The following is a 144,179-nucleotide window of genomic DNA, read 5'->3' on the forward strand; positions in this document are numbered from 1 at the left end:
GTCTGATTGCCTAGGAATTCAGTTAGTGATACTTTCAAAGAGAAAGATTTTTAAATGCTTCCCGTTATGGGCACACCAAACCCTGCCGTTGATTTTTATCACCACTTGTTCTCTTCCTCAGTGCTTCATCATTCTCCCCCACATCCTCTTCACCGAGTGCTTCCCTTTTTTGGAATTACACCTATGCATTTTTTAACGTATGTTAAAATAAAGTTAAAATATATGATCACACAAATCATTGATTTATTTCATCCAGGTCACTGTTGACCCATTCCACACCAAACTCTTGGGTTATATCCTGAAAAGCGGCAGGTGACCTAGCTGGGGAGCGTCTGGATCAATTCAGGTGAGTCCACCCATGAATGTCAAGATATGATGCTATTCACCCCTCACTGACTCTACAACAAGACAGACTTAGAAATCAATTTTCCTTATAAAAAAATTTTTGGTGCTTCTAGAACAAATTCATCTTCAACAGGACTCAAGATTAATTAGACATTACATTTTTCTCTACAGCAAATACTATGAAATCAAAGAAATAATACTCAAATATATATGTTATAAATGTGAACTTTGCCAGCTGCAAAATCTCTCATAAAATAGCTACTTCACGGATTATATGAGGCAAATTTTAATCTCAAAGTGGTAACTTTTAATCACTCAGTTTGCTTCTGAGTCACCCACGTCCCTCCACTGTCAGAGACTCTACGTTGAGAGAAGGAAACTGATTTTTATACAACTATATAGAAAATATAAATAGTGAAGTACATCTAATAAGAAAACTCCAGTGGCATATTCTAAAACAAATATTACAAGTGATATTTTTCTTATCTAGTATTTTGAGCTCTCTGATTTACTAGCCTCCCATGTATTACCCTAAACTACCAAAAGATGAACATATGTATATTTAATGCGTCTGAGCTCCAAAAGGTAGCATGTTAAGTCAAATGTCCACTCACACAGGTACAAGTACATTCACCCTCACTTGTTTCACTGAAAAGTTTAACCTCCCAGTGAAGTGCAGTTTCTGAGAAACTCCTTGTTTAGTGTGATTCGAAACTACTCAAGCCTAGGTTCTCCTTGCTACAAAATCCTTGTGGAAAATTATTATAATAACGTGGAAAATTATTATAATAAAGTATACTTTTCTGAAGAATGGGATTTTAATGCTTTCATTTCTTTAATTCATAATTTGGTATTATTAAAGAATGTACTCTATGACAGTAGCTTTGAAACTTATTTTTCACTCTGACACACATTAAAAATACACAACTCAATGCCCACATACAGGAATGTGTGTGTGTGTAGAGAGAAAAATAGCAAGTTTTATGAAGCAATGCTTGCCCTTACTATATGAAATGCATTCTGATTTTTCTATTTTATTACTTTAATTTTGGAAAAATGCTGAGTAATCCACCCAACTGATTTCACAAGTCAGTAATGGTTTAATAAACACTACTCAGAGAAGGGCAGTCTTATCATATCAGAGTAATCCAAGAATCAGACCTCAGTTTGTCACCTGATAACCCCAGCTTTGACTCGACCGCCATCCCCCTTTGAGTGACCAAGAAGGCTTATGATTCTCTCATTTTCTTTCTTTTGTAATAGTCTGAGATGTACTGCAGTTAAATACAAACATGCAGAGATAAGACTTAGCAATCTCATAGCACCAATTGCAGGCTTTTTAAAAATCCTGTATCTTGCATATAGCAATGTATAAAATTGGTGATTATGTAATCAGCAATTAAGAGAGGAGAACATATTGAAGGAGAAATCGTCCACAAAAGCAACGCACACACAGTGTTCACATTCTACAATCTGCCTCTCTCAACTCACTTTTTATCCTGTCCTCCCTCATGTCAACTTTTTTGCTCAGTAAGTAAAATACAGTTGCCTTCTTTGCCCCAATGCCTGTTTTCTTTCCCAGAAAGTTGCTTTTCTCTTAGACTCATGGCAGCCTTCCACGCAGTCTCTCCCCATCCTTTTCTAGCACTCTCTGAATAATGGAAGCTCTTTTATTCCATCCAGGGCACTCACTCTCACTTGACTCCTCACACACTAATCAATCACTCATTGCCCAAGGATTCCCAGTAAACTCTGGCTCCCCTTCCTCTCCTGCCAGAACATCTTTTCAGCTTTCATCAAACAAAGCACATGATTACATAGGCAACCTAGATAGGAAAAACACAAAACAAAAGAGGGGTTTAAAAATTATTTCATTACAGACATCGTAGTCTATTGGGTAGATACTAGTCACTGTATCTATCCAGCATAAGATAAAGATTTTATTTGATTTACCGAGGATTAGGTGAAATTAATTGACCCCTACGGAATTCCTTACTCTTGGTCTGGCTAGAGAAAAATTCCCTTTAGTAGCCTCAGCCTCTCTGTTTCACTGCATATGTCACCTTGCTAGTGAGGTTGTGTCACTTTTCATCTTCCATCTCATCAGCTGTGGGTCTTGTTAATTATTTTTACTTTTCCTACAATGAATCTTTCTTTTCTTGTTACTTAGATAACCAAACTAAATATAAATTAAACTTGTAACCTAGAGTGGAGTATCTTTCTGTTCAAAATGTTTTTCTAGCATCTGCCATATCATCTTTTTAGAAGTCATATTTTATTACATCATTCCATCTGAAAAAAGATGGTCTAGGTAATATTTAATACCAGATGGAAACGTTCAATAAAAAATAACCTCCTTAGGGTGGGAGATGAGGGTAAGAGGGATCAAATATATGGTGATGGAAGGAGAACTGAGTCTGGGTGGTGAACACACAATGGGATTTATAGATGATGTAATACAGAATTGTACACCTGAAACCTATGTAATGTTACTAACAATTGTCACCCCAATAAATGTTTAAAAAATGAAAAATAAAAAATAAAACCTACTTGACTCTTTAAGCTGTATTGCTTTTTCCTGATTTTAACTAAAAGATACTTCTTATATAAAATGTTTTCCAAAATTATATAAAGGTATAAAGATAAAAGTGAAAATCAACCATCATTCCACCACTTAAGATTAATCACTAACCACTTTCGTACATATTGATGGAGACACTTTTCTCCTGTATTCATATGTCACACACAAGCACACACACAAATACAATATTTTTTAAAATCTCAAAGATAGTTAGTTGCCTTTAGGTGGTTGGAGTAGGGATAATTCTTTTTTCCTACTTCTTTACATCTTTCTCTGCTTTCCACAGTTTTTATAATGTCCATGCATTGATTGCAAGTCACAATTAAAGAAAATCAAAAACTAAAAAGACTAACAGAGAAACTATGGTGATGAGAGGTCACTTGGCAGGGCAGAGGGAGGGCGGGGATAGGTAGGGTGAGTGGGCCCGGAAAGGAGAGCAGGTGGGACTGGGGAAGGGTGTGCAGAGGAAGGAAGTTCCAACTAATCGCACCTAAGTCTCAGTTCCTGCTGCTGTTCTCTCAGAAGTGTCACACTTGGGCACCTTCACAGTCATTGTCACATGTTTATATTTTCCGGGACTTTGCTAAGAGCTGATAAAAAGAAAATTACCTAGATCTTTTGCCAGTGTCAAGAAATGAGGAATAATTTATAAGTATTTCCTTAACTTTTGCTGGTTAGATCATTATGAAAAATCCCACTCATAGATAGGATGGAGCTGGCAGGAAAGATGTGGTTATTATCTGTGTTCCTCCATCGTCAGGCTCGGAAGGAAAAAGTGCACATATCTCTGCAGGGCTAAAACTGAGTCTCCATAGGCCACTATTTCAATCCAACTCTGTTAAATTACACTCCCTCACCAATCCTAGGAAATTCCCCTTTCCCTAATGAAGCATTTATCACCTTCTCCACACTGAACCTACAGCCCGTTCCTCTCCTGCACCTTCATATCACAGCCCATCCATCTCTTCCCTTTGTTTTACTTGAGAGGGAGGCTTGTTATATATTGCTTGTATAATGCTTTAATCATGGATTATGGGTTGTTTTACAGCTCCCTGAATGCTTTGGCAAGGTCTCCATATAAATAAAATTATTATTATTAAAATCAATTAATCAGAGGCACAATTCACTTTTCAGTGTCTGACATCCTGAAAGCTAACTGATGTAGAAAAGTCTTTTTGTTCACATCCAGTGTAAAAACATTTTTTGGAATCAATAATATAGACCATGGTATTATAGAGGTCCTTCAATTGTAATTTGTATGTACATATGGATGCACTTCTTTTCGTTGACCCGTTAAGGATCAACGATTGATCAGCAGTGAAATAAGATACACTACTAAGTAATTGTATTTAGGAACTGCTGGTGAGACTTGTCCTATAATTTGCAAGCTGTTTTAGTTCATACTCAGCAGAAGAAAGAAGGGGAGAAGCAGCTCCTTGTATAATTAGAATCTCTAATCCACCTCAATCTCTATTTGATAGGTTCTCTGGAGTAATTAATTACTTGGTTTTTCTTTTTAGTATACTTTTTATTGAAACATACATAACATACATAGAGAAAAGTGTGCAAATCATAAGTGTGCAGCTCAGTAACTTTCACAAAGGAAACAGAAAGAAAAGCGCCAGTCAGATCAAGCAATAGAACAGCACCACTTTTCAGAGACCCCTCACGCTACCTTCTACGATTACCCTTCCTCAAATGTCATCCTCTCTCCTGTCCCCAGGTTAGTTCTGCCTGTTTTGTAACTTTCTATATATGCAGACTCACAGGCTAGATTCTTCTGTGTATGTCCAGTGATTTGGCTTTAATGGCACTTAAGTTTTTCATTTATTAATTAAGGACCTGCCATGAGGCAGGAATTATATGAACGCTGGGAACCATGAAGACCTATCAGAGACAGTATCTGCTCCTGACAGTCTTTCAGTTCAGGGGGGTGACAACATGTACACAGATGGGGGCAGGTACCTGTTGGTTCTGTGAAGGGAGACAGTGGAACTCCCAGCAGATGGGGCTCAGCCCCACCAGGGTTCCGTAGGTAGATTAAAAAGACTTCCAAGATGTCTACCTTGATAACTGCTATAAAATTCTAAGTTCTCTAAGGGCTTGAAGAAAGAGTAGGAAGGTATCATAGTGTTGTTTGGACAAACTACTGTGGAGGGTCTTCCTGGGGAGTTGCTGGGACCCTTCCCTTTCAGCTCATTCCACTCGCCTCCTTTTTCTAGCTCTTGCACCCCATCCTCCTCTACTTGCCTTACTCCTTGTCCCCTCTTCCTGGGTCTCCTTCTCCTCAGGACCTGCAGCTTCTGGCCCCACCCCAGCTCTGCACCTCCCTCTTCTGACTGACCCGGGCTTCCAGGGTGAGAGGAGACAGAGCTGGAAGACTCATGGCTCATGATGCCCACTCATCCTCTGGTGTGGGTTCCCTCAGCGTTAGGGGTTCACAGGGCTCCCGGTGCTGAGGACTGAGCAGGTGGGGAGCATCGAAAACGGGGAGGATAAATGTGGGCAGAGGATGAACACAAGACACAAGCAAAGCCATTCCAACCAATCCTGTTTGGTTTCCCACTTTGAGTCCTGCGGTCAGCTGAAATGGGTTTGGCTGATTTAATATTTATTGTGCTCCTTGTACCATCGCCAAGCACTGTTTAATTTTGGGTATTGAGGTGTTGTGGATAGAGTTTTATTTTGTTTTGGCTCATGTAAATCCATCCTTCTCTCTGAAAACCCAAAAGGTGGTTTGTGGTGATGGCTGATCCACTATGGGGAGGTTGCTCTGCTGTCTCCTGCCAGAGGGAAGCTCTATGTTCAGTGTCAACAGGAGACTATTTAAAACACCGGCAAGGGACCTGGACCTCCTGCTTCATCATTATGGCAAGAATCCCCAGCCGCTATTTCTTTTTCATCTGGTTCTGACAGGGTGGTTTTTGTATTTTACCCACTGGCTGCCTAAATTGGAGACTTGGCTAGAAATGAGCTGGCTGAAGTTCTGTCCAGACACGATGAATGCCCAAGGCTGGAAAACTATGGAAATTGGAAGAGATAGCTCGGGTCCCTCTTCACACAGGATTTGCCACCAGGGGATGTGAGAGTTTTAGAAGACAGACTGTGACTATCATTTGGCAAGTGTTAGGTTATGTTTAGAGGCAAAAGCTGCTCCCAGTCTTTCCCTTGTGATGGCAAAGCAGGCCTCACAGGCGCTGGGCTAGGAGAGTGAGATTAGGCGTGTGGATGTTGTGCAAGGCCTGGCACCGCAACTCCAGGGAGTGGTGTCTTCGTCTCTTCTGGATGGGATTCTGTTTTCCAACCAGAGAATGCTCTGGTGCTAAATGCAGAAGCTTGCTGATACGCAGGCCCTCAAGTCAAAAGTGGATTTTTAAAGGGGCCAAATTCCAGGTTTCCAGAAGGGGCATGGTTGGAACTCAAAAAATGTAGCTCTCTGATTTGCATGTCTGATGAACAGATATTACAGAAGTCCGGAGGTCCCATCACCTCCACAACAGAGAGTGTGTGAGGTTCTGGCCTCATTGAGTGGTCACCAGGTACCAGACCAGGAATGACAGAGGAGTTCTCCTAAAGAAGCATCTCCTTGTGCTTCTTGGAGCTGGGGATTTCAATAAAAATCAAAAATAATAACTAAGCAACATAGTAGCTTAAACTTCTTACATAAAACCCATTGAGTAAGAATCAATATCATTTGGATACCAATATAGCTATTAAATAGATAGTAAGTAATGAAAGAGTGCTGGGGTTATTTGCTAATTATTGTCTCAAAGGATATATGGGAGAATTACATAGATGCACCTTGTGTGTAAATGAAAGCATATATGTAATATCCTTTTCATGCCATGAAACATTTATTCAGAACCTGTATTGTACCTGAAATCATGTCTTATGTGAGAATTAGAGATGGGGAAAGACATAGCCCTGTCCCGAAGAAGGCCACAATCCAGTGCTTGAATTCATGAATGTTTCTCTGAGGAAGCACAGCTCTGAAGTTATAATGGTAGAAAAAAAGATTTGAGATGAAAACAATTGATGTCTCTTTTTCTCTTATACTCTACACCCCGCACGTAGGTCAGACAATCTTGTTAGCTCTAGCATAAAATAGATAAATAAAAATAGAACTAGAATCTACTACTTCTCACCACAGCTCCTCTACCGCCTTAGACCAAGCCATCTTCATCTTTCATTTGGAATAGCCTCCTAACTGGTCTCCCATCACACGATTCTAAACACAGTAGACCAAGTGGATTTTTGAAAGCATGCCACTCCTACGGTATACTCAAGGCCCCATGGTTTATGGTTTCTTATTTCAAAATAAAAGACAACGTCCTTACAGCGATCTTAATTGATCTGGGCTCCCATTCCCTCTCTGAACTCATATCTTATCACCTCCCCCAACCTGTCTGCCCTACTACACCCGTCTCCCTGCTGCTCCCTCACCCATCTTCCCAGTTACCCTTTCCCAGGGTCTTGGCACAAGCTCTTCCCTCAGCCTGGACCATTCTTCCCCATAAAGTCACATGACTAACCCCTCATGATCTTCAAACTTTTATTTAAATGTCACCATCTCAATGAGGCTTACTCTTACCACAGTATTTTAAATCCCCCCCACTCACACACGCACCAACTCTGGCATTCTGGTACACTTAACTTGCATTTCTATCCATGACTTACTGTTCTAAAATTTGTGTAATTTGCTCGCTTATTATGTTTATTGTTTATTCTTCATCTCCTTCCACTCGAATGTAAACTCCACTCCATTTTTGCTATTTTATTCATTAGTGTATTTTTTTAAGCCCTGGAACATTTAACAATCATATTTGTTAAGTGGGCAAATTCATCACATAATCAGGGTAGGGAAATTCCTTAGAAATAATCCAACTTCTCCCACCTGACATCTCAGACTTCTCAGGATGCATCTAATACAAAAACTGAGGACAGTCAGTACTTCTAGGCTCTAAACTCAGCTCTGCTAAGAGGGCACTCCTTGCAATGGATTTATTTACATAGTTCAACTTAATTTCAACAAGTGCTTCTAAATTATCTGCAATGAAAGACCTTTTTTAAAAAGAAAATTCCAATCTGCAATGGACCAATCCTTTTATACATTACCATAAAAATTAATTACTAGAAACATATTTTAAAATAGATAAATAGTAATAATAAATTCATAAAATATAATGCATTATTATAAGATTCAATGGAAATATAATTACTCTGTCAAATTGCTATACAAATTTTCAACACTTACTTCTAATCTCCTTCCTTACGTCATGGTGGGCGAGTAACAACTGCTGGAGAGACAGCAGTCTACTCTGCTTTCTTTCACTCTTCTCTCCTGCCCCTCCCAAGCTTTCAGCGTGTCCTGCCCCTCAGGCCCTCAGGTCAACGAGGTGGGCCTATGTGTTTTGCTAACTCTGCCCACAGTTTCTTCCTGGGGAAGGCCTCCAGAGGCCTGCTATGGGAGCCTTACAAATTTAGTTTAACAGAAGCCCAGTGAGTTGACCTTTGGAACGTGGGGTTAAAGCGTTATCTTTCTGAAGTCGTTTATCCTTCTGTTGGGGAACAGCAAGGCCACTTTATTTCATGTCTCATTACGTTCACTATTAATGAAAAATCATATTTCTTAAAATGCAACATGCTCAATAAACTTTGCATGTATGGTATTGGGACATCTAAAAATAAATCTAAACATTTATCCATATGTATAAATGTAGTGAACAACATATTTCTTATTTCACAGCAGCTAATAGCTTATTGTCTGAATACAGTAATAATAAGAATTGCACCCATAAAAATGACTGACCGTTTTAAAACTGCTGAAGGTGTTTTGGGGGAGGAAGTTGAAATATAATTTGGAAAACAAAAAAGGCAGTGAAATCATATTTCTCTAGACATTTAAAAAATATGATACATGCAACAGAGTTCACATTTCAGAATGCTGTAATTTCTCCTCTTACTAATGCCCTGACTGAGCTTTTGTAAAGTTACCAGGCATTTGTTTTCAGTTTATGTACGGGATTTCTCCATGGAGATATGTCCATAACATGAAGGCATCCAATATAGAAAATGACATGCAATGCCTTTATTCTTCCAGTTTAATTAATGCTGTGACAACCGCTTGGCAGAGACTGCAGTGGAGAGAGAGGCAGCCTCTGCAGGGAGCTGCAGGTTACAAGCAGTAAGGAAACTGTCAAACTATTCCTGGGATCCAACATATCAAAACCCGAAGCTAACCGTGCAGCATCACTGGAGATGAATTCCAAGGAGAACAAGCAACTTGAAAAATTGGGTTGTTTAGTCTAATAAAGAAGACAGTTGATAATGATAGAAGTAATTTTGGGTGCATTTCAAATTTCTAGAAAATGGATTCTCACCTTTTTAAAAAGTCCTAACACCTATTCAAATCTTTTTGATTCTGCTGAGCCACATTTGAAAAACTGACTCTTAGGAAACACTGGACTTGGAGCACTGCACCATCACTTACGTAAGGAGTAACTGTGCAACAAAGGATGGAGCCCGCCTGGAATTCCCCGTGTCTGGCTACAGCTGAGCGTGAGCCCTTCTCACCCTGATACCCAGCGTCTCTTACCAAATATGGACTAGTGGTGAGCTGGTCCCCAGTCTGTTCCCCAGAAGGCAGAATGGCTGAATGCAGAAGTGCATCTCACTATAAGCAGCATTACCTGAGGGACTAAAGTGTTCTAGGAACTTGAGGTTTAGAAGACAAAGTTGTAACACAGTGAAAACTGAGAATGGAAAAAGAATACATAATAGTGAAAATGAAGAGTTAAAAAAGCCAAAAGAGGAGGCAGCTTAACACAAGAGAACAGCTTCATTTGGACAGTGACAGAAGCTGTAAAGAAACAGTACAGCGTGGTCAGAGCCAGGGAACAAGGCTCTCTCACTACAGGAGCTGTGAATTGAGTGGTGCGATCCCAGTGGGTGAGGCTCCTCTGCCAACCGGACCCTCCCCTCACGCTTCCTGAAGATGAAAGCAGTCGTGGCCTCCAGGTTTTGCTCACCCGGTTCCACCACTTAACATCTTCCCAGTTCAGTGCCCAGGCCACATGCCCTCTCCTTCCCCGCATGCTGTCCCCACACAATGAACTGTCTCTATTTTGTCCAGCTGGATAATTGCCTTCCCATTCCTCCACCGTGTGTGCTTACCCCACCAGATGGCAGGAGGCCTCTCCTGACCCCCAGTGGACGTGACCTTTCCCACGCCTGAACCCCTCGGCACTCTCCTTGGTCATGACATAACGTGGCGTGGGCATCCTGGCCCCACCACCCTTGCTGGATGAGTCTCCATGCAGGCAAGGATGGGCTTCCACTCAGCGGCATATGCCCTGCACAGTGCCTGGCCGAAACTGGTGCTGGGTGAATACCTGTGTGTGGAAACATAGCTATTTTTTCTTCAACAAAGAAAAGTCCCCGTATGGGAGGCATCATTACGGCCCCCCAAAATATTGACTGGAACATGTTGCCTTACATGGCAAAAGGGACTTTGCAGATATGAAGGGTTTTGAGATGGGGAGATTATCCTGGTGGGCCCGAGGTGATGATCACAGGGGTTTTTATAGGGGGAAAGGAGAAGGAGATGTGATGACAGAGGAGGGAGTCAGAGTCAGTCAGACAGAGATCTGAAGATGCTCTGCCACTGGCTTTAAAGATGAAGAAAGGCACCAAAGCAAGCAATGCAGGAGGCTTCCAAGACGGGAAAAGGCAAAGGAACAGGTTTTCCCCCAGAGCCTCCAGAAGGAACTCAGGCATGCTGACAGGCGGATTTTAGCCCAGGGAAACCCATTTCAAACTTCCTACCTTCAGAACTGCCAGACAGTAGATTTGTGTTGTTTTGAGGCCTAAATTCATGGTTATTTGTTCTAGCAGCAATAAGAAACTAATATACTTCCAGCTAGTCAGCTGTCGGAGACCTCTTCCCCTTGGGCATGTGAGCCGCAGGGCAGTCTCAAAGAACACTACTTTGAACTCCTTCATGGCCCGTTCAGCAACAAGGCATGCCCACTGTCTGCACAACCTTCCAGGTCTTTTTAAATATCATCACAGGGGCAGACGCCGTGTCCCACCCTACCACCACCACCACCACCACCACCACCACCACCACCACCACCACTACCACCTCCACCGCCGCCACAGCCTTTGAGATCAGAGCTTTGCCCAAGGGAAGAAGGCACCATTTCAGGAAAGCCTCCACTTGAGAATGAACAGTTTTTACTTAACACATTTATAAACCCAGAAATATTTCCACACTGTGTGCTCTGCGTCTGAGTGGAGGTGGGACCTGCATGACACTGCCTGAGGGTCAAGGAGGGTCTCACAGACCTGATGTGTGCCCAGCAGTCCCTGGCCCGTCAAGTTTCCTGGGTTTGCCTGTTCCGTCACCCTCTTTCCTGCTGGAGTGGATGCCTGTGCAAGGTCTGAGTCTGCCTTATTGCTGCTGCATCTCCAGGGCGCACTGTACACCTGTGTGGAATGAATGACGCCACTGCCAGCTGTACTGGCAAAGGAAAGGGCTATCCAGAACCAGCACTGATGGGCAGCTCAGAAGGGTACTTTATATGGGATGCTTCCCGCAAGTCATTACAATTTGCCTTTTACCCCTTTTCAATCTTGTGATTTGACAGAGTTAATATCTCTCCAGTTGGCATTCTCTTCATTGGTGTTCATGACCCAAATTTCTCTGGTGTCTATCTTAGCCTTCCTCTCTTTTTACTACTCCACTGCAGGATTTCGTCCATGGTCAGGACTTCAGCTGACACCTATAAACCGATGACTCCCAAATCTACCTCTAGCTCAGGATTTCTCCAGAGATGTCCATCGCCTTAATGGTGCCTGACTGTTGCAGGAACAAGCCTAACACAGGTAGAAAAATCTTCAACAATTACAAAGTAATAGATAATGAGGCCCTAAATCATTTGATAAAGCTGAATGGTTTTCTGGCCTCATCGCTTAACAAGGAAGGACATATCACCCTGTTTTGCAAACTAGTCCTAATTTGAAATTGTTTGCTTTAATTCTATCTCATTTAGGCTTTTGTGGATATAAACAACTATAAGTAAGCACCCTCATTTCAAAATTCCTTCACAAACAATGAGACAGAAGTATAGTCCCCTCTTCACCTGATGTGAGAGCAGGTAGAGGACAATTCTGAGGGAATATAATCAACTGGAATACAGGAGTCCCCTTTTATCCACAGTTTCACTTTCTGTGGTTTCAATTACCCGTGTTCAACTGCAGTCTGCAAATATTAAATGGAAAATTCCAGAAATAAACAATTCATCAGTTACAAATTGCATGCCATTCTGAGTAGTGTGATGAAATCTCCTGCCTGCCTGCTTCGTCCCCCACTGGATGTGAATTATTCCTTTGTCCAGCATATCCACTCTGTAGAGGCTCCCCGCCCATTAGTCACTTAGCAGCCACCTCACTTGTCAGATTGACTGCGGCAGTATCACAGTACTTGTGTTCAAGTGACCTTATTTTATATAATAATGGCCCCAAAGCCATTCACAAAGCTCTGCAGATAAGGGGAGACTACTGTAATTATAGTCCGCCATACCAAGTCTCACGCCCCTCCCCCAAGCATATCCTTCATGGACAGCTCCTGTGCCACTGCATAATGGTGGTGAGGTGAATGACTTGTTCCCTACCACCCAGCTTGTATTCTGGTATTATGCTTTCCTGGGGCTCCTCACATCCAACTAATCAAATGTTCAGTAGAACTTGTTATAAAGATACTGTCTGTAAGTGACATCACTAAATTCATCAAGGACATGGCTGGATGATCCTTAAAGTAAGTGACTGTCAGTTGCAGAAATACTGTGATGGGTGCTTCTTTTTTTGTTGTTTTGTTTAAGTGCTCATGTTGGTTGTTATTTGTTTGTATTGCTTATTTTCCATATACAGATATATATACACACAAAAAATGTATACGCATTTTAAGACAGGAATAAACTGTATTAAAATTAACCACTTTGAGCACCTTTTGTAATTGCTGAAGTCAAATGTGACTTGTATTCATCTTTTGTTATCAGTATGTCTTGAGTGATGCAATTTTAATACCGTTTTTTCCTTTCTTAAAATGTGTATACATTTTTTTGGCACCCTCTGTAGAGAATATATATATGTATATATATATATATATATAAATACATATATATTCTTCTTTCCTGTCCATTCATAATTTAATTTTACTGCTGTTGACACTGATTGTAATCAGAATAACTATCACATGTCACTAATGCACCATGTATTCCATAGAGCACGTTTTCAAACCTAGTTCTCAGACAAGCCCTAACTAAGCACCCAGCCTCACTGGGCGCTCCTCACCCTTCCATATGCTGCTACTGAATTGACCTTTTATGGGCTTAGCATTTTAATCAGTACACTTTTAGATGTATTAATTTACAAGAACTAGTTTGGAAAAAGCTTTTTTTCAGATGACTCTATTTTAATACAGACATCTAACGATTCTTCTCATTCATTAAGTTTGTGAATCTACAAATACAAGGCTAGGATTTTCGGTAAATAATGTTCATACCCTTGCTGTGTTCTTAATAAGTCCGTTATATTGTCTCAGCATCACAAACCATAGATTTTCAAAGCAGCTTGTTAGATTCAATGCATTTTCTTCCTGTCACCGTCAGCATTTAAAACAGTCAGATTCCCACGACAACTGACCCCATAGGGTCCTGTCCCCACTGGCTGCTCATGACTGACTGGAAGACGGAAAGCCCAGCCGACACTGACTGTGGGGTCACAAGTTTCAGCAGCAGCCCCTCACCATGACCCAGGAGTATTTCCAGTGGGGAAGGAAACATGCCGGGGTTAAGGAGTCAACCACCCGCCCCTTCCCCACACACAAACTTGTTTGACCGCACTCCCTCTCTGAGTCAACGGCAAGGCTTCAGGTGAGAAACGGACCACTTCCCCACTACAAATATTTTGGGAGCCCTTGGAATACAATATAATGCAAATATGCTGACTCAGTATTTGGCAAAGGTAAGCTACGAGACATTAAAATTGATGCTTGTGTGTTTACATCCCCATTAACTAGAATTCCAAGGTTTGTCTCAAGGACTCAGCCTGTCTTATGCAGTTTCTAGAGAACAACAGTATTGAAAATACAGTGGTACCTCGGTTTTCGAACGTAAGCAGCTCCGGAAGACCGTTGGAGTTCTGAAACGTCTGAAAACAGCCGACAGCTAGGCCTCAGGATTTTGCACTCAGTGGAAGCCACGTGACATGTTCGACTTCCGAGGCGTGTTGAAAACTGAAGCATTTACTTCCGGGTTTATGGCATTCGTAAACCGAAATGTTCATCAACAGAGACGTTTGAAAACTGAGGTACTACTGTATACTGATCAAAACCTAGCATCACCAAAATGGTAGCCATGATAAAATGGGGTGTAGTATGGCTTGAGTTTGAAACCGATCTCTGCATCTCGCTTAGCTGTGCCTTGGAAATACCTCTTAACCCCTCTAAGCTTTGGCTTCTTCATCGATAAAAAAAAAGAATAGTATCTCCCCTGCTGGGTAGTTGAAAATATGGCAGAATTTGTAAAAATGGGAAATTTAAACCTAGGGTTTGCCTTTCCCTGCTTTTTGATTTTGGCCTTTTTTTTGTTTTACTATTATGATTAAAACCACTATAAACATTCAAGTACAGCTTGCTTTTTTGTTTGAGTTTGTTATTGTTTTTGTGAATAGTGGTTTTCATTTCTCTTGAATAAAACCTTCAGAGTAGAATTGCTGGGTTGTGAGTATAGTGTACGTTTAATTTTTTAAGAAACTGGCAATTGTTTTCCTAACTATCTGTACCACGTGGCATTCCCAGCATCATCAACATAAGGGGGTTCTGGTTGCTCTGCATCCTTGCCAGCACTTGAGAGTTTCAGTCTGCTATCGTTTGTTTGGTGTCTTTAGCTAAGCTATGTATTGGCTCACCGTGGTTTTAGCCTTTCATTTTCTTCTGATTAATGATGTTGAGTACTATTCATGTGTTTCCTACCATCTTTATATCTTTTTGATAGGGTGTCTATTGAAATCTTTTGTGAATTTTTTAATGGGTTGTTTGTTATTGAGTTGTTGACTTCTTTACATAGGGATACCAGCCCTATGTGTTTTGTCACTATGCTCTCCCAGTCTGTAGCTTTGCTTATTTTCTTTTTCTTTTTTTCTGTTAAATTTATTGGGGTGACATTAGTGACTAAAATGATAAAGGTTTCAAATGTACATTCTATAATACGTCATCTATGAGGTCTGACAGTTAAGTTTGCGAACTCATCCTAGAAAAAGTGCTACATAGCTCATTGCTTCACCTTCGAAGTCCTCCCCTTGGGAAGCTATGCACTGATGCCAGCGCCTAGTCCCCCCTTCAAAGCAATTTTGGAACTCTTTGTCTGGAATGGCCATTAGCACTGTCATTGTATTATCCTTGATGTCCTGAATGTCATCAAAATGTCTTCCTTTCAATATTTCCTTTATCTTTGGATAAAGAAAGAAGTCATTGAGGACCAGATCAGGTGAGTAGGATGGTGTTCTGATACAGTTATTTGTTTCCGGGCTAAAAACTCACAGACAGTGCTGTGTGAGCTGGTGCATTGTTGTGATGCAAAAGCCACGAATTGTTGAAGAAAAGTTCAGGTCGTCTAACTTTGTCATGCAGCATTTTTAGCACTTCCAAATATTAATAGCAAACTTGCTTAACTGTTTGTCCAGTTGGTACAAATTCATAATGAATATTCCCTCTGACATCAAAAATGGTCAGCAACATCATTGTGACAAGTTCTTGAACTTAATTGTCAGACCTATTTGCATTGTATGTTCACCACTGAGTCAGTTCTCCTGTCACCAAATATTTGACTTCCTTTATCCTCTTCTACTAGCCCCCCCTCCCCTTTCCCTCTTAAAAACGTCTTTTGAAAAAAATGTTTAATATTGATGAAAAATGACTTATCATTTTTCCTTATATTGCTTGCAATTTTTGTACCCTAATAAATCTTTGCCTAACCGAAGATCACGAAGACTTATTTTCATGTTTCCTTTGGGAGTTTTATAGTTTTAGGTTTGAAATTTAGATTTATAATACATTTTGAGTTATTTTTTATACATGATCCAAGTCATGTGTCATGATTCTTTTGTTTTGAATATGGATGTCAAATTTTTCCAGCATCATTAATTGAAAAGACTATCCTTTCTCTACTGAATTATTGTGACACCTCTATTGAACATCAATTGATCTATCTCTATCTATGATCAGCTGATGTTGGAAAAAGATGCTAAGATTATTTAGTGTATTTTATTATATTTTAGTCCTTTCAACCTCCCCTCCTTCCCTCTAACTAAAATGTTGTCTGTGTCTATAAGCTTTTGTTTGTTGGTCTTCTTCTGTTGCTTTCAGTTTTATATCTCTCATATGAGTGAAATCATATGGTTCTTAACTTTTTCTGTCTTACTTATTGCACTTAGCATGATAATCTCAAGATCCATCCTTGTCACAAATGGATGTAGTTCATCCTTTCTTGTGGCTCAGTAATATTCCACTGTATATATGTACCAAATCTTCTTTATCTAATCACCTATCAAGAAACACTTCAGTTGTTTCCATATCTTTGCCACCGTGAATAATACTGTAATGAACATAGGGGTACATGTATCTTTACAAACAAATATTTTCACGTTTTTTGGTAGGTACCCAGAAGAGGGATTGGTTGCTAGATAATATGGTAATTATATTCTTAATTTTTTGAGGAACCTCCATTTCCATAATGGCTATACCAATTTACGTTTCCACCAGCAGTGTATGAAAATACCTTTTCCCCCACAACATCTCCAACACTTGTTATTACTTGTCTTGTTGATGATAGCCATTCTAACAGGTGTCAGGTAGTATCTCATTGTGGTTTTGATTTGCATTTCCCTAATAGCTAGTGAAGTTGAGCATCTTTTCATATATCTATTGGCCATTTGTATGTCTTCTTGGGAGAAGTGTCTGTTCAGATCCTCTGCCCATTTTTTAATTGGAATATTTGTTTTTCTGTTGTTGAGTTGTATGCGTTCTTTATATATTTTGGATATTAGCCTCTTATCGAAAGTGTTGTTTGGAAATATCTTCTCCCATTCGGTTGGTTGACTCTTTGTTTTGTTGATGGTTTCTTTTGCTGTGCAGAAGCTTTTTAGTTTTACACAGTCCCATTCATTTACTCTTGACATTATGTCCCTTGTCTTGAGGTCAAATTCATAAAACCTTCTCTAAGATCAAGGTCCATTAGATTAGTACCTATGTTGTCTTCTATGCATTTTATTGTTTCAGGCCTTATGTTTAGGTCTTTGATCCATTTTGAGTTAATTTTTGTGCATGGTGACAAAGAGCAGTCTAGTTTCATTCTTTTGTGTGTGGCTTTCCAGTTTTCTCCAGTGTATGTTTTTGGCTCTTTTGTCGAAAATTATTTGCCCATATACATGTGGGTTTATTTCTGGCTTCTCAATTCTGTTCCACTGGTCTGTGTGTCTGTTTTTCTGCCAATGCCATACTGATTATTGTTGCTTTGTAGTATAATTTGAGTCAGGGAATGTGATACCTCCAGCCTTGTTCTTTTCTCTCAGGAATGCTTTGGCTATCTGGGGTCTTTTGTGATTCCATACAAATCTGATGATTTTTTGGTTCTAGTTCTTTTAAAAATGCCATTGGGATTTTGATGGGGATTGCAATAAATATGTATTGTTTGGGGTAATATGGCCATTTTTAACTATGTTGATTCTTCTAATCCATGAACAGAAAATAACTTTCCATTTATTTGTGTCTTTTTCAATTTCTTTTAATAATGTCTTATAGTTTCCAGTGTGTAGGTCCTTTATTTCCTTTGTTAGGTTTATTCCTAGGTATTTTATTCTTTTTGTTGCAATTGTAAAAGGAACTGTGTTTCTGAAATTTCATTGTTAGTATATAGGAATGCAATGGATATTTTTTGGGGGGTGGAGTATTTAGGATTTTCTACATAAAGAATCATGTAGTCTGCAAAAACAGATGACATTTTGACTTAATCATTCCGGATCTGAATGCCTTTTATTTCTTTCTCTTGCCTGATTGCTCTGGAGAGGACTCCAATACTGTGTTGAGTAACGATGGTAAAAAAGGGCATCCTTGTCTTCTTCCTGATTTGGAGGAAAAACTTTCAGTTTTTAACCATTAAGTATGATATTAGCTGAGAGTTTGTCATATATGGCCTTTATTATGTTGAGGTACTCTCCTTTTATACCCATTTTATTAAGTTATTTAATTGTAAATAGATGCTGTATCTTGTCAAATGCTTTTTCTGCATCTATTGATATGATCACGTGATTTTTATCCTTTCTTTATTCATCAGAGATGTTGGTCTGTAGTTTTCTTTTTTTGTGTTATCCTTTCCAGGTTTTGGTATCAGGGTAATGTTGGCCTCATAAAATGAGTTAAGCAGTCTTGCCTCTTTTTCAATCTTTTTGGAAATGTTTGAGAAGGACAGGTATTAAATTGTCTTTGAATGTTTGGTAGAATTCACTAGAGAAGCCATTTGGTCCTGGACTTTTACTTTTGGGGAGGTTTTTGATGATTGTTTCAATTTCCTTACTGTTGATCGGTCTATTTAGACTTTCCAGTTCTTCATGATTCATTCTAGGAAGACTACCTCACTGTCTCAATCACTGTAGCTTTATATTTATTCTTCAAATCTACTAGTGTAAATTCTCCAATTTTTTTTCTCCGTTTTGTAAAATTGTTTTGGCCATTCTGCTTCCTTTGCATTTCCATATAAATTTTACAATCAGCTTTGTCAAATTTTTTTCCCCAAAAAAAATCCTTCTGGGATTTTGAATGTTACTGCATTAAATTTATATACATTTGGAGAGAAGTGACATCTTAACAATGTTGTCTTGAAGACAAGGTATTTCTCCATTTACTTAGGTCCTCTGATTTCTCATCATTTTGTAGTTTTATACATAGAAACCTTGCACATTTTTTTATACCTCAGTATTTCATACTTTTTGGTATTACTGAATTTTTTAAATTTCACTAATTGTTCATTTCTAGTATAAAGAAATACAATTGATTTTTGTGCCCTATATTCTGCAGCCTTGCTAAATTCACTTATGACTTCTAGAAGCTCATATTATAGACACTTTGGAATTTCCTACATAGTAGATGAAGTATCTGCAGCTAGTGACAGTTTTAGTTCATCTATTCCAATCTGCATGGCTTTTATTTCCTTTTCTTCTGTTATTTCCTGGGCTAGAATCTCCAGTATACTTAATGTATTTATTGGAAGTATATTTAATTAGGAATAATGAGAGTATATTTTATATGAGTAGTGATAATGGACATCATTGCCTTTTTCCTGATTTAGGGGGAAAACAGATATTTCAACATTAATTGTGATGTTAGCTATAGGTTTTCCTCAGATGACCTGCATCAAATAGGGAGTGTTCTCTTTAATTTCTCATTTGCATGGAGTTCAGTTTTTATCTTTTGTTTTTAAATCATGAATGGATTATGGATTTTGTCAAATGATTTTCTTTATCTATTAAGGTAATCGTGTGGTTTTCTTTCTTTGTCTAATGACATGGTGAATTAGATTGATTAATTTTTGAGTATTAAATCAATCTTGTATTACTGCAAAAACTCCACTTTGTTATAATATATCATTATTTTTATATATTTGGTAGCTTTGATTCATTCATATTTTCCTGGGGATTTTTGTCTCTATCTTAATGAGGGATATTAGTCTTCAAGTTTTCTTGTTATATCTTTGGTTTTGGTATCAGGGTAATGCTGGCCTTGTAAAATGAGTTGAAAAGTGGTCCTATCTCTTTTATTTTCTGAGTTTGTGTAGAATAGGTATTATTTCTCCCTTAAATAAATGTTAGAATTCTCCAGTGAAGGATATGGCTCTTCAAGTTATCTATTTCTTCTTAAGTTTTGGTAATCTGTGTTTTACAAGGATTTGGTCCATTTCATTTAAATAATCAAATTGATGGGCACAGAACTGTTCATAATATTCTGTTTTTTCCTTTCAATGTCTCTGAGATCAGTGATTATATCTTTTCGCACAGTAACTTGTGTCTTCTTTTTTTCTTGGTTAATTTGACCACAGGTTTATCAATTTTGCTGATCTTCCCTAGTGGTAAATAGATTTTTTGTTCTGTAATGTGTCCCCAAACATTATTAGATTTGTTTCCTTCCCCTCCAGTGGTTTATGGCGTTTTTGCATAGGAAGGTAGGAGAGAGTTATATGAATGGGGCTTCATGCCTTTTCATAGCAGCTGTTTCTCCCCTCTCCCAGTTCTGCACAATGAAGAGGATTTCTTCAGTCTCTTGCCCTGCCCTCAGTCTTTCTTATGAACATCTGGACAAGAGCCTGTGAATGCATGCAAATTCATCTTGTGTCTGCATCTCCCAGGAATTCTCTATTTTCATAACAACCTACACACAGTCTTTACCAATTTGTTTAAAAATTTAGCTATATTCTTTTTGCCAACTTATATGACACCTAGCATCTGGCCCAGGTTAAGCAAATGCTCATGTCCTGCTTTTCTTTGATTTCAAGTCAGCTTTTGTTGGATCTCAGGCTAGTTGGTTGCTCTGCCACTGCAGCTTTCTGGTGGCCACAACAGGGGTCATGATTTTGTAGATTTATCTTTTTCTTCTTGTATGATTGGGGATACTCTTTCTGATTTTCTATGCACATAGCTTTTGATCCAACAAATGTATTTTTTCTATACCAATCAGGAAAGAGAATTACATGCATTTCTCATTCACATCTGATGGACAATTAATATATATTCATGATCTTATTCCAGAGTTATACTAATTCTCCTTCTCTCTGTTATAATATGCCCAAAGGGACCTGAACCATCTGGATATTACATGAAACATCATACTGGTTCACTGTGTTGATGACATGGTATTAATTGGGCCTATTAAGCAAGAACCTGCAAGGAATCTGGACGCCTTGGTATGACAACACATGTCCCAGGTGCTAGATGGGAAATAAGCCTCACGATGATTCAGAATCCTTCCACATCAGTGAAGTTTTAGGGGTCTGGTCTGAGATATGATGTGATATCCCTTCGAAAGTAAAGTTAAAGTTATTGCACATACACCTCCTATTGCTAAAAAAGAAATACAAGGTGTCTTCAGATTGTGGGGCAACATACACTATTCCTACCCATTTGTCAGTGATATAAAAGGTTGCTATTTCTGAGTAGGGAGCAGAGCAGGATAGAGGTCTGTAGGGAATCTAGGTTGTAGTACAAGCAACCCTGCCTCTTGGGCCGTACAACCCAGCAGTTCCCATGGTAATAGAGACCAGTGGGAGAGAAGGATGCTGTGTGGCCTCTGAGAAGTTCCAACAGCAGAGGTGTAGCACAGTCCCATTCAGGGCTGAAGCAAATAGCCCTTGGCAGGCTACAGCATCCTGGTAGAAGCTGAGCACCTAACCATGGGACATCATGTGTCACATGGCCAATTATCCTTTCTTTATGATGAACAGGATACTCTCAGACTCACCAATCCAGCAGCTATCCATTTTAAAACGAAAGTGATACATTGAGGATCAATCTCAAAGAGGTCCAGAATGCATAAGAAAGCACAGAAACAGGTTACCCACATCCCCTGTTGCACCAATGCCTCTCCCACAGCTCATATCTATGGCTTCATGGTGGGTTTCCCCAGGATCAACTGATGCAAGAGGGAAAAGGCTGGTTTTATTTCTTGGATGGGTAAGCTCTGTATGTTGGTACAAATTGAAAATGGACTGTTGTTGCATTAGAGCACTACTCAGTAGAGGTGACAGTGGTGAGTAGAAATCCTCCCAGTGGACACTTTTGGTGGTCATTACTTTATGTGAAGAGACAAGCAGTCCCAGGTAAGGCTACAGTCAGACTCAGGGCCAGGGGTGAATGGCTTGGCTGGTTGGTCAGAAGCCTATAAGGAACAAGACTGGAAAATCAAGGACAAGGAAACCTGCAGAAGAGGCATGTGGATGGACCTATGAGAAAGGCATAGACCAAGAGGCTCTTACGCATTCACTGCAGAGGATGCACTAAATCACCAAGTGAGAAGAAAGAGTGGGTCAGAAGACGTCAGCCGGTGTCTGTCCTCAGCTATCCCAGTGCTTGCACATGAATAGCAGAGGTTCCAGCTATGCGTGGGCCTCAAACTGTGGGTGGAGCGGGAGGAAAAGAATCCTGGAAGACAGTTCAAACTACAAAAGGCTGAGTTAATCTTGAATTGGCCAGTTAGTTTCTACCACCAACAGAAGCGGGGGCTCAAAAGCTGAGTGAATTTCAGTTTTTTGTTGTTGTTTTTTTTTTAAAGAGCATGTGAGGCTTTTTGCTTGAGTTTGTCACACTCAAGATGTCTCTGAATTCCTTGTTTGGTGGGAGGAGGCTTGAGGTTTACATTGTCATGGTCACTTCTAACCAATTCTTACTTCAGCTAACTGTGGTTTCTACTTGGTATTTTGTAGGCTTTAAAAGAAATTTATTTTATTGTCAACCCATTTATCGGAAACAGCCTTTTAAAACGATCTCCCCCAATGTATGGTTATTACAGAAAGTTTAAGAGTTCCAAAAAATGGTCACATCTGGAATTGTAAAGCAGTAACTTAAAATTTCTCCTTGGCTGTATCACCCATACGATAGCCCAGCTGACAGTCTCTCTGTCTCTGTCTCTCTTTCCTCCCCGTCCCCTCCCTTGCCTGTTCCTCAGAATCAAAAACAAATTCTTACTTCTTTATATAAAACCGTTTAGCCTTCCAAGGAACTCTTAGGGTTTTATTTTCTGCCCTTTCTGCAGCTTCTTTCTCAATGTCTGCTCCTAGCTACTCATTGAGGTATTTTCTTCCCTGAGAGGTATTCATTCCGCTGTCAGCTGTTGAGTGAATACATTTTTTTCATCCAAATTATATAAACATTAGAGATAATATCTGAGAACTGTCTATTACAGTGCCAGACATATAGATGCTCAAGTGGTAGTTAACATTATTACAATCACATAGTTTTAACAGTGAAAAGTGAGAGAAAAAGAAAAATCAATTTCCATTTCAAAGGACAATGTGTCCAGTAGTTTAACTTTTGTCCTCATCTTCCTTACTCAAGTAGCTCTTATTTATTGTACGATAATGATGGAACCATACTGACAGTTTTAATCATTAATGGACTTGTCTGCTTTCTACAACTAACTGTCTTGCTAATGACTGCCATTGTTCCCATGGAGATTAAGAGAAAATCCATGCAAACCAATCCAACACCTGGAGCCACACTCCAAGCATGTCCTCTACTGAGATTCAGTAGTGAATTCATCATAACTAGGATGAAAAACACAACGAAATTCTTCTTTCCCTTTTCTAAGGGAAAGAAGAGAGTTAGGTACAAATAACCAAATATTCCACACTTAGATCTGCTTAGAAGAAACTTTTATAGATATAGCATATAACTTTATTTATTGATGAAATGGAGAGAAAGTAAACATATTGTAATACGAATAGCTTTAAAACAATCAGCTTTTGAAATTTAATTAGCATATTTAATCTGTATACTCAGCATTTACAGGCCATTTTGTGTGGGCTGGGCATGGTGTACATTGTTATATCTAAATCTATGATTCATTCACTCCTTTCCTGTCGTTTCTTTTTTTTAATATTGCAAGGACCAGTTGAAATTTTCATATTAAAATTTAGTATTTAAATTTTAGTATTTAAATAAAAGAAGTTGCAATTGTATCATGAATCCCCTCTTCCCATAGAAGAGATTGAACTTCCCAAGGACAGGGGTCATGCTAGAAGGGTTCTGAATGTTTCTGGGCAGCTCGGCCAGCGAATAGGAAGAGATTTCTTACCATATTCCCTTTATAGACACAGTTCCCTTATATATTTCCATTGAGATGATGACAAACCTCATGTTCATATCTCCAGCCTGGGCTTCTACCCTAACTTGTCGATCTGCCTCCTTGACATCTCCACTGAGATACTTAGTAGAAATCTCCAATTTACCATGTCCACACCTGAACCCCTTATCTTTTCTCCTCTCCAGGCTTCCAGATGTTTAAGTAAAAAACTCTGGAGTCTACCTTGACTCTTTCTTTCACAGTCAATATCCAATTAATTAGCACATCCTGCAGACATTTCTTTCAAATTATATTCTGAATCTGACGACTTCTCATCACCTCCACTGTTAACACCCTTACCTGAGCCACCATTATGTCTCACTTGGATTATTTTAATAGCCTTCTACCTGCTCTTCCTGCTTCCATGCTCATCTCCCCGACAGCCTATCCTCAGTGTAGCATCTGGTGATCTAGGTCAAGGATCCAAATCAAAGCCAGATCACGTGATTCTTCGGCTCCAAACTCTCTCCATCTCACAAAGAATAAAAACCAAGGTCTTTCAAACACACACGACCTGGCCACCTCTCTGATCCCTCCTCCTACCACAGTTGCCCTTGCGTCCTGTACTCCAACCACATTGGCCTCCTTGCAGCCACAGTTCCTGAGCTTTAGAAGAACGAAGATACCTCGATGGCATGGAGGGATGACCGGTAGTCTCTGCTACACCAATTCCAATTTTGAAATGACATAAAATATACTCCATATGCATTTAATACTATTTTTCAGCCTATATGTCCTGTGTGGTGATTTAGAGCGTTTACAAATTCTTTGACATTCCTACTGTCAAGACGTGGGTCTAATTCCTTTCCCTTTAATATAAGGCCATAACCACTGCCTTAATCACAATGCTATAAAAGTGATGCTATGTTATCTTCTGAGGCTAGGTTAGAAAAGGTTATGCAGCACCTGCTGGTTTCCCTCGGGACGCTGACTTTCTGAACCTAGTCACCACACCAGGAAGAGGGGAGAGAGCACACGGAGAGACCATGAGTAGGTGTTCTTGGTGACAGCCACCAGCCAGAATTAGCCCCCAGACATGAGTGAGACAGACTGCATGCAACCTTCATGTGATTCCAACTTGAATCTCAAGCTGCCCCAAGGTTACCACTTGGAGCCAATCCTTGCCCGAATTGCAGATTCAGGATCAAAATAAATGACTGTTGCTTTTAGGCCATTAAGTTTGGGGTGGCTTGTTACCCAGCAGTAGATATCCTGTTTCTGCACCATTTTGGATTCCAATTTCTACCAGTTAGCATCTATTTCACTATCTTCCTCCTTTCATACTTCTTTTTTTTTTTAACTCTTTCCTCACTTTAGTTAGTGTTTCTTTTGTTCTTTCTCCCATTTCATCATTATGATAAGCATTTTAAATAAGCAATTCTATTAAAAGAGACATATTGGCCACATGTTTGAAAATTGGTTTTTGATGTCTTTGAGATATTGCTTTTCATTATATTGATGTAGTTTCACATTTCAACTACTTATATATAAATATCTGAGCCAGAGCAATGCCTCTATTACAGAGACCACGGAGGGGTTAGGGACTCTGACCCCTGTGCAGTCGAAAATCCACGTGTAACTTATGACTCCCAAAAAACTTTACTAACAGCTGTCTGTAGACCTGGAGCTTTACCAATAATATAAACAGTCGGTTAACGTATTTTGTACATTATATGTATTATATGCTGTATTCTTACAATAACGTAAGCTAGGGAAAATATTAAGAAAACCATAAGGAAAATATGTACATATATTATATGCATTCATAACATACCTAGCTTTTTCTTAATTTTTGATATTTCTAGGCTACACAGTTCATTTGCGAGTTTCTTCAAACTGTCGCAAATCTCCAAAAAATTTTCCAATATATTTATGGGATAAAATCTGCATATAAGTGGACCTGTACAATTCAAACCCGTGTTGTTCAGAGTCAACTGCACTATGAAAGTCAGCTAAACAAGATGAAATTGTCATTGGATCTAATATTCTTCACAGAACTAAAACTCTATGTGGGTTTGGTTTTTCCTTTTGGGATCACATAACAAATGGGACTTAGCCCAGGTCTCTTACTGTCACTTCACATAAGGAAGGGCATGAGGTTTACATGAATAGTGGAGAATAGTTACTTAAACAAATTAATTTGCAGTTGAAGAGCGATAGTTACAACCACATTTTATATATTTTCTTTAACTCATTTCAAGATGGTTTCTCCCTCACCATGTCAGGGACACTACGTTAAGAACTAAGACCTTTAACTCACTAAATAACCACCTCTATTCTGATGACTCACACATTTATACTCCGTAGTAACTCTGACCTCTGACCTAAATCTAATGACCTACTTTACATTACTACTTGGATTTCTTATAAGCAGTCAAGGCAACATGTCTAAAACCCATCACGCGATTTTCCTCACCCCACAGGCCAAAGTCCTCCCCCAGGCATCCTATCTCGAGGAATGGCTCCTACCAGTGCTGACAGCACCTGATGCCCAGGCCAGAACTCCGTCTCCTCTGTGTACAGCTCTATCTCCTTTCTCTGACACAACACCTGACACATAGCTGGTACTTAGTACTTGTTGAATAACAATTGAATACTTTTATGGCAACTGCCATTAAATCAGATTCTCAACTCCGTCATAGACCAAGGAAATGAATGATGGTTTATCGCAAACCCAAGCAGATTTTTACTGATGCTAAAACCCAGGCTCTTTCCATCATGCCAGAGCTACCACTATTTACTCAAACAGTTGAATGCCTTCTAAAATTCCCATCATTACTGTGCATCAACATGCAGTTAAATGAATGAATTGATTATAATTTTCTCTGCTCTACCAAATTTCTACTTCTCATACTGTGTCACTGCCGGAAAATGAACACTGTGTTATTCAGGGCATTTAACAGCAAATTTGAGTGAAATGTTGATATCTTGATAGGAAAGATTTCTTTGAGCTCTACTAAGCATTTTTGAAGGCAAATTGTGTCAGCAGGCTGAAATTACATGCAAAATTATCTAAACTATTCACATATGATAGGCAGTCACACTGTGTAGCAGATGAAGCTTTCGAAATGTAGGTGATGAAGCTGAATACTGTCAACCTCTCAGGCAGTTACCTCCAATCCAAGTCTCTGCTCATGGCTAAAGGCATAAAATACCAACAATTACGGCACACAGTCGTGTGAGGCATCAGGTAGCAAGGGAGGACACTTATAGTCCTGACTGCACGCTTGGGCTCCTTGCAGCCTTTCATCTACTAGGTTAGAGACTTACTGAGTGCTTGATGCGGTAAGAGCTGCATTATTCCTGGACGTGGTTCATTACTCTACTTTTCTTTGTATGGTACAAACAGAGTGGTACAGACTTTGGAGAGACTAAGGAGGCATCTTCTTACTGAGTTTTCATGCTCCAGACCACCTTAATTACATTAAACAGTTGTTGATTAACTAAATCCATTGGAGATACACCACTAATTGTCCAGCCACCATAGCTTGAGAGCAAACAATGTAATTCCTCAGTCACCTGCCCTCTGATTCCTTCTCAGATCATGCTTTTGACTATTCAACAAGAGCCTGAAAAATAAGTAATGAAATCTGCATGTGAATTAGAACCCAGTAGATAATACTTCCATTCTAAAGAAATCCAAGGTATTGTGTCCATTTGAGTAACTCCAAAATTTTAAACAAGAAATAATTTTCAAAGGTACAGTTAGGTAAGAGTCCCTCCTCTCTTTTTAGTTAAAATGTTACCACATTCTCTCACTTTCCTCCTTTCTAGGCCACAAATATTTCCTGATAGTATTAATAACGACCGCTAATATTTATTGAACACTTACTATGTGTCGGTACGTCATTGTTTTTCAACCTTGGCACTACTGACATTTTGGACCTAATGATTCTGTTGTGGAATATGCATTTAGGATGTTTAGCATTCCAGGCCTCCACCCTCCCCACTCACACCTAGTTGTGATAGACAAAAACTGTTGTTACCATTTGTCTAGAAATTGTAAATGTTCCATAATGGGCAAAACTGCCTTAGATATATAATTTATTGAGTCCTCTGAACAACTCCATGAGACAGTTCTAGTCTCCATAGCACACGTGAAAAAACAGAAGTACATAAAGAGTCAATAACTCGCCTATAGTCACACAGCCTGGAGAGATACAGCAGGTATTTGATCCAAGCGAGGCTGACTCGATAGCCCTCTTAACTGCTGCCCGGGGGACTTGACCCCTTTCTGACTTTAGGACTTAATGAAGAGGCTTGTTGTATCAGAATCCCTTCTAGAGTTATTGAAAAGGAATTGCTTCAGCAATGCATTCACGGACTGAAACTGACTTGAAAGAGGGAAGATGCAGAAAGGTCTTCACCTGACTAATGTATACTGGGTCACGGGAATTGAAAGAAGATATTTTTAAAATGGAGGATCAGACATATATGAAAAATCTGAAATCCAACAGCTTAGTCACTTCTTGTACTGCCTAAATCATTTTTAGCTAGGTAAAATTTAAGTACCTCTTCTGTTAATGAAAATATCTGGCTCACCAACCAGCATTATTGTCATCATTATATTCCCTCCTGTAATTAGAGATTTATACCTTTCAATTAGAGAATTCATTTGCAGATGACCCTTGTTAAAATGCTATTATCCACATTAAGCTCTGTTAATCTTCATTTAAATAAATTAATCAAATTGCTGAGTCATTTAGCGAGCCATTAGAAAGTAAATTACAAAACAGGAAAGTTCTGGTGGCCCTGTCAGGAGCAGAGAAAATCTGGTTACAAGGTATTTTGCAGAGAAGCCGCGTGTGGGGCTGGTAGCTCAGTATGGGGCATACAAGACGGGCAATGTGCTAGGCAGTGGACAGGTGGCCAACAGTGAGGAGAAACCATGGAGTCACTTACAGGAAACTGCCTCCTTTCTATCCTTCTCCCCAGTTCCGTTTGACAGTCTCCCAACCCTCCCATACTCTAGAGATATTCCTTTGACATGCTGGTTGGCCCCAGCCTATCCAGGAAGGCTGCATAGTAGACTTGCCACTTAATAGTAAACTCTGAGGGCTGAATATTTTCCCAAGTAGCATTGCCCTTCCTGGAATCAGCTACCCAAACTGTCAACCAAACGTAAATAACCTGGCTTTGCAAAAATTAAAAATGGCCAAGTTTTATCCAAGGGCCTATGGATTTGCAAATCACAAACACTACCAGGTTAGTACCCAGAGTATTCCAAAGGAAAGAGAAAAATTGAGAGTTCTTATAGTAAAAAGTGCATTCTTGAGGAAAAAAATCAATCTTTCATTCTTAGCTTCTGGATTGGTCCAAAATGGTAATCTTCTAGATGTCAGATGATCTGGATAACATATGTCAGGTGATCTGGACACGTGAACATCCTTTCCTACGTTCTTCAAAGGGTTATCTATAGGACATATATGTCTCCAAGAATTGACATGTAACAGAAATTTCAAAAGTTTAAGTTCCAAGGCTAGTTAAAGCAAGGGTACAATTGTTTCTTCATATCTCAGCCTACTTCATTTTAGTAATTTAACAGCTTGCCTATAGTAACTCCATTTTATTTCTTTACTCTTCATGAACTCACTACTTTAATGATACATGGATTTCTGTGTGTGGGAAACGTAAGCCTGCACTTGCAATGCACACGGCTTTTCCCTGGTCCTGGCTTCTCCAAACATCTTGTGGAACACAAATTTCATCATTTTTTGTGGGACCAAAGATAGGGTGAGGGTGCTCTATCACTCATTGTGGATGTCATCCTTTGGGCAAGAAAGTCTTCCCTTGCTGTCTTATGTAGGGGGACAAAAAAGAATTCATCTTGTCCTGCTACTCACTACCTGTAAATAAATGCAAGTAGACAACTACTTCTTTTCTTTGATCCAGAGTGTCAGATAATGACTACATTTTTGAAAGGCTTCCTATCTGGGAGTGCCTACTGTGAGAATTTTTCAAGAAAGGAATGAAAGCATAAAATGCCACTGAAATTTAAACTAGGCTCTGTAATTAAGCACTTTAAATATGCTCAAAACAATCTTCAAGCATTCAAATGCTAACAGAAAGCTTCTTCAAAAATATGGACAAGAAAATCAGACCCAAGGTTCATAACTGATATAACAGGAAAAAATTTTATTGTGGAACTTTAAAGGCCAATGATTCAAAACAGAAAAGAAAACTATCCTGCAGATTAAAAAGCTAGTTGGAGTGGTTAATTGCAAGAGTGGCCAGATAAACCTCACACAAGCACACTAGTTACCAAGCAGACTTGAGATGGAAGGAAGGTTGGCCTCTATTTGATCAAACTACTTGGCCTTTTTGAGAAACGCAGGGTTGAAAGATAGCATATACAAGCTTGGATTTTTAAAAAACCTTCTATTTATTATATTTTGCAACTATGATCTTTTAAAGCAGGGGCCTTAGGAAAATCTGCTTTGGCAAGCAACTGCAGAGGCTCCTGTGGAGAGGAAGTGGAAAGACTGGGCTTATATACAAGGGCTGCTGGCACCTTCAAAGCGCAGGGGATAGTTCACAGCAAAATGTAGTCCTAAGTAAATGGGTTTCAGGCAATTTCAGTGTTAAGATAACATCATTAAGAGTAGAACAGATTGTGCTCAAACCCTGCTGTTTATAATTAACACGTTGCTTCCAAATACTCCAGGGTCCCTGGTAAATAGTCTTCTGCTCACATCCACCCAGACCAATCAGAGTATTTTCATCAGATTCCATGCTGGGCTAGCACCTGTCTGGACAAATCCAATTGAGCCAAAGAACTCCTCTCCCTGGCCAGCGAAGGAGTTGGATGCACACAGCTTGGCTTAGTCATTGTCACAGTGTCCATATGGCTTTGAAGCTTGTTTTCACAAGAAATCATACAAGTATTTTATTATGTCAAAGTTCACCGTCCTATAAACAAAAACAGATAACATGTTAGCATCCTCACCCCTCAGACTGCTCAGCTTTGTACGTATGATGCTGGGAAGCACATGCAGAATAATTCACAGCTGATGCTAAATCACCCTCTTGTGCTATCAAAAAAAGCACCATGACAGGACCGAGAGTAATTTTTCAAAATGTCGCTAGGAAAAGAGTTTCTTTAAAAAGTTTTTTCCGCTCCATACATAAAGTTTGCTTTTCTAAAAAAAAAAAAAAAGGAAATGAAGTTAGAACTATTCAACATTCTGTATTTCGATTATATTACAGAAAGTTTCGATTTCATTTGAAAGCTATTTGCTTTTTGTCAAATAACCAGAATAAAGTAATTAGAGATACAAAAGTATTTAAAGCCTCTTTGCTTTTGAACATTGTTTATCTTCCAAAACACCTGTTTTATCATTACATAATACATAGCTCATCTGTCCTCATTTGTAGTTTTCATTCTTTTCAGTCTTAACACTGGCTGACCTGTGTGTGTATTGTAACTAAATCTGTATGATCCAAGAATACGATACAACAGGCGATGTGAATGTATATTTTTGTACTCTGATGGCAAGCAGAATAAAATAGAAGGGAAAGAGAGACATATAATTATTTTCCTTTCTCCAAACTCATTCTTCACTATAAATATTCAAACTTGGAGGTTTATTATGTGAATAAATGGTCAAAATAATTAGACATAATGATCTAGCAATAAGTATAAAATTAAAGCCTTAAAGTAGTCTATTCTGCAAAAGTAATCATCCATGTGAGAACAGCCTTTTAAAGATTCACTAATTGCATGCTCTTATTTATTAAACCATCATCAATTAATGTTTTTGTCTATCATTTTGTAATACACTTCCTAAAAACGTTTCTAAGCGAATGACTGACATATCAAATATACTTTTTTTAATTTGGAATGGGGAATTATAAATACTGCTTATGAAAACACATTTAAAAATAGCTCAAATGGGATGCGATGGCTATTATGGTACCTAATGGTGGACTGCAGAATACCTTAATTGTTTCATAGAACAGTGCCTGCCTGAAGAATATCTAAACTTTTTCAAATGCACAGCAGCATGGTCAAAATAATCCTGTTATCACTATTAGTAACACAACAACTAAAAACGGGTACTAACATTTTTTTAAACCTTATCTCAGACATAAAGACACAAAAGGTACAGTTATTATATCATAAAGCTGCATTATTTTATGTGTTTTTCCTTCATTCAACTCTAGAACCCCCCAAATTTACTGGCAACAAGGTAGTACTAACAGATAACTTTTTCTAAAAATTCATGATATTGGTGAAAAGATCTTTTGTAGAGGATCTTAGAAGAAAACACACATAGTAGGCTGTTTTTAACCACAGGCAAAAAGGGAAGTGGAATTTGTACATCCCTCCAGGGACATTCCCCACGACTTTGGGTCTTAACGTTATAAACCTGAAGTGGCAAGGTAAAGTGGGCTTAATGTCAAGTTTTACCTTTTCTTCTTTTTTTTTTTGCATTGAACGGAAAAAAAAGTTTAGAAGAAAGTTAAGATTAAAAAAATTTAAAATCTGACACTATGGGATTGATTAGAAGATATTATTTGACAGAATACTACTTAGCCATACAAAATGATCAATATGAAGAGATACCCACAGTATTAGGAGAGAAAAGGAGAGCAGAGAATTACGACTGTATTTTGACAGCCAAGGAGAAATGTTTGTACAATGGACTAAAAATAGACGAGAACATAAATAAATGAAAATACTATGACTTGTTAGTGGCAGCATTCTTACTCAGTAATCTATTTGTGTAACTGTAGCATAATTTGTGCAATAAAATTTCCTTTAATAAAATGAATGGACTGACTTAAAATCACTAAGCAATTTAAATGTATTAATTTATAAAAGTTTAACTATATTCCACTTCTCTGCTTTGGGACTGCGAAGTACTCTAGCAAATTGAATAATAGTTAACATTTCTGGAGTTTTTTTAAGAAACTAAATTAATCAGTTACTAAATATGTAAGGTCATTAAAAAACATTTATTGCATAAAATGCATGACTACCTTCCTCTATCATCACTCCATCCTCCACTACAAAGTGGTGACTTCCCCACTAATCCCCACGTAAATGATCCTAAGACGTGGCAGAATTTATAGCGTGACCACAAGGGCAAGATGCAACGCGTTCCAAATATAACTCTGTGCTTCCAGGACTTAGAGACAAGCAGCTCACTTTAAAGAAAGTTTTAACTTACAGAGGGAGTTATGTACTTCGCAAGTGCTTTCTCTGGTTTTTCATGGTTTCAGATGCCTATTGGATTCACATAAATACAATTTTAAGATTTTGGATAGTTTCTGTATACCACAGGAAATTCTTTCATAGAACGCAAATTAATTATTTTGTAAAGTAAGCATCTAAGAAAGAAATAGGATAAACAAAGACAGTGTTGGTGGCAACTTACCTAGGAGTAATTCTTAAATCAGAATTTAGAATATTTTAATACAAGCTAATTATATAGCCTATATCTAAGTATTTAATTTAGCCTTTCTCCTTTTGTGTCACTTTGTTGATTCTTTTACAACACTGAAATACTTCTTTCTCATGGGATACTATTTTATTTCATTTTACTTGGTGGGCAATTTGAGATTTTTTTTAGTTTAGTTTGGTTTTTCTGACAACATGCAACCGTACAACTTTAAGTTGCAATCTTAAGTTATCTCGTGATGTCTTCCCACGGACTGTAGAGGAAAAAAACACTGGAAACTTAGAACTACTATTCACATTAAGAACAGGTCAAGGGCAATATTTCATAAGTGTCTCAGTCGCCTGTCATCTGTATTCTCCCCTACTCTACCTCCGTATTCTATGCTCCCTTTCTGGAATCAGCCTCCTACTACTTCTGTGTCCAAACCTTTCACTGTTCCTTGGTCAATAAAGATCTCTATGATTTCTACCTCTTCCATGAATGGCTTTTTCTCTTCTGGGCTTAACTGAAAGTTGGCTTCCCTGAAAGACCAATCCTTCTCTTCAGCTCTTTTCTATGAGGTTAGACTCTCTCCCGTGCCCCAGGCAGTCCTGTTGGATGGGGTTGGTCCTTGCACAAAAAGCTCTGCTTCTGAGACACAAACCACTGCATTCACCACACTTTATTCCCCTTATCACCATATCTTAGTCACCAAATAACGTAGCGCCCAGCTTCGTCTTCCTTTCCATCCCCAGATCTACATGAGCCTTAGTGACTTCACTGCACACTTGTCGTTTTTATCTCCAATGGCCTTTTCTGCTCTCACGTGCCATGATCAGAAATGGACTACCTCTAAAAACATAAATGCAGACCTTCTACCCTCTGATCCCTTATCTCTTCCTTCAAGCTACCTGAGCACCTTGAGACAACCAGTTCACAAACTCCTCCACTTTGTCCTGATCTACAGATACTTACTGAGGACCCATGTGCCAGACAGTGAACTATTAGCCCTCCACCGGCTTCACCTTCCTTCCCAGCCTAGAACCACAGCTCATCACTTCAAGTGCTCATGCGCGGACATGTTCTCATTTCACCTGGCAAAATCCCAGTCGTCTGTGATTTCAATCACATCTTTCCGCTGTCCCAGTACCCAGCATGTGGAATGCTGCTGGAGAGGACCACCAGTTTCACAGATTGGTGCCACTGCAAATTCAAGGTCAGAAATCTCAACTGGGCCTTCACCACGCCCAGCAAGCTGCCTTTCTTGTCAGTACATTCTTCCATTCCCACAGCAGCTGCTGCAATGATCCATATTCCTCTCAAACTGCTACTACTTTAGTCCTTAGTCTTAGTCTCAATGTTGGCCCCTCCTTCTCAGGTAAAACAGAAGCCATCAGACCAGGACCCACTCAACTTCTGTTTTTTGCAAATATTTTGGTTTTTTGCTATTTTAAAGATTCTGGTTTTTGCAAAAAGATTGGTCACCTCTTTCTTTTTTTGATGATTTCTTTTGCTGTGCAGAAGCTTTTTAGTTTGATGTAGTCCCTTTCATTCATTTAATTTTTATTTTACTTCCCTTGTCTTTGAGGTCAAATTTATAAAATCCTTTTTCAACCCAAGGTCCAAAAGTTTAGTATCTATGTTTTTTTCTATGCATTTTATTGCTTTAGGTGTTATATTTAGATCTTTGATATATTTTGAGTTAATTTTGCTGTATGGTGACAGACAGCAGTCAAGTTTCATTCTTTTGCATGTGGCTTTCTAATTTTCCCAATACCATTTATTGAAGAGGCTTTCTTTGCTTTATTGTATGCTTTTGGTTCCTTTGTTGAAAATTATCTGCCCATATACACGTGGGTTTATTTCTGGGTCCTCAATTCTATTCCATTGGTCGGTGTGTCTCTTTTTCTGCCAGTACCATGCTGTTTCGATTATTGCAAATGCCTCAAATAAGAGGTTAAGGGGCTAATATCCAAAATATGTAAAGAACTCAACAACAAATAAATAAACAATCCAATTTAAAAATCGGCAGAAGACCTGAACAGACACTTCTCCCAAGAAGACATATAAACGGCCAACAGATATATAAAAAGACACTCAACTTCTCTAGCTATTAGGGAAATACAAATCAAGCCCACAATGAGATACCACCTCACACCTCTTAGAATGGCTATCATCAACGAGACAAATAACAACAAGTGTTGGAGAAGCTATGGAGAAAAAGGAACCCTCATACACTGTTGGTCGGAATGTGAATTGGTAAAGCCACTATGGAAAGCAGTATGGAGGTTCCTCAAAAAAATCAGAATTATCATATGACCCAGCAACCCCTTTCCTGGGTATCTACCCAAAAAAATCTGAAAACATTTCTCTGTAATGATATATGTACCCTGATGTTCACTGCAGCATTATTTACGGTGGCCAAGACATGGAAACAACCAAAGCGACCTTCGATAGATGACTGGATAAAGAAGTTATGGCATATATATACAATGGAATACTATTTGGGCATCAGAAAAGATGAAATATTGCCATTTGTGACAACATGGATGGATCTTGAGAGTATCATGAGAAGTGAAATAAGTCAGACAGAAAAGCAGAGAACCATATGACTTCACTCAGGTGGGATATTAAACTGAAAGGAGAGTGTCACTGAAAAAAATGGCGGCGTGAGGTGAGCCTCTGTAACGCTCCCCTGGAATTTACAACGAATCGGACAACAATAACTCCACAAAGGACTCCTTGCACAGCAGACAGGCAAGACGAAGAGGCCCACTACTGAATTCACCTCCAGGTGGGTGAATCGCGCGAGCGGGGGAGGAGGGAGAGGAGAAGTGCGGAGACGGAGCCGCGCGGGCGCAGGACACAGACCTAGCTCAGTGCTCGGAACCCGCTGCTCCCGGAACTACCGCCGCTGCGGGAGAGGGAAGGACTCGGACTGCTAGGGCTCCGCTCACGGCCCGCAGGGCTGAGGGGGCAGCATACAAAACCGCTGAACCCAACGCTCGCTCACGGCAGACCTCGGAGCAAAGACTGAGGGAAGAGGGCTGAAATCTGTGGTTTAAGCCCTCACTGCCGAGCGGAAAACGGAAGCCCTAGGCACTGAGACTAGCCGCCCCCTCCTTACCCTCCCAGAGCTCGCCCAGCCCCCACCTGCCCCATGCTAGAAGCGATAAAGTAGCAGTGTCGGATCAAAGGACAGAATATTTGCTGCTCTGAGAACTGTGGACCGCAGACACAGATTCGCAGCTCAACTAGTTCCGGCAAAGGGGAGGGAGCTGTGGAAGCAGGACTGGCTGTGGTGGTGGTCGCCGCCATTGCTCTGGGCCACCTCTCACAACTCACCCCGCCCCTGGCCCCACCTATCTGGGCAGATCCCTGCAGGAGTAAACAGAACTGCTGAAACAAACGGGCTCTGAATCTGGTGCAGAAAGAGCTTTGGAACTCCAAAAGCTCTTCGCAAACCTATCAACCTGTTGCAGAAGACACTCCTGTAGATGTCTAGGAAGAGAAATAGTAAATCAGTGATTGCCATGAATAACCAAGGCAACAAGATAGCTCAGAAAGAAAGTGAAAAGTCTCCAGAAAAGGAACTTAGAGATATGGACCTTTGTGATTTAAATGACAGAGAATTCAAGATCGCAATTCTGAAAAAACTGAACGAGATGCAAGAAAACACAGAAAGGCAGTTTAATGAACTCAGAAACACAATCAAAGAACACCATGAGCATTTTACAAAAGAGATTGAAATCTTGAAAAAGAACCAAATAGAATTTCTGGAGATTAAGAACTCAATAGAAGAAATTAACAATAAAATATCCAGCTTAGGTAGTAGAGTTGACCAGATGGAGGAAAGAATCAGTGACATCGAAGATAGGAACCTGGAATTTACACAGAGGGAAGAAGAAAGAGACTTGAGACTTAAAAGAAATGAAAGAACTCTACAAGAACTTTCTGACTCCATCAGAAAGAGCAATATAAGAATAATGGGCATACCAGAAGGAGAAGAAAGAGGGAAGGGAACAGAGAATATATTCAAACAAATCGTCGATGAGAACTTCCCAAACTTGTGGACAGAACTGGATCCTCGAATCCAAGAAGCAAATAGAACACCTAATTACCTCAATCCCAACAGGCCTTCACCAAGGCACATTGTATTGAAGCTGTCTAAAATCAATGATAAAGAAAGAATCCTCAAGGCAGCCAGGGAAAAGAAGACGGTAACTTACAAAGGAAAGCCCATTAGATTATCATCAGATTTTTCAGCAGAAACTCTACAAGCTAGGAGGGAATGGAACCAAATATTCAAACTATTGAAAGAGAGAAATCATGAGCCAAGAATAATATATCCAGCAAAGATCTCCTTTAGATATGAAGGAGGAATAAAGACCTTTCCAGACATCCAGAAGCTGAGGGAATTTTCTAATACACGACCTGCACTACAAGAAATACTAAAGGAGGCTATTAGACCACCATCAACAGGGACAACTTGTGGCAACCAAAACATAAAAAGGGGGAGCGTAAAGGCCTGAACTGGAATATGGGAATAGAGAAAGTAAGCGGACTGAAGAAACTGGAATACTCTAAATATCAAACTTTTTTTTACATAAACTCAAGGGTAACCACTCAAAAAACATCCAAATCTGAAATATATACTGTAATAAAAGAAGAAACAGAGGGAAACGTCATAGAATACTACCACACAGAAATAACAGACAACAACAAAAAGGCAAAGAAACAATGGAGACACAGCCTTACCAGAAAACTAAAGACAGAATGACAGGAAATCCTCACATATCAATAATCACCCTAAATGTAAATGGACTGAACTCACCAATAAAGAGACACAGAGTAGCAGATTGGATCAAAAAACTAAACCCAACCATATGCTGCCTACAAGAGACACATCTCAGCTACAAGGACAAGCATAGACTCAAAGTGAAAGGGTGGAAATTGACACTTCAAGCAAATGGTACCCAGAAAAAATCAGGTGTAGCCATAATGATTTCCGATGAAACAGACTTCAGGGTGAAAAAGATAACAAGAGACAAAGATGGACATTTCATAATGGTAAAGGGGACTATACAACAAGAAGACATAACAGTCATCAATATTTATGCCCCCAATCAGGGAGCACAGAAATATACCAAGCAACTACTAACAGAACTAAAGGGAGAAATTGACCAAAACACAATTATACTAGGGGACTTAAATACATCATTGACAACTATGGATAGATCATCCAAACAGAAGATAAATAACGAAATCGCAGCCCTAAATGACACATTAGATGAATTGGACATAATTGACATATATAGAGCACTTCATCCTAAAACATCAGACTATACATTCTTTTCTAGTGTACATGGAACATTCTCAAGGATAGACCATATATTGGGACACAAAATCAGCCTCAGCAAATTTAAGAAGATTGAAATCATACCAAGCATATTCTCTGATCACAAAGCTTTGAAATTGGATATCAACTGCAAAAAGAAAGCAGGAAAAAACACAAATACATGGAGATTAAACAACATACTTTTAAAGAACGACTGGGTCAAAGAAGAAATTAGAGGAGAGCTCAAAAGATACATAGAAACAAATGACAATGAAAATACATCCTACCAAAATTTTTGGGATGCCGCGAAAGCAGTTTTAAGAGGGAAATTTATATCATTACAGGCCTATCTCAAGAAACAAGAAAAATCCCAAATAAATAACCTCATGTTACACCTTAAAAAACTAGAAAAAGAAGAACAAGCGAAACCCAAGGTCAGCAGAAGAAAGGAAATAACAAAAATCAGAGCAGAACTAAATGAAATAGAGAACAAAAAGACAATAGAAAAAATTAATGTGACAAAAAGCTGGTTCTTTGAAAAGATTAACAAAATCGACAAACCCTTGGCTAGACTCACTAAGATAAAAAGAGAGAAGACACTAATTAACAAAATCAGAAATGAAAAAGGGGAAGTTATCACGGACACCACAGAAATACAAAGGATTATCCAAGAATACTATGAAGGACTATATGCCACCAAATTTAATAACTTAGAAGAAATGGACAAGTTCTTAGAAACATATAGCCTTCCAAGGCTGAACCAAGAAGAAGTGGAAAATCTAAACAGGCCGATCACCAGTAACGAAATTGAATCAGTCATCAAAAACCTTCCCAAAAGCAAAACTCCTGGACCAGATGGCTTCACCAGTGAATTCTACCAAACCTTCAAAGAGGATCTAATACCAATCCTGCTCAAACTCTTCCAAAAAATTGAAGAAGAGTCAGTACTCCCTAACTCATTTTATGAGGCCAACATTACCCTGATACCAAAACCTGGTAAGGACAACACAAAAAAAGAAAACTACAGACCTATATCTCTGATGAATACAGATGCTAAAATCCTAAACAAAATTCTAGCAAATCGAATACAACAATGCATTAAAAAGATTATTCATCACGACCAAGTGGGGTTCATCCCCGGGGCACAAGGATGGTTCAACATTCGCAAATCCATCAATGTGATACATCACATAAACAAAATAAAGGACAAAAACCATATGATTCTATCAATTGATGCAGAAAAAGCATTTGATAAGATACAACATCCATTTATGATTAAAACACTTACTAAAATTGGTATAGAAGGAAAATACCTCAACATAATAAAGGCCATATACGACAAGCCCTCAGCTAACCTCATAATTAATGGTGAAAAGCTGAAGCCCTTTGCTCTACGTTCAGGAACACGACAAGGTTGTCCCCTATCACCTCTGCTTTTCAACATAGTGTTGGAAGTCCTCGCCAGAGCTATCAGGCAAGAGAAAGAAATAAAAGGCATCCAAATTGGGAATGAAGAAGTTAAATTGTCACTTTTTGCAGATGACATGATGCTATACATAGAAAACCCTAAAGACTCCACCAAAAAGCTATTAGAAACAATCAATGAATATAGTAAAGTTGCTGGCTACAAAATCAACGTACAAAAGTCCATTGCTTTCCTATATACCAACAATGAAATCTCAGAAAAAGAGATAGAAAAAACAATTCCTTTTGCAATTGCAGCAAAAAGAATAAAATACCTAGGAATAAACTTAACCAAGGATGTGAAGGATTTATATGCTGAAAACTATAAGACATTTTTGAAAGAAATTGAAGAAGACACAAAGAAATGGAAAGACATTCCGTGCTCATGGATTGGAAGAATCAACATCGTTAAAATGGCCATATTACCCAAAGCCATATACAGATTTAATGCAATCCCCATTAAAATCCCAATGGCATTTTTTAAAGAAATAGAACAAAAAATCATCAGATTTGTTTGGAACCACAAAAGACCCCGAATAGCCAAAGCAATATTAAAAAAAAAGAACAATACTGGAGGTATCACACTCCCTGATTTTTCCTTGTACTACAGGGCTACAATAATCAAAACAGCTTGGTATTGGCGGAAAAACAGACTCATAGACCAATGGAATAGAATTGAGAACCCAGAAATAAAACCACATAAATATGGACAGATAATTTTTGACAAAGAAGCTAAAAACATACAATGGAGAAAAGACAGCCTCTTCAATAAATGGTGCTGGCAGAATTGGATAGCCACGTGCAAAAGAATGAAACTGGACTGCTATCTGTCACCATGTACCAAAATTAATTCAAAATGGATCAAAGACTTAAGCATAAGACCTGACACAATAAACTGCATTGAAGAAAACATAGGTACTAAACTTATGGACCTTGGGTTCAAAGAGCATTTTATGAATTTGACTCCAAAGGCAATGGAAGTAAAAACTAAAATAAACAAATGGGATTATATGAAACTGAAAAGCTTCTGCACAGCAAAAGAAACTATTGACAAAATAATGAGGCAACCAACTGAATGGGAGAAGATTTTCGCAAACAGTTCCTCTGATAAGGGGCTAATATCCAAAATATACAAGGAACTCATGAAACTCAACAACAAAAAAACAAACAACCCAATTGAAAAATGGACAGAGGACCTGAAGAGACATTTCTCCAAAGAGGATATACAAATGGCAAATAGACATATGAAAAAATGCTCAACATCGCTAATCATCAGAGAAATGCAAATGAAAACCACAATGAGATATCACCTCACCCCAGTCAGAATGGCTTTCATCAACAAAACAAATAGTAACAAGTGTTGGAGAGGCTGTGGAGAAAAAGGAACTCTCATACACTGTTGGTGGGAATGCAGACTGGTGCAGCCGCTATGGAAGGCAGTGTGGAGGTTCCTCAAGAAATTACGAATAGAATTACCATATGACCCAGCAATCGCTCTCCTGGGTATCTACCCCAAAAATATAAAAGCATTTCTCTACAGAGACACGTGTACTCCAATGTTCATTGCAGCTTTGTTTACGGTGGCCAAGACATGGAAACAACCAAAATGTCCTTCGATAGATGAATGGATAAAGAAGTTGTGGTACATATACACAATGGAATACTATTCGGCGTTAAGGAAAGATGATATAGGAGCATTTGTGACAACATGGATGGATCTCGAGAGAATAATGCTAAGTGAAATAAGTCAGACAGAAAAAGCAGAGAACCCTATGATTTCACTGATATGTGGTATATAAACCAAAAAGAACAAGACAAACAAATGAGAAACAAAAACTCATAGACACAGACCATAATTTAGTGGTTACCAGAGGGTAAGGGGGTGGGGGGTGGGTGATGAGGGTAAAGGGGATCAAATATATGGTGATGGAAGGAGAACTGACTCTGGGTGGTGAACACACAATGGGATTTATAGACGATGTAATACAGAATTGTACACCTGAAATCTATGTAAATTTACTAACAATTGTCACCCCAATAAAATTAATTAAAAAAAAAAAAACTGAAAGGAACAAGACAAACAAACAAAAATTAATAGACACAGACAACAGTTTAGTGGTTACCAGAGGGTAAGGGGGGAGTAGATGATGGAAGAGGGTAAAGGGGGTCAAATATATGGTGATGGAAGGAGAACTGACTCTGGGTGGTGAACACTCAATGCAATATACAGATGATATATTACAGAATTGTACACTTGAAAGCTGTATAATTTTACTAACCATTGTCACCCCAATAAACTTGAAAAAAAAGATTCTGTTTTTATCTCAAGAGTTATGGAAAACTACTGAATACTTTTATGTAGGAGGGTGACATTAAATTTTTACAAGATCACTTTGGCTATAGTATAGACAAAAAATTATAAGGGGATAAAAGTAGACAGAAGATCAATTAGGAGGCTACTAGAGAAGAGATGATTGTGGCTTAGTTTAGAGGAAGAACAGGACAAATGATAAAAGCAATTCTGAGATCCAGAGGAGGGGTGGTAGGCCCCAGGACTAATGCTTAGATACCGGGAGTGTTAGAACGCAGTGTCAAGAGCGACTCCCAGATTTTAGCCTGTGTAACATGGCAGACAGACTGCAGTGCCAGCTGCTGAAGTAGGGAGCTGGCGGGAAGCTGGATCATTCCTTTTTGTTGGCAGGTGGAGAGAGAGGTTAGAGTTCCTGAGTGCAGTTTTGGAAATGTCTTCATGTAGCTAAGAAACATCCAACAAAGGTCAGGAATATTAGAAGAAAGGTCTGGCCTTTACAGTTGGGGGAGTTATTGATACACGGGTGGTTGTTGAAGTCATGGGTATAGCTCAAACTGCCTAGAAAAAAAGTTTAATATCAAAAACTAGCCATGCCTCAGGGACCAGCTACACTTAAAGGTCAGGTGGAGAGGATAAGCTGGCAAATGAGCCTTAGAAAAAAAAAAAAAACAGCCAAAGAATAAAGAGAAAAACCAGAGACTAGAATAATGGGCTTTAAGAAAAGAGAGTTTAAGAAACAGACAGCGGCCAACAGTGTCAGGAGCCACAGAGCAGACAAATAGCCTGCAGACTAAAGATTGTTCTGAGGAAACGGAATTCGGAGCACAGGTGAAGAACCAGGAAAAGGACCCACCCTACTGAAGGAAAGAATGAGGTAGGCAGCTGAAGGAATTCTCAACAGACGGTTTCCATTTGTTCTGTGAAGCAGTGAATGCTGAGGAGTGACTACAGATGTTAGGATTTGTAGCTCCACTGAAAGAAGTCTAAACCACATGCTCTGTTCTTCAACACATGAGGTGGAATGGTTGGGAAGCTGGTAGAAGATAATCAATCATAGGCGAACAGGGAAATAGAGCCAGATTGTATGAGTCTCAAAGAAGCCCACATTTTTACAAGAATTTGGGGTTAGTAACAATCTGGAAGCGGCAACAAAAACAAAGGAGAGCAGTGAAAGTGCCTGCAACCCCAAGGGATTGGGGTTTGAGAAATAAGTAGCTACTACTAGAGATAACTCCAGGAAAAGTAGTATCCCCAGGTAAGAATCAAGTTTGCATTAAGGCAGAATGTTAGGAAAAGATAGAGGATATGGGATGGAGGGAAAGAACGGCAAATTAAATCATCAAAAAAGTATAAAACATCATGGGGATGAGAGTGGATGAGGGCAGATGTGGGAAGAAGGAGGTAGTTACTCTTTGGGTACTGCTCATGGAAAGTGAAGAAGCATAAAAAAGCAAAGGTAACAAAGCAAGTTATAGAGCTACTATAGAGCGACTAAGTCTACAATTCCTGCTCCCTTCTCAGGTGGTAAATAGAAGTCACTTCCCTGGATGTGTCTAATATCACTGATGCTATAGATTAAGTCCCACCCAGCTCAGTCTGGCTCATGGCAAGTTCCCCATATGGGACAGCCACAAGCCTCTGTCCTGTACATGACTGCTGGGGTGCGACCCAACACATTCAGAGCAATGACAAAATCCCTGAAATAAAGATGCTTCAATCAAAAGTTGTGTCTTTGATGGAGGCTCTTAGATATAAAATTTTTAATAACGTTTGGAAAAAGAAAGTCTGTGCCTTAGGGTCATATTGAATACATTAAAAAAAAAACTTTTTGCTCAATTTCTTCTGTGTAAACGGTTGCCCAGTTTTATCATAAACAACACACATTTCAAAACCCTTATTTTATGTTTTAGAGTCTACACACCATGAAAATGTTTCAAATACCTGCATCATATTATAATACAAGCTTTAATTCAGAAGAGACTTCAGGGTAGAGGCTGCCAAAGTGTACATTTCAGAACTTCAAGAAGCTGCACAATACATTAGAGGAGATCTACAAATCCATACCCATGTCAAGCAGTGTTTTTAGTCTGAATAAATACTGTTTCATGCCTATGTGTTATCAATTTGAAATAAGTTAATACTGTCATCATTAATTTTACAAGGACATTAAAATGAAATCTTCATACTCGAAAATGCTGGGAAAGCTCTATCTTATGGATTGTCTTGTACCACCTACCATTCTAAACGTACGTACTCTTCTACTACCAGTCTTGACAGATTGTTATCCAGCTGCAACCACGAGATGACATCAGTTATTCATGTAAATGGCTGGAACATTTTCCATAACAGTAAGTACACCTCTTTGTGAGGAAACTTCTTATGTTTTTTGATAGCTCTCAGTTTGACAGACATACTTTCTTTCCTAGGGCTTCTAACGCACTACAATTATTCAGAATTAGTTTCATCCATTTTACATATGACAACCTCTGAAAATATTTGAGACGGTTACCATATCCTTTCTAAGGCTTTTTTTCCCCCTCACACCCCGTCCTTCAGTCAGGGATGTGACATGCTTCCTCACTCTGCCACGCTCCTCCTACCCCCTCAGCATGTACCCATTTGTCAAAGCCCCCCTTAAAACTCCCAGCACAGCGCAGCACCTCAGACTTGATCTGCCTATGGAAACACACACTAGACCTATTACATCCCTTGAATGAGACACCAGGATTTTTAAAACCTTGTAGTCAGCTCAAACACTCAGGACTTAAGCCAGGTCTTTCCCACTTTGTTTCAGTACGTGTGAGTTTTTTGTAGTCAACTGTCTGTTATATCATACCTTGCTACTGTGGGGTCTGTTATTCGGGTCTGTTAAGGTCTTTCAGAATCTTGATTTTTGCCATCTAACATATTAGCTAATTTTCCCAATTTTATGTCATTTGTAAATTTGATGACACAGTTAATTCTACAGTGAAACGTATTCATTCTTGGCACTTAAATGATCTTTTCTTGCTTAAATGACCAATGACATTACATTAGGAAGAACATTAATTTTTATGCTTGGTAAATCATTTACATAATTCAAGACATTTTACGTTCACAATTATTCTATGCTTACCTAGCAACAGCTCTGATGAAGTCTAGAGATACTGTGCATTTGTATTTTGGTCCATCAAGCTGATCGTCATGGCCAACCAGGGTTAATAGCTGCAGGGTCACTAGAGAAGTAATCTAAAAAAAAGCATCTTTATGAGAAAATGTTGTCATGAGCTTACATGATACCCTTGTTTCTAAAACACTGTATAGTTTCCATTGATAAAGATATATAACTGAATTCACAGGAATATCTGCAAAGAATATGACTACTTTGAAATTTGCACACACAAATTTGTACATATGCTCGAAGTCCTAGTTAATCAAACTAAAGTCAGTCTTTAAGGATTCCACTAGAGAGAGCTTCGTTTCATTAATAACTCACGACACAACTGCGAACCTTTAAAACTACAAATAATGCCCATCCCTTCTCTATGTGTGCATTTTATGGAGTTTCTATCTAAATACCTCAGAATATCAAATACATACTCCCTTGAAATTCAAGCAGTTAAAATGTGGATGTGGGCCTTTCTCAGAATTGGGTCGCTGGTTGGAAGAGCAGTGAGAGATACATCCTTCAGACGTGGGCTTAGTCTTGCTTTAAGAATGACTGCCACGTCAAGAAAACACCAGAAGGATTAGTCCAAACTAAAAACCACCAAAGACCTGCTACCACAAGATCCCTACTCAGAGAAACTCCTTAACTGTACCTCCAGGTGAAAGTAAACTGATCCCAGTTAGAAAGTCTCAAGTGGAAGAAGGAAGGAAGAATGAAGGAAGTGACAACCAAGATGGTGCAGTAGGTGAACGCCATGTTTACCTTTTCTCACAACCACATCAAAATTACAACTAATTAATCTACAAACAACCATTATTGAGAATCGCCTAAAATCAAGCTGAACTGAAACCTTTCAACTAATGAAAGCCACTTCCAGACTGGCAGGAAGGTCAGAGAGGAGGAACAGGCTGGTCCCACACCCACAGGAGGGCTATTTCAGCTGTGGGGGTCCCTCCCCAACCCCTAGAAGGCAAGAGATTCCAGCCCCTCTCCAGTTCAGGATTCCAGTGCCGGGGAGAGAAGTCCCCATAATTTCTGGCTGTGACAAGCACTGGAGATTGTGACCGAGTCAGACTGAGTGCAGCTGCACTCACAGGCGCTCCTCTTAAAGGGACTGCACCACACAAGGACTTACCCACCAGTGGAATCACTCGCTTTGCGCTCCAGAGCTGGGGCAGCAGCTGGAAAGGCGGCAGGGCATACATGGGGAGAACTGAGTCGTCTGGCTTAGGACAGGGGCTGGAGAGGTGGCTTTCTCCTGGACGGGGGAGCTGACGGAGGCCATTGTTTCTTTGTTGTGCCCTCCCCTTTCCCACCGTGCAAACACAGGTGGCTGCCTTTTCTGAGTCTCTGCCGATCCGATTGGAGACCTGGTCCCACCCAACTTTTGGGCACACCCAGGCTGCTTTCAGTGGCTTTTTTGTGCAGACCGTCTGCCTTAGCTCAAGCTGCAGACTTTCCCAGACTCTCAACAGTTTGTGGAACGCAGACAAGCAGCGTCTAGCTTGAGCGTGTCCTGTACCTCTGTCTGACCAGCCCTAAGCCGGCACTAGTAGCAGCAGGCCTTGGTTCACAGCTTGGCTTCTCAAGGTGCTTCCAAGCACAGCACGGGTGGCAGCCATCTGCAGATTTCTTTCTGGCTCCTGCTGGGTGGCCCCAGGTAGGACACAGGCTGTGGCTGAACTTGACCAACAGCAGATCCCCTCCAAGGTGATCCTGGGGCTGGCGTCCCCAGTGACCAGCTTCAAAACAAACTGGAGCCATAGGGTCAGCCCCTGCACCACAACCCTTCCACTGTAGTCAAGGCCAGTCCTCACAACCAGTGAGCCCAAGGGTCAGTCCCTCACACTGATGTGCAGTTATCAACCAAGGCTCAACTATATGAGGCTTACGCACAACCCACACAAGGGACACACCTGGAGCACATGGCTTGGGTGACCAGAAAGACTGTGCCACTGGGCGCCACAGCCCATCTACTACATAAGGCCCATTCTAAGACTGGAAGACATAGCAGCTGTCACACAGGGAGGCAGCCAAAATGGGGAGACAAAGAAACGTGTTTCAAATGAAAAAAAACAGAACAAAGCTCTAGAAAAGGAACTAAGCAAAAGGGAGGTAAGCAATCTATCAGACGCAGAGTTCCAAACTCTGGTTATTAAGAATACTCAATGATCTCAAAGAGAACTTCAACAGAGAGACAAAAAGCATAAAAATGGAGATGAAAACCATAAAAAAGAACAAGTCAGAAATAAAGGATACAATAATGGAAATGAAGAATATATTAGAGAATCAACAGTAGACTAGATGAAGCAGAGGATCCAACCAGCGATGCAGAAGATACGGTAGTAGAAAACACCCAACCAGAACAGCAAAAAAAAAAAAAAAAAAAAAGATTCAAAAAAATTGAGGAGAGTTTAAGCAGCCTCCGGGACAATATCAAGCATACCAACATTTGCGTAATAGGGGCACCAGAAGGAGAAGAGAAAGAAGAGCAAGAAATTGAAAACCTATTTGAAGAAACAATGACAGAAAACTTCCCTAATCTGGTAAAGGAAATAGAAATTCAAGCCCAGGAAGCAGAGTCCCAAACAAGATGAACCCAAAGAGGCCCACACCAAGATACATCATAATTAAAATGCCAAAGGTTAAATAAAAAGAGAGAATCTTAAAAGCAGCAAGAAAAAAGCAGTTAGTTACCTACAAGAGTCAGCTGATTTCTCAACAGAAACATTGCAGGCAAGAAGGGATTAGCAAGTGATGAAAAGCAATGACGTACAACCAAGATTGCTCTACCCAGCAAGGCTGTCATTTAGAATTGAAGGACAGATAAGAAGCTTCTCAGACAAGAAAAAGCTGAAGGAGTTCATCACCACCAAACCAGTGTTACAAGGAATCTTAGAGGACTTCTTTAAGATGGGGGTGGGGGGTTAAAGATTGGTGAAAGCGGAAGGGATTAAGAAGTACACATTGGTGGTTATACAGCAGTCATGGCACGGGGATGTAGGTTATAGCATAAGGAATATACGCAATAATATTGTGATAACTAGGTATAGTGGCAGATAGGTACTAGATCTTTCAAGGTGATAGTTGGGAATGGGGTTGGGGGCAGGGTGAAAAAGATGAAGGAATTAAGAAATATAAATTGGTAGTTAATACAGTATAAAGTATATAACCAACAACGTTGTCAGGATCATGTAAGGTGCCAGCTGGGCACTGAACTTATCAGAGGGATCACGTCATAGGACTGTAGATGCCTGACCAATGCACTAAACACCTGAAGTAGAATAATACTGAATGTCAACTATAACTAAATATATAGGTATATATAGTCATGGGATGTGGAGTACAACATAGGGAAGATAGTCAATGGTATTGTAACAGCTATATAAGATGTCAGAGGAGTAGTAGCTTGGGGGGTGGGTTATCACTTTATGAGGGGTATAAATGTCTATCATGTTGTTTTGTACACCTGAAATAAAAAAATATATATATGATTGAAAAAAACTAAAGAAATAAAATGGTAAATATGATGGTAAATCTAAATGAATTTGCCTGTACAGATGATAACAAAAATATATTATAGGTTTAAAAATAGGATAAGTGCACAATACCAGTAATATATAAATTGGGAGTAGAGAAATTATGGTTAAAATGTCCTGAGGCCCTGTGGTGTCAGAGGAAAAAAATAAAATATTCATTAAATTTAAACTTTTAAATAAGAATTAAGAGGGCAGAAACAATTGTATACTTCTAAACTGGTAGAGAGGGAAAACTGAATTATAAAAATAATCAATCCAAAAGAAAATAAGAAACAAAAACATGTAGGTCAAATAAAAAGTATTAAACAAGGTAATAGATATAAACAAAAATATGATAGTAATTATGATAAAAGTAGACACACTAAATGCTGCAAATAAAAGACAAAGTTTGAGTGACTGAAAAAATCAATCCCACCGTATACTGTTTAGAAGAGATACATCTAAAAGAGAAGAATATGGAAAGGTTAAAAGTCAAAGGAGAGAATGAGATATATCAAATACTAAAAAAAAAAAAGGAAAAAAAAAAGGAAAAGGAAGGTATATTAACACAGACAAAACAGACTTAAGAGATTTTAAGAAAGGTTCACTTCATGACAAAATGCAGGCCCTGCACTCTTACAACAATATGACTTGCTTGAAATTTTACTATGAAGACCTGAGACACAGAACAGGATGGGCAGCAAGGAATAATGGGATCTTTGGGGGACAGTAAGTACTGCTGAAATCTGGATAGACTTGTATCCTTCTCAGTTTGGAAACAGGCACCAATCACAATGAAAGTAGGCCTGAAATTTTAACAAATGGGAGGATATATAGAAAAGAGTTAACAGTTTCCGATAGCGAAATACATTAACTTTCGTAGGTTACTAATAGTCGTATGAAACTCACACATTAATGTGCCTTTATTATTAAAGATAGGTTTCTTTCTTTTTAATATGGAGGAAAACATTAATTACCTTTTACGTAGCCGGCAGCATTTCCTTTCAATATTCTTATAATTCGACTTTCATGTCATTCGAATATTATCATATATTTAATTCAGTTCTTTAACTCAAATAATATTATTCTTCATAGAGAAACACAAAATTTGTCTTTAATAAAGTTAAAATTTCAAGAATATTTTTAGGTATTTTACAATTTTATTACTTTTACCCCATTTTTACAACAAATTTCCAAAGGCAGTTAAGTTGAACCAAACAGTCCTTTGAAGTCACTCAGTTCTACAAGGATTCCATGAATAAATTAATCATGTAAATTGTATAAAGGATACAGTAGAGGTAGCACTCAAAAGGCATTTCCAAAATATTAAGATGATAGCTCAATTTTGGGGGAAGGGGTCTGATTTAGGAAAAGCCAATACACAAAAAATCTAAACCAAAATGAAGCAATTCAATTAGGATGTGATCTTTTTATATTAAAAAATACTTATTTCAGAAAACTTTTATTCCCTGACCTTACAATATGAACAAAACATACAGAATTTAGGAGAACATCACATAAAGCACTGAACAACTGCACCAACAATTTATAAGTACTATGCCAGTTTATTAAAATATTGCTAGAGTAAAAGTGAAAAAGTCAAGTACAAAGATTAACTGATAGGGTCAACATTTTGAATCTGAAACATATTAATTTATACCTAAATAAAAAGTTCTGGGGAAAAACATAGGAAACTTTGGGGAAATTATTTCTATACATGCGTTAAGTAGAATATCCACCTTCCTCTTCATTATCCAATACTTAAAATTATCTTTCTTTTTTCTTTTTTTTTTTTTTTTGCAATCCATGAAGCTCTTGAGGATTTGCTCTAGGTACTGTGTATTCAAAGATTAACAGGATCACAGAAAATATTAATTTACTTCCTTGCAGAACTTTAAATGTTCATGACAGTACTATGAAGTCCTATCTTCATGCTGGCAGGAATACCTAAATAGCTTGATGTGGTCAGTGGGAATATGGCAGCGTGTCTAGTCAGGTAAGGTACTCAGGACCAGATTCCGAGCAGTCTCGGTTTTGTACGTGTGCATGTGCTGCCCCATGTATAGGTCTGACCAGAGTCTTTCCCATCTGCAGCAGCAGCCTTTCCTGTTGTGACAATCATACCTGTTGTTAAGGTCCCAAGTGCAGAAAATGTTAGAATAAGGCTCTAGTTCCAGCAAGAAAGAATAAATTGGAATATTTCACAGCCAGTAAAATTAATGTCTTAAAATGATTTAATCTTTGTTGGGAGAAAGCTCTCCAAACAATGGTAAAATGCACTTGAATATGCTGGAATCTTTTTTAGCACTAATTTACAGAAGGCTTCTCATGCAATTAAGCTTTGAATTACCTTGGAACACATTTCATAAACATACTAACAAAGAACCTAGACAGAAGAGTTAGAACAAAGAAAGAAAATACATAGGAGGACTTATTGTCCAGACAAGAGGCTTATTGTCTGGACTTATGTCCAGACTTATTGTCCATTCATATTTACTGTTCTTCCCTGCTAGGTTCAACTATAAACCCTGGAAATAACGTAAGAGGCAACCACGGAGGACTCTGCAAGGTAGAAAAAGGAAGGTAGACTGCATAGGGACCCAGGGCTGGAGGAGCAGGTAGAGGCAGGGAACTTGTGACTCCCCACCCAACAGCACAAGATGACCCAGACCCAGCATCCTCCAACCCCCAACCCAGAACAGAAAGCTACTCAGATAGATTTATTCCCCCCTGGACTGAACAGGAATCCTGCCAAAAAGAAATGGCAATTGTAAATTCTGTATCTCAAAAAAACTATCCTTCATGAATGAAATAGAAATAAAAACATTCTCAAATGAGAAAAAACTAAAGAATCTGTCAGACCTATCATATCTTTAAAGCACAACTAAAGTGCTTCAAACAAAAAGGAAATGATAAAAGGAAACTTAAGCATCAAAGAAGACAATGGAAAGAATATGTGGATAAATCTGACTATATTGTCGTGAGTTTTCTAAATCATATTAGATTAAAAATTATACCACCACCTGATACTCAAAGACAACATTTCAAAAGTGGGAAAGTAAAGAGACCTAAATGGAAGTAAGGTTGCCATACTTCCCTGGAAGTGGTAAAACCTGGATACCACTTATAAAACTAAATATGCAATAACTGTATTACCCATCAAATGCACCCTTGGGCATTTATCCCAGAGAAGTGCCGTCCACACCAAACCTGTACATGAATGTTCATAGCAGCTTTATTTATAATAGCCAAAAACCTGGTAAGAACCCAGATGTCCTTTAATGGGTGAATAATTAAACAAACTGTAGCACATTTATATCATGGAATACTTACTCGGCAATAAAAAAGAATGAACTATCTACATACACAACAATTTGGATGAATCTCAAAGGAATTAATTACACTGAGTGAAAAAACCAAGCTCAAAATGTCACTTACTAGATGATTCTGTTTATACAAATTCTTGAAATGACAAAATCTTAGAGGTGGCAATTAGTGGTTACCAGGGATTGAGGGGAGGGGGCAAGAAGGAGGTAGGTGTGCTTAGAAAACATTTTAGAGTTACAACAAGTTTTAAATTAAGCACTTAATCTCAGAAATGTTTAACATATTAAAAATGTTTAGTCAAAATAATGCCTCATTTTGGGTGTTGATGAGTACTAAAGGTTTTGCCAAGACTATTAACTATTGGAATAAAGATCCCAGTCAGCTCTTTTATCTTTTCTTCCACTGCCCTTCAAAATTCCTAAGAATGACACAGGTAATCTGGCATTTACTCCTTCCCTCAGGATCTAGCAGAGGACATGGACAAAATTTAAGAGAGGAAGGAAAAGAAGAGCTATGGGAACAAACTATTATCGGTGACCACGGGTGATTAGTGGTACAGGGGCTGAAACTTACTGAGTCCATGCTCTAGAGCAGATATAGACATTGACAAATCTCTATCTATAGATTAGCGATGTAGACATTGTGCTAAATACTTTATAGTTGATCCCAGAACATTGGTTTGAACTGCACGGGTCCAATTATACATGAATTTTTTCATTAAATACATATAGTGCTGTAAATGTATTTTCTCCTCCTTACCATTTTAACATTTTCTTTTCTCTAGATTACTTTAAGAATACAGTATATTATAATACATATAACGTACAAAATATGTTTTGACTGCTTATGATATCAGTAAGGCTTCCAGTAACAGTAGACTATTAGCTAAATTTTGGGGAGTCGTTACACTTAGATTTTAGACTCTTAGGGGGAGGCGTCCATGCCCCTAAGCCCCTGTATTGTTCAAGCATCAACTGTAATTTCTTCAATCCTCATAACAACCCCACCATGAGTTAGATACTATAAATAAACTTTTTCTAGACAAGGAAACAACTTCAGAGAGGTTAGTAAATGTTCAGTCACTGAGCTAGTAACAGGAAAAGTAGCACTGGATTTGAATACCATCTGAATCTCCAGCCCATGACTCCCACTACCCCAAAGAGGGAGCTGCAAACACAGAGAAGAGGTAACTGAACAGATTAAGGAAAGCTTTACGGATGAAGTGAGTAAAATAACAACTCTGGAAGCATTTCACATTGAGAGGGGTACTATGAATGACAGAGGTTAGAGATGCAGCAGCAAACACACTGAAGATAAAACAGAGAAAAATCCTTAAAGGGAACTATAGCAAAAAGGATAAAGTATCTCAACATAGGCAAATGTCCTGCCCAGGGACAGACGCGTGAACAAAATTATATGATGTGAGGGGTTTGATGTCACCAAAGTAAATGTGGAATTTATTAACCTAATGACATATTAATACTTCATAAATCAGACTGCATATTATATTACACATAAATTACTAGTTTAAGGTTTAATTTTTAAAAGATGAATAATTCAAGGGAGGGGGGAAAGCATGATTTCTTAAAATCTGAGATTATTAAACATGAAAATGGTATCCCAATGCAAAATTTCTTATACATTTTTGAATTAAAAAATTCATAACTATAAATCATATAAAATATAATCATTGAATGAATTAAGATAAACATTAACAATTTAAAAGGCAAAGGTAATGAAAAGGTCTTTCCTGAAACACTGGAATAATCTTAATAATTTAAATAAATTTAAAATTTTGTGGGAAAATTATTACCCCCCTTTGTGGTTTCTGTTACCTACAAAGACATATTCTCTTGCCAATAATTTTCAGATTTTATGAGAGTATACACTGCTTTCTTGCTTTCTTGTCTATGTGTCAAGTTCATACTCAAATTCAAACAAATAAAATTAAAACGAGTGAAAAAGCAGCCAGGTAGTGGATTTTATTTTTCACAGTCAAGATTTAGACTTTGTGCGAAAAAATACCGAATAAAGTTAAAAAAAATCTGTAGTAAGTCAGTGACTTTACCTCTAAGTTTTAGTCATGATCCCATTAACATTTTTCCTCAAAATAAAATTTCTGCTTTTCAGTCCTTGGTTTAAAAATAAACAAAACTTCTTAAAATCTGAAGCATCTTGCCATCAAAGAGAATGGTATACCCTAGCTTTCATATGTTAGCAGCATATTGATACAAATTAAAGGGTTTTACTTTATTTTTGCTTAATCAATCTACCTAAGAAGCCAAAGTATATATTATTTCCCTCTAACTAGCTCTTGTCACGACTGAGCTATTCACAAAGAAAAAATGAGAACCTCCTTCTACAAAGAATATTTTTTAATTTACATCTTAAATGGGGTTGTGCAATATTTGCTTAGTTAATCTTTGCTCTGTGTACTATCATGTTCTTTGTTCTCATCCATGTAGGGGATGAGCTGATTATTTATGTCTTAACAATAGGAGTTCGTGTACCACAGTGTGGATTTTTTTTTTTTCCTTAATCTGAGAGGCAGTCACTAACAAGCTTCAGCTGGAAGTGAAGTGCTTGATGTCAAAACAGTGTGAACCTGTTCCCGGGCTAATAAACTATGTTCTTTTTGCCAACAAAAAGAAAATCAATTTACAACTGTAATTAATTTTTAACACGCTCATTACTTTTATACTGTCGTAGGTTGGTACATATGTCAATTGATTTGTGAAATAGCCTATCTTGCTTGCCCTGGAGGAGCTTTACAATCTGAAACATATTAAATTATTTAAACAAAAGAACTTAATATGTGGTATGTCAGTGTATAAGGTTTACACAATCCAATAGGCACTACACTTGATCTGATTTTGGGCCATGTGATAGTCCATGAGCATATGCCAAGAGAGTTCAAATGACGTTTTTACACACACAAAGTAGAGGTGATGAGTGCAGCAATGGAAGAGATAGGCAAATACTGCCAAAGCTGTTCAACTTAAAATCATCACCTCTGGAGATTCACCTTTGGAATTTTTATTTCCAAAAAAAGGGCAGGGAGTGGATTGTTATTCTTCAAATATGCTCAGGTAAGCAAAAAGTGGCATGTGTGTTTACACTAAAGAGAGTGCCTCTCACCTCTGGAACTTATCAGCACACAAATGCCTGTAAACTGCTAGTATCTAGAAAGACCACTTGCATGCTTAGGCAAAAGGGAAGTTATTCACTGAGTGAATCCCACGTTCAGGACCCTGTGCCAGTGACACCAAAATGAAAAGACAAGGTCTTTGACCTCAAAGAGTTCAAGGTATTGGGGAGACAAGCATAATAAAATGGTAATGACACAATATGAAAGCTATGCTAGTGATATGTACAGAGGGTGCCAAAAAAACACATACACGTTTTAAGAAAGACAAAAATACTATTAAAATTGTAATACTCAATGTATATGGATAACAAAAGATGAATACAAGTCATGTTTGACTTCTGTAATTACAAGAGGTGCTCAAAGTGGTTACCATCAGTGTCCAGACACTTCTGATTATGGTGGGACTACTGCTTGAGCAACGTTGACCAAAGTGTCCAATGTATACATTTTTTGGCGGCCCCGGTATAAATGCAATTATCTGATTATAGAGAAGAGAATGACTAAGATGGAGGGAGACAAAAATGCGGATTCATTTTGAGAAATGGCACTTGGGGTGTGGACCACGAAGCACGAGAGAGCGTTCAGCAGTGGTAGGGTCAGCACGTGTAACAATACAAAAGAAAAAACAGCTTACTATGTGTGCTTTCAGAGAAAAAACAGCTTACTATGAATGGCATATCGCATGAATGAAGGAAGTAGCAGGAAATGGGGCCAGTCTGTAAAGGGCCTTATAAGAAATGCTACAGAACATAGACTTTGTTTTGTGGACAATGTAATTCATTTAAAAAGTATAAGCAGAAAACAATTTTAATTTTTTTTTAATATTTATACTGATGAGTATGGAAAATGAATTCAAAAATGTCTGGTGACAGGGAGAGCAGTTAGGATGCTTGTGCAATAGTCTAAGAAATAATGAAGCTACAGATTTAAGGCAATGGCATTCGGGGGTGAGAGGCAAGGAATTAAGTTCAAGACACATCTGTATTTAGGAGGAAAAATAGATTGGACTTATTGAATAAATGGAGTGAAAACAAAAGGAAGGGTTCAGAAATAATTTCTCCATTTAAACTAAAATCTAGAAACCATGTGTTATCCTTATTTTTCTAGCACCTAACATTGTGCATGTCACAGAGTAGTATATGCTTGGTAAAGAATGAATGAATAAACGACTAGTTTTGAAATGTAGATAGCGCTGAGAAAAACACAGAAGACTTTAATGAGGGAGCAATTCGGTTCGAGATATGTCATATCCTAAATAAACTTAGCACGCTCAGGTATTATTGTTAGGTTGGCAGTGTGGATCCAGAGCTAGAGGATAATGGTGAGAAATACGGGATTCAGAAGATCTCAGCGATCTCAGCTTACACATCGCACTGGAAGCCAGAGAAGTAGATAAGGCAGTTCCAGGTAAACCTACTTCCCTTTCATATTCCTAACTATGTGGGCATGATTACTTTCTATTCTAAGAATTCAACTCTTTGGCACCATTCAGAGTGCCCCAGATGAGGGAGCAATTAGGTTCCATACGGACTTGGGACTGACGACCCTAATTTCTCATCTAGGGGAAAGCACAAGGACTTTCCTACAGCATCAGCTACTGAAATATGTACAGGCAGGTGAGGCCAGTCTCCACCGAAGGACTCCAATTAGTTGTGAGCTGACAAGGAATCAAGACAACTCCTCACTGGAAACAGTTCCCTTAAGCAGCAACATTTCTTTTAATTATCTTTTTATAAAAATATTTTAAAATGTAACAAGTTCTGTAAGGTAGATTTTTCCAAATCACATTTCTCCTAACCTGTTCTTATTAAAACCCCTTTTCTCAATAAACCAGTCTAGTCATAAAGCTCTATGTGAGGTGTGCATTTGCCTATGTAATCACTGTATTAACGGCACAGATTCTTAAATTGCTATGTGCAAGCACATATCCACACAAACTTTGTTTCTGTTTTTAGCAAAATATCTGTCAAATCAAATAAAATTTATTGGTGTTGAATACATTTCCTCAAAACAAAGTGAGTAAAAGGTATACATTTGGTATATTTATTAGAAGCAATACTAGGCTTTGAAAAAGGTAGTTATGAAATACTGCCTACAAAATAAGGTATCAAAGTACTAGTTATTAAAAAGTTGGAGGCCTAATTTATGCACTTTCTAATCCCTTAGGCTGTATTTTCCATGTCACCCTTCAGTAATGGTTCAATTTTTCTAGAATTCAGTAAAAATGCCTGTTGCCAGGCTGGTAAGATCCACAACGACAAAGTGGTCACATTGTAGAAATTTAACACCAGGTTTAGGGAAGACAAGAGAAGACTGGGAGTAAACATTGTTCTTTCACAAATGAAAACAAGAAAGACACCTTTTTAACCCCTGGGCAAGATAGTAAAATATCCTGTGCTTTTTATTCTTTGGTAATAATTAGCATTAGTATCCCTTACAACAAAAGTGCCGCTAAGGAAAACCATAGGGCAACTTACCTCTTTTCAAATATGACGCATCCCAAGACAGTTTTTTTACAATCTCCTGAAACAGGCACCTACCGCATAGCGGTTTGAGGGCAGGACAACTACACCAAATATAAGCAAAGGGCAGAGAATCTGACAACTAGAATCTGACAACTACACCAAGTATAAGCAAAGGTCAGTGGAAGCCACAGGCTGACTCCAGTCCTTCAGGCAGGAACTGCATTTTCCTCACTTTGTATTCTATTTACCCAGCACAGTGCCTGGGACATAGTAGGCCCTTATTAAGTGTCTCTTAGATGAAATTTTAAGCAGAGAAAGAAAAACTTAATTCCAACTGGAAAAAAAAGTAAATACTGACTTTGAATTTGAAGCTTGAATTAGATAAAAAATATTTTTCTTGTTAAACATTTCTGAATTAAATAATATTCTCCAAATCCCTTCTTTACTTTAAAAGATGAAAAATTATATAAATTTACCTATATTTGAAGAAAAATGCCAAAAATCTGTTTTGGGTTGAATAAAATGGTAGCTGCCCTCACAAGTATAGCAAAACATCTTCCTACAGCTATGGTAAATTAAAAGTTGAAGCATCTGCTTCAAAACACTCTCCTAGATAAAATAAATAAATTATCATTCTTCTTTCTGATTGATGATAAATTCATTTGGAAAATATCAAAATAATTATATATATTCTGTGTGGCTCACAAAACCAACACCTAAATGAGTAGAAAGCATAGGATTATCTAAATGCTATAATTAATGCAACCTTTATAAGAAAAGATCAAGTTCATTCATGACTAAGAAATAAAAATGATGTAACAAAAATAGTCCAAATATAGTCCAACATATAGCATCACAATGAAAGTTCAACAGCACAGAAATTACAAATGGAAATGTATATTTTTGGAAAAAATATATTTGTACATTATACTTTGCTCCAAAATGCTTTTTATACTGTTTTGAAATGAAAATAAATTTATGAGGACATTTAAATTTAATTTTTCCTTATTAAATTATGTACAACTAAATATGAAGCCATTCAGAAACTAGAAATTAATTACTAAAAAATGCAACCTGTCGTGCTCGCTTCGGCAGCACATATACTAAAAATGCAACCTTTCAATAGGATAAAGAACTATTTTCTAATGTTCCTTTTATTATCTTTCAGCTAATTTTAAATATTAATTCAGAGTGCACTTTCTTATAATATAGTTATATAACTATATTAAACCTTTTAAAATGTAGACTTACAGTGAATTACCTTCAAAGCTAATTTTTCAAAATGCTAACTGATCAAATAAGATCAATGGTAATATGTGATATAAATACGTAAGTAATTACATGTCCCTAATTTTTTAAAGATAATTCTCCTTTTAAAAGTCACTTTAGAAACCTATAGCAATAATTGTAGAAATAAACCATTCACTGATTTTATCATCTGTGAAAAGATAAAGCATTATGATTTAATATTTTAAACTAAGTGATACACCTGATGACAGTCTTGAAGAACTGTACTTCTACTACCTTCATCTACTAACTAAAGACTACAGAGGGGTGGGCAAGGATAAGTAAAGAGAAGATACAGAAATATCAAAAGATGAAATAGAGCATTCAAAGATTTCCAAATTAATCATTTTTCTTCAAGGAAAAAAAGCAAAAACGTTTAACCTGCTTTTAATATATCGTATTTTGCCGTGTATAATGTGCATTTTGCACAAATTTGTGAGGGAAAAATAAGGATGCACATTATACATGGGTAGTACTCATTCCATATCTATATAAATGTTTTTAATTTTGTTATTTATGCTTATAGTTAAAAGTGTAACTCTAGAAATCAATAACCATATCTGTATACAAAATAATACCCAGGAATACGAGAATCAGTTTGGTTGAACTTGCGACGATGAAGAGTTCTTGGCTTTCTATGATGTATAAATATGGTAAATTTGTTATTGGTATATAAAATTTCTTGTACCTTGTAGCTGTTCTTGTGTTTTGTAATTATTTGCTACCTAAAATTTCTTGTACTATAATATGTTAAAAAATAAATGCTAAAATTCCTTTATAATACAAACAACAAGTACCCAAATGTTAACAAATAAAAATTTGAATTAAAAAATTCAAATGAAAGATTTTTTTTCCCCTGAAAGTTTAGGCCAAAAACATGGGTGCACATTATACATGGGAGCGCATTACACCTGGCAGCGCATTAATACACGGCAAAATTCAGTAATTCCGGGGGGGGAAAAAAACTACAATTCAATACTAGTATTTCTTTTAAAGATGATAAATGGTCTTTAATAACATATCTGATAAAACTGTTTTGAAAATAGTAAATTTTATCATTTCCTGCATGTAAATGGTATAGTTTATCTATTCTATCTATGCTGAGAGGGGAGGAAAAAATGAAAAGACCAGGATCAATGCTTTGTCATTCACAAAGTTCAGATATACATTGGACTACATTTACTTTATTTGAAAAGTTTTAAAATGACCTATAATCATGACTGTAACATTGTAGTAAATTGGATAAGGCTAAAATTATCTTACCAGTCTAAGAAAAATTTAAAAATCACATGTCAATTCAATGAATGTGCATTAATCTAATATAAAATAGCAAATATACTAATATTCTTTTATTTATGAGACTAAAAGTTTAATGAGTAGAATTTCATCTAAAATTTAATAAAGAATACAGAAATTCAGAATACCAACTACAATATAATACTATTACTAATACTATTATGAATTTATTATTCTCAATTGGAATTTTATTAACTTTAAAGATTCCTTAAACTACTGTTTTTATAACTTTATTACATAATAGATTTAGTGAAATGCAATGGAAATAAACTTTTGGTTCAAGAGAATTTTGAACATATATATGCCACATTTGATCAATTTATTATATGTGAAAAATTATATATTATGTATCTGGTAAATCAAGCTGTAAAGTAGTACATTACTAAACTCTTAAAATAATTGCATATAAAAAATACAAAAAATAATTATCGCATGCAGACACATTACAGCCAATAAAAAGAAATTTACTTCCAGATGGAAAATTTTATGTGACACAATTCCTAATCAATTTTATTTACATTTTCATGAAAGTGTGTACAGTGTACAAATGTACATCATTAAACATCTTCAGGTAATTGTTTTTGAATGAACCAATGTATTAAATTAACAAACAACTTTCTCTAAATATCAAAGACAATATTAACAAGTAAAAGGTGTTTCCTAGTTCATCTTAAAACTAGATGCAACAATATCGCCATCTAGTGCTCATATCAAATAAGCACTTCCAATACAAATGTCATACTTTTGTTTTTCACTTAAGAAATTAAGTATGCACAGGTTAAATACAAATTGTCATTCCTATGAGCAAGAAGATAGTTTTGATGGATGAATAAAAGAGGAAAAACAGAAAAGGTCACTGGGAGTCAATGGGAAGAAAAAGAAAATAAGGCGTGTGGGAGAAATACCCTTCCTTTGGATGTGATTTCTGCCACATTTTGTTCTTAAATACAGTAAATATGTTCTTGTTTGTTATGAATATTTCCCTGACCAATCAAAAGTAATGGTCAGCTCCTTAGGGTTGGTTGCATCACTCCTTTGTAGTGCGCCACCCTTAATATCCCAAATGGGAATCGACTGAGATCAAGTCCTAAGTGATGTGTCATCAAGTGAATACAAACTCAGTAGAGCCATGTGTTAAATATACAAACTGATTCTGATACTGCTAATGAGAAGAGAAAGAATAAAACGTTGTTTTAAGTTGTTAAGGTTGAAAAGAATTTAACTTTCACAAAAAATAAAGACACATCTTGGGCCGAATTGTTTCTTAATTACAACATTACAAACATTGTTGAATACAAAGACAGGTGACATTATTCATCTATAATCAAAGCCTGCTGCTCGGAAAGTCTTCTTCAAGTCTGGAAGCTACCAGTGATTTGCTATGTGGCCTTGCACAGATCTCTTAGGCATTCTGACCTCAGTTCCTTCTCTTTAAAGATTAACTTAGTATGTGGCAAGACTTTATAAAATGCAAAATGTTCCGCCGATGTTAGGTACGACATGTAAGGTACCAACAAGCAAGGTGCAGTGGGTGGTGGCAGCAGTATTACTACTATAGATGACACTGCAGTGACTGCTACCACTACCACAATACAATCCCATCCTCTACAACTAAAGCAGTGTGACAGTTCCCAAATGTGCCTTGCATTTTCCTAGTCCTATCCTTTTGGTCAGATTATCCTCCCCACATAAATCTCTTGTCTGATTAAACCCCATCCATTGGAAATAAGATGTCAGCTAATTTTATCTATTATTTTTCCTTTCATTTACCCATTTTCTCATTTCTCTACAATAAAAATGAATCACTTATTTAATTAGAAATATTTAAAGAAAAATAAAATCCTACTTATTCACCACAGGCCAGCTCCATTTTTCACCTGTCTGTGAAGTCATCTCTCTCTCTCTCATCCTGTCCAATCCAGAAGTGATCTCTCTCTGCCCGAAACTTCTCAGCAGCACTAACTAGCATGCATTTCCAGCCTTACGATGTAATTTTTATGTACATGTTTTATCCCCCCAGAATAAATTATAAGATCTCTGAAAGGAAAAAACATTTATTATCCTTCTTTGTGTCCCCCAGGAAGGTAATTTTCAGGTAACTGGGAAGTATAATTACATGTGATACAAATATTAGGTGGGTGCAAAAGTAACTGCGGTTTAAAAGGTTAAAAATAATTGCAAAAAACACAATTACTTTTGCACCAACCTAATACCTTCCTCCTCTGTTTAGAAGTACCTCACTTCCCTAGGCTTTAGTTCTCAGAGATTTACATGCTGTGTCATATGGGCAATGTCATTTATCCTCTCTGAGGCTCAATTCCTTATAATAAAGATCGCAATACCTATTTCATAGTTATTGCAACAGCTAAAATCGAACAAAAAACTCATGTATTATATGTAGAAAGCTGTTAATACAATGTAAAGTTTGATTAAAAATTACTTTCAGACAAAGCATTTTTAAAACATATATAGGGAAAAAATCCCCATAATACAGATTAACTCTGAATTATGTAGATTTTTAATATTGGCATTAGGGCTACCAATCTACCTACCTATTTAGTTAGTTATATGCATAGTCTAATACCCGACTAGATTAAAATGCAGAAAGGCAGACAAAATTTTCTATAAATACTGACATAAAAATTATCTAAATTCAATTTAAACAGAGAACATGTATTTTTGGTTCTCAAGGACTTCTTTAAATGAAGAATTAGAAGTTACCACCAACACACATTAGATTACAAAGTCTAACATCCACTCGGACCAAATTTATTTTCAGTCGATTAAAATTTAAATGTCATTATTTACATATTTCTCAATCTAAAAACTTATACATAAAATACTGCAACATCTCAGGTGACTTTCCTTTTCAATAAATAATAGTCGTTATCATTTGCTTTTTCTTCTATCCATTCATACCACGTGCTAAGTATTGTTTTTCTGGACCATTTAAGAAATCGACTATATTTTTAATAAATAGGTTTTTCTTAAAATGGCAACTAAAAAAGAAACCTTAACTTTATTAAATACGTCCTAGTTCCTATTTTTATGCTACTGCTGCCATCTAGTGAAAATTTTGAGAACTCACTCATTCTGGAAAATAGATTACTTTTTTAAAAAATGCATACTGCCAACCGGCAAGGTATACACTCATATATATATGAGGAATAAGGATAATAAGATTACTTCTTTGTAAATAATTTTTAAAATTTTGTTTTCATTAAATTATATTTCTATATTACAATTCATCAATTTAATCATGAAGCCTGTTTATTCAACAATTATAATCATTTAATTTTAAAATTCTTGTTAAAAAAAGAAAAAAAGAACATCAAGCTATTTTTATCAAGTTATACCTGTAAATATATGTAAATTCAGTGATACCCTCAAAGACTCTATACTTGGAATTTTCAATTACTTACCAAGGGACACTGTTCATTATATAGCTAAAACACTAACATGCTGACCAAAACTCTAAATGCCTGGAACTCTACCAGCTATACTACCTGAAAAATTTCATGAAGATAAAGATGATAGATAATAACCTATCATTAAGCTTACCTGGGAAAATATATTTGCTGTTGGAGCAACTCTGCTGTCCACAATACTATATAATATTGCTAATAATCTATCCAGTGGAAACAGTTTTGGTCCAAGGAGATGATTGCTTGTCTGTAAGAAAAAAGAACATGGATTTTCTTCTTACAGCAGAGAACTCACTTTCTGCGCTATAAATTCCCAGTAACAATATACTTACACTCTACTGTTCCCCAAAGATGCTAACAAACCCAACTTGCAGTACCTGATGTAATCACGATTTATCACGTAACATTTTCTTCAAGATTTTATGATTTATCAACAAATATTAATTAAAGAATTCACAAGTCACTCAGCCTAGTCCTAAACATCACCCCTATTTTGCTATTGTAAACAGACGGTAAGTGTCTTAGCTAAGTCATTTGTCAAGATAGTACATAACCAAGACCAGGGTCTAGGTCCTAACTCCTAGCCTAGAACTTACTACTTCTCACCATTCCTCTTTGTGCCACAGGCTGGAAAATGTGTTTATTCATCATTAACAGTTCAAGAAAGATCAATTGTAGTGAATACTAGCTTAGAAAACTAATAAAATGTTTTATAATTTGTGACTAAGCTGTTGGCCCAAATCAATGTAAAATTCATAAAAAGTTTAGACTGTAAAATATTCATAGTGATATACAAAGTCATACAGTACAATTACTTGTCACTAGAAAACTGCAGTGCTCAAGGTCTACTCTGTTAGATGATTTTACAGCAATGTAAGAATTTAAGTACTCGATACTAGCAAACAGCAAATAAAATGGGAAGGTATATTTACGTGCATGGGAATAACTATTTCTTTAAAGAAGAATGACTAAAGAAAAATACCTGCTCAGAATTATAAAAGTATTTACCTCAGCTATTTATATCTAAAAGATAGTTTAGAAATCATGTTTCCAAGTCTTAAATTTTATATGCTTTTCTGATTAAATAGTTCAAACATTTACAGAAGTTAACATAATAAATATCAATGACCCCACCAACAAATTTTATCAAACCCTAACATTACGCAATATGTCCAAAGAAATAAAACATTAAATCACGTTACAGATAAGCTGAAGCTCCCTTGCACTCCTCTCACTTCCCACGCTCCCCATCCCTCCCTAGAAGAAACCACTATCCAGAATTTGGTGTTTTTACTACTTTCATGAGGTTTTTATACTATATACGTATCCATAAACAATATACAGCATTGTTTGATCTAAAATTTTACATAAATAATATCACTTTTGGACATAGCACTCTACCGAATGGTTTTCCTTCGACGTTTTTGAGATTTATCATATTGACACATATAGGTCTAGTCCATCTTTAAACTATACCAAAGAATTCCATTTTATGACAAATCACTATCTACTTTTAAAAATTCATCACTATCACAAATAATATTGTGATGGACAATCCAGTTACATTTTTCCATGTGCACATGTGTGAGTTTCTCTCAGTGGGGTTGCTAAATTAAAATATAGGGCACAGACAATGCTATGTGTTTACCAACACTGTCTCTTCTTGGGACACAGGGGGACTACATTTCTCAGTCTCTCCTGCAGTTAAACGGAGGTCATACAATTGTGTTCTGGCCAATGGGATATGGGTGAAAGTGATGTAAGCTACTTCTAAGTCTGGCCTGCAAACCACTGGATCATTTAGTTTTCTTTCTCTTTGGTGGTAACTTTGGAGGCCACCATGTTTTTCACTTGACACAAGATGAAAGAATGCCACCCAACTCATATTCAATTGTGTCACGGGCAATATATAAACCTTTGATATGTTAAGCTACTGAGGGTTAGAGGGTTTATTTTTTTTACTGCAGCACACCTCAGCCTACCTTGACCAATACAAAGTATATTCACATATTAACTTTATTAGCTATTGCCAACCTGCAGAATATTCAGGCTCTCATTCTTCCACATTATCACCAACACTTGGAATCATCAGACATTTTTTTCAGTTTTGCCAATCTGAGAGTGTGAAATACCTCACTGCTGTTTAAAGCTGCATTTCTCTCATTAGTGAACGCAGCTGATAATCATGTCATGTTTGTTAGACACTCAAGTTCCTTTTTGTATCGTTTACCCATTTATTGATTGGATTTTGGCTGTTTTCTTGTTGGTTTGTATGAGTCTTTAAAAACTAGATACTAATCATTTGTCGGTGGCATGAGTTCAAGAACAGTGGTTAACATCATGGGGGGATTTGCAGTCAGACGATCCTGGAATGGGATGCTAGTTCTACCGCACTATGTAATCTTGGGCAAGTTATAAAATTTCTCTTTAATACTCCAGTATATCCTCATCTAGAAATGAGGACAAGATTAACCACATTCATTAGATCACTGTGAGAATTAAATGAGATCATGTGCAGAGCTTAACAGTGTTTGGCTCATAGGTGCTCACAGCTTTCAGTATTATCATCATGATACCGTGTTTCCCCGAAAATAAGACCAGGTCTTATATTAAGTTTTGCTCCAAAAGACGCATTAGGGCTTATGTTCAGGGGATGTCATCCTGAAAACTCATTCTGGGGCTTATTTTCCGTTAGGTCTTCTTTTTTTTTCGGGGAAACAGGGTACAATTTATTTATGTGTTTTTTTCTTTTCTAGACAAATGCCTTGAAAACAATATTTTACTCATCTTTTTATCCTTAGCACTTGGGATTGTTAGTTAAATAAGTGGACAAATCGATAATGAATGAATGAATACAATAGTGTTAGAGAAAAGAAAAAAAATAAGTCAAATGTTGAGATAGCTAAATGCTTTTGGTGTCCCTGCCCTCATTATCACTTAGAAGTAACTTGAGGTTAGTAAAAATCAGCTAAATTTCTGAAGTGCTGGGAATAATGTGGGAGGCAATTCAGGTTGAGAATTACACTGTGAAAGCTGCTGATGCTTTTTTAATTTTCACTTTTGTTTTTATTTTGTGATTAAAAAACACGTTTCCAATTTAAAATTAAAGTGTCCTAGTGGCATGCAGGGCATATGGCATTTATTTTCTTCACTGAACTGTGTGTGTTATAAATGAAAAATGGCTTCCTACCTAGAGAGGAAGGCAAAGTCTGAGAAATACCTCACTAGATTCACTACAGGTCATTAGAAAGAATGAAGAAGGCCTATAAGAATGGAAGAGAGAATCAAAAACGGAAACCAAGTGAAATAATTTTTGAGGGGGTGGAACGGAATCAAAATTGGTGTGGTCAAGAAAATTAGAGACACGAACATAAACTTAAGAGTTATGAATATTTACATCAGCAAAACAAGTTAAAAGTTGCCTTTGGGGAATGAGGCTAAGGGTGAGGAGAGGAAAAGGACATGCTTTTCCACATAAAATAATTGGCAAGTAATCTGGTACCATACACATGCATTAATTGAACTAAAAAGGAAAATCTTAAAAAAAAAAATCAGTGTCAGCTGAGGACACACAGAGAAAAAGAATCGTACAACTGAAGATATATTAATAGATTTAAGACAACTGTTGCGATAATTATTTATGTGGTTTGCTTTTTAATGTTTGATGCCTGATTAACTGAGAGCTTTGTGAGGGCGAAGACAATGACCATTTTGTTCTCCACTCTATCTGTAGCATCTAGCACAGTGTTTGGCACAAAGCAAGCATTCAATCAAGATTTTAGGAAGAGAGGGGGAAAAATATATAAAAACTGGTAAGTGTACACAGGGAGCTTTCAGTTAAGCTCAGATTTTAGAACATGAACCAAAGACAAAAGAGACTACTATAAAAGTCTAATCTGTAAGAATAACATCAGAAGAACTAGAATTCATCTAGAACTAGAGACAGCTTCCTGATGTCTTTGCTCAGACAGTTTCCTGTCAACACAGTCCTTTTCCTAGACTTGTACAACGCCACCCATTCCACAAGGACGGTCTACAGTGCCAGTCCTTTCCCAGTCCTCACTCATCTTCGTCACTCAGATTATCTCCCTCCTCAAATTTCTTAAATGCTTTCCCGTCTAAAGGATAAAATTCTTAGCTTTATGTTCATACCTTAATTTTCTTCATTCATTCATTCATTCCATTTATTTATTTGTTCAATCAATACCCATCAAACATGGCCAAGTGCTGAGATACGGAGCTGAACAGATGGGCCTCCTTTCCTTCGGAACTGGTGAGTGAGGCAATTCCTCCACAATTTGGCCTCAAGGGACTTTTCTCTGAAACTCACCACACACTCCAGCCAACTATATTTCATTATTTCTTTTATATGCCCTACATTTTCTCACGTCTGCTTCTTGGCTTAAATCATTTCAACTGAAATGTCTTCCTCTCCCAACTTTGCATGTCTAATCCTCACCAATCTTGAGAGCCCACTCAAATGCAAGCCCTACCACAAATTCTTACCTGACCAATCCAGGTATAAGTACTCTCTCCTACCAATCCTTTATGACCCAAAGCACCCACACTTGAAAGAAAGAGGGTACAAAGTCAACAATCTGGCTATGGTGGAAGGCCTAATCAGACATGTCTCAGTGAAAGGGCATACCAGAAAGATCTTTTCAACCCAAGCAAATGGTTTTGTTAAGGGATTTCCCCTTCCAAACTCGGACATTGTGTGAAGAGAGGAAAAAAGTCTTCCCTGAGAATTTTAACTAAAGCTAGGGCTAACAATGATGTGGGGGCAGAATTCAATCTTTGTGATCTGAAAATCCACATAAGAGAATTGAACTTCAAATGATCCCAGGTTACTAGTGTTCTAGTGCCTGCACAGAAGTCAACGGAAGACCTTTCTAAAGGAACACACCTCAGGCCTCAAAATTCCATAGATTAAGTTGAGCAAACAACTAAAAATAATAAAATGTTCAGGAAACAAGGCATCTGTGCACAATACAGTAAAAACAGAAAATGTGGAATTAGACCAACAAGGACTTCTAATATCGGAATATAAGATAAAGCATATAAAATAGGTACTTTTATATTAAAGAAAAATATGACTAGAAAAAGTACAAAAGTGAACAGATAAACTTGAAACAAAGTGATAAAATTTCTAAAAATTATAAATAAGATTACTGAAATTACAAAGCTTATGTAAACAGGAGAACAGACAAAGCTGAAGAGAAAAATCTCATCATAGAACTGAAGAAATTACCCAAAATATAGCACACAGAAACCAAAGGGAATGAAGAATGAGAGCGCGTTAAGAGACAAAGAGGGCAGAGTGAGAAGACGTATCGTGTCTCATCAGTATCTCAGGAAGACATGGTAGAGAGAATGGAGGAGAGGCAATATTTGAAAATATTCTCATTTCTGAGAATTTATCAGAAATGAATAAAGACATCATTATTCAAACTCAGGAAGCAAAATTAATTCCACGTAAAAAGAAATCCAATCTCACACACACCACACCACACGAAAGGAAAAGGAGAAAACTTAAAAGCAGCTTCTTCTTTTTCAGTAGAAACAATAAAGCTAGGAGACAGTAAGACAATGTCTTCAAAGTCCTAAAACACTTAATTTAGAAGTGTGCAATGAGCAAAACCACTTTTAAGAATGAGAGCGAGAAACAAATCACAGCTTCTGTAATGCAAAGTTTATAGTTCAAACTTCTCCATCTTCTGCCAAAAAAAGCAGCAGTGGCTTAGATATACGAAATGGAACAAAGGCTCCTTTCAACTTCCCGCCCCAAACCCCCATGTTCAAAGGTACTCAGTTTCTCCAATTCCTGAGCTTCTGCAGATTTCTCAGGTCAAATCAGCTTGCTGGAGAGGTTGCAGCCTCTGGTCTGCTGAGTGACCTGTCCATAGTAGCTGCATATCCAGCTACTATGCAAGTCCAAATTTTCTGGGTCCCGCATCTGCTTAATCCTTTATATGTTTACCTCTTTTATTTCTTCAACATCATTTTTGTGGGTGTTTCCAAGGGGGAAAAAAGGAAAATTAGCTGTGCTTAATTACAATTCCAGGGTGAACTTTTTCACCTGTACTAAAAAGACTTGTCAGCTTCCTTTTACCTCTAGTACCAGCTCACCTAAATATGCCTTCAATCACTGTATACAACATAACGAAATACTAGTACAGTATTATAATGGTACCACAGCAACATAAGTAGCTTCTTATATCCAAATGACTAATAAAAGCATGCATTGATCCACTTCCTACAGAATCCTAAATTCATGAGTTTTTCCCATTAGAGAAATTAAAATGTAAATACCTTTTCATGTTTCTTTAGAAAGTTGGTTTTCTTGATTTTCCCATGATGCTGCAATTAAGGAAAATAATTTTTAAGATGAAAATAAGACAGCATTCCACAAAAACAGAAAACATAATTTGTTTAAAACATGGCATACCTAATACTAATGTATCTTACGTCTTTTATTTTATTCTACTTATCATTTAAAATACCACCTTAAAATGTCAACACATTTTAGGCTGATTTGACTTAGATTTCAATTATATACAGATTACTTTTAAATGTAAAGAAAAAGTTTTTTTAAATAAAAGTGGTATTTCCTAAAAGAACTTATTATACTGATAAATTACAGCATATTTACTTCTATAAAAACAAAAGTTCTAAAGATAAATGGGTTTTTATTCATCCCTTAAGGCAGATTGTCAATTCACATGAAAACACTGATTGAGAGCATTTAATTAAGTACTTGGGATTCAATAAAAGAAAACAAAAATAGATATGGTTCTTGCCCTCATTAAACTAAAGATTAGTGGGAGAGATAGGCAAAAAATAAAAATTCATTATAAATACATTTCATGATAAATAAAATTGCATACTTTTTTAAAAAAAGAAAACAATTCTAAAATGAGATTTCTTCAGTTAATATATACGCAGAAGAGGCTCCTGAAGGTTCTAAATAATGTATGGAGTACATGACACTACAGCAGGAGCTTTAGAACAATAAAAGTTACCACACTTAAAATTATTCCCATCTCTCGTATTTCAAACAAAACCTTATTTATGTATTTTTCAAATCTAGAATTATTACCTAAGGTATACCTGAACTCTTCTATGAAACTATTTTTCCCATTCAGATTGTGATCTTAAAGTCTTTAGAGGATGAGTCCTAAATACATATTTAGCAATCTCTTATTCTAATCTCTGCCCCTTAGAAATTTAGTTATTGAAAAATTTCAAAATATTCCTGGGATCTTCAAAAATAAAGTGAAAAGAAGTAATTATCACCTTAAGGAAGAACCTCTTGTCAGTTCTTGCTGGATTATATGAAGCGAGGTACGCAGCAATTAGAATAAACTTAGAGTAATATGGAAGTTCCACATGAGTATACGCTGAGAGACCTATACAACAAAAAACTTTTATGAAGGTGTTTCCTAGGCAACCATTGGATTTCAAGCATCTCATCTTTTCTCATTTACCTTTTGACTTCCATACAGTATTCTCTAGTCAAAATGACCTACTCCTTGAGCTTCAAGTGCCATGATAACGACGGTGGTGGCAGTGAACATTATTACTGATATGCTTTGCTCATTCCACCACGTGTTTGGCTCCTATTCTTAAGTCTACACCCTATGGTTCCTGCTCTTCAAAGCCACACTCTCCATTAAACCTTCCACGACACTTCCCTACCACACCAAAACATAAAAACCTGTCCTCTACTATGAATTCCTACATTGTATATTTCACTTACGGCCCATGTAACTGTATACCTTGTATTAACAGTTAATTATACTGAAATTATATTTCTTTCCAAGCTACACTGTTCACTAAGGAGCCACACTTTTTTTTTTGTATCCAGTACCTTTCACAAAGAAACTAATTGAATGAATGGATAAATACAACAGTTGGGTCGATCAAGCAGCAGTGATCTTTACGAGGGAAAAAGGAATCTGATATTGACTGCAAACACAGTATATGTCAGTCTCTGTGCCAGGTACTTTATTTAAGCATCTCTGAATCTTTGCAGTAACTTAAAGCTAGATATTCTTCCCATTTTACATGAAGACACTGAGCTGTGCTCAAGGTCACATAGTTAGAGAGTAGTGCAGACCAGTCACTGCAGATTTCCTATCTCCAGACCTATTTCTTTCCATTAAAACACACTGAAAATCACTCGTGTAGCATCTCGAACACTGAGAAACCAAAAGAGACAAAACAGAATCTCAATACCACTTCATTTCATACCACTTCTCTCAACCACTAACCACTGAGCTATTTTTTAAATAAGAATATTTTAATCACTTATTTTTTTAAAAAAGTAAAAGTTGTTATATTGGTATAAATCCAAAGTAAGTTTCTTTAAAGAAAACAAAAGCACAACGTTTTTAAAACATAATCTACTGAAATGCATCCCCCAAACAAGATTAACATAAAATTGGGTTTATTTCATAAAACTCATGAAATACTTACTCGTACACGCTGAGGTAAAATTGCATCATATAATTGTTTTAACAAAAGCATTTAACAAAATACAAACTGCTTGATTTTCAGCTGATAATAATCTAACATTTAGAAAACAGAAAACTGGTATTCATACTTTACTTTCTTCCATTAAATTGAAGGTTCACTTAAAAGGAAATCATAAATTAAAAAATCATTATAGGTTATAAAGTAAATTTGCTTTTATAACACTACTGACTGTTACTGAAGTATTAACTTTAGTGTCTTGATTATTACTAATCAAATAAAGAAGTGTCTCTGGTAATTGTCTCAATACTTCCTTTGATACCTTTCAGTTGTCCTGGGTCTGTGTCATCTTTCTGTAGCTTTTCCCACTGTGAACTGAAATAAAATAGAAAAACAATAATGGGTTGAAAATATACTAAATCAATATACTGTACTTGAAACAGAGCCCTACAAAAAGTAAATTTTTAAATTTATTTACAAAGATTCCATTTCCCTATAAACAAGTAATGTACCAGGGGTGCCAAAAAAATGTATACACATGACTTGTATTCATTTTTTGTTATCGGTATAGACTGACTATTACAATTATAATAGTTTTTTCCTTTCTTAAAATGTGTGTACATTTTTTTGGCACCCTCTATACACACAAGGTCGGACAATTAAGTTTTCAAACTCATCCTAGGAAAAGTGCTACACACCTCATTATGATCACCTTCGAAATACTCTCATTGGGAAGCCATATAGGACCAGCACCTAGTCCACCCTTCAAAGAAATTTTGGAACTTTTTCTGGAATGGCTATCAGAGCTGTTGTCGTATTACCTTGATGTCCTGGATGTGATCAAAATGTCTTCCTTTCAATATTTCCTTTATCTTTGGGTAAAGAAAAGTCACTGGGAGCCAGATCAGGTGAGTAGGGAGCGTGTTCCAATACAGTTATTTGTTTACTGGCTAAAAACTCCCTCACAGACAGTGCCGTGTGAGCTGGTACACTGTTGTGATGCAAGAGCCATGAATTGTTGGTGAAAAGTTCAGGTCTTTTTCACGTAGCCTTTTCAGCACTTTCAAATAGTATACTTGGTTAACTTTTTGTGCAGTTAGTACAAATTCATAATGAATAATCCCTCTGATATCAAAAAAGGTAGCAACATCGTTGCAACAAGTTCGCAAACTTAATTGTCACACCTCGTATACGTTTGTACCTCTATAAAATCATTTCGTGTATATCAGAATAACATGAACTCATATACCAACAATCAGATATTAATTTTTTGAAATCTCTTTTCCTCTGATCATAATTGTAAAGCTATCAAAAAGTACCAACAAATAAATAGTATCACCTATCATTCAGTAAAACTCCCAATGTTCCAGTTACCATATTAGATACAATTGTTTTATGCTATTTCCAATCTCAGTAACAATCTCTTAGAATAAGTATCATTATATCAGAAAACTGAGGCCCACAGGTTAAGCTGCCCAGGACACCAGCCAGTCAATAGCTGAGCTAAGAACTAAATCCTTATAGAATGCCTGCAGACTGCATGCTATTTCCACTGTCCCACTCTCTTACTTGCAATTAAAACTGCTAAACAGCCCTAAATATTATTAAGACTATTAAGTGATTATAATATGTCAACTCAAAATCACAAGGAAACACACCATAGTGTAGTGAAAAGACTGCCCTGGGAGACAGAAGTTTTAGTTGTACGAGACCCAAAATAAATCACTAACCTCATCGAAAAGGCAGTTAGATGCAATGATCCGGAAGGACCCCCTCCAACTCGAAAACTCTCTTACATGGCTCTTAATATGCTAATTTAAAAGTAAATGCCATATCAAAACAATTAAATACCCTAAATCAAACTGTATATATTTTTTCAAGTCTGCAAGCACAGTTGTGGAAAGGAAACCTAGTATAACAAACTGAATTTCAAAGTAGATCATTTTCTCCACCTTATGGCTGAACAGTGCTTCAAAGATTAGAAAGTATTTTCACATTCATTACTTCTTATAAGTGCCAACAAAAATAAATTTTTATCCGTTACAATCTTATAACTCAAGACTTAGCAATTTTAAATTGGTTAAGATTTTCTTATAGAGCAATTACCCATTTAATGTTGTTATTTAAGCTCTCAAAGGACGACCAGGGAAAAACTGACCATGTTTAATCATAAGAGAGGAGACTAACATTTACTAAATGTCTATTATGAATCCAGCTCTTAACATATCCCACTTAACCCACATAAACTTTTGAAAGACTACCATTTTTCTTTTTTTACAAATGACAAAACTGAGAGTCAGAGAGGTTCACTAATTTGACTAAGGTTGACTAAAGAAGATGCCTTTGCATATATAAAGATACATATGTTTGCCTATTTTTGAAAAAAGATAGAGAATAGACCAGAAATGCTATATGTGGTTATAAAGAGTGAAAGGGATAGGATGGATGTGAAACTTTTTTGAGTACACTTCTCTTAAAATATAGTTTTAACTTCTGAATTGTTCTTTGATATTCATCTCTTCTTCAACAATGAGTTTGTTCTACTTTGTCCTATCTCTCCCTTCTCTTCATATTTTTTTAACTTTGTAACTGTATTATTTTTACCATAGAACACATAAAAATATATATACACACACACATACCGTGTACATATGTAATGTCATATATATGGTATATGTATTATATAACACCATATACACGCATATATATACACACACACACACATATATACATGGTATTCTTCTACCTTTGTTTCCACCTTGTAGTTTTGAGCTAAAATTAGCTTTAGTGCTCATCATAAGTCCTTTTGCCAGTTTCTGCAGTCATCTCTGTTGCACCAACACTGTCATGCGTAGACTATTCAGAAGGAGTTTACTGAGTATAGAGTTCCGAGTTCTTACATGTTTAAAACTGTTCTTCTATAGCCCTGATAGCTTAATGACAGATTGGCTGGATATAAAATTCCTTGCCTCACACTTCCTTTCTCCCTGAGTTTCTTGAAAATGTTGTTATACTTCTTGTCTTCACTAGATTTACTTGCCTTGGTAAGTGATCAATCTTTTTGCCTAGGTCAGAGATGCATTTTTCTTTAATGTTTACTTTTAAAGCTGGAAGTACAAGAAAGTCTCTGCCGTAGGCTGAATAACAGTCCCGGAAGATGTCCATGGGATATCCCTGGAACCTGTGAACATTACCTTACACGGTAAAAGGGACTTGACAGATGTGACCGAGTTAAGGATCTTGAGATGGGGATATTATTCTGGATTACCCAGGTAGGCCCAATGTAATCAGGATTCTTCTAAGAGAAAGATAGGAGGTCAGGGAGAAGATAAAAATGATACATTACTGGCTTTAAAAACAGAGGAAGGAACACAAGCCAAGGAATGCAGGGAGCCTCTAGGTGCTGGAAAAAGCAAAGAAACAGATTCTCCCCAAAAGCCTCCAGAAGGAATGCAGCCCTATGCACCCATTTTAGACTTCTGAATCCAGAAATGTAAGCAAATAAATGTGTCTTGTTTTAAGCTGCTGATTTGTGATCATTCGTTACAGAGTAATAGACTAGGGCAGTCTCTCCAAATTGACTATTCTAGGTCAAATGGAAAGATGAATCTTTTATTATTATGTAGAGCCAGGTCTTCTTTTACTTCTGGAAAGTTTTCTTAGATTCTAGTTTTAATTCATATCCATCGTTTTCTTTCTTCAAGAACTCCAATTATACATACATTGACTCTTTTTTGCCTAACACAATTATTACATTCTACTTTATTATTTGTCTCTATTTAGTTTTGTCCTCTTGGTTGTTTTCATCCCTCTCCTCATTATCCTTTGTTATATTCTCAATTGAATGCATTCTCCCTTGGAAATCTTAAAATTTCATTTTCATTTCTGAGACGATTACTTTTGCTTGGATTTCATTCCTGAGATTGGTTAATTTTTGTTTCCCATCCTCCTCTTCTTTGGCTATTTGTTCTGAGGTGTTGAATTTCTAATTTAAGGTATTTTTTCATATCTGAAAATGCTGTTTAAAAATTTTAAAGCAAGTTGGAATATTGTGTTACATGTAGCTCTGCTTTATTTAGGGTGGGAAGGGGCAATTTTCTCAGTTGAAATTAAAGCAGGGCCGGTTAGGACCCCCATAGTGGAGGCCTCCCTGTGACTCCGGCCTCACCTTTCCTTGCCCTATAGCTGAGTAATAGACTGTCCCCCTGCGGCTTGAGCGCTGAATGTCCCACCCAGCTCCCTGCTTTAGAAAATTACCCTGAAACTTGATTAATACCTTTATACTTATTGATCACCATCTCTGTGGTCTAGCACTGATTCCCGGCTACTCCCATCACAGCTCCTGGGTTGCTGATGCCACTGGAGAACCACATTACCAAAGGGCAGACCCCAGGAACCGGCACACAGCCTTGTCACATGGCCTCTGGAGGAATGCCCAGATTTTCCCTTAAACACCCGAAGCCCGTCTCAGAATGTTAAGGCAATTTTTGGAGGTCTTAACCCCCTGTCTTCTCAGACCACCAGTGCTCTGGTAACAAACTCTTATCCTATAGCCCAACTCCTGTGTTGGTGTATTGGCTGAGCAGCGCAGGCAGCATGAGCCCCGGACTTGCTGCCTCCGGTTTCAAAATGTTTTTCTTCACATATTCTGTTTCTCTTATAATACCTTTTCATGGCTTTTCCATTTTGTTTTCTGTTCATTTTGAAATGCCCAAGGTTTGCATAAATCAGCAAATAGATGATTCTATGAATGCAGCAGTGAGGGTTGTGAATGACTTAGATTTCTTAATTTTGAAGTACTGTTTTCTTTAAGAATAATGAAGTACAGTTTCTTTAATACATAGTGCCATTTGAATGGGGAAAGATTGGCTTATCTTCTGATTTTGTCATTATCTTTTTGTTTGACAGACAGAGGTGGGGGTAGGCGGGAAGGGTGTTATCCCTATTTCTATCCTTTGCTTCTGTCTTCACTACCACACCTCCAGGAGATGCCATGTCCTCCCAATTCACTTCCCTGTCTCCTGTCAGAAATAGTACTTTCCCAGGACTGCCACGCTAATTCTTGTCCTACATACTCTTAAAACACTTCATCTTTATTCTCCAGTAGCCAGTACTCTAATCCTTCAGGTCTCAGACCTGTTCTCAGTATTTTCTCATTCAGGTTAGACTTTCTTTCTGGAGATTTCCTCTGTATTTCACCACTACTAGGCAACCCCATCCCCTGCCCCCACTGTCCTCTCCTCTTTTCCTTGCAGTCTTTGCTTAATTGCACTTCAACAAGAGCTCCAGAGCTGGCTCTGCAGACTTGTTATTTCACCATTTACAAATAAACTGAATTTGTAGTCAACTCTATAGACTCCTAGTTGTGCTGTAGGAAGGGGTTATAAGTGGTTTTATTTGCTTTTGTTATTGATCTTATAAAGAGAACAGGTGTAGGTGGTCATCATTATCCTATGGAAAACTGTGTTTTCATTGTTATGGAAGAATTGTTTTAACAAACATCACATTTTTCTACCTTTAAAAGAGTAGATCACAAGCTTTTCTATTCTGTGACTTCCAAAACCTCTCATCAATGACTTTATTATTGAAAAGAAGAATACTAGTATCTTTGCAATGTTTCTACTGTTTCAGAAACTATTAAATTTTAACCTCAATTATAGTTTAATCACTGAATTAAATTGAAAGCAAAGTTAGTAAAGTAGCTTAGAGAATAAGGGATTTATGAGAGAAAAATTATAATAAAATTGACTAGAAAGTAAGAAAAGTAGATACTGTTGATGTTTTTAAATTTCTTATGTTGCTTTGTAACCTAGACTTAATCAAACTCCTATAAGGCACTTTATTATTCACAAATCACTTTCATATATATTATTTAAACCTTCTAAGGACTGTTAGAGGAAGAAGCTAAGGACTGGAGTTTCTAGGTGACTTGCTAAGACCACATAAGGCAGAAATGGCTGAGCTGGAAATTAAAACTATGTTCTTCCCACTACATTATGTGCCACCATGTCTCCTGAGCAGTTTCATTACTGGGAAATTCTAGTAAAAGACAAATGTAGATTTACGATTTGATTTATATATTTCTTCAATAATCAAATTTTCATACCATTCAAATATCTAACAAATACAAAAAACAAACCTAAAACTGATTTTCCTGTAGCTATCCAGATTTTTAAACTTTTCAATTGTTTCAAATTGTGTAACATACAGGTTAAAAATTCTCCTTCCCAAAACAATAAGAAATAATACAAACCTCCAGAGGTTTTTCCAAATGTGAAGAAGGTAAAGGAAAACATGTATATTTTAGTAAATATCCCAAATAAAGATACAGAATATTACCTTGATATTTCCCTGAGATAAACAGTCTGCATGGCTTTCTTCAAATGAGGTTCAATATTTCTCCAGAGTTTGCGAGTATCACGGTCATTTGCTATCCCAAAGGGGAGAAAATTTCAATAATTTAGAGCTTATAAAATTTTTTTAAAAGGAAATATTAATAAATAAAATTACATAGTTACCTTCTCCTTTAACTACAGGTTCACAATATTTCGGAAAATTAAGTACTGCCTGTAAACAAAGAAAAAAAGTAGTTATCTACCACAATTAGGAATTATTTTTCAAGTAAAATTTTTATTACAATTCAGGCAATTTTATTTCAATACAATTGCTCAAGTAAAATGTTGTTATAGCTTATTACTACAATAATAAAACAGCAAATATCAAAAATGGTTGCAAAACAATATGCAAAATATTCCTTAGTTGACTAAATCCTGCCGTAATGTATTAGCCCTGAGATATAAAGTAATATAACAAAGCATAATTTATAATTTTAGGTCATAATTATGTCACAAAGGACCATAAAACATACAACAAAATATACCTGTAGCCCAAAAAATTAACCCATTATTTTCAAGGTCTGATCATTCTCACAAATTAAACATCATCTAATTCAGTACAACTCAAATTATTTCAACTGGTAGCACTGCCAGAGACTGTTACAAATTCAAGTTCTTGGCACCATCCCAGCCAGGTATACTAGGTCAGGGTCTCTGAGGATGAGTTTCAGGAATCTATGTTCTAACAAGGAGTTCTATGTATTCTGAAGTCTGAAAAGCACTAACTAATCATATCACATAGTTTTTCATGAGTCAGCACTGCATTCTACTAAAAGGCTGTTTAAACAAGTTGAGAACAGATAATTGTCCAGTCTGCATATTTAAGTAAACCTATAAAACCTACCCTTTACCAACAAGTGGAAATTTACAAACAAAATATCTGTTCAAATACAAAATACTTTTCACAACTTTGGCTATTAACATTCAAAGATGCTCTCCAACATTATGCCCATTTCTCCTACATTAATCCTCAAATATAGGCAAATTCTCACTTCCCTGAATTAGGATTATTTACAACAAAATCTATATTCAAGCCCACTAGTATTTTAAACTGTCCTTCTAATTACCCAGAGAATGAAAATAAAAAGGCTATTAACAAAATCACAAAAATAATTCCAAAGTCCAAGCAGACGACTTTTTGATATTGATTTTTTTACTACCACTATAAATTTTTCCACATAACTCCTCGTTATTCCTTAACTTTTAAGTATATAGTTTACTCTTAACTAGTTGCATTAATGAAAAGGTGGCGGAGGAGAGGCGTAACTTTATTAAGAAATAACCAAGTGCTCAGGGAATACTAGTACTCATAAGAGTAACAGAAGCATAATTATCAAGAACTAATTATGGCCATCTGTTACCCCATTTATTACTGACAAGTACACTTTTATTATACCCATTTGTCAGCTGAGGGAACAGAGCAAAATATAATTTGCCTACAGACACACAGAGATTACAATGCCTGAATTTATGCTCGTGGATCTGTGTGATGTTCTGGGAATTTACTTCAAAACAAATTAAGGATGCCATGTTATCAAAGTCTCATTCAGGTGAAACAGAGAATACAGACATACTGTATTTTGCAATGTATAATGTGCACGCATGTTTTGGGCCCAAGCTTTCAGGGGGAAAAAATCCTACGTTTTAATTTTTTAATTCAAATTTCATTTGTTTACATTTAGGTACTTGTTTTTTCCTATTATGAAGGAATTTAAGCATTTATTTTTTAACATATTATGGTACAAGAAATTTTATGTAACAAATAATTACAAAACACGAGAACAGATACAAGGTACAAGAAATTTTTTGTACCGGTAACAAATTTACGATATTTACATTCATAAAAGGCCAAGAACTCTTCATCTTCAGAAGGCCAGGAACCAGTTCATCATAAATTCAAGAAAATCAATTATCGTATTCCAGGGTATTATTTTGCATACGAATATAATAGAATTAAAAACATTTATATAGATACAGAATTACTACTATCCATGTATAATGCTCATCCTTATTTTTCCCTCACAAATTTGGGCAATAAAGTGCACATTATACAAGGCAAAATATAGTATTTGTTTTATTGCACTTCACAGATATTGTGTTTTTCACAAACTGAAGGCAAGACCTTCTACCAGGAAAAATGCTACGACTCGCTTTATTGCGATACTCGCTTTACTGACTGTGGTCTGGAACCCAACCTGCAATATGCCTTACAATGCAAAGAAATATGCCTTAAGTACTCACCTTACAATGCAAAGAAAAATTTGCATTGCTTTAAGATGCAAAACAACATATGAAGAATACTGAGTAGGTTGCCACAAGATAGGACAGGCAATTTGGGAAGCTCTTCCAACTCTTCCTCAGTGAGATTTTCAAAGAACCTTCATCATTGTATTTGAAATTATTTATTAGAAAATAATCTGATACATATACACTGTAATAAGCAGAATTCTATGATAGACCCTAAGACTCCCGGCCCCTAGTATACACCCACTTTCTCTCAGTTATTCAATCAAACACTAATTATGCACTTCTGTGAAGGAATTTTGTAGATGCAAAGATTACACTATTAAAGGAGAGTTAAAATAAGGAGATGACCAGATAAGTCTGACCTAATTACATGAGCCCTATAAAAGCGAAGTTTCCCCCTGGATTGTCAGAGATGACTGGGTGTATAAGAAGGATTCAACATGCCCTTACTGGCTTGTAAATGAGGGCCATGTGGAAAAGAATGTGGGTGATCTAGGAGGCCAGAGAAAGACAGCCAGCAAGGGAACTTTGGACCTCATTCTTACAACCAAGAGGCACTGGATTCTGTCAGCAATCTGAATGAACTTGGAAACGGTTTCCCCCCAGAGTCTCAAGATGAGAATTCAGTTCAGCGAAAACTTTAACTTTAGCCGTGTGATATCCTGAGCAGAGAAGCCAACAGCACAGAGCCTGCATTTCTGACCTACAGAACTGTGACCTAATAAATGTGCATAGTTTTAAGCCACTAAATTTGTGGTAATTTGTTATGCAGCAATGACGCTATGACGTAGACATTATTATTATCCCCATTTTACAGAGAAGTTAAATTATGCTTCAAATCTCTGACTTCCACTTCTTTAATCAGCTAGAGAAAAACTCACCCCTTTTAAAAGACTCATGGGATTAGGTCAGAACCACCGATAATCACGCTGTCTTAAAATAGGATATGTGGAAGCCAGACTGATATGAAAAAATAAACAAGTTAAAATTCAGATGAGGAGCAAGATATTTACATGGTTTTCAAAGTACCTCCCCACAAAATACATATTAATTACAAAGGGAAAAAAACATCTTAATCAAATGATCAAAGTGAACATTACCAGTAATGAGATACAATCCAATCTTGTAACACCTGACAGGCAAGATGCAATGAGCACACAGCATCATTTCTGTGATATTCCTGTTAGATACATAATCTGATCTAACCATGAAGAAACATTAGACAAATCGAACTTGAGGGAGATTCTATAAAACAACTAGCCTATAACCTTCAAAAGTCTCAAGCTCATGAAAGTCAAAGACTAAGAATGTTCCAGATGAAAGTTCAAGAGACATAACAACTAATTTGTAATATGTGGTGATTCTGAACTGAATTGTTTTGCTGTTAAGCACATTATTGGAACAACTGGCAAATCTTGAATAGGGTCTGAGCATCAGATTGTAGGAATAAATCATTTTCTGATTTTTGATGACTGTGCTGTGGTTATGTAGGAGAATGTCTTTGTAGGAAATGCACAGTAAACATTCAGCGGTGACAGGAGGGACATCAAAACTTACTCTCAAATGTTCTGGGGTAAAAAGAGGAAAAGTTATTTTTACTGTATTTGCAATTTTTCTATAAATTAAAATTGCTTCCAAATTTTTTAAATAAAATTTAAAAACAGCCAATACTCTTATTATCTTGTAAAGACTATATCTAATAAAATAATTAGAGCAAACTAATAACATGTCAATATAACTGAATGTGGTCGTGATACAAAAAGGATTCTTAATTATCCAAAGCCATAAGTGAAGGCACCCTGTAAAGGCCTAACTAGGAAAGCTGACTTAAATACCACTTCCTGCTCACTCCAAGTCTAAAGAAGACTTGTCAGAATATGCCCTAGCTCCATTTAACATGGATGAATATCTCAAAATGTTGAGCAAAAGTAGATAGATTTTAAAAAGAACACATGCTTATGTTTCCATTTATAAAAAGTTCAAAAACAAGCAAAACTAATCTTTGATATTAGAAGTAAGGACAGTGATTTACCTTTGGGGAGGAAAGAAGAGGCAGAAATTGGGAAGAAACATGAAATGGGCTCCTGAGATGCTGGTAATTTTCTGTTTAACCTGGATTTATTTACACACGTGTTTTCGTTTTGTGATAAATCAATGAGATACATATTTATTATTTCTGTGCTTTTCTATATGTAATGGTATATTTTAATCAAAAAGGTAAAAAAATGAAAACAAACCTAACTAGATCATGTCTCCTAATTAAAGATTCTACCTCTCCCTTAAGTACCCTTAACCAAAGAATAGCTCTTCTCTATTAAAAAACCACCTCATCCATAAGGCAATCAGTACAGGGAAATAAAGTGGTAAAGGACACCCACTCACCAAGCCACCTCTCAAATCAACTTTGGCAATCAATGGGATGATAGCTGTTCTGCCAGATTACCCCTCAAACTTTAATATATGACTTTAATATACGATATAAACCTATAGCAGGTACTAGCAGTCTCCATACTTGGGCTCCGGTTCATGTTCTTGCAGATAGTAAGATCTCAATCTATTTTTAAGCCCATGAAATTTTGTTCAGCAGAAGAAGGAAGCAAACTAAAATTAACTGATCTCCAACAGGTTATCAGGCATTTTACATGCATTCCCTTCTTGTTATTTCACAAAATTCCTTTGAGGTAGGTATTATATCTACTTAACAGAAGAGACAACTCACGTTCAAAAAGGTTAAGTAATTTGGCCAAAATCACAGATGTGGTAAAGGAAGACAAAAAATGAGGATTCATGATAGTACCTTCCTTTGCAGGACTTGTAAGGATTAATTGAATTAATAATAGTATAATACTTATGAGCTTATGCTGTGGAGCCAGACACCATGATTCTTGATTCACAAAATTTTATAATCTTTTTCATTTTAGTTCACAGAGACCATTTTTTCCTATCATACAATCATATGGAAAATAAGCAAAAATCTAGTATGTACAAAAACACATTAGTATACACTGTCTTTAAGAATCCACTGATAGCTGGAGGAGAGGTTTGCAGCCATTTCAGAACAATTGCTTCCTCATCAAAAATATTGTTTAAAAAATATGTAAAAGGGTGGCAGTTAGCTCAGTTGGTTAGGACGCTGCTGATAACACCAAGGTTGCCGGTTCGAACCCTGCATGGGCCACTGTGACCTGTGCCCTCCTTAAAAAAAATAAATAAATAAAAAAATACGTAAAGGAATTTGAGATTACCATTTGAAGTAGTCAGAGATTAGCTTGGTCAGCTGCACGTGAGATGGCTAAGCTATGTGTGAGGCAGCAGCTTTCTATCTGAACTTTATGCAGCTTCTCTGTACCAGCTCCTTCACTATCCTGCTCCCAGTACCCACTCTCCTACTCTTCAAACATCCAGGGCGCCATCTACTCCACGCTCACGAGTGAAATCAAAACTCCTATTCCATAGGAATTGCTGGGTCCTGACTAAGAAAAGCAGCTATATTGATCAATTAATTCACAAAATATAAATGACCCTCTCAGAAATGATATTTTAGAAGGAAAATATCTATTCAAATGACTTAGTGGTATCAGTAATATCACCTAACATTTATACAGGGATTGTTTATAAGCACTTTAATACAGAGTATTTCATTTTATACCCATAAAAATCATCTGAGGTAGGTATTCTTAGTCGCACTTCAGAAATGAGGAAACTGAAGTACAGAAAATGAAGTATCATACCCAACATGACACAGCTGGTAAGCAGCTAAGGTATTTAATGTTAAAGCTAAGGTATTTTAACATTAAGTGCTCTGCTCATTCCACCACATATACTTCAATTATTTGGCAGCTTCTGCTTAGTCACTATGTCACCAGTCACCACCACTAGCCACAGGCCCACACAAAAACCACCACCACCAGGCAGCAGAAACTCGGAATTGCACTCTAAAGGACTGCTAAGCTCTGGCTAAGCAATCATTTTTCTGAGTAATTTCTGATACATGTTAACAAAAAAATCATGCAAAAGTAAAACTTATTTAGAAAATGAATTATTCTGTGCTTGGCATTTATATGAGTAAAAAATTAACTTCTTCAATTGACCTTTTTAAAAATTATAATTACTACTTTTTAGGACTATCGTACGGATTGTCAGAGAAGACAAACCTAAATGAATAATCAAAATAGTACTTTAATTTCTCCTATCTTGTGCTGGCCTCCAAAGTAATACTACTTAAAGAAACAACAACTCCTAAAGCAGATTGAATTGACTGAAAAGAATCTTTTGCATATAATTTATTAAACTTTGAAGAAATATGCCACTTACAAACTTTGAAACAACACTATCCATTTGATGGAAAAAAGGAAATTTTTTTCTCCTAAACATATGGAGAAAATAACAACACTGTTATTTTTTTCTCCAATGCTTAAAGATCATTTTTTGTAAGTATTACTAATAGTCCATTAAGTTTAGACCACACTTCAAGCATCAAGTTTATGAATACAAGTTGTGACAATTAAGTTCACGAACTTGTTGCAATGCCATTGCTAGCAGTTTTTGGTACCAGAGGGATTATTCATTATGAATTTGTACTAACTGCACAAACAGTTAACCAAGTGTACTATTTGAAAGTGCTGAAAAGGCTACGTGAAAAAGTTAGACAACCTGAACTTTTCGCCAACAATTCATGGCTCTTGCATCACGACAATGTCCCAGCTCACACAGCACTGTCCGTGAGTGAGTTTTTAGCCAGTAAACAAATAACTGTATTGGAACACTCTCCCTATTCATCTGATCTGGCCCCCAATGACTTCTTTCTTTACCTGAAGATAAAGGTAATATTGAAAGGAAGACATTTTGATGACATTCAGGACATCGAGTGTAATACGACGACAGCTCTGATGGCCATTCCAGAAAAAGAGTTCCAAAACTGCTTTGAAGGGTGGACTAGACACTGGCGTCAATGCATAGCTTCCCAGGGGGAGTCCTTTGAAGATGACCATAGTGATATTCAGCAATTAGGCATGTAGCACTTTTCCTAGGATGAGTTCGCGACCCTAACTGTGTGAGCTCGTATGATGTAACAGTAACAAAAAAAGCTATAACCTCATCCCTAAATAAAATCATTCCTCAGTGAAACCCAAAGGACTTAAATACCATATCTAAATATATATATTTTCTTCATTTACATTTTCTTTTTTTAGAAATGGTTTCCCTAAATAATTCTTCCTTCTTCTATAATCTATGTGAAATGGCTGCCAACACAAATTCCCACTGGATTCACGGACATCAGTGCTGAGGAGCAGGAACTGCAGGTTATTTCCCAGGAAAGACAGAGGAATATTTGCTCACATCTCAGTCTCACCCAGGAATCAGTCACTGATCCTCTCTCCTCTCTGAAAAAACCTCTGCTGTCATTTCCCCTGGGCACCAGCGATCCAAGATATTGAACTCCTGGAGAGATTTTAGTGATGAATTTAAATTAGAATAGCTTGTCTTTTGTTTTTTTCTTAATTCAGAAAATGATTCAATCTACAGCTAAATCAGAAGAGGCCTGGAATCTAAAACTTCTGAAAGGAACAACAGGTGAACAAAAGTTTAGATGGTCATCTCCTAATGACGTCTTAAACACACATTCAAACACACATAGGGACTCCCTCTGTGTAATACTTTTCAGAGGGGAAAAAAAAGCAAAGCAAAGAAAATGTGCTAAGAGATATAGAAAGTTACTTTGAAAGTCACTGTTTCCCAGCCTTAGGTATATTACTATTTTCTGTTACATAGGGAGAGCCTAAGTATTATTAATTGAAGGTTTCTAAAAGGGAAACCAGACATTCTTGCCTCCTTTCTTTCATTCACATTCCCACAATTAAAGTGGAAAGGTCAAAGAAAAGAATTACAGTAAACAATCATTTTCCCAACTGTCTGTGAAATATAAACAGTTATTCTAATGTTTAAAAAAAATTGAGGTAATTTTTTGTACAAATTATAAAAGTAATTTTTATATAAAGATTACTAACAAAAAGTCAATGGCTAATGAAAGACCTGTAATTAAAGCTTCTGATCATACTCATGTTCATCTAGATTCCAGACCACTTTCACTACATATATAAAAAATGAAAGATACTTCTCAGAAATATTAACAAAGAGATGTAAAATTGCTTATTAAGTTTTTACACCTTTCTTTATTCTTCATTTGATTTTAATGGAACTCTAGATTTTCTGCAATTAGAAAGGAAAGAAAGAAGAGGAAAACACTCCTAAGGAATTGTGAAAAGACATAACTAAAGATAAATGAAAATTTTCTAATCAGGTCAAAATTTGTACTAACCCACAGATTTCTACCTTCTTAGGGTGTATTAGTTTCAAAAACCCAACTCAAATTTTCCAGAATAAATTTTCACTTCCAATCTGTCACACACCATTTGTACATGGAAGAATATTAAGACATAAATTTTTTTTTAAAGCAAATTGCTCACTTACCAAATGTCTGAGCTCATTCAAATCCCGGCAGACGGTGTAGAAAACTCCAAGAAGAATATTAATGTAAGCAGCATAGAAATCAGCCGAATACTCTGGAGGATGATCGTGGGACAGGATCTTTTGAAGGTTCCCTATTCACAGGACACAAATGAACTCAGAATGATTAGTACAGCACCCTAGTTAAATCTTCTAGCATTTTATAACAAAGGTTTAAAACAATAAATACATATACCTAGCAATAATTAAGGGATAAAAATATTACAAGATTAGAAAAGTAATACAAATTTTGAACCCGAGGCAAATCAATTATAAATCTAATGTTCTAAAAAAAAAATAGTAAATGTTGCTTAAGACAAATATTAAACAAACAATGGCATCTGAAGATAATCTCAAGAACCTTATTACTAGTAAAATCAGTATCAAGAACAAAAAAAACAATCCATTCTATTTTTCTGCCTATTAAGTAAATCAACTTGTAAAAACAAGGAGTACTACATAAACTAGGGGTCCTGCCACCAAAGTGGAAAATGCTCTTCAGTTTTTGTAAAATGAATTCATAAATATTTTAATGAAATCATCATATTTTGTCATTCCCCTTTTTATAAAACATTTTCTCCCTACAATTTTGGTATCTTTATTTCTTTTCTGTCTTAAACTCTTTATACAATATCACATGTTCAGATTCTTAAACTTGTATTTAATTCTGTTGGAAATATCATATTGTAGAAGCACAGTTAAAATTAAAGAGAAACAAGCATCTATTATTCAAAATTTTCCAGTTACAGTACATGAATCAAATAGTCACTCACTCCTTACTGCAATTCCCTCTGACTTCTTGGTGCAGTGGTCTCTTTACACTTCTCAATTTAGAATTCTTTGAAAATGACTGGTACTGTAAACCTAGTTCCACAGGGTTCAAGACTTATGTAATACTTACAAGTAAAAACTCTTACAGAATGTTCTGATCATGTAATTTTCCTTTTGTTTAAGGGTTACGATTAAGAGCATTTTTAACATGGATACCACGCTATTTACCAACAGCTCTTGACTTGAACCATTCTCCTGTTCTCTTGTTCCTCACAGTATGTTAGATACAGGTACACGCTCAAACAATACATGTGGACTATCAATAAATATTCATCAACAGAAATTTAGAAACAGCTATATTATGGGGATCTTTTAAACAGGGCAGTTGACTCCCCCCCCAAAAAAAGTTTTCTTTCAAAGCTTAGTTTCATGCTTAAAATATTATCCTGAACAGATTCCAGATGGAAGACTGTTACTTGATCTGCATTTTTATATCACAGCTACTGAAAAAATACACAAAGGCTAAAACTTGACTTTAGAGTCTATGTATTTTTATATTCTAATAGCAAAACTTAAATCTAATGTCACTAAGCTTTTTAAAATTATGCATGGGAAAATATTTGATACACTGAAAATTTCCAAAGGTGTCTTAAAACTTGGAGATAAAGATGTTTTTATATAAAAGTCATCAAATAACTGGATAGAAAGAAGGAAGGAAGGAAGGAAGGAAGGAAGGAAGGAAGGAAGAAAGGAAGGAAGGAAGGAAGGAAGGAAGGAAGGAGGAAAGAAATACACAGGCAAAAAAGATGGATGAGGAAATTTAGAAAACAGCTAAGTCTCCAGCTCAGAATGCACTCCTGAGGTCCGCCCGAACATCTCTATGTAGATGTCCCTTATTAGTGCCTCGTGTGAAAGTTGATTAAATGTTACCACTGGCCCATTTCAGTCCTGATGAAAGTCTTATAAGAATTAGAAATCTTCAATGTGTTACTGTAAAAGTAACCCAACTTATAGACCACAGACAAACTCTCAGAGTACAACTCCACATTAAAGTAAGTCATGCCAGCTTTGATAGTCTAGGACTATTCAAACTTATTAAGAATCCCAAGTTAAAAACAGTGCACTAACAAGTAGTAAAAAATGGGAAGGAGAAACCATTTGACTGCTTTCCTGGTATCTTAAAACTTCACTACCAAAGTATAGTCTAACATATTAGAACAACCATTTCTAACTTGGAGAGGGACTTCTGCTTCCAGTTGTGAGGGAGTAAGAGGATCCAGAAATACCCTCCTGTAATAAATGACGAAAAACTAGACTAAATACAGAACACAAGTATTTTCAGACATCAAACAACAGGCAGTAAAGGACTGTGGCACCTGAGAAAAGGGAAATAAATGAGATCTCACCATCAGCCACGCTTTCTAACTAGAGGTAATTTTAGAACTGTGGTATAAGGAGAGTTCCAAAAGGAGTCCATTAGTCTCACTGAGTGAGAGAGACAGAGATGAGAGCAGAGGGAGCTAAAGCAGGTAGAATTTGAGAGGCAGAGTACATATGAAAAGGGACCTATGCAAGGAAGAGCTCCAGAAATCTGCACAAGCGTTCCCCTTGAGTCTTGACTTAATATCAGTCTCTACATGCACAGAGCAAAACCCCATGAGGACAAGCAAGAACCTCTGGGAAAAAACAATTTTGGAAAGCTGTAAGTCAAACAATTTACAGAGTTCACACGGGGCTGTGAATCATTCATGTTCCCACCAGTCAGAATAGAGAACCTCTACAGAATGCATGGGGCATTCAGCACAGATCCCAGAAGAGCTATGTCTTATAAGTGGAGCTAAAATTAGCCGTAGAATAAAGACTTATCTACAGTCTAGCTCCAAAAAAAGCTTAAAAGCAGCCTTAAAAAGGTCTAAAAGTAGCCTTAAAAGGGTCTAATATAGCTTCAAGTAATTTAAATGCTTACCAGAAAAGAGTCCAACATGCAATTAACAAAAGAACACAATATCATTCAATCAAAAATTACTAAACAAACTAAGCATAATGAATAGCCAGAATAGAGAAAAATTAGTCAACAGAAATAAATCCAAATTGAAAGAGGTAATGGAATTAATAGACAAGGGCATTAAAACAACTGTTATAAATATGTTCATATGCTCAAGGACATAAAGGAAAACAAAACCATAAAGAGATGTATAACAAAAAATTCCACTGGATGGGATTAACTGTAGATTAGACCTACAGGAAAAAAAAGTCAGTAAACTTTTAAAAACAAAGAAACAAAAACTACCCCAAATCAAACAGAAAAAGATTCAAAAATTTAAATAAAGAGATTCAGTGGGACAATATCAAGTAGTCTAACATACCTGTAATGCAGTCCCAGAAAAGGTGAAGGACGTGGTTACATTTTTAAAAAAATAATGGCTAAAATTTTGGAAAGTTAATGAAACTATATCCAAGAAGCTCAACAAATCTCAAGTAGGATAAACAATAAACCATATTTTCTTTTTTGATTTTATGTATTATGGGGTTTATAACAAATGTAGAAGTAAAAATGTAGGACACAATAGCAAAAAGGTTGTGAGGTAGAAAATTATAAGTCACTGAGATTTTCAAATGGTTTATTATCGGAGCATAGCTTATCCTGATCCAAAAACCAAAAACTGATCAACTGTACTATAAACCACCCGAAGAAGGGGGGGGGGGGGGAGCATTACCAAAAGATGAGTAGTCTGCATGTGGCAGAGACCAGAAAACAAAAATTCCAAATTGGGCCCCTAGTATTCATGGAGAGGAGAGGGTGTCCTCAATATTAGACACCATATTCCTAAAGATGATATATGTATCAGTGTGATTGGATTACTTACCCGCTAAGATTATCCCTTTGCCCTGTTTTCATGCTTACTCTGACTATAATTTGGTTTATCAATTAATGCTTCCTTTCTGAATGCCTTTTTGTATGACTATGGTATTTTTGCTTAAAAAAATCTTGAAATGTAAAAGGCACTAGAATTTAATAATCAGATTAAATTTAGCTCATTACGTATATACTCTTCAAAAATCTAGTAGCCTACACTCTCTAAAATTGGCAAGATCACTTTAGTTATTTAATTATATCCTCAAATCCTCTTGATCTATTCTGCTTTGTATCTTTTTTCACCTTTTAAAATTTTTAATCAAATTCTATAATTCATTATAGCATACTTTAATCCAACTTTACTAAGATGTAGACCCCCAGCATTTTTTATAATTTTCTTAAATTCTGAATAATTTTTCAATACTGAAGTCTACAACGGGTCATGAAAAAATTTATCTTCAGTGATAACATAGGTACAAAGGAATTTTTTTAATGAAATCCTTTGATTTATTCTTTTCTTCTTACCCTTTTCTTCCTACCCTTTTTTCTCCTCCTTATTTTGTGATTTTCATGGAAGAGAAACTATTGAAAATAAGGGCTCCCTTCATCTATCTTTTTGGTTCTTTTTTTAAATCTCAGTTAATTAGTTAAGGCAGGAGGTGTTTTTTGATTGCTGTTCTTGTGAAAACAGGCAAGAATGTGCTGTTGATCTTAATGAATGTTTACAGCTGATTAGTTCAGAAGTCTAGTGTTAATGAGGCCAAGGTCAAGGAATGCTATTTTTTCAGAGCTTGCTAACCGCCTTATGCGTCCTAGTTACAATCTTTGAATCAGAAGTATCATATTTGTATAGTGACATAACAGTATTAATCTACAAAGCTATTCAGGAACACAAAAAGCTATTGTGTTCTTCCAAAGATAAAAATCATTACAATCTATGAAATTTAAAATTAAAGACAAACCAAAAAGAAATAAGAAACACAAGGGTTAACAGTTACTCTAAGAGTTACAGTAATGAAAAATGAGATTTACAAAATCAAAAATGCATGTCAGATAGTACTTAGGTCAAGTACATGATAAAGACACCAATACAATTTTAATGTGCTTTGCCAAGCTAGTCTGTTTCTTATTTGCATGGATGTTACAATTGCAGTATATACATCTTAATGTCTAGCTTAAAAATGTAAAAACACACCATAAGAACAAATATGTGAGAACTGCTTATTCAAAAAACTGTAGTGATTATACAATAACCCCTCAGAGTTCCAAAATAAAACGTCTGTAAGTATAGAAACATGAGGTATGCTAAAATACAGTAAATGTTTAAATTAAAAAAAATTATTACAGTAAAAGACACATCCATTAATCCCCCTCAAAATACTCTCCTTCACTTCGAACACACTTATCCCATTGTTCCTGACACTTCCTGAAGCAGTTCTGGAAGTTGTCTTTGGTGAATGTCTTTATTTCATCCTCCATTATGACAATGCTCTGTGTCATCGCTACTGGTGCGGCAATTTCTGTCAAATAAAAACATTACATTGTCTCCTCATCCAACTTATTCACCAATTCTGGTACCATGCGACTTTTGGCTCTTACCCAAATTCAAAATGACCATGAAAGGTAAACGCTTTCAATAGATTCAAGACATCGAGGCAGCCACGACAGCACAACTAAAGACACTCACGAAAGAGGACTCCAGAACTCCTTCAGAAAGTGGCAAGAACAATGGGTAAGTGTTAGAAACGAGGGGGGATATTTTGAAGGGGATTAATGGCAACGTGTCTTTTGTAATAATTTTCTTTACATTTAAATATTCACCAATTGTTTGATCATACCGCGTAAGCAACATTTTGAGATAGGCAGCAAAATTTAACAGATTAAGAGATCAAAGTATTCCCATTTGAACATGCTAGCTTCATCTTCCAAAGACTACTTTACTGAATATCACTTGTAAAAATAGTGTTTTAACATTTACCTATGCTATAATCAGGGAAATACAAGACAAATGGCTCAAAGCATCCAGTATTTGGACGAAACTTTTCCCAAACAATTTCACTGAGTAAGATAACCGTCACATTTCTGTCGGTCTGTAAAAGAAAAAGAAATAAAAGTAACTTTGCATTTAAAAATCTTTACCAGAGCAATAATTCCATTTGAATTTTTCTTTCAAATAAATCCAGCAAAGTTCCAATATATAACAAACTATTTGCATATTAATAAGCCATATTTAGAAAACCTAATCAAGGAGTTACTCCACTAGCAAATTTTCATACATAATTACTTGGAATTTCCATAAAACTTTTAGGTTAATCAACATTTCAGTTACCCATGAAGGCTAGGACAGTAACACAAGGACTTATTTTATAGAAACACATTTGCTTAAATAATTAAAACCTTTTAATGGAAATTTTCAAAAAAATCATTAGCTTTCAATCAAACAAAAAAGGCAAAACTTAACATCTGTCACCATTACAATGGCTACTGCAACCCAGAACAAAGAAATACAAAATGAAGAAAAACAGGTAAGCTATACTATACAACCACATATTATTTAAAAATTTTTAAGTTTTTAAAAGGTTATTTTCACACAAATTATCACATAAAATTGATGCTGAATACACATTAAAAACACAACCAAGTATGACTGTTAGTATCTAAAACACCAGTGTTAAGTAAACAGACATCTTTTGAAATATATTTAGAAATTATAATTAGTATACCAAAAAAGAACATTGCAAGAACAAACTTACTGTGTACTTACTGTGTATTGTGTACGTTATCTTTCCACAGAGTGACCGCAAATGCCCTATGTGTGCTAGTGAAGAATTTATCTGTAGCTACCTCTGCATTCTCAACACAAATTTTAATTTTTTCCATATTCTTTTGACATCTCCCAAGTTGACAATGCAGGCATAGCTGTTTTGTTCTATAACTATTCTTAGGACCCTAGCTCATAAATAAATTATAGTCATACTTTGATGATAATTTACTATTTATTGATTCCTAACTTATGTCTAATCTTATATTCCAATATTCATTATTTAGAAAAAACTCTTTTGACTAACAAAGGCAGCTGAGTTCAATAAATTAATAATTCCAGAAAAATCTAGCATCTTTACGAAATTAAGGACAAGATGTTTACTTTCAAATGCTCTTTTTGTCTTACAAACTTATTAACTTTTAAGAATCCTTGAATTTATTTCTATAGGGATAAAAAAGTATGCTCTAAACACAATGTTGATTCAAAACATTGAGCTGCCTTTGCTTTGAAATATGATTATCCAAAAGAATTTTATAAAGTCAGTTAAAAAATACTGAGAGGCTTAAAAAATGTATCAGTCTGAAAGGATTTTAAGTTGGTAATGTTCTCATCTGTTCATCTGAAACTACTTTCAATACGTAATATCTATCATAATTTCAACTTCATTTTACTCGGATAAATATTTATTATTAAAAAAATATTTACTATATAAAAACAGGAAATGTTTTTACTCTATTTCTCTTAAATGAAATACATTTTTTAAAATCAAGCATGTTTTCAGAAACATTAAAACAACAATTCTCTTTTCTGTTAGAGTGGAAATTACTGAGGATTTTGAAATTTTGTTCAGTTTCCGTAATTAAAACTTAAAAAAAATTATGAAAAGCCTGACTACTATGAAGGGACGCATAACCATCATCACTGGGCATGAAGGGGGAAAAATGCAGTAAGCTATACTGGCAGGGCAAGACGATAGCAAGAATGCACTCTGGATACTAGACAGGGAGTTCTAGACCAAAGCAATGGGAAATAGTGGGTGTAAATGCCAAAAAACAAACACAACAGAATAATAAAAGACAAGAGACGTCATCTGCTCAAACGAGATGGGTCCCTGATCTTGGTAGTAAGATGCCAAGAGTTAATCAAACTGGGAAAGGCTAGGCTGTGTGAGGAAATTTCTACGACAGGCCACCAAGAGCTACACTTAATCTTCTGTCCTCTCCATATCAGAAAACTATTACTAAAATTGAAGTTTAGGAGTCAGCTTTAGGAGCACAATGAATTCAGGGCACTAGGAAAGCCTCTCTGAACTTCTAACAGTTTCTCAAACCTGAGTAAGCGTTTCAATTTTCAAAGGTAGGAATGCTCTAAACACTACCCCCCACAAATACTGAATTAATTTGTACTATATGTAATGTTACTTATTACTTAAATAATACAGACAAAAAACTAGGTAGATATAAACTATTTATCCTCAAAGTGCTCACAAAATTATAAAACCCAAAATAAATCTATAAGTTAAATACAAAACTAGAAAGTCAAAATTTAAATTAACATTAACTGAATATGATGAACAGTACTGTTTGCTCAAACTAACCCATGTTCACAAAGTGGAACAGTCACAGTTCTTTTGAGTTCAGTATTCCTATACCAACTGGTATTGGTGAACACGGAATTCTCTCACCAATTTTCTTTATTTAAACAACTGTAAAATCCTGTTTTTGCCATAATATCATTTGGCTTTCACGTGACACATATGCATATTAAAAAATATGCCTGCTCTCTTCCCAGACCATGACAATTAGAGCAATATTAATACTATTCAGTGCCAACACAATTGTAAATTGAAATACAAAGCTGGTTCTGACACCAGTGTCCATGACAAAGAACTCAAGATGATACAGAATAGACACTTTTTTTAGATTATTAAAATGAAAAAAATATTTAAAATTCTTGCAGAAAGCTCAGTATAGCCCACTGCCATTTACTCAAGCAAGCACCTAAAATCTTTTAATAGAAAGCAGTCACTTATAATTAGAAATAAAAAGCTAAAATTGAAAAATAAATGTTATCAAGTCACAAATCGCTTTAATTTTGAAAAATGCTGATTTCACTCATAATAGAGAAATGCAAATTAATACTATATTAAGATACCATTTCTCCCTATCAGACTGGCAAAAGTAAAAAGCTGACAACACAGTCTATTGATTAGGCCACAGGGGAAAAAGATTCTCATACATTACTTACCAATTCTTGTAACCTAAGAAACCCAGGCAAAATATTCGCTTCCAAATCTCTTAGATACTCCGCTTTATCTAGAACCTTATTTAAAAAAAAAAAGTAGCATCAAAATCAATTTGCAATGCCCTTTTACACATTTACAAATAAGTTACAAAATTACAAAAATTAATAATGCACAATTCAAGAAGTGAACTTTCTATGTTAAAAAGAAAAAGTGTAACATGAATTTTTAAATGCTATTTAGATTTGTGGAAGATATTTCAAATAGGTCAAGTAAGTTAAAAAACGGACTATTTATGACATGTTTTAATTCAAATTTGTAAATGGAAAATGAGTCACATCTACATTAAAAAGGTTAATTTTTCAGGTATTCTACAAAAAGATAATGATATAAGATGCTCTAAGGACATTTTCTTAGGTTTAAGAAAAACACAGGCCGGCCTGGTGGCTCAGGTGGTTGGAGCTCCGTGCTCCTAACTCGGAAGGCTGCCAGTTCGATTCCCACATGGGCCAGTGGGCTCTTAACCACAAGGTTGCCGGTTCGACTCCCAAAACGGATGGTGGGCTGCGCTCCCTGCAACTAACAAGGGCAACTGGACCTGGAACTCCACAACTAAGATTGAAAGCACAACAACTTGACTTGGCAAAAGCCCTGGAAGTACACACTGACCAAACAAAGTCCTGTTCCCCTTCCCCAATAAAATCTTTAAAAAAAAAGAGGAAAGAAATACAACCATGTGCATTATTTATTCCATTTGATAAAAGACAAATGTTCACCATGAAGCAAAACATTACAGCTCTTTCTGACCCAAAAGTAAGACACACAAGAAAACTCTGAATTTCATCACATAAAACTTTTCTTGCTTGAACTTTAGCTGCATGCTAAAACCCTGTTTAACTGGAGAACAGATCATGTTAAGATAAAAATTTCTGTTCAGTGTTATGACAATGCTATTGGAATTATGTTTGTTTAAAAGGTACTTATCTTTTAGAGATATACAATATATATACTATATACAGAAAGATACAGTATACATATATAGATTTATGAGTGACATACATATATATGAAATACATATATGGTAGATATACAGAATACATAGAATACATTCTATATTTTTTTGGATGACATGATGTGATTCAGGAACAATGAATGGGGTACAGATGACACAAAAGTCTGGCTACATGTTAATGATTGAGGTTGGGTGATGGGTTCATTTGGGTACACTACACTATTCTGTTTATGTATTTGAAATTTCCATTTTAAAAAACCATTAAATTTTTTTAAAAAACCTTTCTGAAGAGGTCATCCATCTGTCCATTAAAAAAAATCACAGTCTTAAAAGCACTATTTAAAATATTTACCCTAACATTTTTTTACTTTTTATTATGGAAATTTTAAAATATACGCAACACTAGGGAGATGAGTACCATGAATTCCCATATATATTTCACCCAATTCAAACAATATCAACATATGGTCAATCTTGTTTCTTCTATGCACCCTCCACTTTTCCCTCCACTATCTTGCTGGATAATTTAAAACAAACCCCAGGGACACCATTCTCTGTAAATATGTCAGTAAGCAGCTATGAAAAATGAGCACTTTTTAAAAACATAACTACAGTATCATCATGCCTAGAAAAATTAAACAATATTCCTTAGTACCATCTAATAACCAGGATTCAAATTTCCCCATTTGTACCATAAATGTCTTCTCAGAGTTAGATTATTTGATTCAGGATCCAAAAATGTCCATACATTACATTTGGTTTGTTTCTTGTTTGTTTCTAATAGCACTTCTACTGAACCATCTTTTTTTCTTTTCAGTTAGGTCATCTGTCATGCAGAATTTTCCAAATTCTGGATCGGCTGATTGCATTTCTGTTGCGTCATTTAATATGTTCCTATGTCCTCTGTATTTACTATAAAATAATCAGTAGATCCAGACTTTTGATCTGACTCAGGTTCGAATTTTGGGCAAGAATACTTCACAAATAGTGCTGTGTATGTCTTACTGAATGACATCAGCAAGCACACAAGACCTGGTTATCTTTTTTATGATGTTAAGATTGACTGACAGATTCAGGTGTTGTCAGCCTGATCCATCCATTCATTATCAAGTTTCCCAGAAGCTTTTCTCCTAATGATTTAAGCATCAATTGATGTTCACTACCTGTATACATTATTAATTAGGGACTGCAATTATTAATTAGGGATTACAACACTATAATCTCCTATGATTCTTTCTGCATTTATTAGAGGAGATTTTTCTGGAAAGAGTTCTCCCTCATCCCCTATTTAGCTACCCAGAAATAAAGTTCACACAGGACAAAAGCAATAAATAAATGCTTGATTCTTCCTTTGCGTGCCTATTTTCAGAATAATGAGTGTATGCCTGTATTAGCTTTCTGTGGTTGCTATAACACATTACTACAAATTTGGTGGCTTAAAACCGACTAAAAATTTATTCTTTCACAGTCCAAATCTGAAATCAGTTTCACTGGGCCAAAATCAAGGTGTTGGCACAGCCATACTCCCTCCACAACTCCATCCCTCGTCTCTCCCAGCTTCTGATGGCTGCCAGCACTCTCTGACTTGTGACTGCATCACTTTAATTTTCCAGGCCAGCATCTTCCAAGTTTCTCACTCTTGCTTGTTTCTGCTTCCGTATCTGGCTGTATCTTCTGTTTATGTGGTGTAGTCAAATCTCCCTCCGTCTGCCTCTCTCCTATGTGGACATTTGTGATTGCATTTAGGGCCTACACAGATAATCCAGGTAAATCTGCCCATCCCAAGATCTTTAACTGAATTACATCTGCAAAAACCTTTTTGCCAAATGAGGTAACATGTACAAATTCCAGGGATTAGGACCTGATATTTTCAGGGGCCATTATTCAGCCTACAGCAGTACGCTAGTAAATTAAACTCCCATAGTAACCAACGAGCTGAGGTTTTGTTTTTTATATATTTATTTAATATCATTATGAATTCCTGAATTTGAACATGTCTACTGTGCTTGCATCCACTTTTTGATGGTCAAATTGTCTCATCTTCTGCCAGTTGAAGCCCCTTCAAAATGGCTTCTTTGTCTTTTTCCCTCAGCTTTATTAAGATATAACTGACACATAATAGTGTATAAGTTTAAGGTATATGAGTTGATCTGATACACTTACATATTGCAAAATGATTACCACCATGACGTTAGCTAACACCTCTATCACCTCACGAAATTCCCCTTTTCTGTTGTGAGAACATTTAAGCTGTACTCTACTCTTTTAGCAACTTCCAAGTATATAATACAGTATTATTAACTATAATCACTATGTTCTACGTTAGAATCCCCAGAACGTATGCATCTTCTAACTGGAAGTTTGTACCCTTTGTCCAACATCTCTCCAGTTCCCTTACCTCCTAGCCCCTGGGTAACCACCATTCTACTCAGTTTCTATATGTTTACCTTTTCTAGATTCCACATATAAATGAGATCATACAGTATTTATCTTTGTATGATTTACTTCACTTAGGATAATGCCCTCAGGATCCATCCATATTGTTGCAAATGACAGGATTTCCTCCTTTCTTATGGCTGAATAATACTCCATTGTTAAAAATACTATAAACTGAGGCTATTCAAAATGGAGCCACCATTCTAGCAGAACTGCCTAGCCTCTTTTTGTTCCTTGAACCTTTGTACTTGGCCAGACCTTTACACTGGGCTAAAATCAACATTGTTTTACAAACAATTGTTTGTAAAGCCAGCAGGAAAGCAGACATCCTGACCACAAGGATTGATGATTATGGACTCTATCTGAAGACAAAATCAGTAACCAATCATGTATAACTGAGTAGCTCAGCCTGTTAGCACCAACAGGAATTCTTTTTCTTTTCATGTAAGTATTTCTTTGCTTTTCTCATAAAAGCCTTTTGCTTTCACCCTTTATTTTATTTTATTTTTCTATTATTATTACTTTTAATTTATTGGGGTGACATGCTTTCACCCTTTAATAGAGACACTATTTGGGTTTCTGCCTAAATCTGTACTACCCAAATTGCAATTCTTTAACCCCAAATAAATACTCCTTGCTTCTCATTTCAGCTTTTTAATTTTAGGTTAACAATGTATACTACATCTTCATCCACTGATGGACATTTAGGTTGTTTCCTTTACCTTGCTATTGTAGTAAATAACGCTGTAATAAACATGGGTGTGCAGGTATCTCTTTGAGAACCTGAATTCATTTCCTTAGACTATATACCTATAAATAAGATTGCCAGAATTTAATTTTAATTTTTGAGAAACCTCCATCCTGTTTGACATTCCTACCAACACTGCACAAGGGTATCCTTTTCCCCACATCCTTGCCAACACTTGTTATCTCTTATCTTTTTGATAGACATTCTGACAGGTGTGAGGTGGTATCTCATTGTGGTTTTGATTTGCATTTCCCTGATGATTAGGGATGAGGAGAACCTCTTCATGGACCTGTTGGCCATCTTTAGAAAAAATGTCTACTAAGTTCCTCTGCCCATTTTTTAATCAGATTATTTTTTTTCCTACTGAGTTGTACGAGATCCTTAAATATTTTGGATATTAACCCCTTATCAGATATATGACTTGTAAATATTTTCTCCCATTCCACAGACTGCCTTTTCATTTTGTTGATGGTTTCCTTTGTTGGGCAGAAGCTGTTTAGTTTCATGTCGTCCTACCTGTTTAGTTTTGCTTTTGTTGCCTTTGCTTTTGGTGTCAAATAAAAAAAAAAATCACTGTGAACACTGATGTAAAGGAGATATTCTCCTATGTTTTCTTCAAGGAATTTTAGTTTCAGGCTTTATGTTCAAGTGTTTAATTTATTTTGAGTTGATGCTGTGCATGGTGTAAGATACTAGTCCAGTTTCATTTTTTTGCATGTGGCTGTCCAGTTTGTCCAACACTATTTATTGAAGAGACTGTCCTTTCCCCAGTGTATATTCTTGGCTCCTTCGTCATAAATTAATTGATCATGTATATATGGGTTTATTTCTTAGCTCTTTATTCTGTCCTATTGTTCTATGTGTCTATTTTTATTCCAGTACCATACTGTTTTGATAACTACAGCTTTATACAATAGTTTAAAATCAGGAAGTGTGATGCTTCCCACTTTCTCAGGATTTGTTCTTCTTTCTCAGGGATGCTTTCACTATTCAGGGTCTTTTGTGGTTCCAAAAAAATTTTAGAATTGTTTTTTCTATTTCTGTGAAAACTGCCATTGGAATTTTGATAGGGATTAAACTGAATCTATAGATCACTTTAGATAGTAAGAACATTTTAACAATATTAATTCTTTTGATCATGAGATCCTCCGTCTTTTTTAAATAACCCTAGTAGTTGATAAGTCTCCTAGTTTTCTAATATGGCAAGATGTTCTAAGTTCCTCTTGTACATTTTCTACCAAGAACTGAAATCACCCTTTCTCCAACGAAAGGGTGTTTTTTTAATAATTTACACTTTATTAATAGATTACTGCAAATTATAATTATTTAAATTAGGCATAAAATTAAAATGTAAGTAATATAAAATTGTTTTCCTGAGTAGTACAAATTGTTTTCTATCTGTTTTATTAAATAGACAGCTTGAAACAAGATGAGCAATCAACTTCAGATATTTCACTCCTAAATAGTTTAGACAAAATAAAGCTAAAATTATTTACTGCTAAAAGGTATAAATTAGTCTTTCCACTATGCATTCACATTATGCAATTTTCCCATCAATCTCCATTTAAATAACTCTTTGATTCAGGACACAAATTCAAATAATTGGTCAATTTTTATGTCCATTTTAATATAGAACACAAAGCTGGAGCATTAATACTTCATTCTGATTTAATATAGTTAACCCACTGTAATTAATGATTTTATGGTATTCTAGTAAATTATCTTCTTCAAAAGCAATTATCAGATAACTAATTCAGGGAAGTAAAAATTTTAATTCAGATGCAGGCATTTTTTCTTAATAATTTACACAAACAGACTCTTGATTTGTAAATTAGTTTACTGACTAGAAAACATTCTCAGCCACCTTTTTGTATTACTTCCTAAGTACTGAAGCTTGCCAGTTCATATATTAGATAGCTGAACAGTCTATAGATTTACTCTAAAAAATGTTCTAAACTAAATATCTGCAAACTTATCCACTCTTAACCTTTAGTCAACTAATAAATACTTCCTGAATGCCTACTTTACTCCATTGGGCTTGACAAATGAGGAGGGCCCTAATTACTCCTCATGGCTGTTTCTAGAATATTGATTCTCTCTCCTCCCTAAAGACACACAGCTTTACAATTCTACTTGTTGAAGCCATCCACGTATTCTTGTGTCATTCCTCTTCATTCTATAAATGTTAGTTTCTGACTATCACTTCTCTAATACAACTCTTACATTTTTTGGATATTTCAAACTGACATAAATGGCCCTTTCTGATATGGTAGACTCTTAGTTCCTTATATTCCTCTCCACCAGTGATCTTGTCTCCTACCCTACCTCAGTGAAAAATCAACTTATTTCCTAGATCACTGGTTTTTGAAATGTGATCTGTAGCCCCTTGCGGGAGATGGGGAGAATCCCTGATATCTTTTCAGGAGGCTGAAAAGGTCAAAATTATTTTCCTAATAATACTAAAATATGATTTGCCTTTTTCACCATGTTGACATTTGCACTGATGGTGCAAAAGCAACGGTGGGGGGCAGGCCCGGTGGCTCAGGCAGTTGGAGCTCCATGCTCCTAACTCCGAAGGCTCGATTCCCACATGGGCCAGTGGGCTCTCAACCACAAGGTTGCCAGTTCAATTCCTCCAGTCCCACAAGGGATGGTGGGCAGCGACCCCTGCAACTAAGATTGAACCCGGCACCTTGAGCTGAGCTGCCGCTGAGCTCCCAAATGGCTCAGTTGGTTGGAGCGCGTCCTCTCAAACACAAGGTTGCCGGTTCGACTCCTGCAAGGGATGGTGGGCTGCATCCCCTGCAACTAGACACGGCAACTGGACCTGGAGCTGAGCTGCGCCCTCTACAACTAAGACTGAAAGGACAATAACTTGAAGCTGAACAGCACCCTCCACAACTAAGATTGAAAGGACAACTTGACTTGGAAAAAAGGCCTGGAAGTACACACTGCTCCCCAATAAAGTCCTGTTCCCCTTCCCCAATAAAATCTTTAAAAAAAAAAGCAATGGTGGGTTAAACTAGAGCCTCCTTAGCATAAATCAAAGTGGTGCCAAACTATATCAGTCACTATATTCTTCACTATGCACTTACATTAAAAAAAAGACTTCCTGCTTCTAAGAAGATGGAGTAGATGTACTTTTTCCTATTCTTCCTCCTAAGTATTACTAAGAATCTTGAATATTATATATATAAAACAAACAGGGCTCTGAAAGGTGAGAGAAGGCAAACTAGCTAGAGACCTCAGAAATGGAAGAATGGCAACTCACCTCAGAGAGAGTAAACTGCCTGAGTTGTCTTCTGCCTCTCATATCCCTGATGTGGAGCTGAAGAAGCCAGCTGAAGAAAGGCCAACTAGCATAGACCAAAAAGCCCCAACAAAAGCCTGCTTTCTCTTCCAAAGGATGAGGAGAGGGCAGCTTAGCAAGATTTCCAGGACACTGCACTCTGCAAGTTTTCCTTGTACATCACTGATTTCTTTTATTATTATTATTATTATTATTATTATTATTTATGTATTCATTTATTTATTTATTGGGGAATATTGGAGGAACAGTGTGTTTTTCCAGGACCCATCAGCTCCAAGTCAAGTCGTTATCTTCAGTTTAGTTGTGGAGGGTGTAGCTCACTGGCCCATGTGGGACTCGAACCAGCAACCCTGGTGCCATAAGCACTGCGCTCTAACCTCTGAACCAACCGGCCGCCCCATCACTGACTTCTTGTCTCCTTGTTTGTTCTCCCTCATCTCCTGAACACTGAAGGGCCACAGGACTCAGTCACTGGACTTACCTCTCTCTTGGTGACCTAATCCAGTTTCACAGCTCACAACTCCAAAAAGCACCATCACATTTGACAACAAACTCAGTGTCCAAGTTCCAAATCAACATCTCTACTTGGACTTAACATGCCCAAAACCAAACTCCTGATCATTCCTCCCCCACAGGAAAACTCCACCTGCTATAGTTTTCTCCACTCAGATAACTGACAACTCCGTCCTTCGAGGTGCACACACACTTCTGAGTTATTCTGATTTCTTTCTTTCTCTCCTCCTCCAGACTCAACTGATCAGAAAATTCTGTCAACCCTATCCACTTCTTACCACCTCCATTGCTAATACCCTGGTCTAAGCCAACATGTTTTGCCTAGATTATTACAAATGCCTCATAACTAATTGTATTAGTTATCTAGGGCTGCCATGACAAAGCACCACAAACAAGGTGGCTTAAACAACAGAAACGTATTGTTCTGGAGAAGTCCACAATCTAGGTGTTGACAGGCCCACGCTTCCTCTGAAGGTGCTAGCCAAGAATCGGTTTCACGACGTCTCCTAGCTTCTGCAAGTCCCTTGCCTTGTGGCAGCATAACTCTAACCTTTACATAGCATTCTCCCATATGCATGTCTGTCTCCAAATTTCCTTTTTATAAGGACACCACTCATACTGGGTTAGGTGCTCAACCTAGTCTGGTATGACTTCATCTTAATTAGAACTGCAATGACCCTATTTCCAAATAAGGTCATATTCTGAAATACTAGCGGTTAGAACTTCCACATATGAATTTCTGGAGTAAACAAGTCAATCCATAACACTAGTCTTCATGTTCTATCCTTGCACCCTTCCATTGATTCTCAACATTACGACTCTCCCCATTAAACTAGTCCAGCCACAATAACTTCCCTGATATCCTTTGAATACACAAGGCATGCTCTAATCTTCTCTGTACTCTTGTGTAAATCTTTTTGCTTGGAATACTCTTTTTTTTTCAGAAGTTTTCATGGCTTGTCCCTCACTTCCTTCAAGTTTCAATTCAGTTATCATCATCTCAGTGAGATCTTCCCTGTCTTCCCTATTTAGGAAAATGACTATTCTCCCTCACCCACCGGAATCTCCCTTACTCTATTAATGTATCACATCTGACATACCACATATTAACTTGCTTCTTATCTATCTTCCTCAACTAAAGTATAAGCTGCAAGTGGGCAGAGATTATTTTTCCCCTGTTCTATGGCCAGTATCTAGAATAGTACCTGACATACAGGAAGCGCTTAATAAATATTTGTTGAATAAATGAATGAAATTAAAAAGTGGAAGGAACTGTTTTATACACTTAAGGAGATGCAAGGATAAATAAGATTTGGTCCCTTCAGTGAGTTTATAACTTACTGTTTTAATAAAGCTTTATGTTAAAATTCAATTCCAGTTCCCAAGATAATCATTTTTTAAAAGGTTAAAATATTATTTAAAAATTCACGACTGTAAAACACATTACACATTTTCAATTAACTGCTAGTCATTTTCACATTGATGTTACTACAATTCAAAACTTAGCCAACATAAAATCAGTGATTCATCTTTCCCCACAAACCTACCCCATACACAATCAACAGGTTTGACCTTTGTTGTCTCTTGCATTTTTTCTTTTCTGCATCTCCTGCCTCAACTCTAGTCCAGGCCCAAATTTCCTCTAAAGTATACAGCTACCAAAACCTCAAAACCATTCGTCCAGCCTTCAGTCTTTCACCGCCTCCAAACCATCTAATCAACATGCCTTCAGAGTAATCTTCCTAAAGCATGTTTGTTGCTCTAAAATTTTCACTATCTCTTCTTACTACCTCGAAAATGAAATAAAGTGTTTTAATATAGTTTTCAAGATACTCCATGATCTGCCACCACCTACATTTCTAGACTTTTTCTCCCTTCATATTTACAACCCACTCAAATTAGACTATTTGACAATCCCGGGCCTCCTTTCCTATCTGCATGCCTTTGCTTACATGATTCCTCCATCTGAAATTCCTATTCTTCAGTTTCTTCCTACAACAGCCTAATCACTCCTTTAGGTCTATCTCAAGTGCTATCACCTCTGGAAGCTGTATCGGATGTACCTAAGTCAGTACTTTACATCTCATGGCTATCACTTACCACATTCTGTATGCAGTCATATGTCAGTGTATGCGCCATAACTGTTCTATTAAACTGAAGCTCCCTCTGGGTAAGAAATACATCTAAAACATTTTGTATTCCAAGAGCACCTTGCATAGTGCATTGTACATAATGAGACTCAAAACAAGTATAAGAAAATTGAGCTAATAAACCAGTTTTCAAATAAGAGATGATTATAATTAAATTACTTACAATATATACAGTCTGATCCTTGAGACTTTTAGCTTTGGTTACTTGTTTAAATAAGTGAACAAAGTCATTAAATGTGTCACAGGTTATTTGAGTAGAACATCCATCCTCTGAAGAACTGAACTGATTCAACTTGTTTAAAATTTGTTCCAAAAGCAGCCTCAAGGTAAAGCATTCAACACAATTCACAAAGACATGTGGGAGCTGAAAACAAAGCACAAAAAAGTATAAATAGTAAACACATATATACAATAATAGTTCTGCTGGATATTCCCTATTTGCCCTTCTAAACCTATACCCCCCCATTGTCCAACATGCTCTGAGTCCGAGCAGTCTGAACGCTACACATGGTATCGCTCAGACTCTTATTTTCTAGCAATGGTTGGATTCAGCCAATGGGAAGAACCAGCGGAAAACTGAAGAGTGATAACAAAGAGAAGCTGAATATTTATTCCCTTGATTCCCACCTCTACCCCTCAGTGGTCCAGTTTGACAGCAGCTACGACCTTCTACCAAAGGCCACATGTCCAGCGGGGCAGCCCTTGGTGGAAGGCTACAGCTCTTGCTGGGGTCTGGTAATTGCTCCTTCCTGTGGCCAGTTCAGATCTGGGAGAGGTAAAGGCCCTCAGTCCTTCACCATCCCTTACTGGTTCCCTTACCGTTTCTTCAACCTTTGTAAAATACAGTTCCTTCGTTAAACTCACTTCAGTTATTTGAGTTTGCCATTTCATGCCTATAGGTATTCAAAGCAAACTTGTATTTTCCTCTAAAGAATTCTTATAAGAAAACCCAAGTACATTGGAATGTTAAAATTCTTAGAGGAAATTCTATAGTTATAATTTTTAGATGAATGAACCTAGATCAAAAAAGAATTTTAAGAGTTAGAAACCATAATAATCCTATGAGGATTGAGACTTAGCTCTTCATTTAGGGAACTATTAAAATGGAGGTAATTCCTGAAGTAACCAGGAAACAAAAGACTTGCTCACAAATACAGTCTCTTTTCAAGGTGAAATCACAAAGGCAGTACTGATCATTCAGAGGAAGATAACTTATAGCATCTGGGACAAATAATGGAACCTGTAACTACTTTTAGAGATATTCTAAAAACCTCACCCAATAAGGAGGCGTTTCTTTCTCTGAGTAATGGTGTAACTAAGGCTATATTACATCTACTTTGGCACAGTTTCACCGGCATTTGCTGACCTCCTTTACCTCCATTCCTTTATGAACCAGAGTCCACAAGATCTCTATTATGAATAAGTGCCTGGCTTACTACTATCTGTGTACTACACGTGACCTTTAATGGCAGCATATTCTAAGCGTCTCTTCGTGTACCTGTACCAGAAGTAGGAATAATCATCATTTATTATAAAGATTAAAGAGCAGCAAAAATTATGTGTTAAAAAATGAAATATACCCCTTAAATATGTGATTTCCTGAGTCCGTTTTCATGCTTTTACTCCACATACATACATTTGGACACTTCATACACAGGGTTCTCAAATGCAAATGCCTGATCCAGACCTTGTACACTCAGATTCTGGAATCTGGTATGAAGCCCAGGCATCTGTATTTATAAAATGCACAGGTGATCTTAGGGATCAAAGGCTAAAATTCACAAGTTGTATGTGCCAAGCATATGCTTGGTGCTGAGGAAAAGCTCAAGAAACTCAGTCTTGAGCCACAAATACAGTATCACAGCTGAAAGGGCTCTGAATATTATGCCAGAATTATGCACAGAGTACTGAAGTTGCACAACAGAGGAGAATCTAAAACACCCTAGGAAGTCAACAGTGACTTCCCAAAATATAAGAACACCTAGCAAAATACATAAGCATTTGCCAAGCAATACGGTAGTAGAGGCCGAGTGAGCGAGGACAGGAAAACCATTCCAAGTGGAAGGAGCAGTATGTGCCCAGGCTTGAAAGTAAGAGAGCAGGAACTGTTACTCGTTCAGTATACCATACAAAACATGCACCTCCAGAGCTAGAGCTTGGGACTGGGGTTAGCAAACTGCAGCCTGTGGGTCATGTTTTGGTCACGTTGTATTAGAATACAGCCATTACCCATTCGTACATGGGTACGGAATGGGTACATCCATATCCACTCAGATTGACTCTATCCAAAACTGCTTTCACATTAAGGCAGAGTTCAGTAGTTGTGGTAGAAACTATACGGCCTACAAGCTTACAATATTTGTTTCCTGACCCTTAAGAAAGTCTGCCCATCCTGGCTTAGAACATGAAAAGACAGTACGGCAATAATCGATAATAGCAGCTACCCTTATTGAGTGCTTACTATATATTAAGTACCGTACTAAGCACTTCTCGTGTATCAAATGGTTTACGTCTCGCAACAATTCCAAATGTTGTCACTTTTAGAGCTACTTTTCAAATGGGGAAAGAACTAAGTGGTAATTCCAGAAGCAGAACATGAGTCTGCCAGACTCTACAGCCCAAATTCTTAACTATTATATTATGAAAGTTAAACTGAATTCAGCTCATGAAAGGTCTTATGTATCAGACAAAGCACTTGAATATCTTCCTAATGATCTTAAGTGAGATTTTCATAAACTAGTGACAGGGTGAAGAGTGAATTACACTGAGGAGACTGTTGCAGAAACACAGGGAAGAAACAATGGTAAGTGAAACGGAGATAGTTATGGCTGTGATTAAAGGTACATGGCGTCGAGACATTAATAATGTACAAGGAGTAAAACATGTTTACTGGTTCGATTTACCATGAGAGTGAGGATGAGGAAAGAGAAAGTTTAACAGCTATGTGAATATCAATACCCTTCACTGTGATAGGCATTATGGGAAGAAAGGTAGGGTAAAGGTGATATATTCAGTTTTGTATTTGTGGACATTCAGATTTACCAGTATCAATATTATAAATACAACAATGGAAAATAAACAGATTTTAATAGTTATTTAAGAATTTATCATCATGTGTGTTTTACCCAAACATTATCAGCTAATGAAAGTTAGAAATAAAAAAATCACTTTCTAACATCAAGGCTCAAGCTATCTAATAATCTTTTCTGAAGCTTACAGTCTTTGAAGGTATTTAAACAAAAGTTGGTCAGAAATGTTTTATGTAGATGATATTCCTTCAGAGAAAGGTAAACTGGACTAAATAAGCTCCCTTCCATTTCTAGGACTCAGTAAAAATCAATTAACATTGAGTTTATTTAGGGTAATTCTTACCTCTAAAGTTTTCAACAATGTTTGTGTTACATAGGTCTTTCCACTGGCAGTGTGTCCATAAATAAAAATAGATGGGAAGCTGAAATGATGTCTCTAGAACAGAAAAGAAAAATTTCAATCTGCACATGCAAAACAGAAAATAAGCATTTATCAACTTGTGAGAAAGTTTCATGTTGTAAAGTAAAATATTGAATACAAATTATTTCAAAAGTGAGCATTCAGTGGAGTCTTCACCATACTTTGTACCTAAATTCAACTCTAAGCAGTTCCTCTGTTAAGAAATGAAAATTTCTAAAAAATTATATTTGGCATATATATTATATACTACATTATTATATATAGTTAAAATTTTTTATCATTGTACAGATTTATATATACAAACACTTGTATTTTCAAATTTATAGATTTAAGAGGTTTTTCAAGGATAATTCTGACCACACTTCATTTTTATTTTAACCCTTTTGTAAAGAATCTAATCCCCACACAGGCTGCAACTGCATTATACATTTTAAAGCTCTGAAACTAAACAAATGTAATCACAGGTTTAGAAGGATTTCAGGAGTCCTCTGTTCTTAGCAAAACTTACAGGACACTTTTGAGTTATGCATACTAAATTACCCTGGCCTAAATGTATACATTTCATCAAATAAAACAACTATAAAATCTACATAGCACATATTTCAAAGTACATATTCATAAGATCCTCCAGTAATGTATTAAGAGTAAGCTGCCTAGTGAAATGTAACACTACAAATATGCTTCAGTCATTCAACGCACATTTAAATGCTGAAAACCATGATACACTGAAGAGTATAAATATCAGTTAAAGACAAAATCTGCTTTGAAGGAGCTCGTAGTCTAGTCGGAAGACATACATTTTAAAAATAATTACAAGAAAATTGGATGATGCAACTTCCATGAGAAAGTGTCTCTATGAGCATCACCTACCTCTACAATAGTCACAAACATTTATCACCTTCTAGCCACTAACTTATACATTTCCTCTTGCAAGACAAATTGGAAATCAGATTTATACAGGAAAAAACTTTCTAAATGCCACATGCCTAATGCAAAAGCAGCCCAAACCATAAAAATAAACTAACAATGGGTGTTTTAATATGATAATCCTTTTTGGAAAATGTATGTAAAAATCCTGTAAATTACCTAGCTCAAAAATTCTGTCCCAAAAATTAAATGCACGCTTGCTGAACATCTCTGTTACACAAATACTATAGTCCACCTCTAAAGAAAAGTTCAAAACATCCTCCAGAAAATTTTTTCAAGCTCCCCTAGCACTCTTCCTTTATGGAATCCTGCCACACTCGTCCGCGTCCATTATTTGGGGCTTAATAATATCCCTCCTTATAACATCTTTCTTATTGTTCCCTAGAACTAAATTGAACTCTTGCATTGTTATTTAACCTTTCACCTTCATAAACTCCCCAATATAAACGTTAAAAGCCAGGATCTGGCACAGTGCCTGACACAGAGAAGGTGCTCAGTATTTACTTGTTGAATAAATACATCTGCTTAAAAATATTAACTAGTTTTTTGCATCTCCCACGTACACAGCACCTTGCAAAAAACTGATGTTACACACGATCTGCAGTCCGAGTCGAGGTCAAAACCCTTTCTGAGACCCATACCGCGTGGACACCGCGCGTCTCTATTTGCCAAAATTCTCGCTCAGAAGGACCGCTCCTGCTTGGAGTGACCTGGGAAACGCCGCCGAATTTTTAAACCTGAAGCACGGCTTTGGCCCTCACTGATCTTGAACACCACCACCATATATACACACACTTGACTCACAGCAACGACCTCGCTGAAATGTGCGAACTTACATTTGCATAAATGACACACACCTGTTGTTTCAAGTCCCGTTCAGCCGGGTGAAAACCACAAGCGACCGCTAGAGGTGACTCCTTTGGGCCAAGACCACCTCCGAGGCGCGGCGTGTCTGTAAGAGCGCACGTCGTGGGCTACAGCCCGCAGGGAGGCCCGTGCTCCCGGGCAGTTTCCTCCTACAGGGGCTAACACGAGTTATTTGGGGAGAAGGAGCGGGTGGACCTACCACACCCGCTATCTCAACGCAAACGATGTTACTGCCCCTCAATCCACACACACACACACACACAAGAGGAACACGTCGCAAGACCTCGAAAACGTTTGTCTCCGGGATCGGGAAAAGATCACCTGACCACAATACCTCTCCAAATAGAGACTGCAAGGTGGACACTTGGGACTCGCGACAAAGCACCATGTTTTCCAAGTGAGGCATTCTGGCGGCTACCAGGGGACAGGGCACCCGACACAAGCCGAGCTTCACCTCCGCACCGGGAGCCCGTCTCCCGCCGGAAACCCGACCCGCGGGCTTGTGGGCGGGGCCGGCGTGCTCGCGCGCCGTGTGACGTCAACTCGCACGCGTAGTTTCGCCCCGCCTCAGTCTCCAAGGATCCGAGGGACCAGGCCTTGGGTACTTGTCTGCGGGAGAGTTTTGCGGTGCCTGCTGCCTGGGGGGTGGGCATCTCCAGCTGCGTCCTTTGCCACCCAGAGGCCGAGAGGACGCGGGCATGCGCAGAGATGCAGCTGGAAAGAGCTAATTGGGCTCAGTGGCCCGCGAACCCGTGGCTTCTGTTTTCCCTCCTTGAGGCCCCAAATTTAGAAACTTTTGAGAATGCAGGAGCTTTCGCCCTGGAGCCCCACGCAGGAAGGGAAGGCAGGCGTGGAGCCGAGGCCCGTCTCTTTACAGGAATGTGGGGAAAGCGGGTTCAGATGACCAGTATATTCAGAAGATGGGGGTTTTTTCCCTCTGACGAAGGTGTAGGAAATTAGTGGCATCCGGGACAGAAAAAGAATGTAATGGGTTGAATAAATAACTTGAAATTGCTAGTCTTCCTGCAAGCCTGAAACCAGTTCTACAAGTACCTCCCTAAGAGGAGGAAGTTCTAGTGTATGTTGGTGAGGGTAACGAGTAAAAATAATACTACCTTTAGCATGAGGCTTTCTCGTGTGTGTATTTATTCATGGAACACCTGCCAGAAACCAGACACTAGAAGATTCTGCAAATGAAAAGATGCAGAAATGCATGGTGAAAAAACGCGCTGGGGTCCTGAAACAACTGGGTTGGAACCACTGACTCAACGACTTCCAGAACAGAGACCTTGGAAGAATCCTCGAACCATTCATTTTGAATCTCAACTTTCTTATCTATAAAATAGGAATAATAACAGTAATAACTAGGATATTGCTAGGAGTAAAAGATGATATACTTAGTGTATGCTACACATAGATTTAAGTTGTGGACATCATGATCAGATTCTTGTGATGGCCCAAAGAATCTTGTGATAATCATTGTCTAAAACTTAGCTACTCAAAATCATATTTTTAAAGCAACACTTCAAATACAATTGCCTAAGCAAGAGAGAATTATAAAAAGTACAATGGGACCGTCCATCAAATCTTTCAATATCTCTTCCTAAGGGAAGTTAGCCCCTACCACCGTCCTAAGACTGGGTTATACAGTCTTATAATAACTACATCTTTATACAACATTCAACAGAAGTATAAATAATTATCTAAATGTTAGTTTCGCTTGCCAGGTGCTTTATGAGGGCAGGAAACCCTGTCTTCTTCATAGTTCCATCTTCAGCATTTACCGTAGTGCCTGGTATGATAAGCAGTCATTGTTGACCTGAGAGGAAGTGCCTTACTGCCTGGAGAGATTAAGGAAAGTTTCCCAGAAAGAGGAACCAGGCAACTGAGTCTAAAGAAGAAGGTTCACCTGTGAGACCGACAAATTCTAAGCAAAACAAACCAAAAAAAAGGACAAGATAAAGACAAAAAGGGGCAAACAGCCAATCCCATACCAGGAACTAGACAATAATTTTAAGAGTAAACCTAGTGAGTGGCAAGAGATCAATCAGGGACAATTTATGTTATGCTAAGAGAATTGTATCTTATGAGGCCACAGAGAGTTTACTCTGAAACAAAGTTACCTTTGGTCCTTTGGTCATCTACTGATAAGGAAATTTAAATGTGAAGGACCAGCACGACCTTTAGAAATTGGGTAATGTATCCTTAGTACCATGTTAGACATTGTGAAAGTCCTCCTAGATAGATGAGGACACTATTTAGGGTATTATCTGAGAATAAACCAAATTTTTTTTCCAAAATAAATATATTTAATAACATAAATAGTGATCAAATAATAATTATATTCATATATTTATATTAGGAGAAAACATGAAGTAGATTTGAAAGCAATGTCATACTTAGACAGGTTGCTGTATTATTTTATGTACCTTCTCTAACCTTATTATAAATCTTTAATTCAATCTAAGCATGATGTCCAACTTTTCCTCTCCTTCTATTTACCACCTGTGAGAGGCAAAATATGAGCCTCCCAAAAATAACCATGACCCAATTTCAGTACCTGTGAATATGTTAGATTACATGGAAAGGGGGAATTCAGGTTGCAGATGGAATGAAGATTATCAGCTGATCTTGAGATGGGGAGAGGAGACCGTATTATCCCCGTGGGCCCAGTGTAATCATATGGGTCATTCTTTGTGAGGCAGAAGGAGAACCAGTGAGTGACCATGTGAGAATGGTTTGGACTGACATTGTTGGCTTGGAAGTGGGAAGAAGGGGGACATGAGCCAAGAAATGCAGGCAGCCTCTAAAAGTTGAAAAAGGAAAGAAAATACGTTGTCCTTTAGAGCCTCCAGAAAAGAACGCAGCCCTGGTGAAACCTTGATTTTAGCCCATTGAGACTTATTTCAGACTCTGACCTCTAGAAGTATAAGAAAGAAAAAAAATTGTGTTGTTTTAAGCAATTAAGTGTGGTGATTTGTAACAGCAGGAATAGAAAACTAATACACCACCTATTATATTAGAGTTCATTCTGATCTTTCTGCTATGACAAAAATTTGTATACACTCTACTGATTAGTACTCATGTTGACTAGTTTTCATAGTAATTATGTCTGGAAACAATTCAGGGATATTGAAGTGACTAAAAAGGATATTTGTCTCACACATTTTAAGAGTGAGGGTCATACAGTATACCCTGAAGTATAACTTTTTTATTGCATCAGCATATGGAACAACTCTATTGAAATTACATCAAAATATAAAATACAAAAAATGGTGGAAATTCAAAGTTGTTGAGCAGGAAAGCTTAACAGAATATCTCTAAATTACTGTTAGGTTAAGCAGACAACAATAGTAAGGATATAGGAGATTTTGAAGACATAATTAACAAGCCATGCAACCAGATAAAGCCATGCAATAAATAATAAAAAAAAATCACCTTTCTAAGCATATGCAGCACATTTACTTAAGTTGACCACCATGTACCAGGGCATAAAGCAGATCTAAACAAATTTTAAAGGATTGGTTATCATAAAGATCATAATCTCATTGCAATGCAATCAAAACAGATGTCAATAATTAAAAGTTTAAAAATATTCATAAGTTTGAGAATTTAAAAACATGCTTCTAAATAAGTTAAGAAATATCCCATTTTTAATTATATTTAATACTGAGTTATTTCATAACAAAAATAGTAAATATCAAAACCTGTAGAATGCAGTGAAAGCAGTACTAAAATGGAAACAGAGCCTTAAAAACTGGAAGTTAATGCTAAGAGTCCAACTGAAGTAATAAGACTTAAGTCATTAGAATGAACCCAAAAGTACAGGAGGAAGGAGAAAGAAAGAAAAAACAAAAATTTATAAAATAGACAACAAATGTCAAGTAGGCGAATCAATAAAACTAAAAGTTTGGTTTTGAAAAAAATAACAAAGTAGACCAGAAAGGTACAGAATAATAATGACTGGGAGAGTTTACACCAATAAATATAAAGCCCAAATTATAAAGAAAATAATACTGAAAAGCTTTGTGTTAATAAATTTGAAAACTTAGTCCTACGGTCTGAATGTCTGTGTTCTCCCAAACACAAACATTAGGATTTCATATGTTGAAAGTCTAATGTCCAACGCGATTGTCCGAGGAGAGTGGAGCCTTTGGGAAGTGATTAGGTCATGAGGGTGGAGCCCTCTGGATAGGATTAGTGCCCTTATAAAAGATCCCAAACCCCTTCCATCACAGGAGGCTACCATAAAAAAGTGCCAGCTATGAGCCAGGAAGAAAGTTCACACTAGAACTTGACTATGCTGGAGCCTTGATCTTGAACTTTCCACCTTTCAGAATTGTGAGAAATAAGTGTTGTTCATAAGCTACCCAATCAGTGTATTTCATTGTAGCAGTCTGAATAGGCAAAGACGTTGTTTGGGGTTTGATTTGGTTTGGTTTTTTTCAATATTCTTGCTCTACCCTCAACTTTTGGCCTTTCCTGTACGTGTGCACCTGAAATTCAGAGGTGGTCTCCCTCTACTTGCTTGCCTCTCCCCCAGAGAAAAAATGCTGCTTTTGTTACTTGGCACTAGCTTATTTGGAGAATGGGAAGTATTCTCTGCTGTCCTGTTCTACTTCTGTCTTAGGTAAACATTGGGCCTCTGGAATGGTTTTTTTTCTCAGTGAACTTGTTCTCCTCTCCAACACAGCTAAACTCAGCAATGTGTCTTTGGGGGATCTTGTGTGGAAGAGTATTTTCTGCTTCACTCCATAGGTAGATGGTTTTTATCCTTTTACCCTTCTCCCAGTTCTACAAATTTTCATATGTACCCTGAAGGTGACAATAATTGCTGCCTTTCTTCCAATAGCTTAAGACTTTGGGTTGCCAAGCAAAGACTCACTGCCAAGTATGAATGGATGCCAATACTATGGCACCAGCTTTTGAGAAAAGAAAAAGGTTTTATTGCAAAGTCAACCAGCAAGGAGACAGGAGGCTAAGCTCAAATCTGTCTTCCCAATCCAGAGTTCAGGGTGAGTGTTAAGGAGTTAGAGGGAACAGGCTGGTATGCAGAAGTGCTGGCAGGGCAGGTTTTGATTGGAAAACTTTGGAACTTGGCCATTTATGGTAAGGGGCTTCCGCACCCCATCTTCCTAGGCAACAGACCCTTTGCTTTAGAAAGGGTTCATGTTCTAGTCATGTCCCAGTCCTTTGGTTCAGTGCGAATGTGTGGGGGGCGAGACTTTGGTTCCAGGTGTAATCGGAGGTCAAAGTTCTCTCCTCTATGCATGCTTTGGCTTGGAGCTGCCTTGGGAAGCCAAGCCCCGAACCGAAGCTAGATCCCACTGGTGTCAGACTTGGGGCTGCTCAGTCAGAGGAATGGGGCACACTGATGCTAGATGCTGCTTGCTTGGGTTTTGTGACTCTTTGAGAGATTTTTAGGAAAGTCCACAGCATGAGTCAAGAGAGCCTGTTTGCATGGAAAAGCCACTGACAGCAGCTTGGGTATGCCTGAAAGTTGGATGGGGTGGGGTCTCAGAGAATCACCAGGGAAGGATGGACAAATGATGTTAGGTAGGTTGATGGAGACTCAGATATTGGGGACATCTGGGTCTGTATGCCAGGAGGAGGGAAGGCTCAAAAAAGATACAATGGATTCTGCCAGCACTTCTGTATGGAAGAAAGCTTCTTCTCCAGTCCTCACTCTGAAATTCAACAACTCATTCCTCCCCCATATGTCTCTGATGCCTTTCAAGCTGCTGCCCCAGTGCAGGAGCTCAGAATGTGTGAGCCCATCAGTGAGTAAGTCTGTTCATGGGACCTTTAAGAGGAACACCTGGGACTCTAGCTGACTTCTGTCTCATCCAGCCACAATTGCTGCTGGTTTTCACAGCCAGAAGTTATGGAGACTTCTCTCCCCCGTGCTAGAACTCTGGGCATTGAGCCTGGTGTGGAGTTAGGACCCTTCACTCCTCCAGGGGAACCTCCATAGCCGAGATATCCCTCCTGATTTTTAATAGACATATGCAGTTGTGGAACCAACCTGTTCCACATCTCTGCCCCACCTACCAGTCTTGAGGTGGCTTGTTCTATATGTGCTTAATTGTAGGACTTCTGTTCAGCTAGACTTCAGGGGATTCTCAGTGGTGGTTTTTCTGTGGTTTAGGTGTAATTTTGATGTGGTCCTGAAAGGAGATGAAGACAGCATTTACCTACTATGCCATCTTGACTGGAAAATCCTAAGAGAATTTTGTTTAAAGTGACCAGGTCAGTGACTTTTCACTTTCAAACCAATAAATGTGGGGCTCCAGTATCTGACTTGACATAATATTTCAGGCCCTAGGTGTTGATCCCCTCATTGGGGACAAACTGATCACCCAGGCTCATCCTTGCTAGAACCAGGCACATTTTATCCACTCAAGTTGGGGAGAACTGAGCTCTGGTCAGTAATTAAGCAAGTGTTTGCTCAGTGCAATTGAGTTGAAATGAAGAGCTGCCCTGAGTTAGGCCTGCCTGGCTGCCACTGGCAACTCCCTCTGAGTTTGCTGAAGAGTAGCAAATTATAGAAACTTTAGTCTAAAACAAAGTGCACACATACAATACAGCGGAATTGAGTACTCTCCAGATAAAGGCTCTGGGACTCAAACCCAAGGTTTAGGATTCAAACCCGATGTTTGAGGACCTCAGCAGTTTTAAACTTTCCTCCAATTATCTCCCTAGGGTGGTACTTGAACCCACAATTTTCAAAGATTCTTAGACAATTTTGGCACAAGTTCATACACAGTGTATATTTGTGAGGTCATTCACCTGAAAGATCTTTGATCCAGGTGCTGTCTTTTCTTCGGGGCTCTCATTCCACCTTTTCTTCAAGACGCTATCTTTCCTTCGATTTCAGGCTAGTTTCCCTGTGATCTTAGCTCTCTAATGAGTTAAAGAAAAATTATTATTTTGCATTTATCTAGCTGTGATACTGTAATTTATAAAAGAAATACATATTTGCTCTTCATCTTGTTTCTGGCGCAGAGCTCCTAAACCCTTGGAATTTCCTTAGTGGTGAGAGTGGCAACGTAGTCTTTTGTTATGTTAATTAGATGACTTTTCAAATAGAGAAAATAGTGCTGAGTAGCCTGAAGCACCACAGCAGAGAAACCGGGAACCCAGCAGATGAGCCTCTAGACAAACCAGAATAGGCCAATCAGGATTGGTTGTGGTCCCCACCCCCTACAGTGTCTCAGTCAGGCAGTCACAAGACTTTGGTCATTACATAGTCACCAAAATTATTACCAAGAAGGGCTCACTGCCCGACATGCATAGAAGCCAATACTATGGCACTGGCTTTTGAGAAGAAAAAAGGTTTTTATTGTTAATGAACTAACAAGGAGACAGGAGGCAAAGCTCAAATCTATCTTCCCAATCCAGAGTTCAGGGTGAGTGTTAAGGGGAACAGGCTGGTATGCAGAAGTGCTGGTGAAGCAGGTTTTGATTGGAGAGCTCCAGAACTTGGCCATTTATTGTAAGGTATGATAAGGGGCTTCAGCACCCCTGTCTTCCTGGACAATGGACCCTTCACTTTGGAAAGGGTTCTGGTGTTCAAATTCCAGTCATATCATGGTCTATTGGTTCAGGGAGCAGGGTTTGAGACTTTGGTTCCAAGTGCCACTGGAGGTCAAAGGTCTCTCCTCTGAGCATACCTTGGCTGCATGACCTTTGGTTTTGGTTTGTTGTCTCTAAAAATCAACTCAGTATCTTCTTAGAAACAGGATAGGACCACTTTGAGCTGGTTCTGTGGTGATATTTTGTTTTATACAGAATAAGAGTTGAGGTAGAGCTTTGTTCATTTCCAAATTTCCAACATTTCTCATATTGATTTCCCAAAGGAAAAGTGCCACTCCTCTTCCTCTTGATTTTTACGTCTTAGGGAGGCTTTCTCCTGTTCTGCCCTCAATCTTGTTTTTGAGCATTTAGAGGAGGTTCTTGGAGATAAGCCTATGAGTGAGAATGAATTCCCTTTGTGTCTCTGGCTCTGTATTAGCCTTTACCAAATTATCAAACATTTTAGCTTTGAATATTTTTACCTGCTTGTGTGGCACCTATCTTCTCCCCCACCCCTAATTTTGCCACAGGTGAGTCAGGGTTGGTATTCATTCCATCTCTTCTTCAGGAGCCTGTCTTTCCTTCAATTGCAGGCTACATAGTTGCCCTGTGATCTTAGTTCTCTGATGAATTAAAGAAAAATTATTATTTTTAAATTATCGAGTTGTGATACTGTGATTTATAAAAGGAAACAAATATTTAGTCTTTGTCTTCATTTCTGGCACAGAACTCCTAAAACTCTGGGAATCTCCTCAGTGATGAGAGCAGCAATGTTGTCTTTTGTTATGCTAATGAATGACTTTTGGAGTCCTCCTAAGGATGGAGCCCGGTTCCCAGGATGTGATTAGAAAAATAAAACTTTCAGTCCTATCCCCCTGATTTCCAAGGTGAGAAGAGGAGGGCTGGAGGTTGAATCAATCACCAATGGCCAATGACTTAGTCAGTCATGACTATGTAATGTAGCCCCCATAAAACCCCAAAAGGATACCTCGTAGGTGCCCTTTTTGGAGCATTTCCAAACTGAAGAACCAGAACATTTCCATGTACTAAGCCCCAATCTCCAAGAAAACAGAAGGTCCTTCATTTGTGATCTTGCCCTCTATATTGCTTCATATGGCAGTTGATTCATATCCTTTAACATTCTTTATGTAAATCAGTAATCTAATGAGCAAATGGGTTTTGAGTTCTGGAAGCCATTCTAGCAAGTTAACGAAACTGGAGAAGGGGGTCGTGGGAACCTCTGATATATATACCCAGCCAGTCAGAAGTCGAGGGCAACTTGTAGGACTGAGCTCTTTACCTGTGGAATCTGATTCTATCTCTTGGTAGATAGCTCCAGAATTGAGTTCCAAAGTGTTGAATCTCAGACACCCTGCCGGTGTCCAAGAATTGCTTGTTGGTATGTGGAAGCCTCTACAGACACATTAGAATTGGGTCTGGAAACACATTTTCTCCAGTTTTTCTTGTTAGGATGGGAGTAATGCTTTCCATATTTTACAATCTAGATAGTAGTAGAACTCAACTGGTTATTTTTTTACATCAAAGCTCACATATGTTCTCTTATCTCTTTTCCCTTTTTACTCATTCTTTCTGCTCTTGGTTTGGACCTTCCGTCTGAATGCAATTTCATCATTGATTCAGGCTGTATTTCTAGGAAACCAAACATAAGACATCTACCTATCTTAAGTCCAAACTCCAATGTTATGAAACTCTCCCAGTTTTCTCAAGAAAATTTTCCAGTCGCTGAAGTCTCATAGAATGTATTATTTACACTTGTTATAGCACCTAAAACTCTCAATCTTGTATAATGGATATTTGTGCTTCTGGTGTATTAGGCACCAACTAAATTAAAATACCCAGATTCATTTATTAACTCCATTCATTAATCTAGCACCTAGATTAGTGAGGACCTATCATGCTGGAGTGCCAGAGATTCAGTGTCACCAAGAGAGACATTGTCCCCATCCTCATGAAACTTACAATCCAGGAAGAAAGACAATGAAGATGTAATCAGAAGATTATTGAGTGCTACAAATGCCAAATCTCAGGCCATAATAATTATTCATATAAACACTTATAGAATCAATAAATGAGTGGTTGAATAAATGTGTGAATTAAAAAAAATCACTTCTCCACAATTTCCCCCTCTCTTTATATTACATTTAGCATCAAATATAATGTTTCTTATGGTCCATGTCACATTATTTGAGAATTTCACTGTGTATAGCCTCAGGAAATATTTTCTACGAAACTTTTTCTTTGATAAGTGATCAAAAAGTAGCTCTTTTTAAGTGTTGGGTTTTCATTACAAGGCCATAGTTTTCAGTGCTTCATATTCTTTGAGAACTACTTATATTAAAAGTTTCTTTACTATTACATTGAACAGAACAAACATTTTGAAATTCAACTCAACTCAAATTTATTTCAATAAGGTAATTTTAAAAATTATACCACAAAAGAAAAATAAAGTAATAAGGATATGTAATGAAACTATACTCAAAAGTAATTTATGTAATGAAATAAAAGAAAATCTAGTATCAGGGTGAAATTAAATCCATATTAAGTTGAAAAAGCAATTCAGTTAACTTTCACACTGCAACACCCACATGGATCCATTATTTTTGCATTACTTCTTTTAAAACTTTCAATGTTGTGTTTCTAAGGAAAATTTATTGGACAGGGTAATTTGACACTGCTTAAAAGACATTATAGTCACTTTCACTTGTGAGTATTCATGAGTCCATTCTTATTCAAAAGATAAATATAAAGTATAGGCTCTAGAGTAAAATAGGTTTAAATTAGAATCTTGACTCCCACAGCTGTTAACTGTGCCCTTAGGTTAGGCATATTACTTTTCTAAGCCTTGGTTTTCTCATCTGTAAAGTGGGGGGAAGAGGAAATAAAAGTAATACTTACCTCACAAGGTTGACATTTCTGTATCTCCAAGGAGAGATTATCTCTGCCCACAGTGAACTTCCTCAGCAGCCTGACTGTCCATCCGTGTGCATGCACCACAATGGAAGGCAGGGATTTGGCTGGCATTGTTCAATGCTGTATCTCCGGTTCCTAGCATAGTGACTAGCATATACAAGGTGCTCAGTTAATATTTGTCGAGTAAATATATGTGATGTGTTTAACACAGTGCTTATATATGGCAAACATCATTATGACTATCATTGTTTTGTTGATTTAGCCTGACCAAATTCAAATTTGTAATTTTTACCCTGCTGCTCCCATAGTCATTCCTTCTCAGTAAATTGGCACTACATTTTTTTTTTACTTTCTTAAGCCAACAGTTTTGAAGTCGTATTTATTTCCTTGTTTTTTCTTCGTACCTCACAAATCCATCATAAATCCTGGCTGTATCTTTAAGATGTTGTGTAAGACACCTTCCCATGGGTCTCTCACATTTCTAGATGTCTTGTGAGCAAGGTACTGGCTGACCTTTTTTCAAGACTATTTCTTCCAGCATGTATTTCTAGCAAGTAGCTTTGGGAGATAGAGATAGTATCTCTCCCTGGAGCAAAGGAGCAGACAAGTTTTCAGGGAAAGCCAGCTTCCCAGGACCTTGGAGCTCTTCTTGGAGCCAATAAAAATTGCAGTCCCTCCTGTTGGGGGTGGGAGGTAGCTGCTGGGCCAAACTACTTCCTTGTCCAGGCAACAGAAGAATTCTGGGAGTTTCAGACAATTAAATTGCAGTACCATAAATTCTAACCTCTAACCTCCAGTCTTCTCATATATCTGACACAGGAAGACAGTCACAGCCACCCCCACAGTGCTTCAGTTTTGGGGTCCAGCATATCTAAGCTTAACCAGTTAGGATTTGTCATTCCCGCTGAGGACGAGGTAGATTCAGAGTCCTTTTGTAGTGCTGTCTTCTCAGGGATCCAGTTGTTATTCTGACTCCAAGGGTGTCATCTAGAAGCAAAGAAGAGTAGCTGCAGAGCTACTTGAAGCCGTCTGGATCTCAATCTTCCAGCCATTCATTGAGGTCCTCTTTCCCCAGTGACCAGGACTCCTACCGGGGTAGAATGGTGGAGAATGCTGTCTTAATGTCTTAAAACTCCTTGTGAACAGCTGACAGCTGAATCATCATTTCCAGGAATCTAGGTAATCTCAGTGGTTGTCCCACTGGGATAATTCTGTGCTCAATAAAACAGAAGGAATGAAAGTGGCGTATCTCGACTCTATCTTGATTGTATAGCTCATAGTGGCGTAGATCTCTATGGGTTGGAGGAAGATTTGGTACCCTCAGGTCCTTGCTTGGTGCCCCTGGCTTATGAACATCCCCTGACAAACCTGCTCCTTACTCATGCCATGTGATAGTGCAGAATTTACCTTTGTCCGCCTCACTACACTTCAGAAAAGGCAAAACAAACAGAAGATCGTAAAAACAGCTCAAGAGAAAAGTCAGAAACCTAGAAAGAAACCAGAAATAGACTGACTGTAAACTTTCCTACTCAAAAAGGAAGACCAAGAGAGGAAGACTATCTACCAAGATATGAGGGAAAATATCAGTCTCAAATTGTGTGCAGGAGAATACTTTCTTTCAAGAATGAGAGAAAACTAAATTTATTTTGATAAATAGAAACTGAGGGACTTTACCACAAACAGATTTATACTTAAGTTACATATAAAAGCTGTACTTCAAAAGGAAGGAAAATTATATCAGAAGGAGGGCCTGAAATTCAAGAAGCAATGGTGACAAAGTGCTAAACATAAATTTAAAACATTGCAAAAAAATGATGATGATGATGACAGTATAAAATTTTATTAAAAATGTATTTACCAAAGCAATAATAACAATAAAATAAGTCCATAGCAATAAATCTAAAAAAAATAAGCAAGACTTTAAAGAAACCATGAGCTAATCCCTCTAAAATTATACACATGTATGAAAACCTTGAGCTATTTGGTCCCATCTCCAGTCACTTGGCAGCAACACCGGTAAAATCCTCAGGGCCACTTTCAGGAGGACCCTGGGGAATAAAGAGGCAGGATGCTGAGAAGCCCTAACGTAAAACTGGATGTTTGTCCAGTCAGGGAAGCCCTGAACTGTGTATTGCTCCTCTTCCAGAATATTTCCCAGCCAGCCAAACACGGTCCATTCAAGATGTGAAATGATATCTGAAGAATCTACTGCTGGTTTTTTTATAAGAAATATTCGACCACATCTTGGGACCACCTTCCTAGTCCCTAAACACCCTTGATATATAATTACTAAGGTGCATCCTCCACATTTCTTTGTTCTCAAGGCATAACACAACCTGAGTGGTGTCAGTCGTGGAGTATTGTTGCAGTTATGAAGACTTTGTTCAAGGCGCTTCACACGTACCTATACTTGCCTACTATTTGCTATTAGCCCAGCAGCAAAGAGCACAGATCTACTAAGTGTTCCACGCTTTCCCACTCTTAGTCTCTGTTCCCATATCCCAGACCAAGTCAGAGCCTAACTTAGGAGAAGACACAGATGGGTCAAGGGTCCAAGGTAGAAACAAATATAATCTGACTGTTTGTGTTATATGAAATTATACTCAAGTTCCCAAATGCTCCACCTCTATTCTTGTCTTACTGAGTCATCCCAAAATTTTCTGAGGAGAGATTCTTTCTCATCAAGAAAAGAAGGAAATAAAATGGAATGGTAAGGAAGAAATATGAAGAAGTGAAAAAAATGTAAAAGGTAAAGTATAAAAAATGTAAATCAAACTGTTATCAGGAGGGTGATGGCAATATATCTTTAAAAAGCAGCCGAGAGATAAGAAAGGTGACAGAAAGATATTGAAAAATTAATTATGGCAAATATGAATCCACACACTTACGTGCAAACCACTATTTTCCTTTGTTTTTTAAAATCTAATTTAATATGACTTTGGTCTCAATTTCCATGACCAGGTTGAGAGAAAGTTCAGTCTCAATGATATTGGAACCCCCTGCCACCCAATCCTATGAAGGACTCCAGGAAACTTACAAAATATTATGGGTGGTACTTCCTATCTTCAGTCCAACCTCGTTACCACTAATGTTCCCACTGTCCTTGATAGACCTTTGAAGGATCTTCTACTTTTTTGGGCATGTGAATTTTTGCCAATGCTAGGTGACTGTCTTAGTCCACTTGAGTTACTATAACAAAATACCATAGAGTGGGTAGCGTAAACAATAGACATTTATTTCTCACAGTTCTGGAGGCAGAAAGTCCAATATCAAGCACAGAAGATTTGGTTCCTGGTGAGGTCCTTATTCTGGCTTGCAGACATCTACCTTATTGCTGTGTCCTCATATGGCAGAGTCAGTGAGCTCTGGTCTCTCTTTTTATAAGGACATTAATCTCATCATGCAGCCTTACTTTCATGACTTCATCTAATCGTAACTACCTCCCAAAGACTCCACTTTCAAATATCATTGCATTGGGGGTTAGGGCTTCAACATATGAACTTGAGGAGGGGACACAAATATTCAGTTCATAATGGTGACCACGTGACCGACCTCCTCCCAAAGTTTTGTCAGCTATTCCAATGCAGCCTCAGGTCCCCATTCCCAGTGGAGGCTGCTGATTTCTGAACTCTTGCTTATCTTTGAAAAATCCACTGTCTCTCCTTTATCTATCTCTCACTCTTCAAAATCATTCACTTTTTTCCATTTCTTCCCAGTATAATTCCCTCAAGGATTTCAGACTTTTGGGAAACAAATGCCAGAGAGGGAGGTTGCCTACACAGAGGCAAAGGAAAATGAAGGACCTGATTACTTTCTTGGAACCAGGGGATTGGGAAAAACACTAATAAAGAATACAAATTAATATCTCAACAAAAAATCCTTTCACATTAGAGTCCAAGAAACGTTGTATGTCAGCCAGACTCAGACCTTGGTTAGGCAACAAATGGATCATATAGAAATGGGTACTTGTATTTCCCAGTCACAGAACAGGGCAGTTATTGCTGAAGACTGCTGATCAAAGAGCCCTGATTCACAGTGCTAGCAATGCAATATCAGCAGCAGGTGATTGGCCAATCCTGGATAAATAACCAAGCACTACACTTGGCACCCAGGCCATTATTAGCGACTGTCTATAATACAGGTACACAGTTCAAAAATCTAGAACGCTCTGGAAAATGAAAGTTATTTGGTAATTGTTTGGAAGTAATATCTGGCTTGATCTGACTTGAGGCTATTCATAGTTTTTACTTCTCTTATTTTGTGTGAGTAGTCAGTTATATGCTTTGTTGGAGAGACATTAATGTGTTTGATAGTAGTGTGTTGTCCCAGACTCGCTGGGGATAGTAAATAACATATGGCCCATACACCATATTTTCTTTACAAAATCTAAAAAAAGTCTGAATTCCAAAGGATTAAACCATAAGGGCTTAGAAAAATGACTGTGGAACTTGTGTACTTTGATCTTACTAGCTCACACTCAGAACAACGGTTCCAAGATACACTCCTCAAGTCACTTATTTCCAACCACAGGGAAATACAACATGAAGCAGAAGTGCAGGATAATCACTCTCAAGACTGATAAACCTGAAGGTCTGGTCTCTCCTGAGGGCAGACAGGGAACAATGAAACATGAGGAAAGGTAACACATAGCCAGGGCTCCCTGGCTCTCCATGTAATGTGTAAGACTGCTGGTCAAGAAAGCAATAAATCCAGTGTAGCAGTAACTCCCTTTCTGTTGGCGGGGCTTTATTCGCATATTGGGAACTAAAGGGGAAGATGAGGCTATGTTCTATGCCCTTGAGATGGAGTTGAAGTGTAACAGGAGAGGAGAGTGGGCAGTCACTGTTACCCAGCCTGAAGCTTATTAGAAGAAAGGGATCTTTGGGAGAACAGAAATCCAGGTCTTGCAACCTACCGAGGGATTTTGCCAAGTAGTGACCACATCCTTATTAGATCTCAGTTTCATATGAAAAAGAAGATGTAGTTGGGAAAAAGAAAGCAGTAAGGAAAATAAAGAAAATAAAATAGGGAGACTTCATCAAAATGGCGGCGTGAGGTGCCATTTTGTAAACCTCCCCTGGAATTTACAACTAATCAAACAACAATAACTCTACAAAGGACTCCCTGCACAGCAGACAGGCAAGACAAAGAGGTCCACTACTGAATTTACCTAAAGGTGGGAGAATCACATGAGTGGGGGAGGAGGGAAGGGAGAAGTGCAGAGACAAGAGTCCTGCGGTTGCAAGACGCAGACCTAGCACAGTGCTCCGAGCTCGCTGCATCCCCGAACTACCGCAGCTGCGGGAGAGGGAAGAACTCGGACTGCTAAGGCTCCGCTTACGGCCCACAGGACTGAGGGGGCAGCATATAACATGGCTGAACCCAACGCTCACGGCAGAGACCTCGGAGAAAAGACTGAGGGAAGAAGGCTGAAAACAGTGGTTTAAGCCCTCATTGCCGAGCAGAGACTGGAAGCCTTAGGCACTGAGACTAGCGGCCCCCTCTCTACCCTCCCAGAGCTCGTCCCGCCACCACCTGCCCGGTGCTAGAAGCGGAACAGTAGCAGTGTCAGATCAAAAGAACAGAATATTTGCTGTTCTGAGAACTGTGGACCGCAGACACAGATTCGCAGCCCAACTAGTTCCGGCAAAGGGGAGGGAGCTGTGAAAACAGGACCGGCTGTGGTGGTGGTTGCCGCCATTACTCTGGGCCACCTCTCACAACTCACCCCGCCCCTGGCCCCACCTATCTGGGTGGATCCCTGCAGGAGTAAACAGAACTGCTGAAACTTATGGGCTCTGAATCTGGTGCAGAAAGAGCTTTGGAACTTCAAAAGCTCTCCACATCCCCACAGGGATGTGGCGCCCTATGACCCAGGTGAACTGTTAACAGAGGAGAAGCCCGTCTCCCAGGGAATCCCCCCATTGTGTGAGAAGCTGGAATAGTGCAGAGAAAACACAGCACTACTATCTGAGAGAGGAAAGAAAAGGGTGCAGTCGGAGACAAAATAAAACATTCTACCAACAAGTACTGGAAAACAAAAGAAAGACCTCTTCCCATCAACCTGTTGCAGAAGCCACTCCTGTAGATGTCTAGGAAGAGAAATAGTAAATCAGTAATTGCCATGAATAACCAAGGCAACAAGACAGCTCAGAAAGAAAGTGAAAAGTCTCCAGAAAAGGAACTTAAAGATATGGAAATATGTGACTTAAATGACAAAGCATTCAAGATTGTAGCTCTGAAAAAACTCAACGAAATGCAAGAAAACACAGAAAGGCAATTTAATGAACTCAGAAACGCAATCAGAGAACAACATGAGCATTTTACGAAAGAGATTGAAATTTTAAAAAAGAACCAAATGGAATCTATTGAGATTAAGAACTCAATAGAAGAAATTAAGAATGAAATAACCAGGTTAGGTAGTAGAGTTGACCAGATGGAGGAAAGAATCAGTGACATCAAAGACAGAAACCTGGAAATTACACAGATGGAAGAAGAAACAGACTTGAGACTTAAAAGAAATGAAAGAACTCTACAAGAACTTTCTGACTCTATCAGAAAGTGCAATGGAAGAATAATGGGCATACCAGAAGGAGAAGAGAAAAGGGAACAGAGAATATATTCAAACAAATTGTTGATGAGAACTTCCCAAACTTGTGGACAGAACTGGATCCTCCAATCCAAGAAGCAAATAGAACACCTAATTACCTCAATCCCAACAGGCCTTCTCCAAGGCACATTGTATTGAAGCTGTCTAACATCAACGACAAAAAAGAATCCTCAAGGCAGCCAGGGAAAAGAAGACGGTAACCTACAAAGGGAAGCCCATTAGATTATCATCAGATTTTTCAGCAGAAACTCTACAAGCCAGGAGGGAGTGGAACCAAATATTCAAACTATTGAAAGAGAGAAATTAAGAGCCAAGAATAATATATCCAGCAAAGATAGCCTTTAGATATGAAAGAGGAATAAAGACCTTTCCAGATATACAGAAGCTGAGGGAATTTTCTGATACATGACCTGCACTACAAGAAATACTAAAAGAGGCTATTCGACCACCATCAACAGGGACAATTTGTGGCAACCAAAACATAAAAAGGGGGAGAGTAAAGACCTGAACCGGAATATGGGAATGGAGAAAGTAAGCATGCTGAAGAAAATGGAATACTCTAAATATCAAACTTTCTTTTACATAAACTTAAGGTAACCACTCAAAAAAAATCCAGAACTGAAATACATACTGCAATAAAAGAAGAAACAGAGGGAAACATCAGAGAATATCACCACACAGAAATAATAGACAACAACAAAAAGGCAAAAAAACAATGGAGATACAGCCTTACCAGAAAACTAAAGATGGAATGACAGGAAATCCTCACATATCAACAATCACCCTAAATGTAAATGGACTGAACTCACCAATAAAAAGGCAAAGAGTATCAGATTGGACCAAAAAACTAAACCCAACCATATACTGTCTCCAAGAGACACATCTCAGCTACAAGGACAAGCATAGACTCAAAGTGAAAGGGTGGAAATTAACACTCCAAGCAAATGGTACCCAGAGAAAATCAGGTGTAGCCATAATGATATCAGATGAAACAGACTTCAGGGTGAAAAAGATAACAAGAGACAAAAATGGACATTTCATAATGGTAAAGGGGACTATACAACAAGAAGACATAACAGTCATCAATATTTATGCCCCCAATCAGAGAGCACCAAATATTATACCAAGCAACTACTAACAGAACGAAGGGGAGAAATTGACCAAAACACAATTATACTAGGGGACTTAAATACATCATTGACAGCTATGGATAGATCATTCAAACAGAAAGATGAATGGATAAAGAAGTTGTTGTATATATACACAGTGGAATACTATTCGGCGGTAAGAAAAGATGATATAGGAACATTTGTGACAACATGGATAGATCTTGAGAGTATAATGCTAAGCGAAATAAATCAGACAGAAAAAGCAGAGAACCCTATGATTTCACTGATATGTGGTATATAAACCAAAAACAACAAAAGAACAAGACAAACAAATGAGAAACAAAAACTCATAGACACAGACAATAGTTTAGTGGTTACCAGAGGGTAAGGGAGGTGGGGGGAGGGAGATGAGGGTAAGGCGATCAAATATATGGTGATGGAAGGAGAACTGACTCTGGGTGGTGAACACACAATGGGATTTATAGATGATGTAATACAGAATTGTACACCTGAAATCTATGTAATTTTACTAACAAACGTCACCCCAATAAATTAAAAAATAAAATTAAAAAAAGAAAAAAAAGAAAAGAAAACACACTTCAACAGGAAATGCTTTATTTCATTATATGAGAAGATCAGAGCTAATACACAAATTCTGTAAGAGGTAAAAGGCAGACAAGAGTAAAAGAAAATCAAAAGGAAAGGTATTGAAATATATGGGCCTCCTTGCACCTATTTCACAGTGTGAGAAGACATCTAGGTGTTTTTTCAGTTTGAGAAAGCATCCACAATGTGAAGACTTTATTGTATAAGAAAGCATTCATATGAGCAAGTTCAAATGCTTTGATGAATGAAAGAGGTGTGATTAACTAAACAAGTATAATTTAAACTAATATACCACAACATATATATGAAATATACTTATTTTGGGGTTGTTCGGTGTATTTCTTACATAATACCACTACTGTGAACTTTAAAGAGCTCACTGCAGGATTAGACTGGCCTAGAATCCTTCATCACCATTTGAGACTTGGCAATCTACCTGCTTATAGGGATCCTGTTAACCTTATGTATCTTACCAATGTTTGCTCCATAATGCATATTCTCCTGAAGAGGCTAGGGGGTGGAAAGGGCAGCAATTCTCACAGACTGATTTACTCAGCAGATCAGAGTAAGATTTAAGCAAGGTTCCCATTTTCCTATCCAGGTTGTGGATGTGACAGAGCAGTGTTCTACCTCTCTGTCTCACTGGGGGTTTCACTGGCTGGTTTCCAGCACAAGCTGTAGAAAGGGCTTTTGACCTACTTTCACATGCTGCTAGTTTTCACCTAACATTACCTTCAGCATCTTTCTAAGTGTCTTTACTCTCAGTTCTGACTGTTTTCTCACTTTTTCTTAGCTGCCTCCTGGGATTACCTTCTGCTCACCATTGGTTTGTGTTTTACTTCCTGGCTTCGGGATGTCATCCATTTTACTTGTTTATGTGGTATCCAGCAGCATCTCTGCCTAGATTCAGTATCCCCATCCCTTCAGTTCTCATCCTGAGAGATGCTGTACTATTTTTTTCTCTGATTAGCCTCCTCCTTCTATGTCATATTCTTATCCAGCCTTTCTTTGATTATTTACACATTTAGATACCAGAGACTGCCATATATGCCATTAAAATTTTGCATAATGCCTATCTCCATGGCAGTACATTATTAATTGCTCATTGAACATTTGTCAAATTGAATATTAATCAAGCTCGTTTTCAAAATACAATCAATTCTGGTCATGAAAACACTGGTGAGTCAGGATGAGGATTTTGTTTTTTTAATAAAGTAGAATATGAAAAAATTGAAAATCAAGTGTATTGCAGAACAGAGTACTATTTTGTGAAACTTGTGTGTCACAAAAATTGGGGATTTTAGGACGAAGTTATTTTTCCTTACTGTAGGTCATGGATAAAAATAGTTTGAAAGTCATGAATTAGATTTCAGAGTGGGTTAGATATATTAACTAGACATTTGTTGTTTCTGTCAAACACCTTCTCTGGACATACTTCTGGCAACAGAACCACTTCCCTTTCATGCTTCTTAGACAGAGTTAACCCTACCCAGCCAGCCTTGTCAGTAGAGAACTCCATCCCTTGTCAGTGTTTGGCCGATGAGGAAATTCTTAGCACAAGCAAGTCAAATGCAGTGCTCCCCGGGAATTCTTTTTCCTAGAGCTATGAGGAAAAACTCATTTTTCCATTGGACTTCCCAAATTGGTAGAATATAATTTTAAGGCTACCAGTGGACGTATTGGAGAGGATTGGAGAGAGAAACACTGCCCCCATCTCAGTGTCTCAGTGTTACACCTGAACTTTTTCATTACAGGAGACAATATTCTTTCCTTTTGGCTTAAGGTCATTTAAATTGGATTTTTGCCCTTTACAACTAGAAGAATCCTGGCCATGGAAGAGCATGGAATGGAGAGTGGGGAAACCTGAATTTAGACATAACAATGCCACATCCTATCTGTATGACTCTTGGGCAATGTCAAAAGCTGTATAGGTCTGTTTTCTTTTCCTCTGAAATAAGAGAAATGAATCAGATGGTAACTCACAATCTTTATTGGTCATCAGAGTCCCCTGTGGGGCTTTTCAAAATATAAATACCTGAGCTCCATACTATTTCTGAATCAAAATCTATAAGAATGTGGACCAGCAGACATTTGTAATTTTAAAATGACCTTAGGTGATTGTGATGCAGAGCCGTTGCGGTAAGTACTGCACTAGTTGCCTCTACGGTGTTTTCTATCCCAATACTCGGCGCCATGATTCCTCTGAGATGGTACAGTCTGATTGAATTGCCATCAGTTGACATAGTGACAAATGCAGAATCTGGATTCATGCTATTATTGTTGACTGACCTGAAATGAATGATGCAATGTACATGGTAATAATTACTAATTAAGATGTGCTATCACTATTCCTAATTAGTCTTATAGAGAAGAAGTGCCAATGCATCAATCACGTTTTCTTGTGCAGACACCCACAGTATGGTTTGCCATCATAATAAATTCTTTTATTCCCTGAGAAGTAGAGGCTCAGAGAAGGAATATGGAATTAAAAATAATAATAATGATGATGATGATGATAATAAGTGCAAGAAAGTCATATGATTAAGTTTGCGGTGTGTCATTACAAATATTTCTAGTATCCAGAAGTATCACATTTCGGTTCTTTCCTATGTCAGAGCACAGATGTAAGTTAGAGATGTAAGACAAGTGATATTACAATGGCCTCAGTGATCTTTCTCAAGTAATTTTTTCTTGCCTAATGATTTCATTCTGTATAGTAAAGGCATACTTCTCTCAGGAATAAAAAAAGAAAAAACAGAGATAAGTCTCATTACCCCTACAGATTTGTGTCTATTTTCCTCTATAATATGCTTCAAGGTAATTCATTAGTCTATTCATTGTTTTTCACAGGAACACAAACAAGACTAGCAGACTTGAAATCCTTCTTCTAGGAGAGTGATGCCTTGGTAAATTTTCATTATACTTCTCTTACTCCTACCCTTTGATGGAAACCGCAGTGAGTTATGGAATAGCTGCAGAGATGTACACAAGGCTTTCTAATGCATATACCCAATTCATTGTTCTGTGGGCTCCAGGGTAGTGGCCACAGAAGGGTAAAACATTTGTAGGTCTGCTCTTGAATGATTGATGACGAACGTTGGGAGAGAGGAAGAGGCTGCATGGGGACAACCAAGTAGGCAGAATTGGGGAGGCAAGATAGGAGACAATTTTGCACCTGAGGAAATAACTATTTTTGAAATGTTAGAGTAGCCTGTCAGACTTGACAATTTTTTTTTTCAGATTCAGAGGAAACTGGAGTAATTATAGGCAGTAACTGTCATTGTCAAGATAGTTCTGTAATTAGAGAAGCAAAAATATGTCTCTTGTAGAGGTACCTCGAATAAAGCCATGGGAACAGCCATCACATAGAAAAGGTTAATAAAATCAGAACAGTCAGATAATGGCACTGAAGCTGAAGAGTATAGTAATGACCATGACAGAAGAGGATGTCTTCCATCCTTCAAACACAGACTTGCTTTAAAGCAAATCTGGACAGAACAGTCTGGAAGGAGAAATGGGTCCTGGAATCTGCAGTAAAATTGAAGGGAGGGCACAGAGGAAAAGCCTACTAAATTCCTCTGCATTACCTAGTCAGATTTTTATAATCCTCTGTGTTTTCTTAAGTTAATGGAATAAAAACTAATTTGGGGTGGAGGAATAAGATTCTTTCTTTAGACTCATAGTTCAGTTAGAATCCATTTTTGCTCAGTGTAAATCTAATGAAATGGTTTAAGTGAGGCAGCTCACTGTATACAAGCAGTCAATGTTTTAATAAGCATTGAGTCAAAATCATAACTACCTCACAATTTGGAAAAATGAGAAAACTTCAGCCATGAAAGTGTGTAGGAAATGTGTATGAATTAAGGTGCTAGCTGGAGGAATATACTCTTCATTTATTTCATAAACAGGAGAAGCGGTTGGATAAAGATGCCTTCAGGTATCTGGACCAGATTTATGGATGTCCAAATAGACATCCTGGATTCTGACAAAGGCACGTGATCAAATCACTGATTGCACAGTCTTGTTATGCATACTTTTTGGTTTTTAATTCACAAATGTCTCTGATTCTTACACACCAATAAAAGGGGATTAAGAGAAACCAAATTTTTAGCTTTTTATGTAACCTCATTTTAAAATGGTTTTCAGAGTATAAGAAAAGCCCAAGAAAGTTTAAATTTCCCATAAAGCCAGGTAACAACATCTCCCTTCCTCCTCCTCTTCTTCCTTTCCTCTTCTTTCCTTTCTTCTGCATTTTATATTTAGGATATGAAATCTCTCTAAGCAAAATGTGAGAACTGTGTGAAAATTAGGCTAAAATGGACTTTTGTTTAGGAAAGCTTTATTCATCAGACACAAATAGATATAATCTTTAAATACTAATGTATCAGTCTGGATGTAAGAATGATTTTAAAATTCAGGTTTAAAAAAGAAAACCAAAACATTAAGATTTCAATTGATGAGATTAGAGTGAAGGTGTTTTTCTACCAATGTAGTTTGCTTTTTTTTCCCTTTTCATTTATTGCTCAGTATAATGGACCAGTTTTCTTTCTGTGTTTGAGCCAATAATATCATAACCAGTATCAAGTTTATACAAGGATAGTGTTACTGCTGGTAAGTCCGAGGAGAGCTAGCTGAACATTACTGATGGTAAAATGATAGTTATGTTTGCGGTTTTAAAAAAGAAGTAGCTAGAATTTAAACTGTTGTGGCCTAAAGAGTTGCTTAAAAGTTTAACATTTCTGGTTCAAGTAGATATGTTAATTACTTATAAAGAAGAAATAAAAATGGTGTTCTTTGTGATTCCAATTTTTTATATCTGAGAGGCCCATTGCACAAAGTACCTATGAGCAGTTTCATTGCTGTTGAATTGACTTCCCATACAGAAGCTGCGCCATTATCTCTCTACATAGTTCAATATAATTGCAAGACTCACCCATTTGAAAACATGTTGAAACTATTCTTTCATTCCTCAAATATTCATTAAGACATCAGAGTAAAGGTGCTGAGGAAATGAAGATGAAGGAGATGTGGTCCCTTCAAGAAGCCCAAAATTGGGGTGGCTGGTTGGCTCAGTTGGTTAGAGCGCAGTGCTCATAACACTCAGGTCACCAGTTCAATTCCCACATGGGCCGGGGAGCTGTGCCCTCCACAACTAGATTGAAAACAACAACTTGACTTGGAGCTGATGGGTCTTGGAAAAACACACTATTCCCCAATAAAAATTTTTTTTCAAAAAAACCCAAAATTTAGGCAAGAAGAAAGACATTCACAAATACATGTGTGTTAAGGTCAGACATGGAAATATATCCAGTTACTAGGAGAGTCTAACTCTGCCAGGAAGAGTCAAGAGAAAGCTTCAGAGAGTATCTGATGTTTCAGTTGAACCATGAGGGATGATTCGAAGGCTCACAGATAGGAGTGTTCCAGAAAAATGAAGCACCTGTGAAAAGGCATGGAATTATACATGAATGTTTGAGGGCAGCAATTGTTTTAACTTAGCTAGAACAAAGATTGAAAAATTGGAGGTTAACTGAAAATAAGGAGACAAGAAATTCAGATGGAGGTCAAATGGAGTTTACATTTTATCCAACTGGCCAGTATTTCTTAGCCTTCAGAAACACACACGTACCATTCTGCAAGAAAATTCAATGTGATTCATAAACTTCTTTCCCCCATTTCCCACTACCAAAGCCTTCAGTTTAAGAACCCCTGATAAAGGAAGTATTTTAAGTCAGAGAATGATACAGTGAAATTCATGGTTTAGAAAGACTACCCTTACAAGCAGTGTGGAGAATGTTATATGATCATTTCTCATGTACCAGGTTTGAAGACGGACAGATCAGTGGCCAAGAGATCCATTAACATCTCTGCTCAGTTTTTTAAAAATCTCGTAACGAAAACACACTTGAGAGGAACATTTCACGAAACAAGTGGTATGTGTGTAACTCCGGTTTCGGTCTAGCTTCTCTCACCTGTCACATCAGACTTGCTTCCTGACTCATGACCTTTTGATCTACTGTTTGGATTCTGATTAAGATCTCTCATCTTGCTGAAAATCTCACAGAATAATAATTGGTTACAAACTCCCTTTTGGCACAGCTTCAAGACCTCCCACATCAATGTATGTTTTTCACAGGCTGCTTATACCAGATTTTCTCTAGTCCCATGAGTTGGCCCCAGAAAGCAGAAAACTAATGTCACCTCTAGGTGAGAGGTGACATAAGACTAAACAAAGATAGCGGCTTGGGGAATAAAGATGTGTCCCAGGAAGAATAATGGAACTTAGTTACCAACTGAATGCAGAGGATGAGTATGAGAGTGAGACATTGATGACTTTCAGGTTTTGAGCTTGAGAGACTTGGGTGCCTGACAAAAGGATATAAGAGGAAGAGGAAATGCAAGGTAGATAAGAGATATGAGGGTTTTTTGGAGACCTGCCTGCTGATTTTGAGCCCTCTTCAATTCATCCAGGATCAGTAGGGCATGTTCTGCCCATCTATTAAATGTTGATGAATCCTATGGATTGAATCTTGCTTGCCTTGTCTTACCCTGGCATGCTGATTTTGCACAATCTTACCCATTCTCGTGCCTTCAACCACCACTTGTCTGAATGCTGGTCTCTCTACTTCCAATCTCTCCCCTTTCCAATTGGATAACAGGAACTCAATATTTATTGAAAAAATGGTATATGGTTGGGTGAACCCATCTTTCACAGTATTTCAAGAGTTCTCTTTCTAAAATGTAAATATGAGTCAGTCTGGCATTCAGGATTATGGTCACTGCGGAGCCAAGACACAGTGTAGAATCAATTAAAGAAGCATTGGCAATGGATGAGTTCACCCAGGAAGAATATATGACTAGAGAAGAAAGGAAGCAGGGGGCAGAACTTTGGGTATCAACAATGTTTCAGAGTTAAGCAGAAGAAAATGAATCAGGGGAAGTTACTGAGAAGGAGTGAATAGGGAGGTGGGAGGAAAACCAGGAAATCCTTGTACCTTAAAAGTTAAACAAAATTTTTTTTTTTTTTTTGACAGTAGGGTTCATGAGTGATATGGCCATAGTGGCAGGGATGGAGGAATGGCCCGGTAGCATGGCTCCTACTTGTCGAGACTTTTCTAGTTACTGCCACTGTTGAATATCCAATCTACTATCAACAGAAACCGACACCGAGCTCCCATTATGTTATTATCTCTTGCAGGGTCCACCTACCACTTGGTGCAAGTTGACTGCGTTGCACCTCTTCCACTATGGAAGAAGCAGCAATTCATTCTGACAAAACTCGACACATATTCTGGCATGGGTTAACCTTTCCTCTCAGGCAAGCCCTCAGCCAGCACCATTATTCAAGGACTTACAGAATGTTTGAGCCACAGACATAGGATCCCACATAACATTATTTCAGATCAGAGGATTCCCTTTATAGAACAGGAGAAGTGGGAGTAGGTCTTTGACGAAGGGATCCAGTGTTCCTACCGTTCTGCATTACCTAGAAGCAAATGGTCTGATAGAGCATTGGAGTATCCTACTAAAAACATAACTGATGTGTAAGCTTGGAGACAATGCTTTACAAGAACGAAAGGACACAATATACACTCTGAATCAAATAATTTAATAGAATTTTGTGTCCTCAGTAGGAAGAATGACTGATCAGTTCAGGAACCAAGAGGTGAAGACAGGAGTCGCCCTGCTTGTCGTCACTACCAAGTGAATCCCATTGCTTTCCATATGAGCAATTGGTTCTTCCCATCCCTGCAACTCTGACCTCTGCAGGTTTAGAGGTCCTGATTACAAAAGAGGGAATATCTGCATCAGAAGACAAAGCAAAAAATCCTATTGAATTATAAACTATGACTTCTGTGGTACTTCAGGGTCCTTGTGCCAACAGAGCAGCAGGTAAGAAAGGGAGTCATCATCCTGGCAGCGATAATTAATCCTGATCATTGAGGACAGGCAGAGTTGCGTAATGGGAGCAAGAAGAAATATGTTTGACACTTAGGTGACTGGCAGGACATCACTTGATACTTCGATGCCCAATTTTTGTGGTGAACGGAAAACTGCAGCAAACTTGTCCTGAGAAAATCATGGTGATTGGGTCTGACCCACCAGGGATAGCTAGCTGAAGAATCTAAAATGGACAGTAGGGGAGGGAAATGATGAATATCAGTTGCAGCCTTAAGACCAGTTGGAGTGACAGGGGCATAATTCATCCCACTAGCCTTCTCTGCTAAGTTCCTTCAGAAAGAGCAATCAACTAGAATCCTGGAGGAGTTGCTTCCAGAATACATATATACTAACAGTGAAATTTCAAAAAAAGAAATGAAAAACACAATTCCTTTTGCAACTGCAACAAAAAGAATAAAATGTCTAGGAATAAACTTAGCAAAGGAGGTGAAGGACCTATACACTGAAAACTATTAGGCTGGTGCAAAAGTAATTGTGGTTTTTGCAATTACTTTTAACCTTTTAAACCACAATTACTTTTGCACCAACCTAATATAAGACATTTTTTAAAGAAATTGAAAAAGACACAAAGAAATGGAAAGATATTCCATGTTCAAGGATTGGAAGAATCACCATCGTTTAAATGGCCACATTACCCAAAGCAACGTACAGATTTAATGCAACCCCCATCAAAATCTCAATGGCATTTTTTAAAGAAATAGAACCAAAAAAATCATCACATTTGTATGAAATCCCGGGAGGGATTCCGGGAGGATTCGGCAGTTAATGATAAGAACGTTGCCTATCTGGCTGATGAAAACAATACCTACTTTTCTCACCTGGGACCATCAGCCCAAGGTCTTCCAGAGCTTGGCAATGTGCCTGTCACATCATCCTGATATAACTTAGCTACTTCTTCACTTCATCTGCTGATGCAGGCAAAACAGACAGAGAGCAACATCATCTCATATCTCCCCTGCCGGGAATGAGACAGAAGGAGGAATTCTCTCAACCCCAACCCAAGAATTCTCTTAACCCTAAGCTAACCATCACCTGACGTGCAGTAATAGACAAAAGCTAATAAACAAAAGTCAACACCAGCCAATGAAGGCAAATTTTCTTAACATCTTCCTCACATACTGTGATAAATTTTTATTTAAACATTCACTGTATTTATTGATCATACCGCATGCATATTTATTAAGCTTATATTTGAAAAGTTATTTAGAGGGTAAAACGTAAAAGTTGTTTGATGAAATGTGAAATGATGAAATATGAAATGATGAAATCACAAAAGATCCCAAATAGCCAAAGCAATCCTAAAGGAAAACTAAGAAAAAACAAAGTTGGAGGTATCATACCCCTGACTTCAATTTATACTATAATACAACAATAATCAAAACAGGATGGTATTAACAGAAAGACAGATACACAGACCAATGGAATAGAATTGAAAATACAAAAATAAACCCACATATATATGGGCAGATAAATTTTGACAGAGGAGCCAAAAACATACAATGGAGAAAAAGAATGAAACTAGACTTCTATCTGTCACAATATAACAAAATTAACTCAAAATGGATCAAAGGCCTAAATATAAGACCTGAAACAAATTGCATAGAAGAAATCATAGGTACTAAACTTACGTACCTTGAGTTCAGAGAGGTTTTTATGAATTTGACCCCAAAGACAAGGGAAATAAAAGCGAAAAAAAATGCATGGGATTATGTCAAACAAAAAAGTTTCTGCACAGCAAAGAAACCATCAACAAAACAAAGAGGCAACCAACTGAATCGGAGAAGCTATTTACAAACAACACCTCCAATAGGGGGCTAATATCCAAAATATATAAAGAACTTGTACAACTCAACAATGGAAAAACAAACAATCCAATTGAAAAATGGGCAGAAGACCTGAACAGACACTTCTCCCAAGAAGATATACAAATGTCCAACAGATATATGAAAAAACGCTCAGCTTCACTAGCTATTAGGGAAATGAAAATCAAGCCCACAATGAGATACCACCTGACACCTGTTAGAATGGCTATCATCAACAAGACAAATATCAAGTGTTGCAGAGGCTGTGGAGAAAAAGGAAACTTCATACACTGCTGGTGGAAATATAAATTGGTACAACAACTATAGAAAACAGCATGGCATTTCCACCAAAAATTAAGAATAGAATTACCATGATCTAGCATTCCCTCTCTTGGATATCTACCCCAAAAATCTGAAAACATTTATCTGTAAAGATCCATATCCCAATGTTCATTGCAGCTTTATTTATGGTGGCCAAGACATGGAAACAACCAACGTGTCCTTTGATAGATGATTAGGTAAAGAAAATATGGTATGTATACCCAATGGACTATTACTCTGCCATAAGAAAAGATAAAATACTGCCATTTATGACACTATGAATGAATCTTTGATATTATCATGCCAAGCAAAATAAGTCAGACAAAGTCAAGAACCATATGACTTCACTCAGATGTGGAATATAAAGTTGAAAGCAACAAAGGAACAAGACAAACAAAGAAACAAAAATTCATAGACACAGTAACAGTCTAGTGGTTACCAGAGGGTAAGGGAGGAGGGGTTGTAGTTGAAGAGGGAAAAAGGGATCACATTTATGGTGATGGAAGGAGAACTGACTCTGGGTTGTGAACATACAATGCAATATGTAGATGATGTATGGCAGAATTGTACACTTGAAACCTATATAATTTTACTAACAAAAGTCACCCCAATAAATTTAACAAATAAAAAAATAATGACATTAAAACAAAACAACTAAGGGTGACTGAACACATCCCATTGCAGCCTATATGCCTTGCAGACAGCCTTCATCTGTCAGCCTTTTCAACAATTGCCTCCGCTATACAGAGTGCCTTCCCCAAGGTCAAGTCCCTTCTCAGGGCAGCCCCCATCTGATCATTGATTAATGTGGGAGTGTAAAAGCCTGGCTATCTTGACCCAACTCGGGCTAACTTTAAAGTTCCTTTCTAGCTCTAGGGTTCTAGCGGTCAACCAAAGCTATCCCAATCACAGGGTCAGGCATCCAGCATTTTCTTTCACATACTGATAGGTGCTTCATACCTGAGTCCATAAACAAAATGATGAAATGCCGCAATTGATGGTCTACTGTGTGGTGGGTGAGTGGTTATATCAACCAGGGTGCTCATGGACAAGTACTAGCCATTGAATCCCATGCGGCACGCAAGTGTTCTTTAAGGATGGGTGGCCCTAAGAGGCTATTTCCATTAACCTATATTTAAGCATGGTAATTAAGGAGGTCAGTGTTCAGAATCCATGCTCTAGACAAGCGAGGTCACATCCAGCATTGTGTACTATACATTCATGCTACTATTCTAAAAGACCAGAATTCCTGGGGAACTTCCTCAAAGACAAGTTGCTGTACTGATAAGCATCTTAGATTATCTTACTGAAATAATCATTGCAACCACCTAGGCAAGTAGTTGTGAGCTACTACCTCTGTTTTCTTATCCATAGAATCAGCATGACAATACCTGCCCAGACTGCCTTACAGTGTCTTGTATGGGTCAACTGAAAACAGGTGAATTCACTTCCTAGAAACCAAAGCACTAATCCAATAATCTCAGCCACCTAGCCCAAAGACATATTTGGTTTTAATAGAACAAATTTTTTGACGTTTTTAAATTTGGGTGCTTTCAGAAGAATGACAGTCCTCAGGTTGAACACCTCGTAGGCTTCACTAATTTATACAAACTTCCTGACCCTGAAGGCTTTTGAGCTTGTAATTCTGCTTATGCAAATGTAAGATATTATTACTATCAATGCTTTAAAAAACACTCGTACTATTACAACAATGTATGCATCATTAACGATGTCTGATAAATTATACATAAATCTTTCTATGTCAACTGTAAATGCATCCCATTTGATGGGAACTCACTGAAGAGAAATGTCTTATCTTATTCATTATTATATCTCTAAAGCTTTAGACAGTGTCTGGGCATTACAAATGCTCAATAAATACTTGTTGGGCCTAATTGAACTAGATGGTGAGGAAAGTGGATCACTGTAATAGGATAGATGTTAAGGAAAAGCTGGACATCGGGGGAAAAAAGATATACGAGAACTGTGGAAATAATAGGTCAAGTAGAAATTAGTCTTCACCCCTCTAAAGAGAAGAGAAAAATACTAAAACAACAAATATTGAGCACCAAGTGGACACAGGGGCACACCCAGGACAGTTTAGACACCAGGGGATGAGGTTCAGGGAAGGGGAAATGGAGTCGGTCTTCTAAAGACAAGTGACTGAGACCTGTGTCTGTCCTATAAGAGGAAAGCAAAACTTCTGAGTGTGCTGATTTTGGCATACAATATCTAGGCTTGTTGGACAGATACGTATGGGGCTGCCTGGCTAGGGGTGGTCTGCTGCATATGTGCAGGTAGGTACCTGACTTAGGATTGTAGCATCAGCTGCCTCTTCTTCTTATGTAAGATGCCTGTCTAAAGATTAGGGTGTTCCGCTCTGCTCTGTATGTGAAGTGCCCCTGTTAAGATTACATCACCCAGTCCTGTCTGCACAAGTGACCAGAACATGGTTTATCAGCCTTCCTCTTTCTCCTTCCTCCAACTTCACCTGTGCAAGTCACCAAGGCCTTTGATCTCGTTCAGTGTAAGCCGCAGCCTGGAATGGAGAGTAGACTTCAAGCACTCCATGCTACAGCCCTGACTCTGGTCTGGATACTGTGGCTCCCAGACTGCCACTTCTTCCTGCAACTTCTTCCTAATGTTTATTACATTGCATTTGTTTCTCCCTTACATAGCTCCCACCTGCTTTCCAAATTGAACTAAAATCCCAACACCAAGGATTCATTCTTATCTTCCCACGGGACCCTCCTGTTGCATTCATTCATGCATGTTCATGCCCTTTCTTCCATCAGGCCATTCCTTGTACCCTCGCCCTCTCCTCCGAAGTGTGGGCCTATTCTATTTTCCATTTGCAGTGGTCTCCTCAGTTTTCTTCATCTTTGTAATTTTAATTTAATATTTTAATTTTGAAATGTGGGCTTATGTATGATTTTTGGAAGTTCTTGAATAATAATGCATTAACTCAAAAAGTCATTTTCCTAGGCATGGCTTATCTATCTGGGTAGATGGCCTTGTCACTTTGGGAAGGACAGACATCCTATGGTAAGGAAGGAAGGGATTCCTGTATACGAGAATACCGCCACACTGACCATCCACAAGAAGGAAGATATAGCAAAATAGTCTTCACTTGAAGCAGGGTCGGCAAACTAGGGCCTATAGGTCAAATCAGGCTGTTTCTTGATTTTGTAAATAAGACTTTATTTGAACACAGCTACACTCAGTCATTTATATATTATTCATGGTTGCTATCATGCTACAATGGCTGAGTTGAGTAGTCACAACAGAGACCACAACAGACACTAAAATTAAAATCCAGCGTCTAATTTTTTATATGATGTTTGCCATCAACTGACCTAGAGTTTTCTTGGTTATGTTAGCCTTTCTCATCTCCTCCATCAGACTGCAGCCTACTTAAGAACATGTCCATATTTCACCCACTGCAACTTGTAATACACTCCATAAAATGAAAAAAGGTGAATTTCTGATTGAATGGCAGGCATTCATCCAAGAAACTTTTGTAAGTGCACCGGATGAGCAGGAAAATCGAGAGATGATTTATATTTTATGTAGTGGAAAGGCTATAAGGCCCTTTTTTCTCAATATATTGAT

The 144,179-nt window shown here is 37.4% G+C and overlaps 1 protein-coding gene across 1 annotated transcript; it reads right to left on the bottom strand.

The window, feature by feature from the left end:
- Positions 1-29,979: 29,979 nt before the first annotated feature.
- Positions 29,980-112,156, bottom strand: ORC5 (origin recognition complex subunit 5). The gene is made up of 14 exons (XM_081079346.1): positions 111,986-112,156; positions 109,780-109,872; positions 106,571-106,771; positions 96,244-96,318; positions 93,211-93,322; positions 87,569-87,699; positions 78,974-79,022; positions 78,795-78,885; positions 72,778-72,830; positions 71,277-71,389; positions 70,293-70,340; positions 64,117-64,227; positions 45,482-45,594; positions 29,980-30,779 (listed from the first exon to the last, which is right to left on the bottom strand). Exons 1-14 carry the CDS (start codon positions 112,055-112,057, stop codon positions 30,734-30,736), a joined length of 1,308 nt encoding a protein of 435 aa, XP_080935472.1. The 5' UTR covers positions 112,058-112,156; the 3' UTR covers positions 29,980-30,733.
- Between the last annotated feature and the right edge of the window lie 32,023 nt (positions 112,157-144,179).

This window comes from Rhinolophus hipposideros (assembly GCF_964194185.1).
Source record: "Rhinolophus hipposideros genome assembly, chromosome: 18".
In the NCBI taxonomy this organism is placed as follows: domain Eukaryota; kingdom Metazoa; phylum Chordata; class Mammalia; order Chiroptera; family Rhinolophidae; genus Rhinolophus; species Rhinolophus hipposideros.

Coding starts and splice junctions, on each gene's coding strand:
- ORC5 (XM_081079346.1), bottom strand. CDS start 112,057: ATGCCTCACTTGGAAAACATGGTGCTTTGTCGCGAGTCCCAAGTGTCC. Junction 106,772..109,779: donor CATTGTTGAAAACTTTAGAG/GTAAGAATTACC, acceptor CTTTGTTTTCAG/CTCCCACATGTCTTTGTGAA. Junction 96,319..106,570: donor AGGATCAGACTGTATATATT/GTAAGTAATTTA, acceptor TTTTTAAATAAG/GTTCTAGATAAAGCGGAGTA.